General features: G+C 37.9%; 3 protein-coding genes and 1 long non-coding RNA gene across 6 annotated transcripts; 3 read left to right on the top strand and 1 right to left on the bottom strand.

Annotated features, from left to right (window-relative positions):
* Positions 1-7,016: 7,016 nt before the first annotated feature.
* LOC306658891 (uncharacterized protein) lies at positions 7,017-34,187 on the top strand (the record flags this gene model as incomplete). Its single annotated transcript, XM_079136198.1, has 4 exons — positions 7,017-7,041; positions 14,605-15,087; positions 32,065-32,103; positions 33,715-34,187. The coding sequence occupies 4 exons, from the start codon at positions 7,017-7,019 to the stop codon at positions 33,960-33,962; spliced, it is 795 nt and encodes a 264-aa protein (XP_078992324.1). The 3' UTR covers positions 33,963-34,187.
* Positions 34,188-39,384: 5,197 nt separating this feature from the next.
* Positions 39,385-59,491, bottom strand: LOC306658771 (ectonucleoside triphosphate diphosphohydrolase 1-like). 2 transcript variants are annotated; one of them, XM_079136054.1, is made up of 9 exons: positions 59,030-59,491; positions 57,740-57,857; positions 56,141-56,291; positions 53,929-54,088; positions 53,030-53,269; positions 51,560-51,820; positions 47,452-47,569; positions 42,414-42,547; positions 39,385-40,386 (listed from the first exon to the last, which is right to left on the bottom strand). In XM_079136054.1, the coding sequence occupies exons 3-9, from the start codon at positions 56,227-56,229 to the stop codon at positions 40,174-40,176; spliced, it is 1,215 nt and encodes a 404-aa protein (XP_078992180.1). In that variant the 5' UTR covers positions 56,230-56,291; positions 57,740-57,857; positions 59,030-59,491; the 3' UTR covers positions 39,385-40,173. The 2 variants fall into 2 exon arrangements, with proteins under 2 accessions (XP_078992180.1, XP_078992179.1); XM_079136053.1 differs by lacking the exon at positions 59,030-59,491 and adding an exon at positions 58,188-58,484.
* A 24,174-nt stretch (positions 59,492-83,665) lies between these two features.
* LOC306658775 lies at positions 83,666-107,395 on the top strand. 2 transcript variants are annotated; one of them, XR_013763144.1, is made up of 6 exons: positions 83,666-83,997; positions 84,036-85,378; positions 85,435-85,700; positions 87,927-88,024; positions 95,970-96,030; positions 106,803-107,395. It is a non-coding gene; the product is annotated as an uncharacterized lncRNA (long non-coding RNA). The 2 variants fall into 2 exon arrangements; XR_013763145.1 differs by having other exon boundaries at positions 83,666-85,378.
* A 7,823-nt stretch (positions 107,396-115,218) lies between these two features.
* LOC306658890 (protein CC2D2B-like) lies at positions 115,219-142,837 on the top strand (the record flags this gene model as incomplete). Its single annotated transcript, XM_079136197.1, has 11 exons — positions 115,219-115,435; positions 115,610-115,746; positions 115,840-115,968; positions 119,169-119,378; positions 123,441-123,538; positions 124,748-124,862; positions 134,396-134,546; positions 135,521-135,665; positions 137,716-137,854; positions 138,996-139,199; positions 142,736-142,837. The coding sequence occupies exons 1-11, from the start codon at positions 115,321-115,323 to the stop codon at positions 142,835-142,837; spliced, it is 1,545 nt and encodes a 514-aa protein (XP_078992323.1). The 5' UTR covers positions 115,219-115,320.
* Between the last annotated feature and the right edge of the window lie 1,342 nt (positions 142,838-144,179).

Raw genomic sequence — 144,179 nt, 5'->3', positions numbered from 1 at the left:
TGCCAATCATACTTCAGATAGAGCACTAATCTCCAGAATCTATAAAGAACTCAAAAAACTTTACTCCAAGAATTCAAATAATCCAGTCGACAAATGGGCTAAGGAAATGAATAGACACTTCACAGAAGAAGATCTACAAGCAATCAACAAACATATGGAAAAATGTTCAACATCTCTAGTAATAAGAGAAATGCAAATCAAAACCACCCTAAGATTCCATCTCACCCCAATTAGAAGGGCGATTATGAAGAATACGAGCAACAACAGGTGTTGGCGAGGATGTGGGGAGAAAGGTACACTCATACATTGCTGGTGGGGCTGCAAATTAGTGCAGCCACTCTGGAAAGCAGTGTGGAGATTCCTTAGAAAACTTGGAATGGACCCGCCATTTGACCCAGCTATCCCACTCCTTGGCCTATACCCAAAGGACTTAAAATCAGCATACTACAGAGACACAGCCACATCAATGTTCATAGCTGCTCAATTCACAATAGCCAGACTGTGGAACCAACCTAGATGCCCTTCAATTGATGAGTGGATAAAGAAACTGTGGTATATATATACAATGGAATATTACTCAGCCATAACGAATGATAAAATTATGGCATTTGCAGGCAAATGGATGAAATTGGAGAATATCATGCTAAGTGAGATAAGTCAATCTCAAAAAGCCAAAGGACGAATGATATCGCTAATAAGAGGAGGATGACACATAATGGGGGGGAGGGAAGGGTTAGTGTTAGGGTTAGAGTTAGGGTTAGGGAGGGGGGCAAGTATGGAGGAAGGAAGTACTGTATAGAGGGAAAGGAGGGGTGGGAGGGGTGGGGGGAAGGGAAAAAATAACAGAATGAATCAAACAACATTACTCTATGTAAATTTATGATTACACAAATGGTATGCCTTTACACCATGTACAAACAGAGAAACAACATGTATCCCATTTGTTTACAATAAAAAAAAAACTTACTAGAGCTTATAGCAAAATATTTATAATATAAATAACACATTTGGACTGTTATTCATTCTGACTTTTATTAATAAAGCTGCTATGAGCATTCATGTCACATTTTTGCATAAACAAAAGTTTTCATTTCTCTGGGACAAATGCCTGAGTGCAACTATTGGATCATATTGTAAATCTACTCCTAGTTTTATAAGGAACAGCTGAACTGTTTTACAATATTAAAAAACACCAATTTGAAATAGAAATAAAAAGAGGAATAGATAGTATTTGGAGTAAGGAAAAGGTAACTATTGAAATTCAAGTTTAGGTACTTAGAATTGACCACAAAATTCGAACAGTGTTTCTCTGCAACAAGAACAAAAGGGAAGTTTCCTCTAAAAGACAAAACCAAATCCCAAACTCAACATAAATAAAATAAGTAACAGCAAAACCAATCATCTGAAAACAAACAAAACCTTTTCTGGCACTAACTTCTAAGAGGGGGTTTCAGAAGGATTTGTTTATAAGGAACACTAAACAGCAGTTATTTTCAACTTTGAAGATAAACAAATGCTTCCTTATGTTGGGAGAGCAGAGATGGTGTGAGGGAAAGAGGCTGAGTCAAGGGTGGTATGAAGGATGGGTATGCTGAAGGCTCCAGCACCCTGCGTGTGTTCACATGGATCCTGTGGTGCTAAAGCTACCCTGCCTAGCACTTCTCAAGGCCCACTCCTCCCTAGCAAGAGAAAGATTAGAAATATTCTATTGGCAAAATGCCACATATTTTGAGGTATAAGAATTGAGGCTGAAAGAAAAAGTAGGAAGATCAGCCCATTAATATCTATTCTAACCTGTAATAAGTTAAATCACAGCAGATAATCTGAATTCATTGAAAATAAGTTAAATGAGTTTTTTTTCTAAAAAAATTCAAACCAAATACACATTTATTTCTCATAATTTACAGTAGTAATGTGTAACCTGAGATTTGTCTTGTAGTACAAAAAAGGAGAGTGCAAAAAATTTTAGACAAAAGATTTCAAGGTATTTTTTTCAATTGTCTCTTTCAACTGATAAATAGATATGTAAGTCATAGAAGAGATTTTAGTACATTTCATAACCTTGAGCTTCTGAAATATTGGTTAAATAAATACTAAGTACTACTACTAATTATTACTACTAATTACATTAATTTGAGATTTTTAAGGGATCATAGAGATTACCTATCTCAGTATTTTCCAGATAATTTGGAAAACATTACTCCCATGTCATTATAATGCTTGTTTTGGGGGATAAAAGAGTACTAGATGCTCTGTGTTGGTGAAATGCTGGCTTAAATAAAATTTAATAAATGCCTTCAGGACTTCTGCAGCTTCTACCGTGATGACAGGCTGCATTTCTCAAACTCATTGGACTTAAGTATTTTATTATTCCTATGAAGCTGATAATAGCTCAGGATATATTATGTCCTGGGGAGGAAGAAGGCAGAGCCAAGCTAGGCAGTGATCCTCGCTCTCTCCATAGCAGAGAAAGTAGGCATTAAAGTAAAAACTGCCTGGAGTGTGGGTGACAGAATAAATATTCTAAGACTCAGTATTTGGCAGTTTGAGACCTGGAGAGACTTGAAGTTCAGTTACTGGAGCAGAAAATAAGGGCAGAGTTTCTTAACACTGAACCCAGACAAGGGTGGGAGGAAGGGGGAAAGGAAGAGCACATAAGTTCACCCCCTTAACAATAGTTGGAAATACAAGTAGACGAAATTAAGTTGCTAAGACTGGCCTTGAACTTGAGATCCTCCTGCCTTGCCTCCCACGTTGCTGGGATTATAGGTGTGTGCCACTGCACCTGGCTGCAAAGCAGACCAAATTAAAACACAATTTGAGTGCAGTGGAATCAATGAAGGATATCAAATACTTTAACCCAAATTGTGAACAGAAAGTCACACTGGGCACAGCAGCCAGTATGTAGAGCCCATACCCGACCAGCCACAGTCAAAAAAATTAAATCAACACAGCATCTTCCCACCTCAAGATGCAATGCATTAAACCACAGGGATTACCCTTGCAGTAGAATGTCTCAAGTCATCTAAAAGAACTTGTAGAGAGATCATTACTCTCTCTTTTCAACCAAAAGTTGCTGAAACCCCCTCCATCTCACCACCAACAAGGGGAATGGAGTGGAGCAGACTCATCCCGAGAAGTGCTAGCTTAACCCAGTACTCTGTATAGCCTCTGCAGGAGCCCAAGCAGAGGTGGAGCAGACTCCTGCAATTCATGGAGGCAGGAAGTGAGAGCTCAGATTCAGTTGGGAGCACAGTCTTGGTCCTGGGCAGTGGAGAGGGAAGGCATCTGGATTGTAGCTGCAGTAGAGCAAGTGTTTGGACACAGGCAGGATATTGCCTCAGTTTTAGTCAGAGATGGAAGCAGCACCCATGGTTCACAACCTTGGACTGTGGAAGTTAGAACCCAGGTAAACTGGTTGAGACTCTTTACCTAGTAGTAGGGATAGTACCCCAGCAAACTGTGTTCATCAGGGTGGAGGCTTCTGCATCACAGACCGTCCACAGATAATCAACATGACCTGTGCTTGCAGACAGCCACCAGGTTCTAGGCTACTTTGAAAAGGATCCTGTGGAGGAGAGCAGGTGTATGGTGACCCACAGAAATCAAAGTGAAAGTCCAGAGTCCTGCATCTTGAGTTCCCACACACAATAGAAACAGAAAATAGACATAACATGTCATGCTCCTAGCAGTCTGCCTCAGGCCTCTGGACTGACAAGTGAGAACAGGCTGGTGGGAGGTTCATAGAAAAGAGGGGAGTGGTTCCTGTGCCCCAATACCTCTGGAGGGGTTCAAAGCCAAAGAATGATGAACATCTGAAGGTCCCAAATCCTGATGAAATTCAAACCAGATTCCATAAGAATTTTCTTCACCTTGGTATGGTTTACTATAAATAGCTCTAACATCATATACACATGAAGTAATATAAATATTATATATATATATATATCTCACTCTTTACTGTGATTTAATAATTGTAACCCTAATAGCCAACATTGTGCCCTCCACCCATTTGGCTGTATTTCTTCTAATGTTCTAAAACATTAATTTGAACTCATACTATCTTTGTTTTCCTCTCTCAGGTTTATACTTGCTCCTCTTACCCTCTTTTACCTCTTACATTACCTGTTACTGCCCCAAATTTGCCCACCCTTTCCATATTTTTCTTCTTTTTATCTTGGTGTCTATTATTCTTTGCTATCTTCTCTTTCTCTTTTTCTCTCTTTTGCCTAATTTTTCTCTCCTCCATCTTTCAGACCTGTATGATGTCACAGCAAATTTACTATTTAATAACTAACTTTTCCACCCATTCCAGAACTTACCCAAGTTTATACCTAAATTAGAGGAACCATGAAGATCAACAAGTGTTTCATTTTTTTCATAAGATTGAATAGTATGTGGCTTTGCTCTGAAGTGATTGTACTACATAGGGTTCAGTGACTTCTCTTGAAGTGGTGCTGACACTGGGAACAGCAGAGGACACACACTGAATTAAAGTATCAAAACCTGGATATTCACCCAGCTCAGTGCTCTTAAAAAAAAAGAAGCTCATGAAATAGTTCCTTGCATAAAAGAAGAAGGGATAACCATCCCAATAGATGAGTAGACATACAAGCAGTATGAAAAAGGAAGAGAACAAACCACCCCAAGCAGCCCATGGCATGTTAACAACTGACTCCATCAACACCACAGTGGAGAAAATGTCAAAGAAAGGATTTAGAAAGTTCATAGTTAAAATGTTCAGTGAGCTAATAGAAGATGCACGTTATGAACTTGGAGAGAAAATACAGTGAGTGATAAATCACTTCAATAAAGATATAGAGATTCTGAAAAAGAACCAAACAGAAATCCTGGAAATGACTCAATAAATGAAATTAAAAATTCAATGGAAAGCATCACCAGCAGATTAGACCACTTGGAAGATAGAGTTTCAGGCCTTGAAGACAAAGTATATACTCTTGAAAATGAAGTTGACAATAAAAATATTAAATGATCATGACCAGAATATTCAAGAAATCTGGGATAACAGTAAGTAAACAAATTTAAGAATCACTGACATAGAAGAAGGCTCTGAAATACAAACTAAAGGAATGCACAACCTTTTCAATGAAACTATATCAGGACAATTTCCATATCTTAGGAAGGAGATGAAAACCTAAATACAAGAGGCTATATATGACAAAACTAAAGCCAACACCATACTGAACAGAGAAAAATTGATAGCATTTCATCTAAAACCAGGAAAAAAACAAGGATGACCACTCTTACCACTTCTATTCAATATGGTTCTCAAAACTCTAGCCAGAGCAATCAGGAAAGAGAGGAAAATTAAAGTACTACAAATAGAAAAAGAAGTCAAAGTATCTCTCTTTGTGGATAACATGATCTTGAATTAGAGCACCCCAAAATTCCACCAGAAGACTTTTAAAGTTGATAAAATGAATAAAGAAGTAGTATACAACATCGATGTACATAAACCAACCACTTTCCTATACTTCAGTAAAGAATCTGCTGAAAAGAAATTAGGAAAACTAACTTAAAGAAAAAAGAACAGTGTGGGAATTAATCTAATGAATGAGGTGAACGATCTTTACAATGAAACTATACAACTCTGAAGAAAGAAACTGAAGAAGATCAAAGATAATAGAAAGACCTCTCATATTCTTGGATAGGCAGAATTAATATTTTCCAAACAGCCATAGTACCAAAGCATGATACAGATTCAATGAAATTCCCATAAAATATCAGTGATATTCTTCACAGAACTAGAAAAAACAGTTCTAAAATTCATTTGGAAGAATAAGAAACCCAGAATAGTCAAAGAAATCCTGAAGAAGAGTGATGCTAGAGGCATCACAATACCAGAGCTCAAATTATACTACAGAGCTATAGTAATAAAAACAGCATTGTATCGGCACCAAAACAGACATGAAGGTCCATGGAATAGAATAGAAGACATGGAAACAAATCCACATAGATAGAGTCATCTGATACTCAAGAAAGTTGACAAAAACATGTTGGAGAAAAGATAACCTTTTTAATGGTGCTGGGAAAACGGAATATCCACATGTGGAAGAATGAAACTTGATCCTTATCTCTACCCTGCACAAAAGCCAGCACAAGGTGGATCAAAGACGTAGGAATTAGACCAGAAACTCCACAACTGCTTGATAAAAATGTAGGCCCAACACTTCAACATATGGATGTATGTATCAACTTCCTTAATAAGACTCCTAAAGTGCAAGAAATAAAACCAAGAATCAATAAGCGATGGCATCAAATTACAAAGCAAAGAAACAAGAGTGTGAAGAGAGAGCCTACAGAATGGGAGATTCTTTGCCGCCTGCTCCTGAAGGGATTAATATCTAGAATAAAGAACTCAAAAAACTTAACACACATACACACACACATACACACACGCACACACACACACATGCACACACACAAATCCCAAATAACCCAATAAATAAATGGGCAAAAGAACTAAACAGACACTTCTGAAAAGAAGAAATATAAATAGCCAAAAAATAAGTGAAAAAAATCTTCAACAACACTAGCCACCAGGGAAATGCAAATCAAAACTACATTGAGATTTCATCTCACTCCAGTCAGAATGACAGTAATCGAGAATATAAATAATAATAAATGTTGGTGAGAATGTGGGAGAAAAGGGTACACTAATTCATTGTTGGTGGGATTTCAAATTAGTGCAACTACTCTGAGAAGCAGTATGGAGATTCCTCAGAAAATTAGGAATGGAACCACCATATGACTCAGCTATCCAACTCCTTGGTCTATATCCAAAAGATCTAAACTCAGGATACTACAGTGATGCAGCCACATCAATGTTTATAGCAGAGCAATTCACAATAGCCAAGCTATGGAACCAACCTAGGTGCCCATCAGCAGATGAATAGAAAAATAAAATGACACATACACACACACACACACACACACACACACACATACGGAGGTTTAACTATAAAGAAGAATGAGATTATGGCATTTGCTGGTACATGAATGGAACTGAAGACCATCATGGTAAGTTAAATAAGCCAGACTCATAAAGTAAAATATTTTTCTCTGATATGAGGAAACTAGACCAAAATAAAGGTTGGAGAAGAGAAGAATAGAAAAGGAAAAAAAAAAGGGATGGTAGGGTTCATGAAAATAGAAGAGATACCAACAGAATATAGGAAGGAGATTGAAGGAAAGGGGGGAGGGATGAGGAGAGGAAAGTGGAATTAATCTGACCAAATTTTTCTATGTAGCCATGTGAATATACAACAGTGAATCTCACCTTTATGTGTATTCACAAAACACCATTAAAAATAACTTTCATAATAGAAGATCAGCCGAGTAGAGGAAAGGGAACAGGGGGAGGGGGAAGGAGGTACTGGGGACTGAATTAGAGCAAAATATGGTTCTTGCTTGTATGATTACTTCAGAATGAACCCTAATATTATGTACAACTAAAATGAACTAATAAAATATACAAAGAAGAAAAGAAATATTATGTCCTTAGAATATACCTTAAGAATAGCTAATATATCTGGTCCAACAGCCTGAAATACAAATTAAACAGCTATGAACTGAAAAAGTTGTCACGTATTCTAGCTTACATACAATCCATAAAGTGTAGAGCTAAGATGTGATTCCCAGTCCTTATTCCACCATTATAAAAGTCTGTTTCACAATTAGAAATGTGAAGAGAGAGCCTACAGATTGGGAGAAAATCTTTGCTAGCAACTTTTCTGACAGAGGCTTAATCTAAAATACACAAAGAGCTCAAAAAACTTTACACTAAAAAAATTAAATAACCCAATTAATAAGTGGGCAAATGAATTAAACAGAAACTTCTCAAAAGAAGAAATACAAATGGCCAAAGGGACATGAAAAAATGTTCAACATTATTAGCAATTAGGGAAACACAAATCAAAACTACATTAAAACTTCATCTCACACTGATCAGAATGGCCACCATCAAGAATATGAATAATAATAAATGCTGGAGAGGATATGGAGAAAAAGGATCACTTTTGTACTGTTGGTGGGATTGTAAATTAGTACAATCATTGTGGAAATCAGTATGGACGGTCCTCAAAAGACTAGGCATGGAACCACCAGGTGACACAGCTATACTACCTTTCAGTATTTATCCTGAAGAATTAAAGTTGCCTTACTACAATGGCACATGCATACCATGTTTTTAGCAGCATGATTCACAAGATCCAAACTATAGAACCAGCCTAAGTGTCCTTCAATGGATTCATGGATAAATAAAATACTACAAATAAAACACACTGCAGTTTTATTAATCCATAAAGAAAACAAAATTATGTCATTTACAGGAAAATGGATGGAACTTGAGGCCATCATGTTAAGTGAAATAAGTCAAACTCAGAAGGTCAAAGATCATATGTAGAATCTAGAGAGGAAAAAAGAAAAGACAGGTGGGGGTGGATCTCCTAAAAATCAAGGGAAGGGTGGGAGGGGGGCAAGAATGGAGGAAGGAGGGACTGTATAGAGGGAAAAAAGAGGGGTCGGGGGGAGGAAAATAACAGAATGAATGAAACACCATTACCCTATGTAAATGTATGATTTCACAAATGGTACACCTCTACTTCATGTACAGAGAAACAAGATATATCCCATTTGTTTACCATAAAAATAAATTTTAAAAAATCAAGGGGAGATCGATAGAGGAAAGGGAACTAGCAGTGGGAAGTTTGGAAGGAGGGGAAGTGCTGGGGGGAGAGATTGTCAAATTATATTGTGTGCATTTACAAATATGTAATAATCCCATCATTATGTACAGCTTTAGAAAGCACAACTAAAAATAAAAATTTGGAAAAAAGTCTTTTATAATTTTCATAAAATATTCATCTAAAAATCAAGTTATTAAATTTACCCATGTATATCTTCATTTGGGGGCCAATCCTGGATTCTTTCATAGGATTTGATAGAGGTGTTAGATTTTCATCAGAAGCCCAGACATCCATTCCAAGATTATTAGAGGAAATATATTAATAAACAGAAACTTAAAATTCAGTCAGAAATAGTCATAACCTTTTAGAAGTAGAGTTTGAACTTCGAATAAGAAAAAGAGCAAATCTGTACACTATTTTTATCAAAGGAAAAATCTATGGATATTTTGCACTTTGCTATAGTGGAAATTATTAAACTTAAAACAATGACGTAAATATCGTCAGCAAGCAAAGTTTTAGAGAGTATTTTTAACTGTTAGAATGTTTAATCTCCTGTGGCCAAAAGATCATAAAATGACTAAGTGTAAAGTGTGGGCACTATGAGGAAAGAGAGGGAAAGTGGGGGACCACTTTAGGTAGAGGGAAAATCAGGATACAAAATGTTTCTAATGGTTTAGATAAGAAGTGTACCCAAAAGCTCATGTATGAGACAATGCAAGGAAGTTTGGAGATGAAATGATTGGATTATGAGTCTTAACCTAATCAGTACATTAATCCAATCCCCTGATAGGGATTAACTGGATGGTAACTGAATGCTTGTGGCATTCTTAAAAGATCAGTTTCTTTGATGCAATTCTTCACCTGTGGAATAAGATGCCTTGAAACACTTCTGACACTTGAGTGTCTCGAAGACACATCTAATCCCGCTAGTAAAAATGACATTCAATTAAGACTATGATAATTCTATAAGCATGCCCATCTTTGGTTTTAATACAGAAGGCACCTGCTACTTTGGCAGTAACAAGGTCATTGCAGGGAAACAGCTTTAGATCATTTGCTAATACTGCCAACAGTAGTATGACGTGCACTTTTTCAATCCATATGTTTTCACAGTGTTTATACAATTGAATAGATAAATGGTATGTAAATGAACTGGTGCTTTTTCATATGCATTATCATATTCAGATAAATCTCAACACTGGCTTTAGGAATGCAATTCTTTTGGGGTTCTGCTTTTCACAGAGGTGAAATTTTAGTAACCCTTTAGGGAAGGTAGACGTTTTAAGAGTACAATATTCATAAACTGAAACAATTTTTTATAAAACTCTTGGACACCGTGTAAGAGAAAATGCAATTACTAATACATATTAAACAAATAATAGGCACAGATTGTATGGAGAAAATCCATAATGTACAACAAAGAGCATCAGTAAGTTTGTTATGCTATCAGTCATTCCAGAATGTGAATGGATGAACATGCTCATTTAGAATTGTCACAAATAGGGACAGAAGGATGAAATAAACAGTGTGTATAGGAAAAATCCTCTCTCCACCTATTCAGATACTACCTGATAGATAAAATGCCACTCTCATGAAGTCTTCTTTTATTGAAAAATTCCTCCATGACTCTGCAAAGAATTGTTAACAGGCAGAAGTTTCCTTTGTTCTTGTGTTCTTTAAAAAATATATATTTCATAAGACACAGAGCAGTGTGTTGTGTGACCAAGGAGATTTATTTATTTTTTGGTGCAGGGAGGTATACTGGGGAATAAATTCAGGGCCACTAGACCACTGAGCCACATCCCCAGCCCTATTTTGTATTTTATTCAAAGACAGGGTCTCACCGAGTTGCTTAGTGCCTGGCTTTTGATGAGGCTGACTTTGAACTTGCAATCCTCCTGACTCAGCCTCCAGAGCCACAGGAATTACAGGTGTGCACCACCATATCTGGCTCAAGGAGATTTATTAAGCAAAAGGTGCAGGTACACGCCCAGGACCGGAGAACAGGTCATCCTGATCAGGAGCATCATCCCACCCTGGATTTGGGTTCATACTGTCTTTATGTCCCAATATTGTCTGAATTTTGTTCTTCCCCTTTCCCTATCTCATGATTGATTGGCAGTGTCATATAACTCCAAGTGAAAGGCACGTACACTCTCCCAGCATACCCCAAAAAGCCCACAAAGAGGGTGGATGCAAAACTGTAATGCTTGGTGATTTGCCAAACAGTACCTTAGGACATATTTCAGCTTAGTGTGCATGCACCTGGAGAGTGGTTGGGACCAGTTTGACTGAACAGGTGTGCTACTTCCAGATAAAACCCACAGTTATTACTGGAACTGGGCATGGGCTTCTTGTCACCTGGTCTTGGGACCCCTCCTCTTGGTTTACCCCTTTATCCTCTTCCTTCCTGTGGTCTTGCTCAGGTCTGTACTAACTACCTAACAAATTGACCTCATGTGTTTCCTGATGTAGTGTACTGAGAAGGATATAACATCACCAATTTGGTATTGCTGCAAAAGAGAATGTTTAACCTGAATCTAACCAAGTTAGATGTCTGAGTTTCTTAGAATTGTCTTCATTTTTAAGTGGTTTTGGTCACTATATTTAAAAGAATGAAGACAATTCTAAGTAACTCAGGCATGAATCTCAGATTAAAAAGATTGATGTTTAGGTTCTCTCTAATATGTACGTCAGAAAATAAAAATCAAAGTTTAAAAACTCATAAAAGGGACATTTAAGATGACTGAAAATTTAAAGGGGAATGGTATAAGTAGGTTCTGAATATAGAGAAAGAGGCCTATGCCTGGTAAGAATCACATATCACAGTACTCTGTTCTCCATTCCAGGATGCAGGGACTATGCCTGTGCCCCTAATCTGCTAAATGGCTACAGCTGGCTGTTTCGTGGGAAAATCTCTGGGTTCATAAATCAGAAGCTCTGAAAAACAGGCTGAAATTTGGAGTGGCAAAAGGACATAAGGATGGCACTGGGTAGTCTAACTGCTCTGGGCATGAATATAATATAATGCGCAGTAAAAATCCTCAGTGTGGTTACACTGTCAGAACAAATACCATACCCATTATTACGCACATAGAGTAATATACAAAATTTTACTTGGGTCACCAGGATCCTCAGAGAAATTTCTTGGGAAAAAAATAAAGCAGAGAACTTAATAAAAGTCACCCAAATGAGTCAAATAAATTGAGAATGTCTGTGAGGTACATTTCTAAAACTTTAGAAATGCATAGAAAATTAATTTCTAGTTTACAAAATAAAGGACCATTGTTCTAAGAGCAAATAACTGTATTAATTCTGATCTTATTTGTTCAATTTAAGTTTGTTAAGCAGAGGGTTTAACTGGTCATTTCCCCTCCTGTTCATATCTTTTTTCTTTCACTATCATTTCCCCTTCTCTAAAACTATTCTATTATTTCAAAGAGAAATGTGTATATTTTTTATTCTTTTCTAAATTTATTTCAGTCAGGGTATCTCTCATCTCTGGCCATATATATTTTTTTCTCCTTCTTAATTTTGGTGAGAGATGTCATTGGGAAGGAGAAGTAAATCTATGTTCCAGATGAGAAAATTTCTGCCATAGTTATTACAGTTAGTCTGCTTAGTGTCCTTACAGTTTATAATACACTTCCATAGATCACTGTTGCATTTTACCATAAACCCAGAAAGAATGTAGGACAGGGAAGAGTATGGTCGTCCAGATCACCCAGATCATTCAGGTGACAAAACTGAAGGTCACTAAGTTGAGGGACCTATGGATATCTGAGATGGATACATCTTCTGAAGCTGCAGTCACTGAAAGTTTACATGCTTTTTGATAAAACTGTCCATGGCACTGATTGGTTGGACTCAATATGATGTTTCCATTTTTGAAACAAGTAATATTATAAATTAAGGTTCTTCCTCCTACTAACCTTCTATAACTGGAGTTGCAAATTCAAATGTCAGGAAGGTTAACATATTAAATGAGAGATATCCAAAATAAAATTATAAAAATTGACAATAGGTCTCAGTGCTGCAGAGTCTAGGAAGGGATGGTGAACTGCCTCCAGACAAGGAGAGGCTTTCTTTATGTAGAGAAAACAGCCAAATTGATTACAATTGACTATTGCTTTGTATGACTGTGTACCTGTATAAATCGTTTTTTTCCAAATCTGATTTTTTAAGAAATCTGTATTGTATGTGATATCTGACCTTCAGTTGAAGCAATTTAAAAACATGGACTCAATCAAAACTTTTTTTATTTTAATTTATTTTTATTGTAAACAAATGGGATACATGTTGTTTCTGATTGTACATGGAGTAACAGCATACCATTTGTGTAGTCATACATTTACAAAGGGTAATGATGTTGGATTCATTCTGTTATTTTTTCCTTTCCCCCACCCCTCCCACCCTCTTTTCCCTCTATACAGTCCCTCCTTCCTCCATTCTTGCCCCCCTCCAACCCCCATTATGTGTCATCATCCGCTTATCAGTGAGATCATTCACCTTTTGGATTTTTGAGATTGGCTTATCTCACTTAGCATGATATTCTCCAATTTCTTCCATTTGCCTACAAATGCCATAATTTTATTATTCTTTATAGCTGAGTAATATTCCATTGTGTGTGTGTGTGTGTGTGTATATATATATATATATATATATATATATATATATATATATATATATCACAGTTTCTTTATCCATTCATCAATTGAAGGGCATCTAGGTTGGTTCCACAATCTGGCTATTGTGAATTGAGCAGCTATGAACATTGATGTGGCTGTATCTCTGTAGTATGCTGATTTTAAGTCCTTTAGGTCAAAACACTTCTGTATGTGAGATTTGGCCACTAGTTTGAGATATCTACTGGTCTGATAATTCCCCTCCCCAAACACCAAATGCCCTTTAACCCTTACCCCCAACTCCAAACTCTAGAACTATTATCTCAAGTCCTATACTTCCTCAATTTAGTTATTTGGATGTATATATTTTTTAACACTTAGGTATAGTTATAATAATACATCATTTTATATATATATATGTATATATATATATGCTATTATATTTTTAAAAAGTGTACCACTGTATAATTTCAGAAGTTAGGTGTTGTTAAAGTACATCACAGATTCTATAATATTCTATAATATTTGTAAGAGGTGGGCTGGGGTTGTGGATCAGTGGTAGAGCGGCTTGCCTAGCATGTGTGAGGCACTGGGTTCGATCCCCAGCACCACATAAATCAAAAACCTAATATTTGTAAGATGTGCATATATTTGATTTGGTCCATAACATCACTATTTAAGGAAACAGTTCTTGACTTTTTTTTTTTTCCTTCTCTATCATTGTTCCTACATACCTATCAGATGAGCCCCAGGAAATAAAGATGGGCGAACCATCAATGATTTTATTCAAAATGACAATTTGGCCAAACGATTTTGAAGCTTCAACTTACTTAACGATAACTGGTTATTTCAGATTGTTAAGTCAGTGGAACCTCTAAGTTTCCACTTAACCTGGAACATTACTTTGGCAGCAGTTTATTTTTACATCTTCTTTTTCCCAAATGCAAGCCTGTTTTGTTTTAAAGATCTAGGTTTCTTCATAACTGCGTTGCCAAGCACTACCCCAGACACGGAAAGCTGCCAATAAACATCTGTCGAGTGTTTGAATGAATGCAAGCATACAGAGCACGTCTATGCAGTGCTCCATGGTAATCACTTCCCTAACTTCATCTTCCCACGTTTCCCAGAACAAGTTCAAACCACATACGTTTATTAAACTAGTTATTTTCACTCGGGGCGCGGTACTGGGGAAATAAAAAACAAATGCAAGTTGTTCCATTTATTTGGCATGTCCTGCATGCTCTAAGGCTCTTTTAAAAACATTAAAGTAGCAAGGCCCGTTTGCATACCTGGAGGGCTCTCACGGACCCCACACTCCAGGCACCTGAAATCTCAGCTTCCCTCTCTGCTCCGCAAGGCAGATAAGACTCGAAGCAGCCACAAGGCGGGAGGACGCCGCCCCGCGCCGCAGGAAAATTACGCCGGTGCCCGGGTGGTCACACAGGCCTCGGGTGACCAAAGTACTGGGCTCCGCAAGGCGTGCGTACAGGTGCCGCAGACTCGCGCCTCGATCGAGGCACCACCCAGGAAAGCGGAGGAACACTCCCATGCGGCACCCGTCATTCCCGAAAGCAGGCGCTGGGGGCGCGCTCCCGGTCAAGGCCCGCACTGCGCGTGCTCCTGGGTCGCCGGGCACGGGCGCGAGAGGGCGGGCGGAGGAGGCCTGGGGGCGGTTGGTGGTCTCTCGGCTGCCGGGAGGGTCGTGAGCTCCGTTTTCGCTGCCCAGGCGCTACAGAAGCGCTCTGTCCCTCCAGGTGAATGTCGTGCTGCCCGTTAGGCGCCCAGGACGCTTTCCTGCCAGACACTCCCGTGCTTGGGTTGCAGCCCTGCTCTGTGGGAAAACCGCGGGGGTGGCATAAGGCGGGCAAAGTTTGGGGTGGCCCGAGGTCGTGGAGCCGCTCGGGACGCTGGGACTTGTAGTCTCCAAGGGCCTGTCCCGTCGGCCTGCCCTCCCGTTTGGGGAAGTGGTGGGGTTGAAAAACTTCACTGTGGAGCTGGGAGACCAGCGCTTGACTGGCATCAAGGCGGGTTGTCCTGTTCGTGTGCCTGCGGGACCCTTTGCTGGACCCCTTTCTAGATTTGAGGCGATGAAAACAAGTCCTGACCCAGCCTTCGTCCTCACTTCAGAATAAGCAGAAAGATGAAGTTGCAAGGCAGGATGCAGCGAACAGAAATTAACCCTGCAAACCAAGTGCCTTTGGAGGTCAAGGATCAGAGCCGGAAAACAAAACAAAACAAAACAAACTTTCCCAGGAGGTGGAGTAAAATTTTTCTCTCCAACACATATGTTCCTCGGAGTCTTTGGGTTTTCAGGAGTTCCCATAAAGAACCCCAACTGTTTTGGCAGTTATTTCCTAGTACCATAATATTTGCTGCCCTTGGCGTGGTATCTTGAACTTAGTACTAAGGCGGAGACCCTTTTCCCTGCCCTCAGAACATTACTGAATTCCAAAGGAAGGAAAACAGGGAATCATTCAGTGCTGGCCCTCCCAAATTGGCTTCCTTGTCTGGCTGCACCCTCTTGCCTCAGTAGGCCTGAGTGAATGGGAAAGCAGGCAGTGGGGGTGTGAGCAACAGGAACAGATTGTGCCGTCCATGCCATTCCTGTGGGCTCCCATTGCCTCTACAGTCTGTAGCCATCACACCTCAGGGATAAAGAGTATTGAGACTCCTGTGAAGCCCAGAGTATGAAAGATGGGTGTATAAGTCATAAGACCCATTTACTGATTAACAATACCAGCTCATTTTTTACCTCTCAGAAAAACTGATATGGCAAGACAGTTTGGAGAATATAAACCCAGAGAGTGAGGAGTTAGTTTGGCTATTTTAGAGGTGGCATTCTTCATTGCTATGGAGAAAGAACTTTCCGGGAAATGACTTACTTAAGCCCATAGCCCAGGACACCTTCTCCTTCAGGCCGTGTTAGAGATCCACTGACAGATTCTTTTCACTGCCCTTTTATTCCATCACATGATGCCACCCCAACCATATTCTTGCATTCTTTCTTCATTCAAGGCATAATCTTTTTTTTTTTTTTTTTTTTTTTTTTTTAAACAAATGGGATACATGTTGTTTCTCTGTTTGTACATGGCGTAAAGGCATACCATTTGTGTAATCATAAATTTACATAGAGCAATGTTGTTTGATTCATTCTGTTATTTTTTTCCCTTCCCCCCACCCCTCCCACCCCTCTTTACCCTCTATACAGTAGTTCCTTCCTCTATACTTGCCCCCCTCCCTAACCCTAACTCTAACCCTTCCCTCCCCCCCATTATGTGTCAACCTCCACTTATTAGCGATATCATTCGTCCTTTGGCAAGGCATAATCTTGAGAAGGACACTACTTTCTTAGTCATATCATGGATTTGATGATATGAGTACTTTACCACAAGACAGGAGTTTTCTTTTTTACTTTCTATTTTTTTCACTAGTGCATTATAGTTATATATAATATTTGGTAGATATAACATTTGGGGTCATTTTAACATAATTATACAAACATGAAATATAATTTGCTCCAGTTCAACCATCAGTACTTCTCTTTCCTTCCTGCCCTACCTCCTCTAGTTCCCTTTTCTCTATAATCTACTGGCCTTCCTTCTATTTACTTACAGTTTCTTAAATTAGTGCATTATAGACATAAAAAGGTGAAATTCACTTTAGTATGTTCATATATGAACACAGGATAGTTTGATCGATTTCATTCCACTGTTGTCTTTTCCCATTCCTCCTCCCTCTTCTTTAATCCCCTTTTTGTACTCCACTGATCTTTTTTCTATTTTTATGGTAGTCCTACCACCCCCAGCCCTTTACCCCTCATTTTTGTCTAGTTTTTGAATATGAGAGAAAACATTTAACCCTTGACTTTCTGGGGCTGGTTTGTATCACTTAGCATGATATTCTCCAGTTCCATCCACCAGAAAATTCCATCATTTCATTCTTCTTTATGGCCAAGTAAAATTCCATTGTTTATATATACCGCATTTTACTTAGCCATTCAGCTATTGAGAGTTATCTGGATTGGTTCCATAACTTGCCTATTAGGAATCACACTGCTATAAACAGTCCCTATGCTATAGTATAGGGACTAGATCCCTATACTATGCTAATTTTAGGTGTTTTGTACAAATACCAAAAAGTGATATAGAAGGGTCATATGGTAGTTCCATTTCCAGATTTTTGAGGAATCTCCATTCAGAGTAGTTGTGCTAATTTGCAGTCCTACCAACAATATAAGAGAATGTATTTTCTCTTGCATCCTTAGCAACATTTTATTATTTGTATTCTTGATAATTGCCATTTGGACAGGAATGAGATGAAATCTTAATGTAGTTTTGATGTGTATCTCCCTAATTACTAGGGATGTTGAACAGTCTTTTCATATATTTGTTGGCCATTTGTATTTCTTCTTCTGAGAAGTGTCTGTTTAGTTCTTTTGCCCATTTGTTAATTAAGGTTATTTGGGTTTTTGTTTTGAGTTTTTTGAGTTTGTTGTATTCTAGATATTAATCCCCTGTCTGAGGAGCAGGGGACAATGTCTTTCTCCCATTTTGTAGGTTTTCTCTGCACACTCTAAATTTTTTCCTTTGCTGTGCAGAAGCTTTGTAATTTTATATCTTCCCACTTATTGATTCTTAGTTTTATTTCTTTTGCACTTTAGGAGACTTGTTAAGGAAGTCAGTGCCTGTGCTAATATATTGAAATGTTGAGACTACATTTTCTTAGAGCAATTGCAGTTTCTGGTCTAATTCCTATGTCTTTAATCCTCTTTGAGATGACTTTTGTGTAGAGTCAGAGAGTTTCATTTTTCTACTTAGGGATATCCAGTTTCACCAACACCACTTGTTAAAAATCCTGTCTGTACTCCAGTATATGTTTTTGGCAACTTTTTTGAGTATCAGATTACCGTCTTGTGGATTTGTCTGTGTCTTCTGTCCTATTCAACTTGTCTTCGCATCTATTATGGTGTCAAAACCATGCTGATTTTATATTTATAGCTCTGTAGCATAACTTGAGATCTGGTATTGCGATGCCTCCAGCATCGTTCTTACTGAGGATTACTTTGTAAATTCTGGGTCTCTTAGTATTACAGATTAATTTTGGAACTTTTTTGGTTAATTTTTTTAAGTTAATTTTGGAACTTTTTTGGGGGAAATAATCCTGTTTTTTTTTTTACATGACAGTAGAATATATTTTGAAATATTATACATATGTAGAATAAGATAACTTGTTACAATTAAGATCCCAGTATTGTGATTGTACATGGTGTGGAGTTACATTGGTTGTGTATTTATGTATAAGGATAGGAAAGAAATGTCTGACTCATTCTACTACTATTCTATTACTGTTCCCCTCCTTCCCTTCATTCCCCTCTATCTAGTCTAATGAACTACTACTCTCCCCCTTTCTTCCCCCTTCTAAGGTCTTATTCGATTTCTTTCTTTAGTGTTCTGTAGAGGTATTACACCTCTTTTGTTAAATTGATTCCCAAATATTTCAATTTTTTGAGGCTATTGTGAATGGCATAGTTATCCCTGATTTCTCTTTTGTTCCTGTTATATCTTATTTAATAATATTCTTCAAGGAAAACTAATTATAGACAGATGTGAATAAATTTTAACTGTATCAAAGAGAATATTCTTTATGGGTATTCTCTCTTGAATAATGATTTCTGTTTTAGCAACAGGCCATTCTTTGTTGAAGAAGTTTTATGTATAACTCGTATGCAGTTAAGGAATAATGTTCTCTGTTAAATACATAACTTTATTTTGAAAGTAGGATTTCAGCTGGTTCATCATTGGTGTATAGGAACACAACTGATTCATTGGCATCAATTTTATATCTTGCTACTTTGCTCAATTCATATGAGTTCTGGAAACTGGTGGCATTTTTTTTGGGTCTCCTAACTAATAGAATTTAAGTTCTCTCTCTTTCTCTTCATTAGTTTGGTAAGGGTTTATGAAGTTTACTTTTTTTCAAAGGACCAACTTTATTTCATTGTTTTTTTGAATTTTTTTGTTTCAATTTCATTAATTTTGCCTCTAATTATTTCATATCTTCTGCTTTTGGTGTTCATTTGTTCTTCCTGTTTAGAGCTTTGAGATGTAGTGGTAGGTTATTTAATTGGTGACTTTCTGTTCTTTAAAGAATGTGCTCAATGCAATGAACTTCCCTCTTAGAACCTCCCTCATAGTGTCCCAGAGGTTTTGAAATGTTGTGTTGCTATTCTCATTTACCTCTAAGTATTTTTTTATTTCATCCCTAATTTCTTCAGCTATCCATTGGTCATTCAATAGTATAATATTTTGTCTCCAGGTTTTAGAGTATTGATTTCTAATTTCATTCCATTATGATCTGATAAAATTCAAGGTATTCTCTCTATTTTTTTGTGTTTGCTAAGAGTTGGTTTGTGGCCTAGGACATGGTCTATTTTAGAGAAGGATACCTGTGCTACTGAGAAGAAAGTGTATTCAGTTACTGATGGGTGAAATATTCTATATATTATCTGTTAAGTCTAAGTTATTAATTATATTTTTAGTTCTGTATCTCCTTTATTTAGTTTTTGTTTGGCAGATGTATTGAGTAATGAGAGAGGCATGTTAAAGTCACCCAGTATTACTGTATTGTGATCTATTTGATTCTAGAAATTGTGAAGGGTTAGTTTGATGTATGTAGGTGCTCCATTATTTGGGGCATAAATATTTAAGATTATTATGTCTTATTGATATATTGTTCCCTTATGCAGTATGATTTGACCTTCTTGGTCCCTTCTGATTAATTTTGACTTGAAGTCCATTTTATCTGGTATTGAGGATAGAGACGCCTGCTTATTTATGAGATACATGTGAATGATAATGTTTTTCCCATCTTATTACCTTCAGTGTGTGGATGTCTTTGCCTGTGAGGTGAGTCTCTTGGAGACAGCATATTGGTGGGGCTTGTTTTTTAATCCAATCTTCCAGTCTGTGTTTTTTGATTAATCAGTTTTGACCATTTACATTCAGTGTTATTATTGAGATATGATTTTCATTCCCTGTCATTTTGATTTATTTGTGGTTTTTAATTTGAATTGATTCTTCCATAGTGTAGTTCCTCCCCTGGCTGGTTTTCACTTTTATTTTTCATTCTTTTTAATGAAATATTTTGCTGAGTATGCTTTGTAGTACAGGCTTTCTGGTTATGAGTTCTTTTAACTTTTCTTTATCGTGGAAGGTTTTTATTTCATCTTCAAATCTGAAGCTTAATTTTATAAGGTATAATATTCTTGGCTGGCATCCATTTTCTTACAGAGTTTGGTATTTATTATTCCATGACCTCTTGACTTTAAGGGTTTGGTTTAGGAAATCAGTTAGATCCATATTGGTTTCCCTCTAAAAGTAATCTCTCATTTTTCTCTGGCAGCTTTTAAAATTCTATTCTTATTATGTATGTTGGGCATTTTCATAATAATGTGCCTTGATTTGAGTCTGTTGTAATTTTGTATATTTGGTATCCTGTAAGCTTCCTGTATTTGGTTTTCCATTTCATTCTAAGGTTTGGGAAATTTTCAGATATTATTTAATTAAAAAGATTGTATATTCCTTTGATTTGTATCTCTGTGCCTTCATCTATTCTGATAAATTTTAAGTTTGGTCTTTTCATGGTATCCTATATTCTTGGAAGTTTTGTTCATGTTCTTTCAACATCTTTTCTCCATGGTCAACTTTATTTTCCAAATTATATACTTTGACTTCATTGCCTAAAACTCTTGTCTTCCAGTTGCTCTGGTCTGTTGGTGATGCTTTCCAATGAATTTTTAATTTGGTTTATCAAGTCCTTCATTTTGAGGATTTCTGCTTGTTTTTTTTTTTTTTTTCCAGTCTCATCTCTTTATCATTGTGATCTTTTGCTTCCTGTATTTTCTCCCTTACATCATCTTTTACCTCACAGATCAATTTAACTATGAACATTCTAAACTCCTTCTCTGTCACTGCTTCTACTGTGGTGTCAATGGATCCTGTTATTGATTTGTTTGAGATGATTTGTTCCCTTTTTCATGTTGTTTATGTGTCTACCCACTTCACAGTATGGTTTTCAGGTAGTAGTTTCTATCCTATAAAAGTTTTAAAAGAATGTCATTGGTATTTCAATGGGAATTACTTTGAATCTGTACAGTGCTTTTGGTGGTATGGCCATTTTGACAATATTCTGCATATCTGTATATGTAGAGGTCTTTCTATCTTCTAAGGTCTTCTTCAATTTCTTTCTTCAATATTGTATACTTTTATTTGTAGAGATTTTTGTGAATGAGATAGTTTTCCTGGTTTCTTTTTCAGCAGATTCATTATTGGCCTATAGGAAAGTGATTGATTTATGTATGTTAATGTATATGCTGTTATCACCTCTAGAAGTATTCTGATAGAGTTTGTTGGGTTTTCTAAATATAGGATTGTGTCATCAGCAAACAGATAATTTTTCTTCTTCTTTCCCTATTTGTATACCTTTAATTTCTTTCTCTTTTCTGATTGCTTTGGTTAGAATTTGAAGGACTATGTTGAATAAGAGTGAGTGGCTATTCTTGTCTTATTTCTGTTTTTAGAGGAAATGCTTTCAGTGTTTCTCTGTTCAGCATGATGTTGGCCTTCAGTTTGTTGTACATAGCCTTTACAATGTTAAGGTAAGTTTCTTTAGTGTTTTAAATATTAAGGTGCTTGACTTTGCCAAATGTTTGTTATGTGACTATTCAGATAATTATGTGATTCCTGTCCTTAACCCAAATTAAGTGGTGAATTACATTCATTGATTTGCATATATTGGCCCAAACTTGCATCCCTAGGATGAATCCCAGTTGATCATGGTGCACTATCTTCTTAATGTGTTTTTGAATTTGGTTTAGAAATATTTTGCTAAGGATTTTTGCATCTGTGTTCATCAGGGATATTGGTCTTCAGTTTTGGCATCAGGGTGATATTGGCTTCATAGAATGAATTTGGCAGCGTTCCTGCCTTTTAATCTGTCATGGAATAATTAGAGGAGGATTGACATTAATTCATATTTCATATTCTTGTAGAACTTGGCTGAGAATTCTTGTCCTAGAGTTTTCTTTGTTGGGAGTTTTTAAATTGCTGCTTCAATTTAATTGCTTGATACTGCTCAGTTTAAGTTTTCTCTCTTCTCATAATTCAATTTGGATGGTTATGTGTATAAGAATTTTTCAGTATTTTCAAGATCTTCTAGCTTAGTGGTGTATAAATTTTCAAAATAGTTTCTAATGATCCTTTGGATTTCAGAAATGTCTATGTTAATATCTCTTTCATCTGTAATTTTTATGATTTGGGTTTTCTTTCTCTTTTGGTTTGTTTGGCTAAGGGTTTGTTAATCTTATTTATCTTTTCGATGAGACAATTCTGTGTTTCATTTTTCCTTTGTATTTTTTATTCTCAATTTCAACTCTGATCTTAATTATTTCCTTCTACTGATTTTGAAGTTAGATTATTAATTTGGTATCTATTTTTTTAATGTAGGCATTCAGTGCTATAACCTTTTTTTCTTAAAGCTGCTTTCATACTATCCCAGAGATTTTGATATGTTGTATCTGTCTTCTCATTTATTTCTAACAGCTTTTTGTTTTCTCCTGATTACTTCTGTGAGCCATTCCTCATTCAAAAGTGTATTTTAAAATATCCAGGTGTTAGAATGATTTCTGTTTTGTATCTTGTTGATTTCTAATTTCAGTCCATTATGAATTAATGCAAGGAATTATCTCTATTATTTTTTTGTATTTTCTAAGAGTTGATTTCTGCCCCAATATATGATCTATTTTAGAGAAAGTTCCATATGCCACTGAGGAGAAAGTTAATTCAGTTGTTGATGAATGAAACAGTCTATTAATGTCTGCTAAGTCCATTTGATTAATAATATTTTTTAGTTTTGAAAAGTCTTTATGACCTATCTGGTAGTGAGAGAGATGTATTAAAATCACCCAGGATTATCGTGTTGTGGTTTGTTTGATTCTTTTTTTTTTTTATGAAAAGAGTTTGTTTGATGTACATAGGTACACTATCATTCGGGGAATATATATTTACAATTATTATATCTTGTTGGATGGTTCACCAGTATGAAATGACCTTATTTTTTTTAAAACCACATTTACACTTTTATCTATACTGTTACCTTCACTGTACTATTTATTTATTTATTTATTATTTTTTATATTTGTAGATTTGGGTTACCCTCCAGTGTTCTTTTTTTAAAATTTTTATTTGTTCTTTTTAGTTATGTATGACAGTAGGATGTGTTTTGACATATTATACATGCATGGAGTATAACTTTCCATTCCTGTGGTTGTACATGTGGAGTTACAATGGTTATGTATTCATATATGAACATAGGAAACATATATCTGATTCATTCTACTGTCATTCCTATTCCCATCCTACCTCCCTTCCCCTCATTCCCCTTTGTCCAATCCAATGAACTTCTGTTCTTTCCTCCCCTCCCCCTTATTGTGTGGTAACATTCACATATCAGAGAGAACATTCAGCCTTTAATTTTTTGGAATTGGCTTATGAAATGACCTTTCTCTCTTCTGAATAATTTGGCTTATGTCTGTCTGTTTATCTGATATAAGAGTAGCTATCCCTGCTTGAATTCAGTTTCCATTTGATACTATATCTTTTTTAATCCCTTAACCTTCACTCTGTAGATGTCTTTGCCTGTGAGGTTAGTCTTTTGTAAACATGGTTATTTCTGGGTTTTAATTCAGTCTGCTAATCTATGTCTTTTGATAGGAAAGTTTAGACCACTGTTTTTATAGAAATGATTTTTATTTTCTAACATTTTATTTTTAATGCTTAATTCAGACTTATCTTTTAATTGTCTATTCTTCTAGTGTAGTTCATTCCTATGCTGGTTTTTATTTTTATTTTTCATTTCTTCTACATGAAATATTTCTTGAATATGTTTTGTAGTGCAGGCTTAATGGTTATGCATTTTTAGTTTCTTCTTATCCTGGAAGATTTTTATTTTATCTTAAATTCTGAAAGAATAGTTTCGCTGGGTATAGTAATTGTGGTTGGCACCCATTTCTTTTAGTGCATGGTATATATTATTCCAGGTTCTACTGGCCTTTAGGGTCTGGGTTGAGAAATCATTTGAAATCTAAATTAGCTTAACTTTAAATATGACCTGCCATTTTTTCTCTTGTGACTTTTAAAAATCTATATTAGTCTGTAAATTAGGCATTTTCTTTTTTCTTTTTTCATTTTTAAAAAATTTGTTCTAATTAGTTATACATGACAACAGAATGCATTCTGACACATTGCACACAAATGGAGCATAACTTCTCATTCCTCTGACTGTACACGGTGCTGAGTCATACCAGTAGTGCAATCATACTTTTACATAGGGTAATAATGTCTGTCTCATTCTGCCGTTATTCCCATCCCCACCACCCCCATTTCCTCTTACTCCTTTCTGCATAATCCAAAGTTCCTTCAGTCTTCCCCATTCAGCCACTATGGATCAGCACCTGCGTATCAGAGAAAACATCCAGCCTTTGTTTTTTTTGGGATTGCTTATTTTACTGAGCATATTTTCCAATTCCATCCATTTACTTGCATATGACATAATTTCATTCTTCTTTAAAGCTGAGTAAAACTACATTGTGTATATGTACCCCAACTTCTTTGTCCATTCATCTGTTGAAGGGCATCTAGGTTGGTTCCATAGTTTAGCGATTATTAATTGAGTTGCTATAAACATTGATGTGACTATGTCACTGTAGTATGCTGATTTTAGGTCTTTTGAGCATAAACCAAGGAGTGAGATAACAGGATCAAGTGGTGATTCCATTCCAAGTTTTCTGAGGAATCTCCACACTGCTTTCCATAATGGTTGCACCAATTTGCCATCCCACCAGCAATGTATAAGTGTACCTTTTCCCCCACATCCTCACCAACACTTATTATTGCTTATATTCTTGATAATTGCCTTTCTGACTGGAGTGAGATATGAAATCTTAGAGCAGTTTGCATTTGCATTTCTCTAATTGCAAGAGATGATGAACATTTTTCCATGTTGGTCAGTCAGTTGTATTTCCTCTTCTGTGAAGTGTCTACTCAGTTCCTTGGCTATTTATTGATTTAGTTGTTTGTTTTGGGGTTTTAAGTTTTTTGAGTTCTTTATATATCTTGGAGATTAGTGCTCTCTCTGAGGTACATGTGGTAAAGATTTTTCTCCCATTCTGTAGGCTCTTTCTTCATGTTATTGATAGTTTCCTTTGCTGAGAAGAAGCTTTTCAGTTTGAATCCATCATCAATATAATGTGCCTTGGAAAGTATCTGTTTAAATGTTGCCTATTTGGAGTTCTATATGCATTTTGTATTTGAATTTACATTTCCTTCCTAAGATTTGGAAAATTTATCTAATATTTCATAGAAAAGATTGTGTATTTCTTTAGTTTGTTTTTCAGAGCTGCCTTCTATGTTAGTGTTTCTTAGATTTGTTCAGTTAACATCTTCATTGTCAACTTTATTTTCAAGATGATGTTCTTTGTCTTCATAACTTGATATGATAGCAAAGTAGTGTAATCTGTTGGTGATACTTTCCATCGGATTTTTAATTTGATATATTGAGTCTGTCATTTCTAGGATTTCTGTTTAGTTCTTTTCCAGAATCTCTATCACATTATAGAAATGATCTTTCACTTCCTGTATTTTCTCTTCAAGTTTATTTCTTACCTTTCTTCTTCTAGCTCATTAAACATTTTAACCATGAACTTTCTAAATTCTTTGTCTTGACATTTCCTCCTCTGTGGTGTCAATAGAGTCAGTTGTTGGAGTATTGTGGGTCAATTGGGGCAATTTCTTCCCTTGATTTTTCATATTTCTTTTGTGTCTACCCATCTCCTGGCATGATTGTTTCTACTCTTATACAAGGGACTATTTTGTGAGCTTCTTTCTCTAAAGAGCCCTGGCCTGGGAAAATATCCAGGTATTGATACTTTCACTAAGGTGAGGCTTTCTTGATGCAGCCACACTGCGGCTGCTGCTGTGGAGCTGGGAGATCAGAGCAAACACTTCCCTGCTGTCCTGGAAAATGCTTACCTTATGGCCTAGGGTATACCTAGCAGAACAGGAGTAAAACAGGCACAGAGATGATTTTAACCAGCGTGATTCAAGTTGGAAAATTGAAAAGGAGCCCAACTCACTTTTCCTGTAAGTCTGACTGCTCACGTAACCAGTGAGTGGAAAATCTGAACAGACAAAAATGAATACATTCAGGAACTAAGCCTGGGAAGGCTGCCATTCATGGATGGCACAGGGGATGGAGGATTGCCTTCCCTGCCCTATGAATAGAATCTGTGGGAGGTTCCTGAGATCCAGACTCCCAGCAGAGGCTGGAAACTGCCAGACCCTAGAGGTGTGTTGATCTAATCTCTGTAGAGCAGACACTACCCAACAAGCCCCTGAGGCCTGACTAGCCCTAAGCACCATGTGCAAGAAATCCCATCATAAAACTTTGATGAGGTGCCACTCCAGCAGTGGATCAGTCTACTCACTGCAGAGAAAACTCCCTCTCACAGTTCTTCCCATTCCATTCTAACTCCCACTGGTGAGGGGGAAGGTTTATTTGAATCAGCTTCAGGCTTAGGCCATTCAACTGACAGCTTAGAGAGCAACAGGAAAAGAGTAAGGGGTTAACAATCCTCACCCTTTCTCTCACAGTACATAACTCAAGAAAAAAGACAGTCAGGCATAGATAGGGACCATCTATTCTCGTCAGCTATTTTGACTACCTCAGTGGAGATTATTCATTTTTCATTAAGAACCCCCCTTTTTTATCATTTTCTTTTGTGTATGTGTGTGTGTGTGTGTGTGTGTGTTTGCTTGCCTTGCTAATTGGTTGCTTCTGAACTTATATACATGTGCATATTTGTATCATATTTTTGCATTTTTAGCATTTAAAAAATATAATTTTTCTTTTCTTTTGATGGTTAGGGTGTTTGGTTTGTATATTTTGGTTCGGTTTTGTGTTGTTTTTGTTTTTCTTTCTGTCCTTTCTTCTCCTGCTAACAAATGCTATTATTCTCTCTCCCTTTACATTATTACTTCTATTTTTCTCCTCTTTCCTTATAACCATCACCTGCTACGTCTATTCCACATTCTGTCTGTTCACCTTTAGAAATTGTAAACTTTTCTTTACCTTCATATCACATTTTCTTTTCTCTTAACTTTATTCTTACCATAATTTAGAACTAATTGACTTGTGTAACTCCTGCCCCACTATTAATGCACTTATTACAGCTATAGATGACATAGTTGACACCAGTTGTTTGCTTTAATGCCAGACCTAGTTCATGGTTACTGATTGTTTTTGGAGTTGGCAATTGATAACTCCACTATTTCTATTTTGTGTGTATATGTGTGTGTGTGTGTGTGTGTGTGGAGGGCAATTAACATTGTAAATATCATAGTAGGAACCAGGTATTTATTTTAATGCTATATATTGTTTGAGTTGGTTGTTGCTACTGTTTGCTGCCCCTCCCCGCCCCAATTCATTGAGGTGCTAGGAACTTACAGGAACCCTGCAGGTTCACAGGGTAGAAACTCCGCTGCTGAACTAAACCAAAAGACAGTGCTCCTTGATCCATGCATAAATTAATGACACTCGATCTTCAGCTCTACTTTAATACAAAGAATAGAAGAGACAAAAACCCAAACTCATGACCAGGTTAAACAAATAGAGGTGTTTAACACCTAGAAACAGAGTCTCTAGCTCCCACTGATGGATGTCTACTGCTAAAACAAAAACGGAGAAAATTAACACAAAGGCTCTGGATACCATAACTACAAGGGGTTCTCAATCCAGATAACTCTTGGATACTAGCAAGTGAAGACTGTGCCTCAAAGAGAAATCCCTTCCAAGAGATGCCTAAAACCCAACACAGGAATACAAGAAATGTAAAACAGCAACCTCACAACACCTCCTAAAGTTCATATATCACCATTAACTGACCCCTCCCAAAATTGAAGTGGATGAAGTATCAGATAAAGAATTCAAAATAATCACTATAAAAATGATTAATGAATTCTAAGAGATGACAAAAAAACAACTGAATGAATTACAGAAATCAGTTCAAGATAGAAATAAATTCAACAAGGAGAAAGAAATGTTGAAAAAGAAGCAAATGGAAATTTGGGGAATGAAAGACACAATGAATCAAATAAAGTATTCATTTCAAAGTCTAATAGAGTAGACCATGCTGAAGACAGAATTTCAGAGCTGTAAGACAAAATGCCTAGCCTTGAGCATTAAGACAGCTTGAAATAAAAAACGGTAAATGGGGCTGGGGATATAGCTCAGTTGGTAGAGTGCTTGAGCCCTGGGTTCAAATCCCCAGCACCGCAAAAAAAAAAAAAAAAAAAAAAAAAGACAGTAAGTAACTACAACCAAAATGTACAAGAACTCTGGGACAACATTAAGAGGACAAAAGTTTAAAAATCATTAAAGTTGAGGAGGGTTGTGACATGCAGGATAAAGGAATGAATAACCTCTTCAATAGCAGAAAAATCTCCAAACCTTCAGAGTGAAATGAACATCTTCATACAGGAAGCATGCAGATCCCTGAATAGACAAGATCAAAAAGAACCCCTTGCCAGGCACTGTGGTGCACACCTGTAATCCCTGCAGCTTGGGAGGCTAAGAGAGGAGGGCTGTGAGTTAAAAGCCAGCTTCAGCAAAAGTGAGGTATTAAGCAACTCAGTGAGACCCTGTCTCTAAATAAAATACAGAATAGGGTAGGGGTATGGCTCGGCGGTTGAGTGAACCTGAGTTCAATTCCCAGTAAAACTCCCCTCCAAAAACAAAAAAAGAACCTCTCCACAACAAATTATAATTAAAATGTCTAGCATACAGAACAAGGATAGAATTTTAAAAGCCTCAAGAGAAAAATGCCTTGTCACATTTACAGCAAGCCAGTCAGAACTACTTGTGATTTCTCAGCATAAACCTACAAGCCAGGAGGGCTTTGAATGATGTGTTTCAACTCCTTGGAGAAAGTAACTATCAACGTAGATTGCTATAGCCAGCAAAGCTAGCCCTCAAAAGCCACAATGAAATAAAATGTTTCTAAAGTAAGCAAGGACTAAAATAATTCATGATGATTAAGCTGGCAGTATAGAACTTGCTAAAAGAAATGCTCCCTGCAGAAGAAATATTTTTAAAAAACCCCAAAAAACCCAGAGCTCACAAATGAACAAGTCTCATTTGAAGAGTAGCTAAGCAGATGAGAAACAGGACCAAATTAAACATGATAAATAAATCACAGTGACATGAAATAATACACATTTCTCTATAATAACAGTGAATGTAAATGGGCTCAACTCTCCAATAAAAGACGTAGGCTAGCAGAATGGATTTAAAAACAAGATGCAAGTATATGTTGTTTGTGAGACGTATCTTACAGGCAAAGACAGCCACATGCTGAAAGGGAAAGGATGGAAATTGATATATTATGCAAATACAGCTCCAAAACTAGCAGGAGTGGCTAGCAAAATATAAAATTAACACAAATGAATCAGTTGTGTTCCTATACACCAATGATAAATCTTAAGCTGAAATCCTGCTTTCAAAATAAAATTATGCATTTAAGAGATAACAATTCCTTAACTGTATAAGAGTTATACATAAAACTTCAGCAAAGAATGGCCTGTTGCTAAAACAGAAATCATTATTCAAGAGAGAATACCTTATTATAAAAAATATTCTCTTTGATACAGAGTTAAAATTTATTCACATCTGTTTATAATTAATTTTCCTTAAAGAATATTATTAAATAAGATATAACAAGAAAAAAAGAGAAATCAGGAATAACTATGCCAATCACAATAGCCTCAAAAAATTGGAATATTTGGGAATCAATCTAATAAAAGAGGTGTAACACCTCTACAGAACACTAAAGAAAGAAATTGAAGACCACCTTAGAAAAGGGAAGGATCTCCCACATTCTTGGATAGGCAGAATTAATATTGTTAAAATGGCCATTCTACCAAAAGTGCTATACAGATTTAATGCAATTCCTATTAAAATTCCAATGACATTCTTCATAGAAATAGAAGAAGCAGTCACAAAATTCATTTGTAAGTAAAGAGGCCCAGAAGAGCCAAAGCAGTCCTTAGTGAGAAAAGTGATGGAGGAGGCATCACCATACCAGACCTTAAATTATACTACAGAGCTATATTAACAAAATCAGCATGGTACTAGCACAGAAACAGACATGAAGAACAGAAGAACAGATTAGAAGACACAGAGTCAAACCCACATAAATACAGTTATCTCATCCTAGACAAAGGCACTATAAACATACATTGGAGAAAAAATAACCTCTTCAATAAATGGTGCTGGGAAAACTGGAAGTCCACATGTAGTAGAATGAAATTGAACCTCTGTCTCCCAACCTGCAAAAACTCAACTCAAAGTGGATCAAGGACTTGGGCATCAGACCAGACTCTGTGTCTACTGGAAGAAGGAGGCCCAACTCTCCACCATGTTGGCTTAAGGGCTGACTTCCTCAATGAGACTCTAGCAGAATGGGAGAAAATCTGTGCCACCTGCACCTCAGACAAAGCATTAATCTCCAGGATATATGAATAACTCAAAAAACTTAGCATCAAAAGAACAAATAACCCAATCAATAAATGTGTTAAGGAACTGAACAGGCCCATCACAGAAGAAATACGATCAGTTCAACATCTCTAGCAATTAGAGAAATGCAAATTAAAACTACACTGAGATTTTTATCTCTCCCCAGTGAGAATGGTAATTGTCGAGAATGCAAGCAACAATAAATATTGGTGAGGATGTGGGGGGAAAGGCACCCTCATACATTGCTTGTAAGACAGCAAATTGGTACAACTACTCTGGAAAGCAGTAAGGAGATTCCTCAGAAAACTTGGAATAGAACCAACATTTGACCCTGTTATGCCACTTCTCAGTTTATATGCAATGGATGTAAAATCATCTTATTAGAGTGATGCAGCCACTTCAGTGTTTATAGCAGCTCAATTCTCCATAGCCAAGCTATGAAACCAACCTAGGTACTCTTCAAAAGATGGATGGAGAAAGAAAATATAATATATAAATAAATAAATAAATAAATGTATACACACACACACACACACACACAAATGGACTGTTACTTGACTATAAAGAAGAATGAAATTATGGCATTTGCCAGTAAGAGAATGGAACTGGAGAATATCATGCTAAGTGAAATAAGCCAGTCACAGAAAAACCAAAGGCAGAATGTTCTCTCTGATATGTGAATGCTAACCCATCACAAGGGAGGGGAAGAGTAGTAGTTCATTGGACTAGACAGAGGGGAATAAAGGGAAGGGAGAGGGGACAGTAAGAGGAAAAGACAGTAGAATGAATCAGATATAACTTTGCTATGTTCATGTATGAATGTACAATCAGTGTAACTCCACAACATGTACACCGCAAGAAAGAGATCCTATTAGAATAAGATATACTCCATGTATGCATAATATGTCAAAATGCACTCTACTGTCATGTAGAACAAATAAAAAATGAACCATAAAAAAAACATAAACATTGTTCCACATTTACCTGGTTAGAAGTGGACTCATGTTTGAACCTAATGTGGCTTATATTGTTTTTCATTAGAAAACTGTTTTCCTCTCAACTTCTACCAACACTTCACCTGTGTTCCTTACTTTTTTACTTCACAGAAATTTTGGCACTCGTAAGTGCAGAGGCAGAAGTCAGAGGTAAGTGTTGACTTGACTCTGGGACCATCTTTTTCATTCCTCAGTCACCATCAGTGAGATATGAACTTGTTAGACAACAGTGTTTCTTGAATTCACACATACTCAGGATTTACATACCACCTCTGCCTTGACATCTTGAAACAACCATCATTTTTTCTTTCTCTTATATGTCTTTGAGTTGCAAAGCTAATCGATCAAACCATAACTAGGTTTCATTAATCATCTGTACCTAGGTTTTCAGTGGCCAGCATCTGTTATCAGCTAAGCCAGAAATTTAAGTTTCTTTACCCTTATGATAACTTCTATGATTATAAATCTGTACCCTAAACTCACCCATTTTCTTCCATTAGGCTGAATTTATCTTAATGAAAAGGTTGGTCAATACAAATCCCTTATTTTCTTTAGGAAAACTTCTCTATTGCTGATTTTGGATTGAGTTAATACTAGTATAGTATTCAAAAGAGGGCATGTAAGAAAAGTTCTTCTCCTGTCTTTCTTTTTTTGCCCCTCCTTTCACTCAGTACCAAATGTGGGGTCAGGTCACAACCATACTATATGAAGAGTGCAAATTTCTGTTTAAACTTATAACCAAGTTTAATTTCATATAGAATGAACAATTTTATAAAAATCAATTTCAACTTTTTGTGGTAAATTTCTACGTTTTAAAAACTTCAGTGACTTTTTCAGCTATTACAAACAGGATTAAAATTACTCAAAGGTATTCTAATCAAGTGGATAGACCTAAAATAAAACTTGAAATATGCCACAGAAAACAAAAAGACCAAAACCAAAATACCATGTTTCAAGGAAAATGGAGGCAGCTGAGATCCAAGTCAGGATTCCTCCAGCCCTCTTCCCACTAGGAAAAGGCATAAATAGGGTTATGTAACATTGCATATTAGAAATTTGGGTTGGGGAATATCACTGGGCAATATAGTTTTATATAAACTATGAAACATTAACATTTATAACCTACAATCATCTGGTAAGTGTATATTTTAGTAGAAGTTTATTAAGAAACTCATGGGTGTAGCAAAAGTTGTAATTTTATGTAGGCAATTCATTAGCCTTGTCCATCTTCAATATCAAAGAAATGTTCTTTGTCTTTATAAAATATGACCCATTGATTTGCTGTTATATCAGAATGATTCTGTTACTTTCCTTAACTTCATCTTTTAAGGAGGCAAACAGACCTGCCATAGTCCTGGTTCTCCCTGCAAGATGAAGAGGGACCTACAAAATATCTCCTACTTCCATTCTCTTTGGTCAGTAAAGTGCATCCACTGGACTAGATTCCTGTACTCCCTGTCTAGTTCACCATGGTGCAGCATGGAATGAGTCTGCCCACCTTCCCCATTCGACTGTCAGTAAAAGAATATAGGTACTCATTTCTTCATTTAGAACAGTGATCTTCATGAAATTTTAATCTTGTTCCATTTGAGATGATACATAGCACTGATTTTTACAGGATTGGCAAGATGAGGATAATTCATGAAGCTCCACAGTAGGTACATGGATAAGGACAATATTCTCCTTTGTTTAATATTTGAAAGTTCTGACAAAAAAACTTAAAAAGTAACTTGTTTTAACTTGTTTTCATTTTATCAGTAGAGTGGCTTTTCCAGAAGAAGGTCAGTGAACAGTCTTCAAATGGATTTAGCTGCAGGGCACAGAGTAGATTGATGCCATATTCTTCACCTGAAGTCCCATCTTCATTGTATCCCAAGATGTTTCAGTTGACTCATATAGAGCTAAAAATTCAATGGATATGGAACAGCACAAAAGGTCTGATTTTTAAGCTTTTCATTAAAATTATGGTATGTTTGTATATTGCAGAGCTGAAGGAAAGAGCATTATAGTTAACTACCAAAACAAAGACAGAATTAGCATTGAATAGGTAATTTTTAAACACAGCTTGTAATATTATAAAAGTAGTGATCCATGTTGTGTGTTTCCTTCGAAACTGTAGAGTGTAGTATACCTAATGAAGCTGACAAGGTGAAATACAAAAAGTTGTTGCCTTTCCAAAACTGGAAATCTATATGATTTGGTGAGACTCTATCCTTAATTGCATCATGAATTGCATTTCTCATTGCAAACTGTAAATATCAATTTGCTGCTAAAATAGATTTTTAATGTCCTCATCACAAAAGACATTGATGAATTGGTTGGTGAGATGATATGTGAATTAACTCAATGGGATTTTTCTTCAATGTAGAAGCAGATCAGAACATCATGTTGTATCTCATACGTATATATAATATTTGTCCATTAAAATTTAAAAATAAAATATTCCATAAAATTAAAAAATAATTTCCTTATGATTTCTTTACTTATTTCACAAATAATTATTGTGTATATATAGCTTCTAATCAGCTGATTAAGGAACAAAATCATAGTTTGTTAAGACTGAGCAGAACTAAATTTCTGAGTGACTAGCTCTTTCATCTCTACTAGAGTGACCTGAGGAGGAAAAATCTACCACAGACAGACAGGAAGAAGAAGAAACCAGCTAAGCTTTTAAACAACTTTTAAAGGTTGCATGTGGACTGGCATAATGTACCCCTGCCAACTCTTTGTCATCGGCCTCCAAGGATGAATGGCAGGGAGCAGGGTGTAAGACACTGAAGGGATCAGCCCAAGAGAGCTGGGAGAAATTCCATGAGGGACACCAGGTTGTCACTAAGGCACAGCCTAAGGCAGTGGGTTCACCAGGGCACAGGGCAAAGCAGGGAAGAATCTCCTGGGGCACAGGAAACCTGAAACACTTGGACTGTTGGGGAAGAGGGGTGAGCTTTACAAGGAGCCCTTAAGCTGGCCCATTGTGGGAAAAGCTGCTTATGAAGGACAGTAGTGAGGTACAGATGACCACATGTCTGAGAGGCAGTGAAAGAAACTCCCTGGAATGGTAAAGTGGTCTCTGTCTTTGATACCCAATGTCTGGTCCACGGACAACAGTATGAGCATTGTTTGAAATGTGGGACCTTGGCTCTCACCCTCGACCCCAATCATTATTAATCAATTGAAATTAATTAATGATATCAGTTTTTATTTCAACAAAACCCCTGGGTGATTTGCATACACATTAAACTTTGGTTAGCATGGTCTTTTAAGGTTCATTCTTATTTTTAAAATTCTACCTTAATAAAAAGTACAATCAGGTGCTGCACATTCTAAGCAGGAGAATCTCCATGTTGCTAGAAAAATCAAAGAAAACTTCATTGAGGAATCCAAAGTTGAGTTGGTCCTTAAGGACTGGAGGGGAGAGATGGTCATGTCAAGAGATAACATAAATGAAGGCAGTGAGGCAGACACAGTGATACTGAGCAGCCTATCAGGAACAGATGGTTTGGAGTTGGCCTGGTAGTGGGTAGGGAGGTTTGCTAGGGCTATTATTGTAAGTCCTGACTCTTACTTTTCCAAAAGAAATAGGTGACACATGTTGCTCCAAGGAACATAATCCAGATGCTGGACAGAATGGTCCGAGTTCTGTAACAGAGGCTCAAGGGCAGAGTTGTGGTAGCACAAGGAAGCATTCTCACTTGGAGGTTTGGAGAAGGCTTTGTGAAAGGAGTGGAATTAGAGCTGAGCTTTGAAGGTATAGTGGGACAAGGGTATTCCAAGTTGAGATGACAACTTGAATAGCATTGGGGAAGAATGAGTGCAGCTTGCTGGAACACAAGGAAAATCAGAAGAGTGAAATGGATGTGCACTTCGGAGAGCTGACAGCTTGGTAGATGAGGCAGTGATGGCATTAATAAAATATAGGGGGAGGATCAGGATTGGGGGTAAAGGTAGAGTTCAGTTTAAAACATCCCAAATATACCCCCTCCCCTGCCTAGCTCCCAAGACTCCCCTCCCCTCCCTTCATAGAACTTCACTATAAGGGTGAGGTTTATTAGATGAATATATCTCACTTGCCATTGCCACATCCATGGTCTCTGGTGCTGTGCATGCTATTCAACATACATACAAAAGGGATATACAAACCAAAAGTCAACTCCGGTGCTGATGAGAGTGATGCCATTATCGTGGCATTTAAATTTGAAAATTAATTTCTCTACTTCGAGAAATGCAAAAGCTATGGCAATGCCTTCATCCCACAAACAATCTGGAATGACTTACCAGTTATGCCTGTGAACAAACCCTGTGTTCAGTTATGTTAGTCTCAAGTGCAAATAAAATTGGATAATTAGCCATATATTGTCATGTGAAGTAAGAAAAATAAATAGACACATGGTCTCTTAGGCAATCTACCAGCTGAGAAGATAAGTCTAATTCCAAAACTCCAAAGTTGTGAGAGCATCCTGATGAAGGCTGCAGAAAGAAGCTGCAGACTGAAGCGGACAGGGAAGTACTGGTTTTTGCAGGAGCCTATTCCTACACAAGTCCAGTAGTTTCTAATTTACAGGAAACCACCTCTACATTTCAGTAAAGGAGACACTGGCATATTGAATCATCGCACCCAATGCCTCACTCCTTTCCTGTGTAGAATTAATCATCCAGTCCTTTGCTGCACCACTTTGCCATTCCTCCAAGCATTTCTCTGACTTGCTGACAATGAGCTTGGTCAAATGGCTTGATTTTGTCAATGGGATGTAGAGGAAGTGACAATGGGTCTGTCCTGGCTGAGGCCTTAAGAGACATCCTAGTTTCACTCTTTCACTCTCATGAGCCTCTACATTCATCATGGGAATGTGTCCCAAGAAGCCACTGGGCAAGGAAAATAAGAGATACACGTGACGGGCCTGATCCAGACTCACCAACGGGAGTAGAGCTTCTCAGCTGACTTGCAGACCCCTAAACATGAAAACTGTGAGGTTGTGATGAAAAATCAAAGCTAATGCCAACTGAAAGAATCATATGGTTAGTGAGTTTAGCTAATTATGAGCAACTAGCATGCTCTAGCAAGATAAAATATACCAAAATTTGAATCAGAGGGGCCAGACCAATCTGGGTGAAATTCAGCTTATTGAGAGCAAATGGGAATAAATTTTAATAGTAATTTGCCTATAATGTGAAAGCTGTTCTGTGAGCTATTAAAAAACTGATTTTTATTTTGACATTCATATTGCATTTTGAGGAATGCAAGCATTGTGAATTATCTCGTGTTATCTTTAAATCCAGGTGAAATTTTCCCAAGATTACTCATCAGGCATGGTAGACCAAATAACATGCATCTCTGTGTTCATAGGATAGCAGAGAAACATTAGGAATAAAGTAAAATTCTCAGTTAAGATCTGAAAAGCTCATTTAATAATAATAAAACCTTTGCATATAATAAATATAATAGTAAGAACGGTATAGCACCTATAGCTGTGTAACCACAACTATAGAAAGATGAGGGTTTATTACCCGACTTTTAATTAATTAATTAATTTGGTGCCAAGGATTGAATCCAGGGGTACTTATCTACTGAGAAACCTCCCCAGCCCTTTTTTCATATTTTATTTAGAGTCAGGGTCTTGCTAAGTTGCTTAGGGCCTCACTAAGTTGCTAAGGCTGGCCTTGAACTCAAAATCCTCCTGCCTCAGCCTCCTGAGCCACACAGATGAGAGGCATGCAACATGAGGCCTGGCATTAACTGTCTTTTTATCTCTTAAGTGTATTGTTAGTCATACACTGGCCAACTTGGTAACCCCTGGTTATGTATATACTCAGCATATTTATTACCAATTTAAGAATTATAATAGTTGGAACATTTCGCATGGCCCCCTCCCCCTGACTCCTCTGAAATACACACACACACAGCCTAATTAAGTAGCTTCATTGTTTTCTCTACATAGGAAACCGCTTGTGCTTATTTCATTCCACTGTGGGTTCATAGAAAAAAATTCTCACATTATAAAGCAGCAGGTTTAATAGAACCAAGTTTTGAATCCTGGGTGAAAGTCCAGAGAAAAATAGTAATCAATTATAACCAGTGGCCAATCCAATATTAAAATTAGTTGAAAGAAATCCATTTATTTGGTCAGAGCCACCCAGAATGGCCCACAGCAAATCTTGGATCTACCTCAAAAACAACAATAACAACAAAAAAATAAACAAACCTTTCCTCGAATAGAATTAAGATTAGATTGTACCTGCTATAATTGTCAGATTATCTCCCTGATTTTACTTGTACAAGTGGAATTTGGCTATCAAATACCTAAGAGGTGTTTTGTTTCATTTTTGGCAACAAAATAGAAACGGAATAAGATTTGTGTTGTCTGAAGGAAACTTGTAAATTCTAATTCTAACTCGCTGAGGGTAAGTATTTAGAGAAGAAAAAGCAATAGACCTGGGCAGTAGATGTGAGTTTGAGCTTAAGCGCCACCGTGGGCATTAGGACAGGCAATACCTACCTTCTTTGGGTCGCTGTGAGAATGAAATGAGAAATGTGCCTTTGGGCACAGAACACAGTACACCAGAAATTCAGTCAATAGCAGCCATGATAATAGAGGCAACTGCCACTGGAAAGAGTTTGAACTTGTTCCAGTTGGGTCCCTGATTCCTAATCAAGGTTCAGTAACTTTAATTGTGAGTGACAGAAAAGAAAGGTTCCTGTCCACAGCTTTATTAAATTTATATTTGCTTGTTATAAAAACGTCCCAGTTATTCAAAAGATTTAGGGACAGTTGGCTTCTTGTTTCTGGGAGAGCCTTTCTTCCTGCATCAGCTCAACAGTCAGTCCCCAATCCAGAGATGGGCAGTTAGTTTGGTAATAGGTGAGAATAAGACATCACCACTCAGTCCCACTCAACAATCCTTAAAGGAAGGAGGCACGGGGTCTCTTCATGTCTCCACGATAAGGCCCATAGCTACTTCTTTCACGAAATATTCCATGGAATAAGTACATGAAGCCCAAATTTGGGAGACAGGTGGTAACAACACTTTCTGCTGGGTTCCTGGTACGTTTTGATATGTAAATACTTTGACAGGGCAAAAGCATGCCACTCCATTCTGATACCACCCTATCTCAAAATGAGACCTCTAGACAATAACATTTGGCCTACCTTTAACGTTCCAGCAGTCCTCTTTGTGGTGCAGTTGGTTAACACATTGAGCTGCTGGCTGAGGGGTGTGTGGTTTGAGTCCACCCAGGGATGGTCTTGCCTCTGTAACTTCTTGGTGATGAAATGTTATTTAACTAATAGTGGTGGTAATTGCACAACATTGTAAATGTTCTGAATGCCACCGAACTGCACTGAGCTGAGTGTTAAGATGGTGAACCTTATGCTATATGTATTTTAACATAGTGAGCACAAAACTCCAAAGATGCATTGGAGGGTGCACTTTCACGACCCTGAGTTGTAACTGCATTTTTCTTCCTAGCATGTGTACACTACCTCATAGTTTGCCTTGATACATGAATGCCTATATGTACATCTGCTTTTTAAAAATCTCTCGTGTGAGCATTCCCCTTGATAGCATTTGACATCATCCAGGAATATGTGACAAATTCACATCCCTATGTCAAGTGGATTGGGGATTGAGAATTTTATTAACTGCGTGGGCACACAGATTCCCTTGAAAAACTCTTTGGTCTCAGCACATATTTGCCTACTTTAGAAAATTCACCTGGCCAAGGGGCAGACTGAGAATGGGATAAATGTCTGCTCTTCCCAAAGGCACTGTATGGCTTTCTTAATGATTGGGAAGCAGCGGGGAGAGAGGGATCCTTAAAAACTAGGACTGAACCAGTTCCTGAGAGTCTTCTTTTAGCCACTCCACTGCCCAGCACAGGACTCAGGACTCTCAGTTCTTCCAAAGTCAATATTGTTCTTTCATAAAGCACAAATCATGAAAGGTGGCAGGTCTTAAAGACCTGCACAAGCACAGAGTACAAAGGAGGAATGGGGTGGATGGGAAAGACTCACAAAAGATGGCATCTGTCGGGAAGTTCTCAAGGCAGAGGGTGGTGATTAGCTGCCAAGGAAATGCCTCAGCAAAAGCCAAGGAAGCATCATGCTGGTCAAGACTCACCCTGGCAAGCACTGAAGGAGGAGGATGTACATCGTACACGGCTGCTTGAAGGAAAGTTCTCCCGGGGGAAGTTTGTTTCTAAGTCCAGCCAGCAGATTTCAGGTGCTACTGCTGTATCATTTCTTCCCAGACATATGAAGGATTGTTAAGGATATAAAAGGCTGTGATGATTGCTATGGCCAACATCAAGGAGAAGAAGAACATAAGGAACATATATGTGGAGTGGGAGAGAGGTGGAGAGAATGGCTGCTCAGCTGGGATCATGTTGGTCAGGTTCAGCATGTAGCCCAGTGGCCACCCGGTGTTGGCGCCCCGGATCTGCAACAGTGGAGAAAATATGTTGTTTATTGTCCGAGGAGATACTTCCAACCCCATCCAGGACAGCAACAGATTGACAGCACCCCATGTAATTTTCTAAATGGATTGATTTTATGTTCTATTGGGAATATGGTTGTGGGGAAAGTAGAAGTAAAGGATTTGGAGCCTCACTACTGTAGCCCCATAGTTCAGAAGGAGGACGTTGATACGTGACTGACCAATTCTCCTGACTGGAAGAACTTAATTCCAACAGACTTTTGGAGCTTGGCATTCTTATTCTCCTGCTTAAGTGAATGTATGGGGTGAAGAGGGACAAGGGGAGATGAGAGGAAGCAGGCAAAAGAGTGGGAAAATAATGAATGTCTCTGGCCTTTTACAACCTTTGTCAAGCCAAATAACCAGGCCTTGTACATGATTCACTTAGGGAAAAACTGGACTAATCCCAGTAAATCAACCTCACCAAGCATGAGAAAGGATTCAATGATAAAACATGTTCTGATTCTCTTGTATGCCTAGGAATAATATCCAGTCACTTCAGAACTTATTGGAATATAGGGGATCTTTCAATATTAATTGTGGAAATGTTTTTATTACATCAGCTGTGCATGGCCACAGTACAAGTGCAGGAGATAACAGGTAGAAGGAAAGAAGACAATTAAACCACCCACACTTCACCACTCAGAAATTGCTACACATTTTGTGGCATAGCATTCCAGTTCTATCTGAGAATTTTTTAATTACAAAGAAGTGGAGTTAAATTATATGTAGAATAATTCATTTAACGATACCTTGAGAATTGTTTCCACATCATCGTCCCTCGCACGACCTGCCTTACACAGTCTTACTCACCTCACCCAATCATTTCTAAATCCTAAAAATGGAGTAGTTAGACTCCATGATGTGCCCATTTTTAAGGCACTTAGCACATATTGTCATAAGAGTATGGGTCCCTTCTCCCCAAAACCCTTACTAATATTGGGAATTAATAATTTGTAAAACATCCACTTCCCTGTGGGAAATGGAAACCTCATCTGACTGCATGTGTCAAGGAAGGCTCTAGAGTTAGAGGAGTTATCACCCAGGCTTTAGAAACACCAGATCATGCAGTGGAGTTCTAAGAATATAAATCAGAGCCGTCCTGTGTGTCACTCAAAAATGTGAACTAGTTTCCAGATAAACCAAATAGACTGTGATGGGGTGGAAGGAAGTCTGGGATATTAAATTAAGGAAAAGTTCTGAGTTTGAATTAGCAAGGTTCATACTGAAAAGAGTATATTCATACTAGCGTCTTTGGAGCTGCTACAGCCTCTGCTTTGATGCTTTGGTTTGCGTGAAATCACTGTATTTTAAAGAGGGGTGAAATGTGTTTTCCCTTAGTGGACAGGTGTTTAAAACCTCCAGCAACACTGCTCTTGGTATTTTAACCAAGCACTACACACAGCTGAGGTCAGTGTTTCTCTACTCCTGATTACCTGCAGGTGGCGCTATGGCAAAGCACAGCAGTGAGGTTGCCTTAAGGCTAGGCTAAGCCTGGCTTCTAAGCAACAGCCCCATTCCCAGCCTCTCAGTCCCCTTCCTCACACAGAGCTCTCAGAATGGTCAGCACTGAAGCATCAACCAACAAGGCCTCCATTCCTACAAGAAACCATGATCATCCTTTCCAGGTTTGTGGAAAGGGAGGGATTTTGAAGTTAGCTCACACAATCACTGTGACTCCTGAAATGCTGTCACATTATCCTCTCATTTTTTGTTTTAGGAGAATTAGTCACTGTTCTGTGGGCAGACAGGTACAACTGAGAAGTTGAGGTGGAGTTCCTTAGGGAGATGCCTATAGGTGTTTGATATTCCCAGCAGGACTTGACCCAGTATGGCAGCTTGAGTTAAAGGTGAAATGGCAGAACAGAACATCAGGTCAAAACAAATCAGGTTGACTCCCTCCATTTTCAAGGCCAAAGCTTCTTTAGTAGCTAACACCCAACTTCCCCTGGATCCAACACATAGCCATAACAAACACATAGCCAAATTACCTTGCCCATGAAATAAATGTTTTCCCAGGAATTGCTCGTGAAATGATAACCATGCAGAAGGAGGGAGAGGATGTAGGTACCAGAAAAGCAGTATTCACTCAGTTGTTTCTTGTCTACTTCAGGAAAGGATGTCTCTACCTAGAAATGAAGCAAAGTAGATATACTATACAATGTCACCTATCCATGTTTCTCTTCCTTATTACTGGACCTGATGAAGCAAGGAGAAAGGCCCAACCCGTGTGAGCCTGAGGCCAGGATCTCTCAGTGACTTTGAAATTGGGGCTGTTCTCCTTCATTGGGTGCAAGAATGTTTAGTTTAGCGTCTTCTAAGTAGGCTTCCTATTCCTCCATAGGGTTCTGTTCAATATTAATAGAAAAAAAAGTAGTTCCTGTGATCTAGGAAGTTCAGAAAGAGTTAATTTATAATTCTGTCCCCTAAACTTGAGTTTTGCAGTCACAATAGCATATTAATATCTGTATGAAATATTGCATGTAAAAAATCCATTAATCTTTGTTTAATTGGAGTGTCCTATATGCTCCAGAGGCTTGGGCTCATAACCTTTGTAAGCATTTAAAGGAAATAAGGTCCCAAAGTGCTCACCACTCAGCTTAGACCCTGAACTGACATTATTAGCCTCCTCTGAGAGCTTGTTTTTCCTCACCTCAGAACTACCAACTCAGAATCTACATTTTAATACACTTCTCTGGTCATTCCTGTGCACAGTAATGTTTGACAAATAGAGCTCTGGAACACACCTGAAGAAGCATTCTGCTAAGGATTACTGAAAGTGCCAGCATCTTACCTTCCATATTCTGTTCTTAACCTTTTTAAACATATCCGATTCACATAAAGTTCTCATCTTGTTGAGTCCTTGCTTTTTCATCCCACTCTCTATGAGGATATTAAGAGCTTCCTGCCACTCCTTGCCCTTATCCATCTAGCTGTTGTGACTATATAGCCAGATACCTACAGTCTGCTGTGCTCCTTCCTGCCTTAATTAGAGACAACAGGCTAGGGCATCTGTTGGCCAGTACAGAATTATGTTTGTACCCCTATTTCTTGACCCTTATGATGGGTATTCCCTTGTGGACACTGTGGGCAGAGAAAGAATTAAGATTTTAAACATATATCATATGCTCAGAACCATGCCAAATATTTAAATGAAGTACCTCCCTTCCCTGCCTTTCCCCAAATTTCTTGCCCTTCCTGAAAAACATAATATCTGTAAGCGCTATCCTTTGACTGCAGTCTCTAAAGATGCAGAAAGAGCATTCGATAAGATTCATTATCCCTTCATTGATAAAAACCTCAGGAAATTAGGTATGGAGGAAACCCCAACACAATAAATGTTATTTAAGACAAACTTATGGCCAACATCATATTAAATCAGAAAGGACTGAAAGCATTTCCTCCTGTGATCTGGAGCAAGACAGGGTTGTTCGCTTTTACCAATATTAGTCTAAGTAGGACTGGAAGACTTAGCAAGAGCAAGTATGGAAGATTAAAAAAAAAAAAAAATGAGCACCCAAATTGTAAAGGAAGAAGTCAGTTTATAGACTATAAAAACTTGGTTACAAAAGTAAAAGTAGACAAATAGGATTATTTCAAAGAACCTGCACAGCAGAGGAAGCCACCAACATTAAAAAGGAAACAATGATATGAATTATTTATAAATTATTAATCTGACAAGGGGTTAAAATGCAGAATATACAAGGAACTAAAACAGCAGAAAGTCCAAAATAATCAAACTAAAAAGTGGGCAAATGATCTGAATCCTTAAATGAAAACACACAAATAGCCAACGTGTATATTAAAAAATGCTCAATTTTCTAATCAGGGAAATGCAAACCAAAACCACAGTGAGATATCTTTGCACTCCAGTTTTAATGGCTATTATCAAAAATAAATACTAGTGAGTTTTCAGAAAAAGGGGAACTGTTTTGTACTATTAGAGAGAGTGTGAGTTAGTACACTCATTATAGAAAAAAGTATGGAGAGTGTTTAGAAAATTAAAAATCAAATTATTATATGATCCAGCAATATCACACCTGGGAAAATATCCACAGGAAATGAAGTTATTACATCCAAGAGATACCTGTAGTACTCCTTTTATGCTTTAAATATGAGGTGTTCCCCAAAAACTCATGTGTAAGACAATGCAAGAAAGCTTAAAGGTAAAATGATTGGGTTATGATAGCTTTAGCTTAATCAGTGTCTTAATCCACTTGAATGGACTAACTAGGTGTTTACTCTAGGCAAATGGGGTGTGCCCTTGGGGCATATATTTTGTCCCTGATGAGCAGAACTTGCCCTCTCTGCTTCCTAGTGGTCCCATCCTCAGTTGCTGTCCCCCAACACAGTCTTCTGCCATGATGTTCTGTCTCGCCTTGGACCCAGAGAAGTGAAACTGGCTGTCTCTAGATTGCGACCTCTCAATCTGTGAGTCCCAGATAAACTTTTCTTCCTCTACATTGTTCTTGTCAGGTCTTTTGGTCACAGCCACAAAAATTCTGATTAAAACAACTCCCATACTTCTTGCAGGACTACTCATGATAGCCAGGATATGAAATCAGCTAATGAATGGATGAAGAAAATGAAATCAGCTAATGAGTGGATGAAGAAAATGTGGTATGTGTGTGTGTGTGTGTGTATGTATATATATATATACATATATATATATATACATACATACATACATACATACATATGTATATATACACACAATGGAATATTAGCTCAAAATGAACAAAATCCTGTCATAGCAACATGGATGAAACTTGAAGACATTATGTCACGCTAAATAAACAAGGCAAAGAAAAACAAATACCATGTGTTTGTACTCATTGCGGAAATTAAAAGAAAAAAAAAACCAACCTATCACACAGAACAACAGAATAGAATAGTGGTCACTGGAGAATGGGAATAGTAGGAGTAGGATGGACAGAGCTTAAATCAGGGGCTTCAAAACAGATAGGAGCAATTAGTTCTGGTGTTCCATAGTACAGTAATTATATTAATGTACGATAAATTTTAAAATACCTAGAAAGAAAGAATATAAGGGTTTCTAACACATAGAAATCATTAATATTTGAGGAAATGGAAATGCTGATTACCTGATTTGATCATTACACATTGCACCTATGTATCATATTATCATACTGTAGCATGTAAACATGCACAAATATTACGTGTTATTAGATTGGCTTACATGATCAGAAGCTGGATAGTCCACAATGGCTGTCTGCAGCTGGAGAGCTGGAAAAACCAGCAGCTGTGCAGTCTAAGACGCAGAAGCCCCAGAACAAGAAAGGTCAACAGTGCTACACTAGTTCAAGACCACGGCTTCTGGAAACTACCTGGGGAATCATTGATAAAGTCCACTTTGGAAATGTGAAGAAGCGAGAGTCTGATATCCTCTGACAATCTAAGCAGCCATCAAGAAACCATTCAAGAAGAGCTGAGCTTGCATCTGCATCTGCTTCCTGTTCTTCCAACAAGGAAGTTTATTCCATCCTATTGGGAGGTGCTGCCCACACTTAGGGAGGGTCTCCACTTTAGTTCACTATCCCTCATTCTAATCATTCCTAGACACACCCTCATTGACACACCCAGAAGCCTCTTAATCATTGGCATCTCTTAACCCAATCAAGGTGACAATTCAAATTAACCATTACAATTCCTAATTTTTTTTATAGATGGAATTTTTTCTTTTTTTTCTTCTCTTTTTAAAATATGTTATTTTTAGATATACATGACAGTGGGATGTGTTTTGACATATTATATATACAGGGAGTGTGACTTATTCTAATTAGAATCCCATTCTTGTACATGATGTGAAGTTTCACTGGTGGTATATTCATATATAAACTTAGGAAAGCTATGTGCAATTCATTCTACTGTCTTTCCTATTCTCATCTTCCCTCCCTTCCCTTTGTCTAATCCACTGAGCTTTTATTCTTCCCCTTTCTCCTTGTTGTCTGTTAGCATCTGCATATCAAAGAGAACATTCTGCCTTTGGATTTTTGGGATTGGCTTATTTCACTTAGCATGATAGTCTCCAATTCCATCCATTTACTGGCAAATACCATAATTTCATTTTTTTTTGCTAAATAATATTCCATTGTGTATATTATACCACATTTTTTTAATCCATTCATATGTTGAAGGATACGTAGGTTGGTTCCATAGCTTAGCTATAGTTAATTGTGCTGCTATAAACATTGATATGGCTGCATCACTGTAGTATGTTGATTTTAAGTCCTTTGGGTATATGCCAAGGAGTGGGATAACTGGGTCAAAAGGTGGTTTCATTCCAAGTTTTGTTTTCTAAGGAATCTACACTTTTCAAAGTGGTTGCACCAACTTGTACCTTTTCCCCCACATCCTTACCAACATTTATTGTTACTTATAGTCTTGAAAATTGTCATTCTGGCTGGAGTGAGATGGATTCTCAATGTATTTTTAATTTTCATTTCTCTAATTGCTAGAGGTGTTGAACATTTTTTCATATATTTGTTGACCATATTTCACCGAAGAAGTGCCTGTTCCGTTCCTTAGCCCATTTATTGTTTGGGTTATTTGTTTTTTTTTTTTTTTTTTTAATTTATAAAACAAGAGAAAGACTGCTGAGGGCCTTCTGCAATGGCCTTTACTGTGAAAAGGAACAGCTGCATCTGGTCCTACCTTCTTCTGAGCTCGAACATAGATGCCATAGCAGCCACCCTGTGTCCATGAGGACATAGACATGACAACAGAATTGCAGGTGCAATGGTTGAGACATAGATGAACTGCTAACCCCATGCCTACAGCCGCTTGCTGCCAGACCTCACAGTAGGTGAGAAACACAAGACCTTATATAAGACATTGTATATTAAGTTATCAAGGAATGTTGGCAAATTTACTCCTGAGCCTACCATCTGGGCTCATCTGACACATTTTCTGGATCCTGGTCAAGCCGGCACAAGGCCAGGAGCAGACTCACATCCTCCAAGCTGCCGAGGGCACAGTGCAACCATGATGGCTACTGTCTCTAGTTACTTACCACTTTCCAAGACTGAGAGCAGAAGCTTCCTATTCTCCTGATCGCCTCTTCCTGAGAGACTTTTTCTGATGTCAAGTTTAAAAAGTCCATCACAAAGTAGAAAGCTGAAAATGCCTATAAGAGAAAATTGCAGTTTTAGGCTGTGCCCTATGTTGTGCCCAGCGGCTTGAGACCCCCACAAAGACCACCAGAGACCACGATCAATGCAAGCAACAACGAGTCATTTATTAGCAAGCTCGAGCCTGGTCCTCTGTGCACTCGGTAACCAGTGACGCTAAGAGGCCCTGAGCCTTTGTTCAACAGGCCTTTTATAATGAAAAGCAAACAGTTTTACAGTGCTCTTTTTAATTGGTTAACATTTGAACAGCTAAATATTAGTCCTCCTCTGGTTGGGTCCTGCCAATCTATTTGATTCTCATTGGGTCCCACCAGAACTGAACGATCCTAGAGGAAGAGGGGAGGAGGGAAGGGGTGAACTATGCAGGAGATGAGTCGGAGTTAGGCCCCCCTGTCCTTGATAGATAAGGTTTCTAGGCAGCTGCACATTTCTCAGACAAATATCTCTTAACAACCTCGATAAGCATGGGGGCCCAGCAATCCTGTTTGTGCTGTACTGGCTCTTGAGGGTGCAGTCGCAACTGCCTGCATCCTGGTAATTAAGACAGTTAGCTGCACAGATATCACCCTGTTCTCAACACCCAACACATAGGAACACTCACTTGATCCCTTTGGGGCTCATTTTTGGTTCAGAGAAAAGCAAAGATACCCTCTGCCAGGCAAATTCCTGCTGCAAACAAGCCATAAGCTTCAATTCCAGCTAACATAAACCCAATGCTAGTTTCTTAAGATTCATTATTTGTAAAAAAAATCTGTATTCATATTTATTATTTATCTAATTTAATGGAAATAAGTATGTGTATGAGATCTAGTTAAGAATTTTTCTTTTTGTTTTTTAGCTTGATATTTCCTTCATTTCTGTCTAAACAGTAGAATAGTAATGTTCTAGTAATGTAGCTCACTTTCCACTTTTATAAGGTGGAGGGGAAAATCAGAAAGGAGGGAAAAATCAGAAAGTTAGCACAAAGCGAAATTTGTCTATAAATTAACCAAAGGGGCTGTGTTAATAAGAATCTTAAATACTTTTTCTAAAAAAGTTACACCTGGAAGCTGGACTGCAAGGGGAGATTAGTGACCCCAATCCCTGTACTACTCAGTGGTAAACTCTGCTGGTATATGTGTGTGTGTGTGTGTGTGTGTGTGCGTGTGTATGCATGCACAAATACATTTTAAATGTTTTTCATTTCAGGTTCTCATTGAGTTTGATTCTATCTTTTCTTGTTTATACAAATGGCAGAATATGATCTCAAAAACATTTCCCCAAATTCCCAGAGATGTTCCCTCTTGTTGATGTTTCTGCTTTGCTTATCACATTGGATTCAACCTAGCGACAAGGCCACAGTGTAGGCAGACAGACCACTAACAATTTCTAATACTGTATTTACAGACTAAGATTAGATCATCAGGGCCCCATGCAATTGTAGCACAAACTCTCTCGTGTGTGCTATGTGCTGTGTGGCTTGAGAACACATAGGGTAACTGGTTCTGGAAATAATGGGAATGCAACTGGATTTTGTGTTTCAAAAAGTTATGCTTCAAGTTCCTGGTCTTGGGAATGGGAACTTCTTCTTTTTTTTTTTTTTTTTCTTCTTTTCATTATTTATTAATTGGTTCATAATGGTTGTACATAACATTAGGATTCATTTTGATACTTTATAAATGCATGGAATATAATTTGCTCAAATTCAGTCCTCAGAACTTCTGAAGAACTGACAGTGTGGAAAAAGGATCAGTAGGAGAAAGAAGTAAACTTTGTAAGTGCCTACATGGTGCTAGGGCCTATTTAATGCTTGCTGCAGTAGTATGCTGGAGCTGACTCTGACACACTATGTGAACTGATATTAAAATTTCAGGATTTTTGTGATGTAGTTGATGTCAACTGAATAGGCTGAAATAGACTGTGGTGGGAATATATATACTCTGGAAATTGGGAAATACTACAGATCCACTCCCCATCCTCAAAGAACTGGTTGATAGACATTAGCCAGCCCAAAAGCCACTTGTCCGGCATATTCATTGCTCATAACCAACTGCCAGTGAAATAGGTACTATAGTCCCTAATTTATAGGGAAAAAACAAGCAAAAAAATATTTTTAGGCTTTGGGACAAAATTACAAAAAGGACCAAAAAAAAAAAAAATCCCAAGTGGAAAAATTTTTCCAAATAGGGATAAGGACCAGACAGTGACCCTGAGGGATGTATCCAGAGAAGAAAGGTGCTATTCAGAGGGAGATGATGAGCTAATCTAAGGGGACTACCAAATTGAGGTTTAGAAGACTGAGAACAGTCTCAACAAGACTAAGAAAACAAACAGAAAAGCCGCTAGGGGGAGCTCAAGGCCCCACCACCTTTTCCAGCCATTACCTCTCCCTAACTTGGGTGCATGAATCACATTCAAAGGCAAGAAATTCACAAAGGCAAGAAATCCCTCAAGGAGGAAGGGTTTGCTCTGTCTTGAAGGCAGGAATTAGGCCACGTTTCCCAGGAGGCAAGCGTTCAGACAAATTAAAACGTCAACTCTTTAACAAGGGTATGTTCATTTTCATTCACATTTACTTCCTAGCAGTGACTGGAGTTACAAAGGTCCTCGGCTGTCTCCAGCTGCTGTGGCCACTTGCCTTCCTTTTGAGATGCCCTCCTTCCTCCTTTAGAAGTTTGATTCAGGGCAAGAAAGGACCCTGGCCCAAAAAAGCCCACAGTGGGAAATCAATGCAGCTCAGCTATGGAGTGTCCAAGTGAGGTTCTAGTTTGCTGGAATTTGGGGTTGGAGCCAAATAATGACCAAAGCTGTTACTCTGCCAGTGCTTGTCCTGTGATGTACTTTTCTCAGGAACCTTGAGGGGCACTACCTCCTGCTGCTTTCCCAGAGGCCAAAAGAATGAAGAGCTCATAAAATTCACAAGAAGTCAGGGTTAAGTCAGGTCTGAGTACTCTTGATCCTGTGTTGTCTACAGGAGCTCTTTCTGTGACACTTGCAAAAAAGTCCCTTGCTGGGTCCTTAAGGGGAATTGAACCTCCCTTCTCACATGGTGATCCGTTTTCTGAAAGGGAGAAGTAGTAAAGGCAGATAAAAGCCCTTGTTTCTTTGGATGGTACCTCAAATGAATAATGTGTACATAGTGCTTGGTCCATAACTGCCACTTAATAAATGATAGCTAATTTTGCAGTGTACTTCTAAACTGTGATTGCAACAATACTTGGTCTCCAGGAACATGACATGTAATCTCTTCTGCTTCTGCTCACTTTCTTCATCTTCTTCTGGAATAATTCAGAAAAGAAGGAATTTGGGATTTAAATGATTTCCCAATTCTTCAAAGTGTAATCAAAATGATGGTACCTTCAAAGCTTCCTTGGGATTTCCTGAGTTTCTACTTGTAAAATGTCTATATAAGAAAATCTTTCAGCCAACTCATCCAGCTGCTGCTTCTCCTTCTATAGACACTTGGGAGCCACTTGTAGCAGACTCTAGTGGGTTCCAGCCCCTTCTTCTTTGGTTATAGAATCCTAATAGTATCCAGATAAAGGCATCAATATCCTCAGGAAAGATTCCCCAGGGAATAAACAATAATTAGTCTAAACCAGTCATGTTATTGATACATTTCTCTTTATTGCAGAGTGTTTTCATATATGCATTTCACCAAGTTCTGGCCAACACGATCTGAAAAGATGTCTGTAGGCACATATGCATAATGGGAGAGGGATATATACCAGAGGAACCTCTTAACTTCGATCCTGCTTTGGCTTTGATGTCATGCTTGGAGCACTAGCTGCTATCTTTGCACCACAAGAAGGTCAAGAAGATGGAGGAGAAATGGAACCCAAGTCCCTATGTGGTTGAGCCAAAAAACTAACCTTGATTTATCTCAGGACATTATTATGTGAAATAAAAAGAAACCCCATTATTTAAAATCTCTATAGACTTACATATTCTATAATCTTCAACCCAAATCATCCCAACCAATATATCTCATCATTTCACAAACTTACCCCAAAACTTCCTTGGAGTGGTGGCAAGAAAATGCCATTGAAGGCACACTGGTAGTAAGGGCAGTAACTGGTGTTGAAGAGCTCAAGAATGCTTTGCTGGCATTGTTCATAGTTTCCAGTACCCTGGATTTTAAACTGATCAAATGGCAGAGTCCTCTTAAATCTCTTGGTGCACGGGGTCTTATAAAGGTCACTTACATTCACTATCTTCTCATACCCACTATGAAAGCATGGGTCACTGAGGATTCCATCACTTGACACCTAAATGGAAAAAGGCACTTTAAGGAAAACTTGTGAATGTTCGAGTACCAAAGCCACAGTCTGACTTCATCATTGTGTAGACATAGTACAAAATGACAGCATGTAGCACTGGCATCATTATGTCCCTCCCTGACTTTTTCATCATTGGAAATAGGTTTACAAAACAGTTTCTACAACAGGCACCAGAAGTGGTACCAGATATGAATGTACCGGGCTATTTACAGGATGCTGATATAGTTAAAGCTGGGCCTAAAAATGTCATTAGTTGGGAACGTCCTCGTGTTCCTAAGCTTAAATCACACAGATTCACAAGGAAAAATCTCAAAGACTTTCAACAATTGGAGCCTGAGGCTCCCCACCTCCCCAAGCAGAGAATCAGAAACTCCAAGAGCTGGAACATGTATTAGGTCTTTTAAACCAGTAGAGCCCAGTGATTTTTAACCCTCAACCCCATAGAGAAGGAATGGAGAAGATGGGTATGCGAAATTTAGCAGAACTCTGAGGCTCAGTGGGCCACTCCAGCGGCACTTAACTCCATGATGATCTTCTTATTGATAGTGGTTTTGAGAATCAAAGAGGGTGACTTGGGGGAGAACAGAGAACTGGTTGTCCTTTAAGCAGAGACAGAGAACAGCTGGCTGTGACAACCTTGCTCTGTGTTTATTTGTCAGGGTGTGCCTGGTACTCTCATGATGTGGAATGTTAACTTCTCTTGCCTTCAAAATGCAAAAAGCATAGGGGGATAAAATTTGAAGTGTTGACTGATAAAAATTCTGTGTTTCCCCTGATGTGTTTTTTCCTCCTCCTCTCCAGGGCATTCCAAACAACACTGTTTTCTATACTTTGTAGGAAAGGGAAATTTAAAATGGCATAGAAGACCATTTGCTTATAAATTGCAACAACCTATCCCTGAATGAAACACTAGCATGCAACTTTTATTACCAACACTTCATGGGTGAAATTAATTGCTAAGAAAAAATATGAGTGGTTTCCTTGGAGATAGTGCAGTAAACAAACACAGGAGGGGATGTCTGGAGGAGAGAATTCATAGGGGTCGACCAGATGTAGCTTGGTATCCTGCCTGAAAGGGTTTGGAAAGTACAATAACCAACTTCTGTCCAATTACAGAGTTAGAAAGGGAAAATAACAGGATGTGAGGGCTGGAGGACCAGATGTGGGAAGGGCAGGTCTGAATTCAGTTACACTTGCCTGAATGTCCTTGGCCAGTTTCTGCCAGAGTGTTTGATCCTTCCCATAGCACAAGAAGCTGTGTGTGTATACATTGTAGTCCTTGCCATACAGGCGAAATGGCAGAAAGTTTTCTGGGGACACCAGAGTGTACTTTTCATTCACAAAAGTGATTTGCGTAGAGGCTCCCCCAAGGTCCAAAGCGCCAAATGTTTTCTTATGATTGATTCCTTCTGAGACCTCTTTGAGCCATTTTGATTTCTGAAAGAGAGGACAATCACCAGTGCTAAAGGTGTTTGGACATCCAACTTTTCACCATGTTTCTTAGAGTCAGGGACTTCCTAAAGCAGAGAAGCAGGGCAGAAAGGTGAGGCAAAGGTCAATGAGGTTCCTGAGTCTGCATCAGATCAATAGCAAGAAAAGAGGGCTTTGAGGACATAGCTCACACTGCTGTGACATAGAAGCAATGTACCAAGTGCTACAAACAAGGGGCCTGGGACCAGGCAGACTCAAGTTCAACTCCCCGCTCAGTCAGTTATTACTGCGACCTTGAGCAGAATCATTACTCTCATCAGGCATCACTACACACCCCTAAAATGGGGATGATAGTAGCTAGCACCTCACACTGTTGTTCTGAGGATGAATTCTCTGAGCACAGGTAAGTGTTAACACAGCAAGTATTAGCTCCTCTTACTTTTAATGATAGACTTCTTTTCCTTTATATCTCCCTAAGATGAAGACTTCCCTAAGGAAGTTCTTGACAGATATCTGTTCCTCCAGGGATCCTTACAAATGTGGGAGTAAATCCATGGCACTCATTCATCCATCATTCGCTCTGGCCAGTGACCCGAATATTGCCTGAGAGGGCAATGGCATTGACCCCCAGGGAGCCTCTTCCATGGGTGGTGTGAAGTGATCACCTGAATGAAATTGCCAAGCAGATAGTTGATAGTAATCCAGCCATAGGCACCTTCCTCTTGGCCAGAGATGATCGTGGCACCCTGGAAGTTAAAGGGGTAGTCGCTGAGGCTCCTTATCACTGCAGCCATGACCCTGTCTGCCAGTTGTTCACTTTCCATCCTACACCAAAGAAGAGGTGAGGTTACCATCTTGGTCTTAATAACTACACCTACCCATTTTGGCTATAGTTTCCACACAATTCTGCAAAGAAACAAACCAAAACATGCTGGAATAAATGGAAATACAGGGAACCCCATACATGGTTTGCAGAGGAGCCCTCCTTTGGAATGAGGCAAATCTAACACTTTCATTCCTTCCTACCCAATTCAAATCTTTCCAGTCCTTGAGTAGGTTAGTCTTCCTAAAATTACAGTTTTGCTCTGCTGTTCCCTGGCTCAAAAAAATCAAATGCTCTAAAACTATTGTGGTGGTGGTACCTGGATATTTTGTCATCCCCATACTTAGAGCTGATGTTTGTGATATTAGCAATTATGGTGACTCCTAGTGGGTTGCACAAGTTAGTCTGTGCTTGAGCTTTTCAATTAGGGCTGTGACAGAAAGTAGGTGGCAAGCCACCCAGGACACAGCCAACCTCTCCTGCTTCCAGACTGGAAAATACCTTCTTCATACTATCAGTTTTTCTTGGGCTTATTTGAGACTTTGAGACCTGAAGAAGGAGTTTTCCAGGGTTGTCATAATGAATTTGGGATGCAGCAGTTTTCGAAATCTGGACTGAGGAACTCTGAGAGCCTCTGGGTGAGAGGATGCACCTTCCAACTCTAACCTCTCAGCAGAATGACTTCCATAGCCACCACCCGCCTTCCTTTACCTTGCTTTCCTCCACTGCAATCCATCTCCTCTGCCAGCAGCACCAGTTGTGTAACTTCTTTAAGTGACTTCCCACTGTCTTCAAGATAAACTCTAAACTTGGTGTGGTCCACAAGACCTTCTCAGAATCCCACTCTCAACCCTGGCTCTGTCCCTTACCAGGTGGACTTGTGACCTTGGGTGAATTACTCAACATTTGTAAGCCACAGTTTCCTTATCTGGTTAATAATAGTTAATCATTTCCTCTACTTCATACAGTTGTTTTGACAATTAAATTAAACAAGGTGTGTTTTGAATTTACTACAATTCTAAGAATACAGCAAGTGCTCAATAAATAAAAGCTTTTACTATTACTATCATTTTACAACATGCACCCTGTCTCCTGTCTTTGCAGAGCTGCTAACAGACCTCTGAACATGCCCTTATTACCCTGCCTTTGCACATCCTTAGAATAAAAGCTCCACGCCAACTCCATCAAGTCAGGGACTTTGTCCTGCCTCTTCACTGCTTATCACAGCTCTTAGAATGTGCCTGACACACAGTAGGTGCTGAATAACAGTGCGTTCCTGAGCATGTGCTGTCTGCTTTGCCTGTAACACCTTCCCTCACCTCCAACTCCTCCTCTGTGACAGCTCACATGTCCCTTCTTGCACAAGTCTTTCTGAGGGCCTCTCATCCTAGGCAGGACAAGTGCTCCCATAGGAGCTCTGAGCATTCTTCTTCAAAAGAGCTCATCATGCGGCATGGAACTAATTTCCTTGGGGCTGAGTCACCTTCATGCATGTTCTGGACAAAGGAGGCACTCATGAACAACGAAGGAACACGTAAACAAATAATGCAAATAGGTAACAAGTGGTGACCAATAAAGATGAGCTCGTTATGACTGTCTTGGGACATCTGTGGGTCTCCTCTAGTCTTCCTGCTCCCAGATACTGGTTGACTAATTCTAAGTCCTCAAATCTCAGAGCAGACAGGCTCAATCAATCTTTCTCTTTCTGTGTCTCTTCCTGCTTGAGTGTACTGAAGGCAAGACTTTTTTTTTGGAAAAGTGGTCTCTCCAAGTTCCTCATCTGGTCTCAAACTTACAATCATCCTGCCTTAACCTCCTGAATAGCTGAGATTATGGACAAATACTACCATGCCTGATGCAAAGCTTTTAATGGGTTTAAAATCTTACCCACACACATACTATTATTTGGGGAGTTTTACTCACTTATTGAAATTTTCTTTCTTAGGTGTGGACTTGGAGATGTGTAGCATTTTGGAGTGCTGGGGAAGTGTGGCTTTCTCTTATAATTTCAGGGGCTCTGGTGCTGCCTCTCTGAACTCTCTGTTGTGCTATACCTGAGTAATCGCATGTCTTCCCCGGCTCCCAGGTAAACAGGTGTCTCTTGGTGCTTGGACATTGGAATCACTTTCCTGGCCCTGTCCATGCATTTTGTCAGCTTTATACTTATATAATGTGTTTTTTTAAAATATTTTGAGATTCCAGGACCTAGGGAAAAATATGGAAGATGACAACCTTTTTCAAAAAGGTATCAGACATACGTTGACAATGTCAGAGCAAATTATGGTGTTGCTGGGAAAACACAACAAAAATATTAATCTCCTAATGTGATATATATTAAGTTGCTGTACTAAAAAGGCCAACTCACTGGACCTAGCATTGTTACGATTTAAATTTCAAATCTGGCAGTGTGTGTGTCTGGTGTTTGATAATTTTGCCGCTGGAGGGCACAGTTTCATGTAATTGCATAACATTGTCTCAGATTTTTATACGGATTTTTGAGTACTTCTTTATTAGCTACTTCTATATGTTTCTGCCACAAAGTTATAATTAGCAACATTAGTTCCTAGAATAAGTAAAAATGACATTTATAGCAAAAATTAAAAGAAGCACCAGATGTACTTACTTCTACTGGAAAGACAGAAGCTGCTCCTGGCCATGGAGTCATGGGCAGTGCCTAAGCATCCTTGTCTCCTCAGTGACTTTCCCAGTCCAACACTTCAATAGGTTAAGCAGATAACTCACGGGTTATAAATAGCCCATTTATTTAACAATAATGAGAAAATCAGCTCTATGTTCCCAGCTGATTGGAGTCAGAAAACCAGGATTTAGTGTTTCCCTCTCTTTCTCTTTGGAGCGGGGAAGGTACTGCATTTGTTAGGCCAAATACTCATGTACTCATGGGATGACCCTCAGAAGAGAGACGTCTCTTAGATTTTTAAAAAAAACTTTTGTAAAAATGGAAGGCACTGAATTAAAAGCAAGCAAAATGAGGAATCTGAACTTTAAGAAATACAAGGAATTGTTGTCTCAGTATTGATGGGACTAACATCTTAGGACATGCAGCCACTGGGTATTATGATTTCCTCTCCTGGAAACATCACCTCTGGGAGATGATCAATTCCATTGCTTACTAGTTCAAGTAACTTTAAACAAGTGATATGTGATCTCTCTCAATCTTGGTGCCCTAATTTTTAAAAAATGGGAAACAATACCTATCTCAGTGGGAGGCTACAGGATGAAATGAAATAACACAAGTTTAATTCTTGGGGAGTACAAAACACACAGGAGTGTCCTGTGTGGGAACTGCTATTACTCAATTATTTCTATCCTGTGTGTGTGTGTGTGTGTGTGTGTGTGCACATGTGTGTGTGTGTTTGTTGTCAAAGCCTTATGCATACTAAACATGATACTCTAGCACTGAGCTACACTATCAACCCCTCAGTTATTTATAGATTTATTGATTCTTCAAGGGCTTGATCATTAGGGACTGACTTCCATGTTATTTTTATAATGATAAAGAGTAACAATAGCAGCTCTGCTGCGTTCTTCATCTGGTGTCCTGTATTTGGACTCCTTTTCCTCTTCTGCTCTGCTTGCATAGCCTCTCATGTTCTCATGGCCCACCATCTCCCCTTCCCTTTTCTTCACCTTACCGGCCACTTTGCATTCTTCTATCTGTTGTACAATCCCTGTGTCATTCTCCTTTTCAGCCCGCCAGCTATAGATGTACAAACTTGTGTGAGAAGAGCCTGCATCCAGCACAATCCCATACTGAAGGCAAAACCAGACAAAAACTTATCAGAATCACATCTTTTTCTCCACATTCAGCTTTCAACAAGAAAGGGACAAGGACAGGGTTTTCAAAACCACAAAGTGAAAGCATTTTGATTTGAGAGAACCCTGGGCCAGGTTGGAGGGCTGAGTTGCCTGGATCACTAGAGTTACCAGGACACCTGTCTTTCTGTAGAAAAGCTCTTTATTCTGGCTGCACATTAGAAATGTCATGCTTCACCCAGGTCAGAACCTGAGTGGAAATATTAGTTAGAAACTTCATGGTCATTCTAAGGTGCAGCCAAAATTCAGATCCATGTCCTGAAGTACCTGAGACACTGTGAAATGAACAGAAAGCAAGTAGTGCAGTAGTTCCCAAACGTGTTTGCACACTAAAACCACCTGAAGAGCTGCACAGACCATGATGCCTTTGTTCCACCACCAGATATTGTGATCTAATGGGTCTGCGATGTGGTCTGGGCTTGGAAATTTTTATGCAATCCCTTGTGATTCTAATGTGCAGAAAATTTTTGGAACCATTGTTAATCCATTGAAGGCTTCAAAGCCAATAATCAACACCTTCTTCTAATTTTAGTTCAGTGAATGTGAACTTCATTTAAAAGAGAGGCATAGAAAATACTAAATATACTTGTTTTTTAATTATGTCATGAACTATGAAATTATATTCAGAAGATTCATGCTCAATCTTCATGAAGAGTAGGGGAGAGTAAAGAAGAAGGAAAATGGGGAGAAGAGGAAAGGAGACAGCTTGAAGAAGAACCTGATGGTCAGAGAAGAGAGGGAGAAGAACAAAACTACCACACTGCATTTCAGGAGTACTTTAAATGTGAAGCAGAACAGTCCTAATAAGTAGGTGCTATTTTTATTTCTTCTGCATAGGTAAGAAGTTAAAGTACAAAAAGTTAAGTCATTTGCTCAATATACAAAGCCAATAGGTGACAGAGCCCTCCCTGCTACACACACACACCTCCTCACATTGTTTTCATGGAGTAAGACTTAAGAACCTCCAGGGAGAGACTGAGACAAGATGAGGCCTCCCTAGTGGTCCAGGGAAAACAAGTAAGCTGGACAGACTCCCTTGCAGCTAGGGTGTAGTCAAAAGAATCCCAGAAATGGCTTTAGCAGGCTCCGTGGCAGAGAGGGACACTCACTGGGACCAGAGCCTCTAGAACTGTGGGAAACTTCCCAGGGTGGAGGAGGAGGCGCCAGGGGTCACACAGGAGGAGATTCTATGGTTTCCTAGCAGAGTTCCTGAATTCTTCCTGCCAAAAGTTTTTCCAACCACAGTGGCCTATGATGGAAGGTGGCGAGGCAGCAACAGCGAGCCACTTTTATCTGGAATCAGGACATTCTATTCCAACCGTAGACAGGATAGTCACCCTTCCAGTAGAGCCAAGGGCCTGTCCTTGTTTCTCTCAGTCTGCTTCTCTAAGGTCCTACACAATGAGGTAGTTGAGAAAAGAAAGCACTTACTACATTCTGTTTGCAAGCATTTGAGAAGGGGGAAGAGCGCATTTTTTACGCAGGAATCAAGGATATTTCACCTAGTGTTTACAACATACAGGAATGCTAACCTGTTGAGCTACACCAGACTGCTTTCCTTCCTTCTGAAATGGTTTACAGAATTAAAAATTGCATTTTCTTGAGATAGCTAAAGCTTGCTTTTCTGGAAGTTCTCAGTTTGAGCATTTGGGTAGTATGCCTTTCATGGTTACAGTGTCCACCTACTGCCCAGGTAGCCACCACCTTTTGTTCTCTTTCCATCACCACGACATTTTTCAGTGCACATTCCAGCAAGCAGGAGGCCTGCAAGGATCTCAGCACAGAAAGCTTCCCAGAAGCTTAGGAAATGTTCTTGCTCTCTCTCCCTCCTAGGCTAACAAGCCCATTCTCTAGTAGATGTCTAGAGAAGCCTGGCAGTGGAGGAACCCAGCGTTTCTCTATGGCTCATACTTAAAACATTTCTAAAATCCCCTGTGAGTATGTCCTCATAATAGAAAAAAAATCAAAGATTCAAATGGTGACATTCCCTTATTATTCTTTCCATATTATTTTCTATTTTAAGAGTACTGAAAGTTAATCACCTAGAATATGAACAGAAAAACAATATTTAAGATTCCATCTAGCTATTTTTATTATTCATAAAAAAGAAAGTGTTAAGTTTTTCCTTGCAGTCTTTTTTCTTTTTTCATTGTTTGTTCTATTTAGTGATACATGACCACAGAATGCATTTTGATTTATTGTACACAAATAGAGTACAACTTTTCATTTCTCTGGTTGTACATGATGTAGTCACACCGTTGGTGTAACCATACATGTACATAGGGTAATGATGTCTGTGTCAGTCCTCTGTCTTTCCTTCTCCCCACTCCCCAACCCTCCCCCCATTTCCCTCTACACAATCCAATGTTTCTCCATTCTTCCCTTACCTCCTTCCCCCATTATGTATCAGCATCCACTTATCAAAGAAAACGTTAGGCCTTTGGTTTTTTTGTGATTGGCTTATTTCACATAGCATAATATTCTCCAACTCCATTCATTTACCTGCAAATGCCATAATTTTATTCTTTTTTGGCTGAGTAGTATTCCATTATGTATATATACCACAGTTTCTTTATCCATCTATGTAGTCTTTTTCAATGCATATTTTAATACAGTTGCAATCTTACTGTGCATACAATTTTGTCCAAAGCTAATTTTGATACACACATGATTATAGTGAGCATAACTGATCTTTATGAGCTATGTCTCATGAGCAGAAGTGATGGTCTGGGAAGTAGAATTGTAGAAATGACCTTTCCTGGTGGACAGGGCCACCACTGCCCTTGTAGCCTTGTGAAGACATGTAAATGTGGGCAGCAACAGACCCTGAACTCGTTGAGACTGGAAACTGGTAGCCACGTGGAGGTAGGGCAGACCAGTCCCTGGGATGGAAATAATTCTACCTGCACAAATATCCTGGTTTCAGGTTTCTCTGGTCATCTCTTTAGTGGGAAGAAAGAGCAAACTGTTCTGTTTGTTGGCTCTACAGAAGTGGGACATTTAACGTTCTTGTCTAAGTGTCCTCATTTACCACCCACAGTTGCACTGGCCTGCACAGGTGTCCACAGGCCGCACCGTTTCCGCTCCAGTGCCGTTACCCAGAAAGCCCCTCACCTGAGATCACAGCCTTCTCTGATCTCCTCTATTAGGTTCTCCCATGTTAATTTGAATGCTTGCCTTTTTCTTCTAAAGACAGCACTGAGCACAATTTGTAATTATGTGGCTATTTGATTAATGTCTGTTTTTCCCATTAGATTTTTACCTACATGAGAGCAGATCTACTGTAATTTCCATGGTATAGCCAGCATCCTGAGGCTACATTCCCTGGCGGTGGCAAACTTTAACGAAGGCATGTGATTCCATATTGGCCAGCCTGTGTGACAAAATGTGGAATGTTTGTGCTAATGTGACAGTGTACTAACTGTAACTGCCAGTATGCAGTGTGGAGCAGGCAATTAAGGAGGAGGTGCCCAGGCCCTGAGAAGGCGCTGGGGGTGCAGTGGGTGGCCAGGATCTCTAGAGGATCCAGAAGCAGGGGTCTGCTTCGCACACTGATGCCTCCTGCAGTAAGACAGGCCCTGTGCTCCACACATCCAAGAAGGGAGCAGTTTCATCTACTCAAGATGTTCATTTTACCCACCGAGTAAAAAATTTCTAGGGAGAAACCACCCAACTCATATGTGTTGTTCTTTGCATTTAAACATTTATTTTGTGATTGTTCAATTAATGATTATTTCCCTTACTAGACTCAATGAAGGTATGGACTTTTCCAATCTTGTTCTTTACTATATCTCCCAAACTGAAAATACAGCAGATATTCAAAGACTTTTTGTTAAATCAATGAACAAATAATATTTATGTGAAGACAAATGAGACCTAGGCCTGTCTTCAACACCCTCACACCCTAGCAGTAGCTGGGCAAGTAAAAACATCAGTACAATAAGGAGTTGTGGCAGTGCTGTGCCAGATGTGTCCCAGGCATGAGGCCACCACTTCCCCTGCAAGGCTGAAGCCAGACAGGGTCAGCAGATATAACAACACTGGATCATCAGCACAAAACAAATAGTCCAGATCCAAATGTACAAATAAGTGTTATTTTTTTAAGTGGTAATTTGTAGAAGCAAAAACAGCCTTCTTATCTCTGGATTCCACATCCATGGATCCAATCAACTGAGGAACAAAAATATTCAGAAAGGCCAGATTATAATTCCAGCAGCTCAGGAGGCTGAGGTAGGGGGACCACCAGTTGAAAGTCAGCCTCAGCAACCTAGTGAAGCCCAAAGCAGCTCAGTGAGACCCTGTTTCTAAATTACATATGAAAAAGTACTACGGATGTGGCACAGTGGTTGAGATCCCCTGAGTTCAATTTCCATACCAAAACAAATTTTTTTTCAGAAAAAAATTCCATCTATACTGAACATGTACAGACTACTTTTCCTGTCTTTATTCTCTGAACAATACAGTATAACCACTGCTTATACAATTTACATTGTATAAGATATATAAGAAATCTAGAGATGATTTAAAGTATGTTGGAGGATGTACAGCCATTTTATGCAAATAATACCCCATTTTATATAAAGGACTTGAGCATCCACAGATTTAGGAATCTGTGGGGCAGTCCTGGAACCAGTCCCTCAGAGATACTGAGAGACAACTGTACATTATTCCAACCAACTACATAAAATACTTCAGTAGCCATGATATCTGGGATGATCCTTGGTACTAGTTTACAAACCACACAGTAAAAAATATTTTGTTTTTTTCCCTTATTTTAGATTTTATACAACATTTTATCACATACCTTATTCAACTTAATGGTTTCACAGATATTTCAAAGAGTTTACTCTAAATTGCAATGTCCAATAGAACTTTCTGCAGTGATGTACTACAGTCTGCATTGTCCAGTTTTTTTCCCCTCGTATGTGGCAGAAATCACTAAAATTACTATACGACTTCAACAGTTGGCTAGTCTTCATACATCAAATTATCTTTGTGTGAAATCAGTGGTATTACATGAAGATTCATTTCAATGCCAGTGCCCGCTCTTCAAATACCCATACCTTGGACTGAAAAGATGCCAAAGCCCTTGTTCCATTTGCCAGGCCAACATACCAACAGAAGCACAATGGCCTTGAAGACCAGAGTGAATGAAGGAAAGTCATCCATGACCACAAGTATTCACTGGGAGCACAGAGCCCCAGTCTGTCATGGATTTTGCCTTCTAGGCAGTCTTTCTCTCCAGTGATGCATTACTGAACATGCTAAAAGGTCAAATTGAGAAGGCAACCATGCTCTTTTGGAGCTGGTAAACAAATAGCAGAACCAAGATGTCATGAGGCTTCAACTGTGAGTGAGGTATTGCCAAGAAACCCAGTATCACTCAATATTAAAAGGCAAGAGACCATGGGCTGTGAGATAGCCTCAGCCTTCTGTCCAGACAAAGCAGCTGCTGTACACAACCCACTGGGGGGAACTTGTGTGACAAAAGGACACCAGTGTAACACCCACTGCTCTTCTACACCACAAGAGCTTTGGGTGGGACGCCTAAGTTTCAGAAGGCTGGCATGTGCATCCAGCCAGCGAGCCTCACAGGTCATCACCTTAAGTACCAGAGAAAGTACTTCAACACATACATTCAAGGACCTGGGCAGTCAAATGAACCTCTGGATCTGTCACTGCCCATGTGCACATGTGTGCGTTGTTTGTTAGTATGTTTGTATCAAGCTGGGCCTTTATAGATTTGTTTACTGTCATTTCAGTGCAAATTTGAAGTGGTGTATTTGCAATACAGATATAAATTTACTACATGATTTTAATGAACAGATTAAATAGTGAACATATTAAAACATACTTGTGAAATATTCACATCTAAAACTTTAATGAACTGAAAAGGAAGCAGATATACAACACAGAATGTTAATGTCTCTGATGATTTTTAATGACATTAACTAACTCTTTAAATGTAGATATTTCATAGGAAATTTTCCCAATTATTCATTTTTAATGTCTGTGCTTTATATATGCATACATCCTCTGGTTCTTTTTTTTTTTTATTGATTTTCCTGCTCCCTGTAACATTTTTGAAGATAAATACTTCTTCTCTACATTCTCTGACTTCCAAAGAGCTTATACAGAGGTAATAATTTTTTTTTATTTGATCATGATGATAATAACAGTGTAAAAAGAGCAGAGTGCAATGTTGTGATTGACCCATGATGAAAAAATGAATGAGAAGTAGAGATAGTCCCTGAGGCAATGGCCCACACTTGTAATCCCCAAGTCTCAGGATGCTGGGCAGAAGGATCACAAGTTCAAGGCTAGCCTCAGCAACTTACCAAATCCCTCAGTAATTTAGTGAGACCCTGTCTCAAAACAAAAAATTAAAATTAAAATTAAGTGGACTAGTACATAAGTACCCCTGCACTCAATCCCTGGTACCAAAAAAAAAGGAAAGCAGAGATAGTACTACTCCATAAAATATAATCATGGTACAACAAAGGTGTGGATGAAGTTAATGAAGTATTCATCTCTATTGAATCATTGACTTACTAAGTTGCTGAACAATCATGAAGGCACTTATCTTCTCACTACTAATGTATTCAAGGCATTTCCTCTTACAGAATGAGCTTCGGTTTCCATTTTTACCTCTCTAATCCAGTGGATTTAGACTTGTTTCTGGGCTACTGTATCCTCAATTCTCCTATATGCTCAAAGTTATCCTCACCCCACTTCCACACCCCAGTCAGGCCCCTTCCCCACCCATGTCCCCTACACATGGATTTGACTTGCCTTAACATTATGTGTCAATGCTTTGTTATGGGAAATCCCCACAGCAATCAAAGCTATCACGGCTATGACACAGGAGATACCAAGGATGACCAGGATATTTCTACTGCAAAAACTCTTTAAATTACAACCTGAAAACAAAATCAAAAGAGAAAATGTTAATAAGAAATCAACAAATAATGATTTTCCTCCTTTCTGTCTGTTTTTTTATTGACTATTTGAAATACCAAAGACATTAAAAAAAAAGAAAAAGCCTGTCTTTATCCATGAGTAATGTGAAAAGTAACTGAGAAATAATTTAAGCACAAAAAGTACAGTAAAGATTTGTCTGTACTGTGGCAAGGGCCAAGAATGAGTTAGTTGTTATAAAACAGAGAATGGGGAAAACCAGGTCACTGGTCAAATAAAGCACAAAGAGAGGGAAGAGTCTCAAACTGGCAGTTTAATAGGTCACATGGGTCTATCGAAATACAAATGACAGATAACAAAAAACAAGGATAGACCTCATTTAAAAATTTACCACAAAATTTTTAATATCTTCAAAATATTGAGTATATATCAGCAAACATCAAATCCCACCTCTCCATGACATTTCCCAGCTTGACATGCCCTTTGCATTTCAACCACCCTTTGATGGTAAGCAATCAGTAATGACCTAGAGGCTGAGGAGTTCTGAACATTTTGGGCCACCATTCACCTTATTTATTGTGTTCTTAATTTCATCCTATCAAGAGACAAAAAAAAAAAAAAAAAAAAAAAAGCTCCAAGAGAAGAAGAATAAAATAAATCTTAATGGGATATAAACAGATCAGTTAGAGAAAGTGAATTGCCATTCTGGCAATTTAACTTCTACTTCCCTCAACTCCCCAAACTATACTTCAATTTTGTTCTTAGGCTTTGGGGAAGGATATGATAAAAATACATAAATAAATAAAGAAGCATATGCAAATGAGATGGGTTCTCCAGAACAGTCTGCACTTCTCTAAGGACAGGGTGGGATCCAGACAGCTGAATAAGGAGCCCAAGTTTCTTTCTACCCTTTCTCTCTTGGTGAGCGGCAGCTGTCTGGACATTGAAATGGGAATTCTCCCTCATACTCTTGAGAAGAAACTTGGACTTAATCCAAAGATCTATAACTGTATGGGTCTCTGGTCTGCATCAATCCCCAGAATCCTTAACAAGTCTTTACCCACCAGTTCCAACACTACAAAACATAGGATAAAAAGTTTTACAAATATCATTATCTACTGCTTCCAAACAAGGCACAGCACTTCTCCCTTACCCCAGTTCCCAAAAGCACTTCCCTTTTGTTCACATACCTGCCTCTCCCCCAAGGTCAGGCATGGACCTGATCAGTCTGAGTAATCTCATTCCCTCACTAGTGATTGGTTCCACCTTGGGTATGTTATTAATTATGACCATGAGAACCTGGAAGGACTCTGCTGGGGCAAGTGGGGGTGGGTGGGGGTGGAGAGGAAGTGTTTCTCTTCTTTCCATTGTCCTGGCTGGGTGGAATACTATGTAATGACAGCAGTGGAGGAAAATGAAAGAACCTGAGCCCGCATGGCATGTAAGGCTGAAAATCAACAACCTTGAACCCATCCTCCCATAAGACAGAATCTGAATTACTAGAAGCCAAAACACCCTGATAGAACTGGTGTGGCAGAAATGTCCTCTTCGATGTCAAGGTTCTGGGATCTGGAAAAAGTACCCTAAGTATTACCCAACTTAATTCCTTAAGCTGCGATATAGTGATATAGACAAAGAGAGCTCTAACAAACATGTGCTTTAGGTGAACAATGTGCAGCAGGTTTTAGCATTGTTTCTCCTATAACAGAATTTTGAATGCTTCATTCCCTCTCAAGCATTCAAAAAGTTCTACCTAGTAAGTTTTTATTTTTGTAAAAGACAGTTGTGTTATCTCATTTGCCTTCCAAGTCTACTCAGGCATTATTCTTATCATCCAAATTACTACAGTGAAAAAGACTGACAAGGTCTCTGCTCTTGGGAGTTTATACTCCAGTTAGGGAGACAGATAAACCTGAAAAGGAACACCTAAGTAAGTGACTATAGGTCATGATAGACCCTAAGAAGAGATTAAAACCAAGGAATGTGATAAAGTGAATGCAGCCGAGTTGGGTGGGAGGGAAGGTATTAGGTTGAGAGTCAAGGAAACTTCTCTGTGATGGTGACATTTGAGCTGAAGACTGGATGAGCAGGAATAAGGAACAGGGAACAACAACTGCAAAAGCCCTGAGGCAGGGGCCAGCTTGATGTAGCTTTAATTGTTTCTTATTAGCAAATTGATTATTTGCTAACTCCTTATTTTCACTGACCAGTTGCATATACATGTTTCCACATTTGCTCAGATTTTGTAAGGTTGTCCCCACTATTAGGATATATTAAAGCCTTTCATCACATACTTATTTCATATTCAAGATCTAAGAAATTAAATCAGAGAGGAAGTTTAGGAAATTTTCCATCCATGATTTTCAAAAGGTGTAGTACCAAAGAAAAAACCCAATGACTAAGTTTGTTTTTCATGTAAGGAGCCAGATTACCCAGAGAGGAGTAACCGAAATGCTGTCTTTCATGGGCCACGTGGCAGCAGTTTTCACAGGCAAGAAGCCAGACCCTTTTCAGAAAGGGTGCTAGACATCAAGATCCAATTGACAAGGTGGGATGTGCTCCTAGAAGGAACCACTGGGCCAGGGAGTGGCTGAGTGGTAGAGTGCTTGCCTAGCATGTGCAAGGCCTCAGGTTCAGTCCCCAGCCACACACACACACACACACACACACACACACACACACACACACACGCACACACACTACTCTGGTCACTGTGCCCTTTTCTTAGGCCCCTAGAAATTCTTCAGATCTGCCAACTGATACAGTTAAGTTCTACTGCAGAAAATTCACATTGACTGTCTTCCCCTTGAAAAGCCCTCTATTTGTGTTTTGGATAACCAAAATACGATTTCTATCAGACAATGAAAAATGGTATTTCAGGAAATATCTTCAAGAAACAATTTCACCAAAAATATCCAAAAGCACAGTGATATGGGTTTTTTTTCCTTTGAATTGGCTTATTACACTGGACAATTCAAAAATTCCCTCTCCTTCCCGTTTTCCTCTTATGGGACAAGTGAGAGGATTTTTCTGTTTAAAGCGAGAGAGTCAGGCAATAACTTCAACTCCTCTTTGATGTTTCTCTCACAAACACAGACTGAATTCAAGACAACTGGCTGTACCAAGAAAAAACCAAACAACGTGTTCTCTTGATTCTTATGGAAACAGTCATCTTGAAGTCCAGGTAGATTCCCATTACAGCAAAAATCAAAATTATTCATTGTATCCTTAGTCAAAATCTTGCTGTACAGAGAAATCCTAGCATCTCTTCTTCATGATATCAAAAACAATATATCTTAAAATGTGTCTTCATTTATAAACAACTTTGGAATGTTGACAGGTGGTGTGTTTCAGACAAAAGCAACAAAAATTCAGTTTCGCAGAGCCAATGCAACTGACTAGATCCAAATGGTTTCCAACTTCCGATGGGCCACATGCAGACCATAGAGACCAAAGCAGTAAGTGTGCATGAGCACTGGCAAGTAAACACCAGAGAAGACTGTGGTCCCTCCTGTGGTCACACAGCCCAGTGATGGCTCCATGGCCAAAGCTCAGGGGAACTGATCCTAATATGGCCTTGCCTTCCCCCAACTCCCTGACTCAAATTCCTCCAATGGTCTCTGCCACGTTCCTTTCTCTCTGTCAGAGGACACACATTTATGCTGTTCTCACATTCTGGGGCTTTAAGATCCTTTCTCAGTTGCTTTATCACAGGCCTTCTAGACAGACCCACCTTCTATAGTGATATCTGTCTGTCTGCCTTGTTCTCATCACCCCTTCATATCTGATCTACGACAGAACTTTCTGGGGACTTCCACCGGTTCCCAATCCATCCTTCATGTGGCTGCAGAGATCTATAATTGAGGCTCTTCCTGATCGAGAACATGTGATTGCTTCCTGTTGCTTTGTCTGTTTGTGTGCATGATCAGGATGCCTGACATAGGACCACCAGAATGTAAGTTCCCTGAGGACAGGGATTTTTTTTTTCTGGCTTGCTCATGGTTGTATCCCATGTTGAATAAATGCATTTTGAATTCTCTGAAAGATTTTTTTTTTAATATTCTAGATGTTGATAGACCTTTATTTTATTCATTTATTTGTACATGGTGCTGAGAATTGAACCCAGTGCCTCACACATGCTAGGCAAGTGCTCTACCACTGAGCCACAATCCCAGCCCTGGAAGATTTTTTTTTTTTTACTACATGTATATGTTTGAAGTCTTTATTTACATGAATGTATTATTTCTATAATTTTGAAAGCAGGGAGAAAATAAATCAATAAAATATTCTAAAGTCTGGTGCAGTGGTGCACATCTGTAATCTCAGTGACTCAGGAAGCTAAGGCAGGAGGATCACAGGCTCGATGCCAGCCTGGGTAGCTTAGCAAGACCCTGTCTCAATGGGGTTCGGGTTGTAACTCAATGGAAGAGCACTTGCCTTGCATGTGTAATGAACTGGGTTTGATTCTCAACACCTCATATAAATAAAAAATAAATAAATCCATTGACGACTAAAAAAATATTTTTTAAAAAAAAAGACCTTGTCTCAAAAAAAAAAAAAAAAAAAAAAAGGTTGGGGTTGGGTTGGGGGTCAGTGGTAGAGCGCTTGCCTAGCATGTGTGAGGCACTGGGTTTGATCCCCATCACCACATAAAAATAAATAAATAAAATAAAGGTATTATATTCATCTACAACAACAACAAAAAAAAAATTAAAGAAAAAATAAAAAGGCCTGGGGATGGGGCTCAGTGGTAAAGTGCCCGTGGGTTCAATTCCTAGTACAAAAAGAAAAAACAAAGATGAGGCACAAAATCATCCAAGATGATACAGAAAATGACAGTGTCAACTGGACCCTTTGGGAGACTGAAGCTCAGAGAGTTACTTGCCCACAGGAAACCAACAATATTGGTCCTGAAAGATTTTTTTAATGTAAGATTTCCTTCACTTGGAATTCCATTCTCCTCATTCTCCACCAAATCTTTTTCCTCGTCTCCTTCAATATTAAGTTTAGGAGTTTCATACCCCTCCATAGCCTTCAAGTGAAGCTCAATTATTCCAGTTGTCCTCTCTTCAGATGCTACTTCCTGGTAGTTAATGGTTTGAACTACTTCAAGAATTCTGTAGTTGTTGAAGAGGGGCTTGAGCTTCATTCATTCTTTCAGAAATTATCTACTGAATGTTTTACACTAAGCATCAGACCTTCCCTAGACTCTGAGCTACCCCAGTGAATAAAATAGATAAATCTCACTATCTTCATAGTGCTTATGTTCTATTTTGGAGAGAAACACAGTAAATATGATAAATAGGAAAAATATATAGTATCTTAATAATCATAAATATTAAGGAAAGGAAAAAGCAAGGAATATGAAGAAGGATGGGGTGATCGGGAAAGGCCTCTGAGAAGGTGATCCTGAGTAAGAGGCAAAGGAATAGAGGGGAAAGCATGTATGCCTCTAAGGTAAGAGCATTTAACTCCACTGGAATTGCACATGCAAAGACCCTGAGGTAGGACAGCCTGGACAGGAGACCAGTGTGGCTAGAAGAATAAAGAGAGGGACGGTAGTAAATGATGTTCAGTGGGGTAGTGGATCTTGCTTATAGGGCCTTGAAGGACCCAGTGAAGACTTGGCCTTATTCTGATTGACATTACCTTTTCTAGAAAAGTTTGTATAATCTATGTTCAGCACTTTAAGGATGAACAAGGAACCATGTCATGGGCTACTAAAGTCACTGGAGAGTGACAATGTAGCCCTGTAGGGTAACATACCCCAGCTTCTTGTGTGAATGAGGTGCTAAAAGGCTAGTCCCAGTGAGGTAGGTCATAGGATGACCACACAGCCAGGAGACAGTTTGGCTTTTTCATAGCAGAGCGTGTGCTACCACCAGGGCAAGGGAGACAAATCTAGGAGGAGTAAACACTATCACATAAGACAATCATCTCAATACCTTTTGAAGATTCTGGTGAATTACTATTAGGAAATGTATCCTGAAGGAACATTATCAGGAAAGGTCATCAAACCAATAGTCACCAGGATCATTCAGCAGAAAGCCCAACTCCACAGATTTCTGAGAAATGGTTCCAGCTATAGCAGAGTCCAGACTAGGTTATCTCTTTGGTAAATCTCTATGTCCTCATGTGCAAAAGGAGAACCATAATAGAATCTACTGCATATGGTTGCTATGTAAGATTCAGTGAGCTAACAATACTTAAAGAGCTCTTACTGTAGTACTGATTCTACTCTTAGCACCTTTTAAATAGTGTATTTACCTCAAAGATGATGATGAGAGTTAAGTGAATTTAACCCTAGCCATAATCCCCAGGGGACTATAACTAATTTAACTCCAAGTCTATGAAGTAGAGGTATGATTATCAGTTGCGAACATCTGCATCAGTTTTCTAGACCTGCTTCAACAAATCACCACAAACAGATGGCTTAAAAAACAGAGTCATAAGGACCCCAAACTAATAACCAAATGATGCCATATCAAGGCCTCTAAAAAAGAAGAACAAATCAATTCCAAAACCAGTGTAAGAAAGTAAATAACTAAGACAAGAACTGAAATCAATGAATTTGAGAAGGAGAAAAAATACAAAGGATTAATGAAACAGAGTTGGTTCTGTGAAAAGATAAACAAGACTGATAAACTCTTAGCGAACTCACAAAAAAAGAGAGCAAACCCTAATTATTAAAATTAGAGATGAAAAAGAAATCACCACATATCTCAGAAATCCAGCAGATCATTTCATTAAGGACTATTTTGAAAATATATACGCCAATAAATTGGAACACCTAGAAGCAATGGATACATTTCTAGAAAAATACAATCTGTGAAAACTGAATCAAGAGGGCACAGAAAATCTAATCAGACCAAAAACTTGTAATGAGATACAAGCAGTAATAAAATGCCTTCCAACAAAGAAAAGTCCGGAACCAGATGGCTTCTCAGCTGAATTCTATGAGACCTTTAAAGAAGAAGTAATGTCGATCTTCCTAAAATTATTCCATGACATAGAAAGGGATGGAATGCTTCCAAATTCATTCTATGAAGACAGTTTCAACTCATACCAAAACCAGATAAGGATACTTCAAGAAAGAATACTACAGGCTATTATCCTTGATGTACTTAGATGCAAAAATACTTAATAAAATATTAGCAAATCATGTTCAACAACATACTAAGAAGATTGTACACCACAACCAAGTTCATTTTACTCCAGATATGCAAGGATGGTTAATATAACCACATCAATAGATGTAATTCATCATTTAAATAGAATTAAGAACAAATATCACTCATCTCAACAGATGCAGAGAAGGCCTTTGACAAAATTCATCACCCATTCATGATAAAAACACAAGAGCTTCTAGGAACTGCTGGGAAATATGTGGCGCTGCGTGGGAGTGGTTCCCTGTCTTTTTCTGGAATTTTTCCCCTAAGAGGATGACTTCCCTAACTCCACCCTATTCTGTCCATCACAGAAGAAGCTCCTCCCAGTCTTGGTCCCCTTTACCTATTTATTATAAATAAAGGAGAGTTGGGCAACTCCATGTTGTTGTAAGAGGCCAGAGCTGGTATGGCTGGACCCATCACACTCTTCTCATGAAGAGTATTGGTTCTTGTGTGTTCATTGAGTAGATAAGTTTTTTGGGTAATAGATAGAAAAACTGCCAACATTCTCCTCTGGCAGTCAACCCTTTCCTCCTCCACGCGGGAGGTGGCAGAGAGGATCCCCCGACACACACACTTTGTGTTTGTAGTTACTTACTTTTCTTTCTTTAATGCTATCTGAATGCTCAAGGCTAGACATTTGTCTTCCAGCTCTGAAATTCTGTCTTTAGCATGATCTACTCTACAAACTTTCAACTGAATATTTTATTTGATTCATTGTGTCTTTCATTTCACAGATTTCCGTTTGGTTCTTTTTCAATATTTCTTATTGAATTTCTCATTTGTGTCTTGAACTGACTTTCTTAATTCATTCAGGTTTTTTGTCATCTCTTGGAATTCATTAATCACTTTTATAGTGATTATTTTGAATTCTTTATCCAATACTTCATCCACTTCAATTTGGGGAGGGTTCAGTTGATGGTGAATTATGAACTTTAGGAGGTGTTGTTAGGTTGTTGTTTTACATTTCTTGTATTCCTGTGTTGGGTTTTAGCATCTTTTGGGAGGGATTTCTCTTCCACTCTTGCGTTTGGGCCTTTTTGGGAGCATAGTCTCCACTTGCTAAATTGTCCTAGAGTTAATTGGATTGAGATCCCTTTGTAGGTGTGGTGTCCATAACCTTTGTGTTAATTCTCTTTGTTTTTGCTGTTGATGTCCATCAGTGGGACTTGTGGACCCACTACTATCCATTTCTACTTGCAACCTGGTCATAAGTTTGGGTTTTTGTCTCTTCTATTCTTTGTATTAAAGTAGAGCTGAAGATCGAGTGTCATTAATTTATGCATGGATCAAGGTGCACTGTCTTTTGGTTTAGTTCAGCAGTGGAGTTTCTACCCTGTGAACCTGTAGGGTTCCTGTAAGTTCCTAGCACCTCAATGAATGGGGTGGGGGGCATGGGGACAAACAGTAGCAACAACCAACGCAAACAATATATAGCATTAAAATAAATACTTGGTTCCTACCATGACATTTACAATGTTAATTGCCACAAAGAACAGAAATGGTGGGTTCACCAATTGCCAACTCCAAAAACAATCAGTAACCATGAACTAGGTCTGTCATTAAAGCAAACAACTGGAGTCAACTATGTCATCCACAGCTGTAATAATTGCAACAGCATTAATGGTGGGGCAGGAGTTACACAAATCAATTAGTTCTAAATTATGGTAAGAATATAGTTAAGAGAAAAGAAAATGTGATACAAAGGTAAAGAAGAGTTTACAGTTTCAAAAAGTGAACAGAGAATCAGAATAGATGTAGCAGGTGACCATTATAAGGAAGGAGGAGAAAAATAGAAGTAAGAAGAAAAGAAAGAGAAACAAAAGCGATACAAATCAGAACCAAAATATACAAACCAAACACCCTAATGTCAAAAGACAAGGAAAAATAACATTTTTTATATACTAAAAATCCAAGGAAAAAAAGATACAAATGTATGTCCAGAAACAACCCATCAGCACAGCAAGCAAACACACACACACACACACACACACACACACACACACTCGCACACACGCACAATACAAAAAGAAAAAAATTCTTAATGAAAAATGAAGGAATCATCTCCACTGAGCAGGTCAAAATAGTTGACGAGAATAGATGGTCACTGCCTATGCCTGCTGCCTCTCTTTTTTCTTGAGTTATGCACTGTGAGTGAGAAAAGGGCTGGGGATTGCGAACCCCTTACTCTTTTTGTGTTGCTCTCTAGGCTGCCAGTTGGAGTGGACTAAGCCCGAAGCTGATTCAAATATGCCTCAGCTTCCCATCTCACCAGTGTGAGTTAGAATGGAATGGGAAGTACTGTCAGTTGGGGTTTTCTCTACTTGAGTGGCACCTTTGCAGAGTTCTATGGAGGAATTTGTTACACGTGCGGCTTAGGTCTAATCAGGCCTCGGGTTTGTTTGGTAGTGTCTGCTCTGCAGAGATTAGATCAACACACCTCCAAAGGGGTTCCTGCCACATCCAGGGAGGGTGAGGGAAAGGTTTCAAGGTGCCAGCTTTAGATTAATCACTAAGAAACTTATTTAATAGAATAAACACAGGAGACAATTATCTTTTTAAATCAAAGTGGGTGTAACAGATCTAGCCTCCAACAATATGGAAAAGCCCACCTTCCCTTTATTTATCATCATACAGGTAAAGGGGGACCAGGAGGAGCTTCTGTGAGGAACAGGATGGAGTGGAGTTAAGGAAGCCATTAGCTTTAGGGGGCCATCCCAGTAGAATTAGCATTTTCTCAGGCAGTGAGCCACATACCCCAGGGTATCTGAAATAGTCTTTCATGACTGCCTGTTTCTGGGAGTCAGACTTCCGTATCCCTTGGCTCAGCCAAGCCTGATTCTGCTAGTCATGGATGGCTTCCCACATACCTCTAGGGCCTGGAAGTTGCCAGTCTCTGCTGGGAGTCTGGCTCTTAGGAACCTCCCACAAATTCTACTCATGGGGAAGGCAATCCTCCACCCACTCTGCTGCCCATGAACACAGCAGGCTTAGTCCCTGAGTATATTCACACCTGCCTGTTCAGATTTTCCACTTGCTTCATTCAGCTGGTCACGTGAGCTGTCAAAGGAAAATTGAGTTGGGCTCCCTTTCATGTTTTCAATTTGAATCACCCTGAGTAAAATCTTCTCTGTGCCTTTTTTACTCCCGTTCTGCTAGGTATACCGTAGGCTGGAAGGTAAGCATTTTCCAGGACAGCAGGGAAGTGTTTGTTCCACAGTAGCAGCTGCAGTGTGGTTGCTTCAAGATAATAAGCCAAACCTAAAAAACAAAAGACCGAATGTTTTCTCTGATATGCGGATGCTAATTCACAATAAGGGGCGCAGGGAATAGGGAAGAATAGAGTTACTTTATATTAGGTAGAGGGGAGTGAAAGGAGGGGAAGGAGTACGGGGTAGGAATGATAGAGTGAAACAGACTTAGTACCTCATGTACATATATGACTGCATGACTGATGTGATCCTGCAATATGTACAATCAGAAAAATGAGAAAGTATACTCCATTTATGTATGATCTATCAAAACGTATAAATGCTTTCTACTGTCATGTCACAACAAACTAGAACAAATTTAAAAATTAATTAAAAAAAAAAAAGATGCCTGCACCTTACCTGTCTGCTGCTAGTTGAGAAACACAGAGCACTTTTCAAACACCAGTGCACTGTGCAACCTCCACATCTGCTAAGTTCAGGCTGCTTTTCTGACCTCAGGTTTTTCTGTACTAAATCTGTCCATTGTGTTTCTGTGTTCTCCTTCTCTCTGTTATACCTGTGCTGCCACTAGTGCAACTGGCTTGGCTCCAACGTATCTTTCTTCTTTGTTTAATGTACCCAAATTTCTGATGCTTTAGGACACTCTGATTATTCCAGTATTGAGTTTTAGTGAAATCCCTCTTTCACCCACATCACTGAGAAGAATCCTGCTCAAATCCTGAGCCATGGAACAACTAGGAATACAGCCTTCCTCTAGCCTCCCATCTTGAATCTCAGTTCTTGTGCTCATGAAGAAAAGATTTCAGATGAGACCCAGAAGTGGTATGTTGTGTGACCAAGGATGTTTACGAAGCAAAAGGTGAATGTACATGGACACTCCCAAGACAGGAGAGTAGGAGCATCCCCCGTTCCTATATTTGGGTTCAGTTTGTCTACATGTCCCAATATTCTCTTAGTTTTGTTCCTCCCCTTTTCCTACCACACGATAGGCAAACGTGTTGACAAGCAGTATTATAAAACTCCAAACAAAAGGCACATGCACTGTCCCAGCATACCCTAAGAAAACCAACAAAGTGGGAAGGAACAAAATTGTAATCCTTGGTAATGTGCCAAATGTTACCATAGGACATATTGCAGCTTAGTGTGCAAGCACTTGGGGAACAGTTAGGATCAATTTGACTGAACGGGTGTGCTACTTCCAGACAAAACCTACAGTTCTGACTGGAACTGGGCATAGGCTTCTTGTCATCTGGTCTTGGGACCTCTCCTCTTGGTCCACCCCCTTTCCCTCTTCTTTCCTGTGGCCTTGCTTGTGTCTGTGTTACTTACCTAACAAATCGATCTCATGTGCTTCCTTCTGTAGTATACTGAGAAGGACATAACATCACCAACCTATGTCACTAATGTTTAATCTGATCTAACCAAGGAAACAGCAAAACCAAACTGAGGGTGACATATGTAACCAGGTGATTATATTAAGGGGTCAGCAAATTTCTTTAAAAGGCCAGATAGTAAACATTTTAGGTTTCAGGTCAACATGATCCCTGGTACAAATTTTCGACTCTGTCATTATAGCATAAGAGGGGCCTTACACAATAGGTACATGAATGAATATGCCTGTATTCTAATAAAACTTTATTTATAGAAATAGGTGGTTGGTCCACAAAATGCAATTTGACAATGGCTGGTCTAAACTCTTAACAAATGATGTTATAAGGGACCAAAAATAGACTATTCTAGATGGGGAATAGTAAAGATACATGACAACTAAAATATGTATGATCCTTATTGGAACATGGATCAAAAACCAAAGTGGTTACAATTATATTGAGAAATCTAGGCTATAAGAATGTTGCATTAATGTTTAATTTTCAATGTGTGATAATTATATATGATTATATACCTTGGTTTTAGGAGATACACACTAAAGTATGTAAGCAAGTATTATCATGACATGTGTAACTAATGGTTTAGAAAAGCAAAGTGCATATATTGCATGTGTGTATGAAGAGCTAGCAAATGTGGGAAAATGACAATTAGAATTAACTAGATTGAAGCCTTTACAGACATTTACTGAACTATTACAACTTTTTTTAAAGTCCCAAAATCATAAATTTAAAATTAATAATAAATAAACAATGGTACAAAATAGTATACCTTGGTGTGATGGGGCACACTTGTAGGCCCAGCAACCAGAAAGTTGATGCAGAAGGATTGCTTGAGCCCAGGAGCTCAGGGTTAGCCTGAGCAACATAATGAGAATTTGTCTCTTAAAAAAAAAAAAAAAAAAAAAAATATATATATATATATATATATATACAGACACACACAAGTATATATATACAAATACACACATATTCACATATGTGGGGTTTTATGTGTGTTTGTACACACACAACTATACATATCTACATGTATGTGCATAAAATATATACAAAATATGCATACATATATAATATGAATGCTCTGCCACCCAAAAGTCCTTTGCATTCTTCCTTCTCTGAACTGACATTTGCACTAATGGATCATACAATTCAACAAGCTATTATATGTTCTTAGTCTCTAATCATTTTTCTAAGTCTTATTATTCTCACAATCAATACTTTCAGCTCTTTGAAGATGGAAAGTAGACCTGATGCTTTCTTTATATCCCCAAAGAACCCTTGGCATGGTAGCATGCATACAGTGTACAATAAATTTTCAGTTAATAAATGATGTGCTGGATCTGGAGGTGCATCTCAGTGGTAGAGTGCTTCCTTAGGGTGTGAGAAGCCCTAGGATCCATCCCCAGCACCACAGTACACAAACTAGCAAACTGACAAGTGACTAAAAAATCTGAACAAATATTTTCTTGGGCCATAAATCCCAGTAAATAATGACAAGTAGTAATAAGGTCACCTTACTTGATTGAAACAATATCTAGACCACACACCAAATAAATAAATGCAATAACTTTAGGATAAATTAAACAATAAATTATAAAAGTGTAAGTTCAAAGCATAGGTAATGGATAATTTCCCTAACACTGATGAGTCTTCTCTGGCTCAGTCATATTCTGGTGAGAATTAAGGAGTAGTTAGTTGCAATATTGACATCCCAGTAATGTAAATTTATATCGCAGGTTTTCAATTATCCCAGAAACTTTCATGAATACCATCCTATTCATCATATGATAATGTGAGTTAGGGTAGATGTGTTTTTAGGGAAGATATTATCTCCACTTGAGAGATTATTAAAAATGAAGCCAAGAGTTGACTGGAGTTATCTAAATATCATGGAAATCTTATGGGAAAGTAAAAACCTGAATCTAGGTTCAGGGCAATAAAGGCAGAGAAGAATAGAAGACTCTTTGTTTAGAAAGGAAAGGGTTGATTTGCCCTTCCCTATTTAGATTCATTTAAGAAAACAATATGTTCTACAGATAATCTTTTTTCTAAAAATGTTGAAACATTTACCCATGGTGAAAATGCAAGCTTCTCAAAGGTGTTTTTGTTTGTTTGTTTTTTGTTTTTTTAATTGCTGTCCTATTTTCTTAGGATAACATGCTTGAGTACATTTTTTTTTTTTAATTCCCCACACCACAATCTTACACTAGACTCCTATGAAAATAAATTTTGGTGTAACATTAGTGAAGGGTATGTATTCTTAAATTATTTTTATCTATCTGGATCCTCATTACATTCCTATGGTCAAATAAACACATAACTGTCATCATTGTACAGAAAAGGAAACTAAACATTTATTTACCAAATGTTATACAGCTTCCTAGTTGAACGGGGAGAACTTGGGCTGGAGCTGGGGCTCAGTGGCAGAGGACTTGCCTAGCATTTGTGAGGCACTAGGTTCAATCCTTAGCACCATGTAAAAATAAACAAATAAAATAAAGGCATTCCGTCTGTCTACAAGTACAAAAAATTTAAACCAGAAAGGGGAGAACTAGAATAGAATTCAAAGTATTCTTTCAATGTTGTCTAACTTTCTTTAATATGAAAGGTTTTTAAATACTTTCTCTTATAGAAGCAGCTATAGGTTTGTTTGTTGTTGTTGTTGTTTTACACACTGTTAAAGAAACATTCCATAAATACTGCTCTCATGACAGGATAAAATTCAAACCTGCCTAGGCTCTTTCAAGGCCCTGTATCACGCAGACTTATGCCATCATTTGAATCTCACCTTTTACCACAAGTCCCACCTAGAAATCATCTCTTGAGACCAGCAGGTCTCCTTAGAGTCCAACGAATACGTCAAGTTCATTCTTCTTTTTTGTTTCCCTAGGTTCTTTGACCATCTAAATCAGAGTTTCTCAACTGGTGATGTTTTGAGTGAATAACTGTTTGCTGTGAGGCGCTGCTTAGGCACCACAGGGTATGTAACAGCATTCCCGGCCTCTATTGGCTAAATGCCTCTGCTCCAAGCTGGGACAAACAATATGTGTCCAGACATTGTCACCTGTCTCCTGGGGGACAAAATCATCCATGGTTTGGACTGCTCTAAGTCACTTCAGGCTCTAACTTAAGTCCTACAAGAAACCTCCGACAGGTATAACCCAGAGTCATCTCTCCCTTTTCCAAACGTATGTGAAGTACACATGTCTGCGTGGCTAATTTTGTCACTGTTTCTTTTACTATAGATTTCATCAAAACTAGACTGCATGTATATCATGTCTTCAAAAATGGAATAATCTAGACCAGAGAATATATCATTTACTAAAGATTCCAAGTAGTATAATGTGCACAAAGAGCCTCAGAATGTACTATGGGAATTTTTAAAGCTCCTAAGAAATGAAAAATAAAATTGTCAGCCAATGGTAATTCTAACTATTCAAACGAATAAGGCATCAAATCTCAGCTGTCTGTGTTTGTACTAATTTGGAGCCATTTCAAACACAGGATTTCATTCTACTTCTCATCTCTAGAACACAGTTATCAAAGGTCTTGCTTAATTATTAATGTTATATTAATAATTTTCTCCTATACTGAACTGCAAAGCCACAGTGTAGCCACCTAACCTGGAACTTCATTTTGCAGCTGTTCATTTCCACACCTCCCCTTTCTAAAATGCAAGACTGTTTTGTTTTAAAGCCCTTCTAAGTTTGTCCACAACTGCACTGCCACACATTTCTGGAAAGTTGATAATAAACATTTGGTGAGTGTTTGTGCCGGGATCCTGCCCTAGCAGGAGTCCATGGGTTCCACACTGGTAAACGGGACGCGGGGAGACAGCGTCGGCGATGGATGGAGAATGAAAGACACAGACTCTAGTTCTGGTGCAATCAATCCCACTTTATTCTGGGGAAGGCTGGGTTTATATACACTTTTCTTCAGGCTATGATGACAGGCTTATGATTAATAAAATCAAAGACGTTTCCAAAGCATAGGCAGAAATTGTTTTTACCAAAATCAGTAACCGTACAGATTACAAATATTTAATTAAGTCAATGAGCTAATACAATGTTTATTTCCTTAATATCTAAACTCTATGTGACCTAAGACTATTATTATTCTCGCAGTTAAAGCGATAGACAAATAATCTCACATGACCATTTCTACTAGGTCCATCTGATTAATATCTAAATTGCTAAGTTACAGGAGGGCAACAGTCCCAATGGTTCCCATGGCTAAGTTTTTATACTAAATAAATTACATTGTCTTATGTAGCTCTTTTTCTCAGAACAGGACATTGTGTACCAATGTTTATTATAGGGGTGACCTATTCTTTGTAGGAAGAAAGGAATGTTGTGAAGCCTTATTCTTTTACCTTACCACCACACATAAACAAAACCATCATCTGGATTAAACCACCCTGTAAGAGACAGGGGGAGATCTATATCTACCTTTTCTAAGGGCTTGCCTTTAGGGGGGTACAGGGCTTGCCATTGATAAAATAAGCTAGTCCATATCTAGTAGCTACTGTGGGAGGTGCTTTTTGCATACTCATGGTTGGAAAGACAGACGGTTCCGTGGCCAAATTTATGTACTGCATTACATGTTCATAACAAGCACCCCAGGAAGAAGACACATCACACAGTGGTAAAAGATTTTTTACTACTTGTGGCTGAGAAGGAGTTATAGTCCCTAATGTTTTATTAATATTCTTGGGAAATTCTGTAGTATTCCCTTCACCCTCAGTGATTACTACCAAGGAATAGTATAAGTAATATAATATTAGAAACATAATGCAGAAAAAGGACCAGAGCCTGGAGGCAAGCATCTGACATCTCTCGGGATGATGAGTCCTTGCAAACATCATTCCCCTAGTGGATCCTTGTCAAGCACTGGTTGGGTTGCCAGGTGCCCCCGCATGTTTGAATGAATGAAAGACTACTGATCACTACTGTGCTCTGCTCCATGCTAGTAACTTCCCTAACTCCATCTTTGTGGGTTTCCTAGAACAAGTTCCATGAGAAACAGAAAGTTCAATGGTCCATTTTCAGAGTACAATATTTAGCCTTAATTGGAATGTTTTAAAGATCCATTTGAAGCCATTTTTAACTACAGTCCTTCTCTTTGCCCTCCCCAATTTTAAAATTAGTTGATCACATGGACTCTAACCCTGGAATAAAAGAGGCAGATGACCCACCCAAGTGTGCTTGCTAGCCAGGTTCCCAGCCCTTCTGGCAGAAGAAAAGTTTGTGTTGCTGACCCACTTCCGAGCCCATGTTTGTTCTTGCCTCACCTCGATATTTCTAAAATTTCCAAACTGTTATGGAACTGAGGCCTTCTGAGAAACTGAGGCAGCATGAAGCCCGCCTCTTGAAACCCCAAAAGATTTCAGACGTGTTGCTCAGAATAATAGGAATGAATTTATAGAAGGGATAGGAAAGGGAAAGAGGACACTCAAGGGACAGAGTGGGTCCTCTCAGAGAAGAGAGGGGACAATGTGCTTCTCCTGCACTCCAGTTTTTTTGGGGAGTTCAGAGAAGTTTCCAGAGAGTCCTGCCCAGGTCCACCTCTTGACTTTTGACTGACAGCAGGGTGACCTCAGACTCCCTCAGCAGGGTGAGATAGTCTCCTCAGGGAGACTATCATGGTAACTCTAGGATACCTTGGCCCCTGCTCACTGGTTCTAATTGAAGCCAGAATTAAAAACAGGCAGTTAGTGTAGATAGATGATCGTGTCAAATGGAGAAAATAGAGGACAGTTTGGATCCAAGATGTTGAAGACTGACCATCCCTGCAGAGATTGGAATGTTAATGTCTCCAGAGCCCTTTGATTATGAAGATTACCTGCCTATACTACCCGTCCCAAAAGGTTGCAGGCAGAGAGTTGTTAATGCCCCTCGGCTGCTACCTGCCTGGATCACTCCATTTGGCCCTACCTCACCGCTCATCTGCTTCCCACCTTTTTTTCTTTTCCTTTTAACTTCATATATTTCATTTATTTGTAACTTTGGCTCTTTTATGGTACTTGGGTTATATAATTGTGTCCTACCTTCTCTCTAAGATGACAAAAATTGATCAAAGTGTGTTAATTAGGGCCTTATTTTTAGCATATCCAATCTCTGTAATACTTAAAAATAACTTGGCAAGCTTTAGAGGCAGAAGTCTAGAATCTTTAGTTTCTCCAGTGATGACATCGGCAGTCACTATAAAGGAAGAACTAGAGAGGTTCAGGTATCTTTGGAGGATAAGCTCTCTAAATCAGGTATCTTATTTCCCAGTGACTTTTACAACATCTTTATCTTAACATTCTTTAGCAGTTTACGTTTCTCAAAGATGAATTAAGAAATATAAGAAACGTACGAGGAAAGAGCGGAAGAAAGCTATCAACAGTCATATGAGACTCTTTGCTTTGGAACCTGCCTGCTCATGTAGGAAATGTTCCTAACAGGAAGCATTCTGATAAAAACATTATGTAGAGTACCTCTACATCAGTACTCGTATTCTGTGAGCTGAAGCACAGCTAGAACCTGGTTTCATGCTGTGTTCCTCTTAGGAATAGCACTTAGCCTCATCTTAGAATTATATACCACCATTCACTGGATACCATTAGCAAATGCTTTTTTATTTTGTGTTGGAGATGTAGCTCTATGGTAGAGTACTTGCCTGGTATGTGTGAAGCCTCCAGATCCCCAGCATCGTTGTGAATGCTACTATCCTTAGTTTAGTGTCACAAGCAACAAGGAGGAGTCAATGAGGATAAATTTGGTCCAAAATCAATTTGCTTTTATTTGATGTTGATCACATAATTATTTGTAGTTATTCTAACCTTTAGTCACACCAAGATCACACATAACTTAATCACTAAATTATTATAAGCCCCAAATAAACAAGACTCACTCCTTACTGAGACCCGTTCCCAAGGTCCACCCCTGTGTGACGTGTCTTGAGTCAAAGGGCAGCGACTCCCAGAGGTCAGTCAGGAAGACAGCTCAGGAGATCTCGCTGGGGAACTCCCTCCGGCAGGAGTCCTGATCCGCGAGGACAGCGCGGTCACGGCAGGCAGGCTGGGCAGAGACGTCTCAGGCAGGATGCACCTGGGCAGCTCCACTGTCACTTCCACAGGAACGTCTCGGTCACGGTCAGAATGATGGATGTTCCAGCAAGCAACGAGCAAGTAAGTGAGTCCCCTTCAGGCTTGGCACAACACTGGTGTCATGGGTATAAAACGGGGACTGGAGCTAGGCTCATCCTGAGTCCTTTTAAATTCTTTTTACCAGACCCTGCCAGCCGGTCTTGGTCCAAGGGAAGTTAGTTATCTTACTCGAGGTCAGTTGTACGTGTCTCCAACTTGGGGGCAACACCACATCATTACCTCATTACAGCACAGAGCACTCAAGTTATTTTTTGTAAGTTACACAGCACAGAGTCAACAAGTTGTTTTTTTGCAAGTTACACAACACACAGAATCTCACACATTTAATTTTGCTCCTTACATTTAGTCATACAAAACTGCCACGTGTTCTTTTTTTTTCTTTAATATTTTTTTAGTTGTCAATGGACCTTTTACTTATTTATATGCAGTGCTGAGAATCAAACCTAGTACCTTACACGTGCTAGGCAAGTGTGCTATTACTAAGCAACAACTCCAGCTCCCATACCACACATGTTCTTATCTATTTAAAAAGTCTTGGGTTAAGATCTGGAGAATTTTCATAAGCAAATTCTTCTGTGTGGGCTGGATCAGTAAACACTCCAATAAAATCTATTTCCAGGAAGAATGGACCATCCACTTTATGGGCCAAGGTGGATCCTATGGTGCTTCCCACCTTTTGGCCATCCAATGGGCATCTCCTGGGCCTAATCAGGTACACGGGATGGAAAAGATAAGGGGGGAGAGAGCAGGAGAACAAAGGAAACTTTAGTCTATAAAAGGGGCAGGGAGCTCTTCCTTCTTGGGATACCAGACTACCAGCCCTGGCCCCTTCTCCCTCCCAGGGAGAAGTTTGTGTTACTACCTATAAATAAAACCAGCTTTATATGCTTGCCTTAGTGTGCTTCTCTAATGTCCAGACTTCAACATTTGAGAAGCAGAGTTCATCACTGGTAACAGGAGGTATCATAACTGGATTCTTAACCATACATTCTTACAGATTTTATGGTTAGAAGGAACTATCCCTCTCTCCCAGAGTTTCAGGATCTGGTCACAAAATTCTCCACCTTCAGGGTATAAAAGGAATGTTGGGTTCCTTTTATCAACATTATTTTTGGCCTGCATTTCTCCTGCAGTTAACAGGTAATTTGCTGAGGAATGTGATATGTCCTGGTCACTTAGGCCAGACAAGGGTACAGGTAAATTACTTCTTGGAAAAGAAAGCATGTGGGGGTCAGCACAGTGGGCCCATTTTATAGAATTATTCTCTCACCCTGGTGATTCCACATCTCTCCGTCCCCTAACACAAACCACACAAGTTTATTTAAATAGTAATTTTCACTCGGGGCACTTCACTGGGGAAATGCACGTTGTTTTGTTTAGTAAGCAATATTACGTGAGTGAGGATGTCCTGCTCTGAGACATTAAAGTAGCAAGGACTGTTTGCATACTTGAAGGGCTCTCCTGCAGGCTACACTCAGCCCACAAGACAGACAAGACCTGGAAGCAGCGTTGGGACAGGCAGAGTCTACCCTGCGCGGCAAGACAGCCACCCCAGCGCCTGGTGGACACACCACACCAGGCCTCGGGTGACCAAAGTACACGGCTCCGCAAGGCGTGCGAACAGGTGCCGGCTCCGCAAGGCGTGCGAACAGATGCCGGCTCCGCAAGGCGTGCGAACAGATGCCGCAGACTCGCGCCTCGATCCTAGGCACCACCCAGGAAAGCGGAGGAACAGTCCCATGCGGCACCCGTCATTCCCGAAAGCAGGCGCTGGGGGCGCGCTCCCGGTCAAGGCCCGCACTGCGCGTGCTCCTGGGTCGCGGGGCGCGGGCGCGAGAGGGCGGGCGGAGGAGGCCTGGGGGCGGTTGGTGGTCTCTCGGCTGCCGGGAGGGTCGTGAGCTCCGTTTTCGCTGCCCAGGCGCTACAGAAGCGCTCTGTCCCTCCAGGTGAATGTCGTGCTGCCCGTTAGGCTCCCAGGACGCTTTCCTGCCAGACACTCCCGTGCTTGGGTTGCAGCCCTGCTCTGTGGGAAAACCGCGGGGGTGGCATAAGGCGGGCAAAGTTTGGGGTGGCCCGAGGTCGTGGAGCCGCTCGGGACGCTGGGACTTGTAGTCTCCAAGGGCCTGTCCCGTCGGCCTGCCCTCCCGTTTGGGGAAGTGGTGGGGTTGAAAAACTTCACTGTGGAGCTGGGAGACCAGCGCTTGACTGGCATCAAGGCGGGTTGTCCTGTTCGCGTGCCTGCGGGACCCTTTGCTGGACCCCTTTCTAGATTTGGGGCGATGAAAACAAGTCCTGACCCAGCCTTCGTCCTCACTTCAGAATAAGCAGAAAGATGAAGTTGCAAGGCAGGATGCAGCGAACAGAAATTAACCCTGCAAACCAAGTGCCTTTGGAGGTCAAGGATCAGAGCCGGAAAACAAAACAAAACAAAACAAAACAAAACGAAAAACACCTTTCTGGAAGATGTAGACTTTGTCAGGCTTTGAAACTGGAATGCTCCCGGATAGCAGATGTTGCAAAAAGCAAAGGCTGGAGGTGGCAGGGAACGTAGAGTTGAATCTTATTTGGAGGTGTATGTTGGAGACCTCATTGGTGGGCTTGAAGGCCATGTGGCCTCACTTTAAGAAAGGGCCTCTGGCCTTTCTCTACAGTTAAGACTAAATGCAGACACAGAGATACCCCTTGAGGTTCAAATAAAAGCATCACAGACTTCCTCCAATCGAATTTCTGGACCTCTTGCTGGGGTTGCGCTATGAATTAATATACTTTAATCTTGTAATTAACTTGTGAGTAGCATGATTATTTAGAATTGTGTGTATTTTAGATACAAACTTTCAAAATACACCACGGTTTTTCTAACCTATTTCCCCATTTATTTAATTTGTATGTATCAAAAGTCCCCACACAAAGGAGGTGAACCCAAATGGTTATGGAACTACAGGAACAGGTTATGATTTGGGACATAGTCTTGAGAGCAATGGGTAATTTAAATTTGATGCCTTTCAAAGACATATATGAATTCACAGAAAATCCTCCTTCAGGCCCCTTTTCCTATTTCCATTTTGGAAAGTTAAGTTCACACTAAACTAAAAGATGTTACTTTTCCAACTTGCCAGGTAATGAAATTCCTGAAATCATGATTCTTTTCACAGAATGCTGTGACGTATTGCTGTATCACACTTAACTAAGTTTGGAATATTTTTGTTAAACTCTTTATTTTTTTTAAATGACAAACTAATATAATTTATGTGGCTATGGGCTCCCTCAAAATGCCTAATCCTTATTTTTTCATACTTTTTAAATTTGTATATGTTCAAATTAGATATACATGACAGTAGAAAGCACTTATGCATTTTGATAAATCATACATAAATAGGGTATAATTTCTCATTTTTCTGATTGTACATATTGTAGGATTACATTGGTTATGCAGTCGTACATGTACATGAGAATAATGTCCATTTCACTCCTATCCCCTTCAATCCCCTTTTGATTTTGCATTTCTCTAATTGCTAGAGATGTTGAACATTTTTTCATATATTTGTTGATCAATTGTATATTTTCTGTGAAGTAACTGTTCAGTTCCTTAGCCCATTTATTGATTGGGTTATTTGTTGTTTTGGTGTTAAGTTTTTTGAGTTCTATATATATATATTCTGGAGATTAATGCTTTATCTGAGGTGCATGTGGTAAAGATTTTTCTCTCAATCTGTAGGGTCTCTCTTCAAATTATTGATTGTGTAAACTCTATTTTTCCATACCTTCATGCCAATAAAGTGTAGCTGATTCCATGTTTAATATATTTCTTATTTTATAAATGTATCCATTGTCTTAATTTTATAACTTTGAGTGAGATTTTAATATTTTTTCATAGTAATCCAATTCAGATATAAGAAGTCTGAAAGAGCATGATTTACACTGGTAAAGAGAATTCAAAAAGAATTAACCCAGAAAAAGACAAAATTGAAGTTTGGACTGAATTTAGTCATGTTATGAAAGGAAAGGACACCGGCAGATTTAGAAAGATTTTTCCAACAAGAGCTGGGAGGGAAAAAAAAGAAAAAGAAACTTCTGGTTAGCTTAAAATTAAACAGAAACAGTAGGTAGTAGAAAATGTGTTTTGTGATTATTCTATACACTAGATTTTTTTTTCTGTAATTTTATTCTGGTAGCACTCCTGAACGCGAATGGTGTGTGGCAGAAGCAATCAAGATGATTGAAAATTGTGCTGAAAAGAAGTCTGCTGAGTCCTAGAAGACATTTCCATGTGGTAGGTAGTCCATCAGCATTCTGTTCCAACTGAAGATCCAGTTAGGATCTTGCATAGTCTTGTACTCCCAGAATTGATTTAAAACCCATGTGGCTTGGACTGTAAATGGGTCTTGGAAATTACAGACTTTATCTGTAGCCTTTATGTTGAATAATCCTCTGCTGCATGGAGTGCTTGTGGAGCCAAAAATGAACATGGAAAGAAAAATAAAGATGTGGCAGGGTTGTTTTGGCCTCCATTTACCAAATCTCTATTCATTAAATATAATATTCTCTTTAATTTGTAAATATGAAAGACTTTCAAATTAGGCAATTGCTGCTTATTTTGGTGCGTTACCCTCGACAAGCTGATCTTCAGAATTTTTTTTTTCTGATTACATTGATGTTTTACTGGGTTTTTGTAAGGAAATCCCACGAAACCACGCCGGACACGGGAAATCACATAAGGGGATTTATTAAGCAAACAGAGTGTCTCCCTGCAGGGTAAGAGAGGAAAATAGAAAGGAAAAGAAAGGGCACGTGCTAGAGAGAGTGGAGAGCCAAGAGGATAGAGAAAAGTGAGTAGGACAGACAGAAGAATGGAAAAGATGGCAGGAAAGCTACAGTAAAACAGTTGAATTCCGCCAGGCTAACAGGGGACCAATATCAGAGAAGGATACTTGCAAGCTGACTGATGAACCAGTAGCTAGCTAGGATGTTCACAGATTGACAAGTGGTTGGGAGGCCGGCAAAATGGCTGTACCTGATGAGCGGGGGAGCAGCTTTATACATTACATTCCCCCGTTTCTTTTTTTATAAGAAAATCTTTTGCTCTCCAGTTCTTTTTGAAGCCTTCTCTCTCCTTCCTGGCTAAGTGACTCGGGTTGGTTTTGCAGGTGAGATGTAAAAAGTCCATTCTCCTTCCAGACTTCCAACGGCAGATGGTTTTCATGGACTTCATTTCCTTGATTTGACTGATCCCCTATTTCTACACTAACTGCCTGTCCCCAATTCTGACTTCATTTACCCCTCTAATTCTAGGAACTGCTTCACTGCTGTAGGGAAAGGGGGTGATGACTGATCTGGCTTCTTCAAGCTGGAAGGGGGCAACGTGCAAGCAGTTTGGAGTTCCCTTTTTAGAAATCGGGTCAATTGAGGGGTTCATGGTAGAAGTCCGGTTGGGAAGAGCAGGTTGTCAAGGCATCTGGGGGTGGGTGCTTCTATGAGAGAAGAACAAAAAGACATGAGTACTGAAATGAGATTGATACAATATAAATGTTGCAGAATCTGGACATGCCAATGCATATCATAAAGATGACAGAAGTCAATAATTCCTCACCAGGGGGTGGAAGAACTGAGAAGTTGTTCGCATAACAAGGCCTAGCAAAGGCTGGAGAGGACAAGACCTTTATTTAGGAACTTCAACATTGTCTAGGTTATCAGGAATGTAAACACAACATTTAGTAGAGATCTCTATACTTCTGTTACTAGCAAACATAGATTAAGCCTATCTGTGTCTGTAGGCCTTAAACTGACTAAAAACTTCTGACTCTGGCAGTTTCTCTTGATAGTTATCAGGCACATTTGCCTAAGAATCTCTCTTTTGTAGCTTGTATTCTTTATTCTAGTGGGCTAACACAAGTGTACATCTTAAGTTACATTTAAGTATTATTTCTTTTAATTGCCCAAGAATGGCTATATTTTGGTTTTAAATGTTTTGCTACGTATTTAAGATCAAGTTGGTCAAAGTGACCTGTTCCTATCTATTAAAGAGTCAGCTGAGTTTCCACAGGGGTCACTTGTAGAGAACTTAAGAGCAGCTTCTTAGCTCCACCAGTGCCATTGGTTAGGCAGGGTCTCCTCCATGAGGTGGCTTTCCTTGAAAGCACCAGGGATATCTCCCTTTTTCCATGACCCTCCTCTGCAGCAGGTGCACTGAGTGATTTTTTCATCCTCTAGTGGTCTCATCAATCTCCTTGGTCAGGAGGTTGTGTGACCCAGAGTTGCAAAGCTCCTTGGAGAAGTCCTCTTGTTCCCTGGGTTCAGGCTGACTTTGAGGGCAAGACCCAAATATGGACTTTTCTTGACCTCTGTATTTAATCTCAATCTCTAAATTTGATCTTAACCATCAAGCAAGTTAGTATCACCAGTCATAAAGTAAGAGTACTGGGCTTTAGCTTCAATGTCTATAACTTTACAGTTATTTACCCTCTTTTATCTAATTGGGGTTTACATTATCTGTCCTATAGGTGATGCTTACTATTCCAAGTTAATTTATGATGTTCGCTCTTAAAGAAATTCTTCTGCAAAATATTGATCAGGCAACAATTAGAGTTTACAAGGAAAATACAAAATGGAATCACCAATAGTAAAACATTCAGTTTGTGCAATAGCTATCTTGAATTTTGGCTGAGTTCCCATTTGAGATCACAGTAATCTTTACAATAAACATCAAACTTTTGAACACGACTTTAAATGAGTTAAAGTCAGGCTTACTTTGGAGCCATTGTAATGTGTAGCAGGGTTGTGAGGCAGAGCCTTATCTCAGGTAACGTGGGGCTTTTCAGTGAGGGGCAAAGGAGTATTAGAAAATAAAGGGTTATAAACACAGATTTTGAAGATTAAGCTGAGATCAGATGGAGCTCTGTTCTCTGATGGAAACACGGATCTAAAGAGTTATGTCAGCAATCTTTATATATGTGCAATGTTAGGTTCCAAAGTTACTGTAAGTGGGAGGAACCAGAGAAGGGAGCTGATGAAACACTGGTTATCTAGCAAAAGAATTCCTTCCTGCCCAAGAGCTGTGTGCCTGAGATCAATGTACTGCCACAGCAGTTAGGCATCCTGTGCTCCTGCGTAGGAGCACTCCCAGGCACCAGGCGTACCACAGCCATGAGGTCATCAGAGACCCCAATTTCAGTCACTGTTGTCCATTTTTGCTACTGCGCATTACACTCTTTCTTAAATGTCATTTTACATATACCCTATTGATGAAAGGTCCTATAATTGAACATTAAATGATAAGTTTACCATTACAGACAAGTTTAATTTGGAGAATAGCAGCTTGATAAATTTTCTGCTTTAAAGGCTTGTATACCTGGAAAATATGAACACATTTAATATATAAAGAATAATGTTTTTAAGTATGTTACTTCATGGAATAACTTTGTAAATTAATTAGATGTCTCTAACAAACACATCTGAGTAATCCCATACATGTTGACTTTAATTCACTCATCTTATTGTAGAAAAACCAAGATATCAGACAAGTGTACCAACAGTATTTGCCGTCTCTTTCCTGTTGAAGAAAAGTCCTAGAAAAATTGATGTTAGACATTTTATAAACATCAACATTTTATTAATTTGACCACTTAGAGACTTGTGAGTTAATTTTAAGGACATTTTACTTCTATTAGTTTACCCAATTTAAATTGAACCTCTTTAAATCACATGAATTAAAAATATTTGGATCCATTTTTAAAATTTTAATTTTATGCGTGCTTATATTTAACACAAAAGCAAAGGCCTTGTAATATTTATCTCCATTGCAATGTAACAGATGTTCAAAACTAACTCTAGAGTTGGATAAAAAGAACTGATCAAAAATCATTAACCTAGGTATGTAGGATCAAAATTGTGAGCTCAAAAATATAGCATTTAAGAAAAACAAAAGTCCTAGAAGAAAAACGATAATGGTTATTAATTAAAGTATGAGAAAATGAGAAGGAAAGAAAAGGTGAAAGGAAGAAAAGTATTCTGAGTTGTAGCCCAGGAGAAATTTAAAATGGACACTTTTTTTTCCCTTGGGTTTGAGACTGGTCTCCCACTGCCTTCCTCCATTTACATTTCAATGTAAGCCTTGACTGAGATCTGAATCTGAAAGGGGTTAAAATGTTCTAGCAGAAACTTGATGATTAGGTCCTTTTAACTCTTTTACTGGTTAGTAATTAATTTAGGTTTGGACGCAGAAAATTGTTGAACAATTATCTCCCACTACTTGGCGAATGGGGCTGCTTATATTACATGGGGAAGCAGGGGAAGATGGAGGCGCTTGAGCCTGCAGGAAGAGCCAAGAAGCAAGAAAGAAGAGACTTGAAGATAAGGAATCCCCTTCCATCTGCCCACTCGCTCACGGAAGCTGTGTGCCATTACACAAACGGATTTTGATGGCTTTAAGTACCGGGGTCGGGCGAAGGGTTCCCAGGGTGGAATCTGCCAGATTGGAGGACCCAGATTCCATGGTGGGGACTGATACAGCCAAGTCTGTGCCCCAGCGTCCCAAGGCCACAGAGTAGTGGACTGGAGACGAGATGGCGGCACATAGATGGTGTCGTCACACAAATATCCATGTGAGCTAGGCAAAAGCTGAGAAGAGTTGAGGACCTGATATCAGGGTTTTCGAGTGCGACTGCGAGTACAAGATGAGCCTCAACCCTGAGAGAGATCTCCACCTTAAAATCAGGAATCCACCCGGCAGATAAGACCGACTATAGGGGCCTGCCTAACTATAAATCGGCCTAGGGGAACCGGCCTACTCACCAACCTGAAGTCTGATGATAAATGCAGAGCAGAGCGACCGGGCAGAATGGAAGGTGGAGCTGTGTCCGGGGGCACTGGGGCGTCAGATGGTGTTCCACTCGCGACAGCGGAAGGACCCATCCCAAGTCATGGCACCAGATGTAAGGAAATCCCACGAAACCATGCCGGACATGGGAAAACATAAGGGGATTTATTAAGTGAACAGAGTGTCTCCCTGCAGGGTAAGAGAGAAAATGAGAGGAAAAATAGAAAGGAAAAGAAAGGGCACGCGCTAGAGAGAGTGGAGAGCCAAGAGGATAGAGAAAAGTGAGTAGGACAGACAGAAGAATGGATGGAAAGCTACAGTAAAAGATGGCAGGAAAGCTACAGTAAAACAGTTGAATTCCGCCGGGCTAACAGGGGACCAATATCAGAGAAGGATACTTGCAAGCTGACTGATGAACCAATATTATGTTCACAGATTGACAAGTGGTTGGGAGGCGGGCAAAATGGCTATACCTGATGGGCAGGGGAGCAGCTTTATACATACAGTTTTGTCCTAAAATTACAGAAGTTGGCTTCCATCCCAAAGACTGTGTAAGAGTGTGGGATGTTAATCTTCACAGTTATAGGAAAGTCATGTTTTTGGTTTCATCTTTGACTTAATTATATTAATTTCAAACATAAAGTAAAAACCAGCAGTAAAATTTGTTGTGCTAACATCCCTGTTGTTTGTAAAACTTTTTCTGTTCAATCATATCTAATTTCCAAGGAGTTATCATTACTAGATAGACGCTTCCAAAATTACAAGTTGAACTTTTGGGGGCCATGTTTTCCTATGCCACTCCTATCTAGGAACAGTTCTCCTGTGCAGCTTTTTTAAAGCTTTGCAAAAGTCCATGTGATACATTCCCATTTGGATGTTAAATTTGTAAAAAACACAAAATAGACGTTGGGAAGTTTCATTTCAGGAATCATCATGATATATACTACTTCTGTAACTAGCAGAACCCAAAGTTTTCTCATTGCCAAGTAAGAAGCTAATATTTCTACAAGTAAAATTGCCTTTCATTGGCTGTGGATCTGAAAAAGCTAAATGAACTTCTCACTTAAATTCTCATGCTTTGGCTATGGACTTATATGCCATATGACCCCAAAGTAGTTAATCTTCAATTTCTTTACTCTTTTGAAAGAGTTTTAACTGCAGGAATTGCAAATTAGCAATATCCTCATAGAGAATATTGGGTTTAACTTTTGGAGTCAGTTTTCTAACACAGAATGTTGAATTGTTGTAAAAGGGATATTTCAATAGAGCAAATGCATTTTTCATCTATACTGTAATTTTATCCAATATTTGTGTATAATTATCTTTTATGTGGAATAATAAATGAGCAAGTTAGGATAAAAAAATTAGGATATTTTCTTCTACAATAACACTTTATTTGATATTTTGATAAATTATTATACTTTTACTATCTTTAAAACATACTACTGATAATATTTTCCTCTAGTTTAGAAGAAAAAAATTACAAATATAAACATCAAAAAGCCAGGTATTTATCTGAAGTTCATTTTAGAAATTCTTTTTTAAATTTTTTTTTTAGTTGTAGATGGACACAATACCTGTATTTTATTTATTTGTATGTGGTGCTGAGGATGAAACCCAGTGCCTCACACATGCTAGGCAAGCGCTCGACCACTGAGCCACAACTGCAGCCCCAACCATTACAGGGGTTCTTGAAGAATGGAAAGGTAAATTCAAAACTCAGTTTTCATGCTATCCCATTCCAGTTGCATGCATGTAACTGTTATTCAGGAGGCTAAGACAGGAAGATCACAAGTTGAAGGGCAGTCCGAGCAACTAAGTAAGATCCTATCTTAAAATTAAAAAAAAAAAAAATTTAAAAGATGGAAAAAATTTTAAAAGACTGGTAAGAGCACTGGCATGGAATGCATGAGGCCCTTGGTTTGATCTCCATTGTCAACACACACACACATCAGTCTCTTAAGGGTCTTTTTTTTTTTTTTTAACCATTAAACAACAACAACAAACTTAGGCTTGATTCTATTGTGTTCCAAATGCTTCAGTTGTTTTTTGTTTTTTGTTTTTTTTGGCTTGTTTGTTTGTTTGGGGGTACCAGGGACAGAACTCAGGGGAACGCAACCACTGAGCCACATTCCAAGCCCTGTTTTGTATTATATTTAGAGACAGTTTCTCACTGAATTCCTTAGTGCCTCGCCGTTATGGTTTGGATATTAGATGTCCCCCAAAAACTCACATGTGAGAAAATGCAAGAAGGTTCAGAGGAGAAATGATTGGGTTGTAAGAGTCTTAACACAATCATTGAATTAATCCCCTGATAGGGACTAAGCTAGTGGTAACTGACGTGGTAGGGTGTGGCTGAAGGAGGTTGGAATTGGTCGTGGCTTTGGGTATATATTGTATCTCCTGAGTAGAGTTTCTCTCTGCTTCCTAATCTCCTGTAAGCTGCTGTCCTCTGCCACACTCTTCCACCATAATGTTCAGCCTCACCTTGATCCCCATGAAATGGAGCCTGCCTTCAATGGACTAAGACCTCTGAAACTGTGATCCCTAAATAAACTTTTCCACCTCTACAGTTGTCCTGGTTGGGTCATTTAGCCACAGCAGTAAAAAAAAAAAAAAAACTGACTAAAACACTGGCCATTGCTGAGGCTGGCTTTGAACTTGTGATCCTCCTGCCTCAGCCTTCTAAACCACTGGGATTATAGGCATGCACCACTGCACCCGGCTTGCTTCAGTGTTTTTACGTCTCACCTGAGTATCTCATTAATATCCATTACCATTCTCCATTTTCATATCCATTTTAAAATTCAGATCTCTAGTACTTCACATTAGTATGATTAAAATGGCTTCTTAGTTAATCTTCATGCCCCTGTGTAACATCTCTACATTTAATCAAATTGTGTTTTTTCTCCCACTGTGAAGTTCAACAGTTTTGTGGAGAAGGAAATCCCCATGTATTTTAACTGAAGTAATTCTTAGGTATTTTGAAATGTTTTTAAATCTATGTTGTAAAAGTGATCTTTTCCTATCATATTAGCATATAGGGAAGATATTGATGTCTACATATATTGTTCCTCTTAACAACTTTCTCTCTTATTATGTCTAAACTTTTATGATCATTCTCTTGCATTTTCATGTATAAAAACTTGTCATCTACAAATGATGGCAATTTTGTCTTCCATTTCTAATAGTTCTCTTACTTCTTTTGTGTGTCTTGTTATATTGACCAGAATTGCTTTAGACACTAAAGGTGAAAAAATACTAAATATAAAAAACTAAAGGGGATATTTCTTTGTTTCTATTAAATTAGAAAATGTAAATACCATATGTATATCTTAAATATCATAAGAGTCTTCTTTTAGCATCATGATATCATTCTTAAGAATATTTCTCATTTATTTAGAAAGTGGAAATGAAACATCATGAAAAAGATCTCAAAGAGAAGAGCTGATATTAAAAAAAGGGTAAAGTATTAATGGAGTTTATAAAGATTTTTAGTGTGAGTGCCTTACAGCATTTTATCAAGAGGTATGTTTTCCTGAAGACAGTTTACATTTGTATTCAATTGCTTTCATATTTTCTACCAAACTTTCTGATTCTTGAATAGCCAGTATACCATGTGGACATAATAGTATTGGATAGAATTAGCTTTACAGAGATCATTAAAAGCATTCCCTGCTTTCTTCCAGCCAAATAAGAATTCATTTTATAATTTCATCCACTAAAGGGCATGGACTTCACAATCTCCTTTGGTAACTAATTTTAATTATCCAGCAACACTGTCTTTCAGATGATTGTTTTCCAAACACAAACAGTGGAACTGAAATGCTTCCTCTTGTTTTTCATTTTTTCAAACCCTAAGGAAAAAATAAACAATTCATTGCACTGTAATAAACCCGTGTGTTTGTATTCAAGACTTTTATTAAACCAATCAAACTAAGGTTTCCTTTTGTTCTTTTCTTAAATTTTTAAACATTTATTTAATTATTTGACAGATTTTATATGTTTATTATATACAACATGTTTTATAATTTGTGTACATTGTGGAATGGCTAAGTTGAGCTAATTAGTATGTACTTGTCTTTTTTTGTGGTGAGAACATTTAAAATCTCTTGGCAATTTTCAAGAATAGAATACATTGTTATTAACTCTAGTCACCATGTTATACAACAGATCTCTTGTGCTTGTTCCTCCTGTCTTTGGCCATCATCTTCTGAACCTGTCCCACCACCCTACCGGACCAGCCCTTATCCCCATCACCATGAGCTCAACTTTTTCAGATTCCACATATGAGTGAGATAATACAGTGTTTGTCTTTTTGTGACTGGCTTATTTTACATAATGTCCTCAAGTTGTATCCAGGTTGTCACAAATGTCAGAATTTTCTTCTTTTTAAAACAGTAGGGGCTGGGGATATAGCTCAGTTGGTAGAGTGCTTGCCTCCCAAGCACCAGGCCCTGGGTTCAATCCCCAGCTGGGGGGGAGGGGGGGGCAGTAGTATTGCTGTACCACATTTTCTTTATTCATTCATCTATTGATGGAAACTGATTTCACATCTTGGATATTGTTGATGATGCTGCAGAGAACATGGGGGTGCAGTTATCTCTGCTTTGTGTATAAACACGCACACACACACCCTGTGGGATTGCTGGATCCCGTGGTAGTTTTTTTTTTTAATTCTTTTGAGGAATCTTCATGATCTTTTCCATAATGGCTGTACTAATTATCATTCCCACCAACCGTGTGTGAGTGTTACTCAGCACTTGTAACCTTTCATCTTTTTTGGTACTAGCCATTCTAACTGGGCTGAAATGGTAGTCATTGTGGTTTTGATTTGCATTTGTCTGATGATTAGTGATATTGAGCATTTTTTCATATACCTGGTCATTTCTGTTTTGAGAATTGTCTGTTCATATCCTTTGTTCATTTGTAAAATTCAGGTTTTATTATTATCAAGCCTGTCAAGTTCCTTATCTATTTAAAATTTTTAACGCCTTATATGGCACGCAATTTGCAAACATTTTCTCCCATTCTACAGGTTGTCTCTTTACTCTGTTGTTTGTTACCTTTGTTGTGCAGAAGCTTTTTCACTTGATTTAATCCCATTTGTCAATTTTTGCTTTTGTTGCATGTGTTTTTGGGATCATATCTTAAAAATCCTTGCCCATGCCAGTGCACAGCGCTTTTGTTTTATGCTTTCTTCTAGTAGTTTCACATGTCTGGGTCTTATATTTAAACTTTTAATCCATGTTGAGTTGAATTTTTATATGGCATGATAATAAAGAGCTGATTTTTTTCTCCTGTGTTCGGGTATCCAGTTGTTTCAGCACTATTTATTGAAGAGATTGTCCTATATCCATTGTGTGTGGTACACTTGTCAAAAATCAATGAATTGTGGATATGTGGATTTATTTCTGAGCTGTCTGTTCTGTTCCATTGGTTGATGTGTTAGTTTTTATGACACCATATGCCACTTTGATTACTAGAGCTCTGTAGAGTATATTCTGAAATCAGTGTGATGACTCCACTTTTGTTCATTTTGCTTAAGTTTGCTTTTGCATTCTGGGTCTTTTGTAATTCCATACAGATTTTATGGGTTTAGAAAGTAGTTTATAAGGATTTTGATTTTACTAAATAGCTTTATTGTAGAATAATCCTGATAAATGTGATATGTTTAGTTTTATATACAAATCATATAATTCATGTTAATAGGTATGAATTATACTCTTCTTCAGTCTGTAAGTAACAGGAAGCATTATAGATGATTTACTTATATATTTAATTATTCTCCTACTTCGATATCCATTTATTCATGTGTTCTCTCATCCAGCCAGCAACTTATTGCCTGCTTTACTCAAAACATTTTTTTGGCTGGGCACACACTTCTATTTCCAGCAAGCTGGAAGGCTGAGGCAGCAGAAGCACAAGTTTGAGGCCAGCCTTAGCAACTCAGTGAGATCCTGTCTCAAATTAAAAAATAAAAAGGGCTTGGGATTTCACTCAGTGGTAGAGCATCCCTTGGTTCAATTCCCAGTACCAAAACAATTTTTTTTTTGTCTAGTCAGTTATTGGAACACATAGGTACAAATATTTACCTGTCTTATAGAATAACTTCAGTTAAGATTCATATTTTGTCTCTGCTATCAAAATGGAGATGGGTAATTACTAATAGGTATTCATAATCTTAGGGTTGGTGGGCAAAAATATTGAGACTTAAAGACAGACCTCTATCAGTCATTTTTCAGCATTGATATTTCATGATACCTTCAAGAGTTGCTATCTCTTGGTCAAGAGTAGAATTAGGTATTTTTAATTGTCTTGAGAAGACATTAAAGGTTGAATAAGAAGTAAGGGAAATGTGGCCATTTTGATAATATTAATTCTGCCTATCCAAGAACATGGGAGGTTTTTCCATCTTCTAAGGTCTTCTTCAATTTCTTTCTTCAATGTTGCGTAGTTTTCATTGTAGAGGTCTTTCACCTCTTTGTTTAGATTGAGTCCCAAGTTTTTTTTTTTTTTGAGGCTATTGCAAATGGAGTTGTTTTCCTCATTTCCCTTTCAGATGTTTCATCACTTATGTATAAAAATGCTTTAGATTTATGTGTGTTAATTTTATATTTTGCTATTTTGCTGAATTTATTTATGAGGTCTAGAAGTTTTCTGGATCCTCTAAATAGAGAATCATGTCATCAGTAAATAGTGACAGCTTGAATTCCTCTTTTCCTATTCGTATCCCTTTAATTTCTTTAGTCTGTCTAATTGCTCTGGGTAGTATTTCAAGGACCATGTTAAATAGAAGTGGTGAAAGAAGACATCCCTGTCTTGTTCCAGTTTTTATAGGGAAGGCTTTCAGTTTTTCTCCATTAAGAATGTTGGGGGGGGGGATCCAAGATGGCGGACTAGAGGGAGGCTGCGTTCCTTGTCGCTCCATAACTCGGGTTTCAAGCAGAGGATTTCTGTTTCTTGGTGAGGCAGTTTTTGCTGCTTATCAGTCCCCTGCTGTTTACCCCATTTGTCTGCTGTGATCACCTGCAGTCTGCCAGCATATAGGCGCCTTTTTTGAGTGCAGATTGCTCACTGTCAGGCGTCTATCATCCGCCATTTGCCTGCCTCTCCCCAGTCCATCGCCTGCCTTACACCTATCCATCACCCAACGCACGAGGTTCACCTCCCGATCATCCGACAACAGTCAGCAAACTGATCGCCAACCGCCAGTGGAGCACCAGATGCCTGCTGTTGCCTGGAAGTTCTCTGTCACAGTACCTGCAGGTTTGATTACACGTGGCTGCCGCCATTTTGAGACAACAGCCAGGCCCCATAGGACCCCTGGCCAGACTGACTGAGCCCCGCCTCTAAGATCCCTCAGCCCGACCGATCACTCCCTGCCTCTGGGGCCCTCACATCAACTGACTGCTCCCTGCTGCCAGGACCCCCAGACCAACTGACTGTGCCCTATCACCAGGATCCCAGACCGACTGATTGCACCCGGCCTCCAGGATCCCACAACCACACCAAACACACCGGACCTCCAGGACCCCTGCCTGACCAACCCCATCCCGCCTCCAGGACCTCCAGCTGACCACGTCCACACACTGAGCTGCTGCTCCCCATTTGCCAACACATTGCGAAGCAGAGTGGCCATCTTGGATAATCCTGGAAGCTGTAGCTCCGATCTTTAGGTGGGGCAAATCCCATCCTGAGACGCCTGCTGGAGACTTGAGCTCATTCTCAGGTACCTCCCATGCATCAGGCTACTGAACACTGGGAGGTTTCATTACTATATGACTGATATACTGTAGATTTTCTTTTTTCTCCTTATAGAAAAATTTAAGTTTTTATGGCTTTACTTTTCTTGCTCTCTTTTCCTTTTGTTTACCTGTTCCCTCACAGTCTCTATCTCCCTTTTTTGCATGCTAACATCCCATTTCTTTTGATTGCACTCTCACACTCTCTATTATCTAGAACTTCTATATAAACTTTTCTTATCCCATTAATAGCCACACTCTATATCCCTCTGCATCTACTTTGTCCTCCACTAGAAACTTCAGATCCTTATTGCAAATCTGTTTGTTTTATTGAAGATAATATTTTAACTCATTTTTTTTATTATGACAATTTTGTTATTGTCCTCATAGGGGCTATTTGGTGTAATATTGCATAGTGTGTGAATTGGGCACTGCTAATATTGATCTTCCCTTAAAGAAAGGGTTTTGGAAACCTATAGGGCCACTATAAGCCTATAGGGGGAAATCTGCAATACCCCAGATCTACACTGCTAGAGGGGAAGATACATGAACAACATGAAAAAACAAGGGAAGAAAATGATCCAAACAAATTTAGATTCTTTATTAATAGAATCCAATGACAGTATGTTAGAAGAAATGTCAGAAAAGGACTTCAGATTACACATGATTAAGATGATTTGCAAAGCAAAGGATGAGATAAGAGAGCAAATGCAGGCAATGAATGATAATATCAATAAGCTGAAAGAGCACCTGCAGGAAGCAAAAGATCATTTCAACAGAGATAGAGATTCTCAAAAAAAAAAAAAAAAAAAAAAAATGGAAATCCCTGAAATGAAGGAAACAATAAATGAAATAAAAAAACTCAATGGAAAGCATCACCAAAAGACTAGACCACTTGGAAGACAGAACCTCAGACAATGAAGACAAAATATTTAATCTTGAAAATAAAGTCGCCCAAACAGAGAAGATGGTAAGAAATCATGAACAGAATCTCCAAGAACTATGGGACATCATGAAAAGACCAAATTTAAGAATTATTGGGATTGAGGAAGGCACAGAGATACAAACCAAAGGAATGAACAACCTATTCAATGAAATAATATCAGAAAATTTTCCAAGCCTGAAGAATGAAATGGAAAATCAAATACAAGAGGCTTACAGAACACAAAATGCACAAAATCACAACAGGTCCACACCAAGGCACATTATAATGAAAATGCCTAACATTCAAAATAAAGATAGGATTTTGAAGGCCGCGAGAGAAAAGCATCAGATTATATATAGGGGGAGACCAATACGGATAGCAGCTGACTTCTCAACCCAGACTCTAAAAGCTAGAAGGGACTGGAACAACATATTTCAAGCTCTGAAAGAACATGGTTGTCAACCAAGAATCCTATACCCAGCAAAACTAATCTTCAGATTTCAAGATGAAATAAAATCCTTCCATGATAAACAAAAGTTAAAAGAATTTACAAATAGAAAGCCTGCACTACAGAATGTTCTCAACAAAATATTCCATGAGGAGGAAATGAAAAACAACAATGTAGGTCAGCAAAGGGAGGAACTACCTTAGAGAAAAACCACTCAAAGAAGAAACCAAGCCAACTTAAAAACCAATAAGCCAAATGACTGGGAATATGAATCATATCTCAATAATAACCCTGAACATTAATGGCCTAAACTCATCAATCAAAAGAAATAGACTGGAAGAATGGATTAAAAAGAAAGACCCAACAATATGCTGCCTGCAAGAGACTCATCTCATAGAAAAAGACATCCACAGACTAACGGTGAAAGGATGGGGAAAAACCTACCACGCGCATGGGCCCAGTAAAAAAGCGGGGGTTTCCATCCTTATATCAGATAAAGTGGACTTCAAGCCAAAGTTAATCAGAAGGGATAAAGAAGGACATTTCATACTGCTTAAGGGAACCATAAATCAGGAAGACATAACAATAGTAAATATTTATGCCCCAAACAACGGTGCATCCCTGTACATCAAACAAATCCTTCTGAATTTCAGGAATCACATAGACCACAACACAATAATTCTGGGTGACTTTAACACACTGCTGTCACCACTAGATAGATCTTCCAAACAAAAACCGAACAAAGAAATCATAGAACTCAGTAACGCAATCAATAACCTAGACTTAATAGACATATATACAATATTCCATCCATCAAGGAGCAGATTCACTTTCTTCTCAGCAGCACATGGAACCTTCTCGAAAATAGACCATATGTTATGCCACAAAACAGCCCTTAGGAAATGCAAAAAAATAGAGATACTGCCTTGTGTTGTATCAGATCATAATGGACTGAGAGTAGAAATCAATGACAAAATGAAAAACAGAAATTACTCCAACACCTGGAGACTAAATAATATGCTATTGAATGAAACATGGATAACAGAAAACATCAGGGAGGAGATTAAAAAATTCTTAGAAGTCAATGAGAATGACGATACAACATATCAAAATCTCTGGGACACTATGAAAGCGGTACTAAGAGGAAAATTCATTGCATGGAGCGCATTCCAGAAAAGAATGAAAAGTCAACAACTAAATGACCTAACATTACAGCTCAAAGCCCTAGAAAAAGAAGAACAGAATAACAGCAAAAGTAGTAGAAGACAGGAAATAATTAAAATCAGAGCTGAAATCAATGAAATTGAAACAAAAGAAACAGTTCAAAAAATTGACAAAACTAAAAGTTGGTTCTTTGAGAAAGTAAACAAAATAGCCACACTAACAAAGAGAAGGAGAGAGAAAACTCAAGTTACTAAAATTCGTGATGAAATAGGAATTATCACAACAGACACCACTGAGATACAGAACATAATGAGAAGCTACTTTGAAAATCTGTATTCCAACAAAATAGAAAATACCCAAGACATTGACAAATTTCTAGAGACATATGCTCCTCCCAAACTGAACCAGGAGGACATACACAATTTAAACAGATCAATATCAAGCAATGAAATAGAAGAAGCCATTAAAAATCTACCATCCAAAAAGAGCCCAGGACCAGATGGATTCTCAGCTGAGTTCTATAAGACCTTCAAAGAAGATCTCATTCCAATACTTCTCAAAGTATTCCAGGAAATAGAAAAGAGGGTACCCTATCAAACTCATTCTATGAAGCTAATATCACCCTCATACCCAAACCAGGAAAAGACACATCAAGGAAAGAAAATTTTGGACCAATATCCTTCATGAATATAAATGCAAAGATCCTTAACAAAATATTGGGAAACCGTATCCAAAAGCATATTAAGAAAATCGTGCACCACGATCAAGTGGGATTCATCCCTGGAATGCAAGGATGGTTTAACATCCATAAATCAATAAACATAATCCATCATGTCAATAGACTTAAGGATAAGAATCATATGGTTATTTCAATTGATGCAGAAAAAGCATTTGACAATATACAACACCCCTTCATGCTGAAAACACTAGAAAAAATAGGGATAGTAGGAACATACCTGAACATTGAAAAGTCTATTTATGCTCAGCCCATGGCCAATATCATTCTTAATGGAGAAAAACTGAAACCATTCCCTTTAAAAATGGGAACAAGACAGGGATGTCCTCTTTCACCACTTCTATTCAACATTGTCCTCGAAACTCTAGCCAGAGCAATTAGGCAGACTAAAGAAATTAAAGGGATACAAATAGGAAAAGAGGAACTTAAGCTGTCACTATTTGCTGATGACATGATTCTATATTTAGAGGATCCAAAAACCTCCTCCAGAAAACTTCTAGACCTCATCAATGAATTCAGCAAAATAGCAGACTATAAAATCAATACGCATAAATCTAAAGCATTTTTATACGCAAGCGATGAAACAGCTGAAAGGGAAATGAGGAAAACAACTCCATTTGCAATAGCCTCAAAAAAATAAAATAAAATACTTGCCATCAATCTAACCAAATAGGTAAAAGATCTCTACAATGAAAACTACAAAACATTGAAGAAAGAAATTGAGGAAGACCTTAGAAGATGGAAAGATCTCCCATGTTCTTGGATAGGCAGAATTAATATTGTCAAAATGGCCATACTACCAAAAGTGCTATACAGATTCAATGCAATTCCAATTAAAATCCCAATGACGTACCTTACAGAAATAGAGCAAGCAATCATGAAATTCATCTGGAAGAATAAGAAACCCAGAATAGCTAAAACAATCCTTAGCAGGAAGAATGAAGCAGGGGGTATCATGATACCAGAACTTCAACTATACTACAAAACAATAGTAACAAAAACAGCATGGTATTGGCACCAAAATAGATAGGTAGATCAATGGTACAGAATAGAGGGCACAGACACAAACCCAAATAAATACAATTTTCTAATACTAGACAAAGGTGCCAAAAATATGCAATGGAGAAAAGATAGCCTCTTCAACAAATGGTGCTGGGAAAACTGGAAATCCATATGTAACAGAATGAAATTAAACCCCTATCTCTCACCCTGCACAAAAATCAACTTACAATGGATCAAGGACCTTGAAATCAGACCAGAGACCTTGCATCTTATAGAAGAAAAAGTAGGTCCAAATCTTCACCTCTTTGGCTTAGGATCAGACTTCCTTAACAGGACTCCCATAGCACAAGAAATAAAAGCAAGAATCAATAACTGGGATAGATTCAAACTAAAAAGCTTTCTCTCAGCAAAGGAAACTATCAGCAATGTGAAGAAAGAGCCTACAGAGTGGGAGAATATCTTTGCCACTCGTGCTTCAGATAGAGCACTAATCTCCAGAATATATAAAGAACTCAAAAAACTCTACACCAAGAATACAAATAACCCAATCAACAAATGTGCTAAGGAAATGAACAGACACTTCACAGAAGAAGATCTACAAGCAATCAACAGATACATGAAAAAATGTTCACCATCTTCAGTAATAAGAGAAATGCACATCAAAACTACCCTAAGATTCCATCTCACCCCAATTAGAATGGTGATTATCAAGAACACAAGCAACAATAGGTGTTGGAGAGGATGCGGGGGAAAAGGTACACTCATACATTGCTGATGGGGCTGCAAATTAGTGCAGCCACTCTGGAAAGCAGTGTGGAGATTCCTTAGAACACTTGGAATGGACCCACCATTTGACCCAGCTATCCCACTCCTCGGCCTATACCCAAAGGACTTAAAATCAGCATACTACAGAGATACAACCACATCAATGTTCATAGCTGCTCAATCCACAATAGCCAGACTGTGGAACTAACCTAGATGTCCTTCAATTGATGAATGGATAAAGAAACTGTGGTATATATATACAATGGAATATTACTCAGCTATAAAGAATAATAAAATTATGGCATTTGCAAGCAAATGGAAGAAATTGGAGAATATCATGCTAAGTGAGATAAGCCAATCTCAAAAATCCAAAAGGTGAATGATCTCACTGATAATCGGATGATGACACTTAATGGGGGTGGGAGGGGGCAAGAATGGAGGAAAGAGAGACTGTATAGAGGGAAAAGAGGGGTGGGAGGGGTGGGGGGAAGGAAAAAAATAATGGAATGAATCAAACATCATTACTCTATGTAAATGTATGATTATGCAAATGGTATGCTGTTACTCCATGTACAATCAGATACAACATGTATCCCATTTGTTTACAATAAAAAAAAAAAAAAGAATGATGTTGGCCATGGGCTTAGCATAAATAGCCTTTACAATGTTCAGGTATGTTCCTACTATCCCTATTTTTCTAGTGTTTTCAGCATGAAGGGGTGTTGTATTTTGTCAAATGCTTTTTCTGCATCAATTGAAATAACCATATGATTCTTATCCTTAAGTCTATTGACATGAAGGATTACATTTATGATTTACAGATGTTGAATCAATCTTGCATTCCCAGGATGAACCCCACTTGATTGTGGTGCACTGTCTTCTTAATATGTTTTTGGATACGGTTTGCCAATATTTTGTTAAGGATCTTTGCATCTATATTCACCAAGGATATTGGTCTAAAATTTTCTTTCCTTGGTGTGTCTTTGTCTGGTTTGGGTATGAGGGTGATATTAGCTTCATAGAATGAGATTGGTAGGGTACCCTCCTTTTCTATTTCCTGGAATACTTTGAGAAGTATTGGAATGAGTTCGCCTTTGAAGGTCTTGAAGAACTCGGCTGAGAATCGATCTGGTCCTGGGCTTTTCTTGGTTGGTAGGATTTTGATGGCTTCTTCTATTTCATTGCTTGATATTGATCTGTTTAAATTGTGTATGTCCTCCTGGTTCAGTTTGGGAGGAGCATATGTCTCTAGAAATTTGTCAATGTCTTGGGTATTTTCTATTTTGTTGGAATACAGATTTTCAAAGTAGCTTTTCATCATGTTATGTATTTCAGTGGTGTCTGTCATAATATTTCCTTTTTCATCACAAATTTTAGTAATTTGAGTTTTCTCTCTCCTTCTATTTGTTGGTGTGGCTAAGGATTTGTCTATTTTGTTTACTTTTTCAAAGAACCAATTCTGGATGTGGGGAAAAAGGTACACTCATACATTGCTGGTAGAGTTGCAAATTGGTACAACCACTCTGGAAAGCAGTATGGAGATTCCTCAGAAAGCTTGGAATGGACCCATCATTTGACTCAGCTATCCCACTCCTTGGTTTATAGCCAAAGGACTTAAAATCAGCATACTACAATGATGGAGCCACATCAATGTTCATAGCGGCTCAATTCACAATATCTAGATTGTGGAACCAACATAGATGCCCTTCAATTGACGAATGGATAAAGAAACTGTGGTATATATACACAATGGAATATTATTCAGCCATAAAGAAGAATAAAATTATGGCATTTGCTGGTAAATAGATGAAGTTGGAAAACATCATGCTAAGTGAAATAGGCCAAGCCAAAAAACCAAAGGCTGAATGTTTTCTCTGATAAGTGGATAAAAATGTATATGAGATGGGGGTGATGGGGGGAAGAGAAGAATGAAGGAACTTTGGATGGTTTAGAGGAAAATGGGGTGGGAGGGGTGGGGGATGGAAAGAGAGTAAAATGAAACAGACAGTATTACCCTGTGTATATGTATGATTACATGAATGGCGTGAATCTACATTGTGTATAACCATAGAAATGAAAAGTTGTACCCCATTTGTGTACAATGAATCAAAATGCAGTCTATAAAAATAAAAAAAAGTAAGGGAACATCTTAGTTCATGTTGATTTTATTCAGTAAATTTAAAATATGATGTAGGAACCACTGAAGTCTTTCAGGAGGTTGATAGACTGGACTTCTGTCCTAATAATGTTTTTATCTTGCTTTTTGGCTTTTTGACATGAATCCATGTTTTTAATGAGATTGTAAAGCTGATGTATGTCTTCTTGCTCTTCTTCCATCTGCATAGTAATTTGGTTAGTATGGATAGTTGTTCTTTTAACTAGTATATATAATACTAGTGATTATAGTAACTAAAAGTCTATGCTATTACCTTTTTTAAAGTTAAAAGCAAACTTGTACTCCATATCGCTAAAAAGTATTTAACATTGCTAGCTTAGTTTACTTTAGAATATTCAGTATTAACATACTGAATTTTTAAAGATGGTAGGACATGCAATTAGAATTACCAGGATGCAGCTAGAAATATGGTTTTGATGCTCAGGAAAGCATTCAAGCCTGGAGACACAGATTTGAGAAGCCATGGGAATACATGCACTCTCCAAAGCCTTGGAATATACCTACCTGTAGTCTATGGAGAGAAGCATGACCATTAAAGAATATATGGAATAAGAAATTTAAGAATAGAGGGGCAAGAATATGGCAAGTTTTCAGACAGTAAAGGTGCTTAACATTGTCAAATACTACAGAGTAATCAAGTAATTATCAACACTGGTACACTGTCAAATTTTCAAATTCTTTCCATGTGAATCTGGTCCCATTTGAATCTCCTAGAAGATACAAGAAGTAGGTAATACATGAACAGTAAGTATTAACCCTTGGATTTTATCATTAAAAGAGCCTTTCTGATATTACAAAGAACAATTTCTTAAAGGTCCACCATATATAAAGAGCTCAGATAAGTTAATAAAAATATGAAATTTAAGAAAATAGGCAAAAGGTATGCATTGGCATTTTAAAGGAGATGATGTTCAACAGGTTGATGAACACAAAATGATATTCAAAGACAGAAACAAAGATGTAAATTAATCCTTTGTGATTTTTACTTTTTAAAACATTTTTGCAGATTTCAGAAGAGGCAGATAGCATTGCAGTAGAAGAAATTAAAGACTTGCATCTCTCAAAAGGTTTTCACTAAGTATTTCACAACTATGATATTGTTGGTTTTTATTTTTAAAATCATAAATGATTACTCCTGTGGTAGAGTTTCAGCTGGGAACACAGTTTCTTAAGGAATGAGTTTAAATGTGAATTAAACTTACTAGATAATACAAGATTGGCATAGAGAAATACATAGAAGAGTCAATGTATATAATGAAAACAAATTCCATTTTCTCCATCTTTCTTTGCAAACATGGAGAATTCACTAGTACTGGAGACTGTTAGAACTTAAACATATATAGGTAACAGAACCAAGTCTTGGGGAGAGGAATAAATAATGGTTCATTCCTTCAACAAATATATTTATTGAGCATCTATTATATGTCATGTACCATTGTAAAATCTGAGGATAGAGTATAAACAAACTGACTGGATGTTTTAAAATTACACCAAGGAATGTTATAATTGAGACTGAAATTTGTCATTTCCTATTGTGATTTAAATCTGTGTTATCCTTTACTTCTATCCATGCAGTATTTAAGAACTCCAAGGCAGGGAGAAGAAAAGACACAGTGTCAGGCAAACTGACCACCAGGTCCTCTCTCTTGTATCCAGGACTATGATCTTTGTGTCCTTCTCAGTCCGTCTGGTAGATCATTCAGTGGATGAGCAGAAAATAATACTTGGTTAGAAGTACACACAACAGCTAGAGCATTCGGTTTCCCTGGACTGTTTTATTTCTTCTTAGAGCTGGTTGAAGTGGGAGTTCAAAGTATTATATTGGTTTTACAAAACTAACTTAAGTACTTACAGCTACCTAGTGATTTATCTCTTTTCCTTTCAGATTCCTTTCTTCCAGTTTAATCAAATAGCTTTGATATCTGTGTATTTGTATATTCCATAGAGCAGTCTATATAGAATATGACTGTACTTATGAATTTTTTTAAAGGTTAGTTTGTCTGAGCTTTAATCTTTTAATTTTGTCTCTCTACAAAGAAAGACTCTTACCAATAGCTGAAGAATCAGAAAAGGAAGGTGAAAAAGATAGAAGTCACAAAGAAGTAAAATTCATCATAGATAAAAAGTATTTATTCCAGATGAGAAGGGTCAAGGGACATCAGTTCTAAGCTCTCACGGAGCAATGACCCAGTCTTCATAATTGTCATGATGCTTAGAAATGAATGCAGTTAAGATATTTAACCAGTACTCTTGCTGTTATTGATGTTTAATTATAAGAAAGTGTTATAAACTCTATATTATGTTGCTTTCCTGATAGATTTAGATACAGAAGAAAATCAAAACATTATAGAGACACTGAGAGGCAAAGTAAGAGAAAAACTAAAAAATGCTAAGGTAATACACTTTTAAAACTTTCCTATTTTCAAATTTACCATTTTAAGTGAAACATGTAGCATACAATGCTGGGGATCACACTCAGAGCCTTGCACACTCTAGGCAAGTCCTTTTCACTGACCGACACCCCTGACCTCATAGTTCAGTCTTCATATAGCCCCTTAATTCTAAAAGCCTTAATGTTCTTTCCTGGTTTTTTCCCCTTTAGTCTCATAGCATTGCTATGATATCAAACCTAAAGCAAAGACATGTTAAGTGATTTGGTCATAGTACTTATATGTGACATCTCAGAGAAATACACACACACACATGCATTTTTAAAGAAAGAAAAACATGGAGAAATCTTGAGTTTGTTTATTTGGGACAGAGGATTTATGAGCACAATTATTTTATTTTTGTAAAAATTTATTTTTGTTGTGTTTCAGATTAATCAAGGGGAAAAATCTTCAACTGAGATGCTCATTGATACTAAGATACATCAGTGGTTTAAGGTGAATAACTTTAAAAAAACTTTTTAAAACATTATGGAAGCATTATGGAAGTATACCTTATACAGAGAAAATTCATCTATTTTAACAATATCATCAATGACCTTTATTTAACTTACAGAATTACATAATCAACAACACAGTCTAGTTTTAGGCCATTTTCATTATTCCAAAAAGAACTGTTATGCTCATTGGCAGTCATTCCTATTTCTTCTTGGCATTATTTTCATCCTTAAATTATATTAAATGTTATTAAAAGAAAAACTTAAGCACAGTAAAATTCTGAAGAGTTTATTTGAGCAGACAGCAGTTCGGGAATTGGGCAGCTCCAGACTAGAGATAGTTAGGGCTCCAGCAAAGGGGCATGAGGTAAAACTTTCATGAAATAAAGCAAGGCAAAGAAAATATTTGATCAAAGTGGAATAGTAGCCTTCACATCCTTTTGAGAGGTTAGCTGGCAGTTTCTGATTGAAACTTAAGTTTCATTTTCCTATGATAGAACCATTCATGCTGAGTAGTGTTTTAGGTTACTCATAGGAACCCAGAGCCCTAGAGCCACCTTAGCGTCTGACCTTCCAGTTCGTTATTCTAAAAATACCATAAATGGTCCCCAAATTGCAGATTTTGTTCTAAAATTCAGTATGTAATTGCATGCTTGAAACAGGAAATGACAAAACAGTTCATTCTGGACAACTACATTATTATTATTATTATTATTGCTTTAAAAATAGTTTATTGAAATTTAAAAAATAAAACCATGTACTTGTATAAGACAAAACACAAGCAAAGAGTGTCTACTTAGTGTCCCAAAATTTCTAGACAGTCTTTTGCTCACTGGCAGCTGCGCAGTTTAACACAGGCAAGGTGTTACATTCGTAGGAACTCTCTAACATCAGAGGCCATCCTTTGGGACAGCAAAATCCTAAGCATCCCAACAGTCTCCAAAGGGGTAGATTCCAAAACATTAAGCTTTCAGTCTTGAGGTTAGCTCAGAATCTCTGTGAAGGGGCACTGCGCCTAGCTGGGCTTGCAGAGCTCTCGTGCTTTTATTTAAGGATCACACATCAATGAATGTCTTAAAACCCCATCACCGCGCTGCGGACCCGCCTGCGAGGATCAGGAGCCTGCAGGCGGGGAGATACCCAAAAGCGCCTTCCCGCCGCTGAGCTGCAGCCTCGGCGGAATGCACCAGGCGTACAGAATGAACTCATGCCTACTAGCAACCCGACCACAGAACAAAGAGCTGGGCAACTACATTATCAAAAGTGTAGGTTAAGTAGCTGTAACAAAAAGATTTGAAGTAAAATGTCTTAAGATTGAAATTTTACTTCTTTCTTAGAATTAGCAGGTAAGTTGTTCAGGCTGATGGAGAGTTCTGCTGTCCTCAACATGTGGTTTCCATCTCTCAAGTTCATGGCATAGCTCTACCTTTTTTAATTTGCTAGCCAACGGGAAGGGAGGAGGAAATAACCAAAGGATTGCAGGTTGATCTTTTATGGGACAGACATGCAAACTACTCACGTTTCCAGTAGAGAACATGGGAGCAGTGTCTAGGTGACCAGCTGAAAATAGGTTCTGTTTTTAGAGATGGAAGAAAAACAATGTTGAACAGCTAATAACTTCTGCCGCAAGCACCTAGAGTATTTAAATCTGCAAATTTTAAAATGTAAGCGTTGCTGTTGGCTTGTTTGTTGTTTTTAATTCATCATGATCTCTGTCCCACTGCCTCTCTTGGGTGCTTAATTTAAAAACATTTTAATTAAATTAAAAATAAAAGCAGACTAAAAATGATGTTTGTGCACATTTTAATTCAACACATGAGTCAGAGCATGCCTAAATTGGATTTAATTTAACTATAATTAGTAAAAAACTATGACTAGCAAGAATTTTGCAGAGGTTGAACCATTGAGTATCAAGAAAAGAGAGTAAAAACAAAGAGAAATGGATTCAAAAGAATTTTTATTCTAAATATTTTACAGGGCTATCTTCTCAGGAAGTAGGTGATTTTAGCAAGTAGTTTTGAGATGAGCAAAGATGATGGAAGTAAAATACATATTGACAATATATGCAGCATGTTGCAAGGTGAAGAACTGAAAGATAACGTGACAGCTAAACTATAGATTCAAATAGAATATAAGATTAACTTTCATATTTCACATTTTCAAAAGGAATTGATTCCTTCCCAAACCCCTCTTAAAACAATTCATCTTAATATGTGTGTGTGAGAAAGACACAATGTGATTTATATCTCAAGGAGTCAGGCTTTACAGTATGGAAAAAGAGGGTGTATAGATCAGCAAGTTTATAATGAGGAGTATGCAACTTTTAAAATTTTAATCACTTCTAATGGCACCAGATTGTGTAATGAGGTGGTGCTTGTCTGCATTTGTGAACACTTGAAAATAGGGGGACATTTGACCGGTGTCAGCATTTTGATCAAGCTGTGAGGTATGCTCTTAATTCTCAGATTAAAGTAAGGAGATAGTTTGAGAAGATTTTGACTCATATTATGATTTTCATTGCAGTTACTAGGACATTATAAAACAAAAATAAAAACTCATGAACTGAACAGACTGGAAGCTAAATATAATTTGATAAAAATAACAGTTCTGTCCCTTGTTTATTAAGAAGATAATAGATATTGTTTACCATATTACAGAAAAGCATTTGTTCACTGATAAGCAGAAAAGGTATTCATTTAAACACTAAATGATGGCTTACTGTTGTTTAAACAGACTGAAGTCTTGTTGGATGAAGGTCTTTCATTTTTCATTCTGAGTGGTGAAGAAGGCTCAGCTTTGGACCAGTCAGAGCAGGTTGGATTTGTTCCTCTCTCTCCCACATCCTTTCTATCAGGAAGAGCAACACTTTCTTAAATGTGTAGAAGGTCAAACTTGGAAGAGAGATGACATTTTTATTATTGTGCCTTCCTCTTTTCTTTGAATAGAGAAGTTGTTCATGATAATAATAACACCCAACACTGGTTGAGTGCTCACTAGATACCCAGTGATATACCAAGTTTTCAAAGTGGACTGTGTTACTCAGTTCTCATCATAACCCTGAGAGACAGGTGTTACTGTTACCTTTACTCTCGAGGTGAGGGAACTGGGGCACAGAGAGCTGAGCATTGATAGAGCTGGGGAACATAGGCTGTCAGCTCTAACGCCTGTGTTTCCTTCCTCTGCTGCTCCGTCTGTCCTTCTAAGTGCTTCACATTGTCCTCCATGATCTCTGTTAGCCCTCAGTTTCCCCAGTCTCCATCCCTTGGAGGCCAATCCTAGACCCTTCTGATTTCTGCAGTTCTTCCCAGTCCCTCTCACACTCCTGTCTGCTGCTGTCCAGTGCCTGCCCTTTCCTGCAGTATGAGATCAGTCTCATTCGTCTTTCCCTGTCCTCTTCTGATTTGTCAGTATCACTTGCCCCCCTATTTGCTTCTGTTGCTATAATTTTCTCAAATTCCTCTGAACCTTCGAATCTCTCCACAGTTTTCTTGAATCCCCTGCCACCCAGAACCTCCTATTCCCAATTATCTCACCTAACATCTTCTGACACCGCTCAGTCATTTCTGCATCCCCCAGTCCTCCTATCAGTTCCTCTTCGACTCCATTTCTCTTCCTACTTACTTCCCAGTCCCTTCCAATTTCTTTCTTTGCATTCTAGACTTTTCATTACTTTTTTGTTAACTTTTTTCCACAATAAAAACATTTATCTCTTACAATTTTGAACAAATAAAAACATTCACAGTATAAAAAACTTTATGCAGAAAACTATGGAAAAGAATATTAAAATCATCTGAAACACCACTGCCCTGAAAGAAGCACTAAATGTCATTTTTTCCTACCTTTCTCTGTGCTTATGCCCATACATGCACATACACACAGTTTATATAAACAGAATCACAGTAGTAAATGGCAGTTCCAGTTTTCCAATTGCTCAGCCAGACCTTGGTGTCATCCTTGGATCCTCTTTCACTCACACGCCTCATATCCAGTCCATCCCAAATTCTGTTGGCTCTGCCTTCAAAGCATTCCATTTTCTGACTCACTTTTTTCTCCCTTCACAGGTACCACCATAGTTAAATCACATAAGTTCTCTTCTGGACCATGTCATAGTCTCCCTCTGAATTCACTGTTGCCCTTAGAGCCAATTTTCTATACCATGCAATAGTCAGAACGATCCTATTAAAAATCTGAGATAGACCATTCTAAAATATAAGCTAAAGTCCTTACAGAGTCTTCAAGGCTAACGGGCCCCTGTCCCCGTTAGTACCTCTTGACTTCATTTCATTTCTTCTGTTTTCCTCCTCTCACCTAACTCCAGCCACATGGACTTCCTTCTGTTCCTCACGGCATACTCTTGCCTTAGGGTCTTTGCACCTGTATCTGCCTAGAAGACTCTTCCCTTATCCTCATGCTTTATCCCATATTATCTTTGGGTCTCTGTTCGAATTTTACATTATTAAAGATACATTATTAAAGATACTATGTCTATATGTTATAATCTATATGTACATATATAGATAACATATAACACATGTTATAATCTGTCCTACACATCTCATGAACTTCTATGTAAAATCTTCCTTTTGCTTAAATACATTCAAGAAAACAGCATGGCTGTTCCACATCACTTTATGTAATATTGCTCTCTGAACGATGAAAAAGAAAGTTGGGGGGTTAAGACCATACGGTCTGATATCTTTGGACCCTGTCCTACACTAGATGAGGTGAATCAGAAGGAAATATCACAGTAAGATTCTAGTACATTTATCTGTATGTTGACCACTGGAGACAAAGATAAAGACTTATTTTTCTTTTTGGTATTCAGCAGAAGTCAGTAAATGATAGTTACTTCAAACACTTTTCCTTTGATAATTTACAAAATATTCCTGAGAGCCAAGATGAAGACTTTATGGAAGAAGTCATTTTTACAGATTTAATTGAAATAAAAGCTGCAGAATATGAAGATGATCAAGAACAAATCAAAAAACAACAGGCAAATATTTTTGTGCCAAGTAGTTCCCCAGGTAATATTCTTTCCCAGTAAAATATTCAAGTCATTAATGCATCATATTATAGGATAATCACTTCTTTGTATGCTGCATTAATAAAAAAAAATATTGGTCTAAAGTCATAGTAAGTTTTCTGTATTTGTTCTTCTATTTTGGACTTTAAAGTAACATCTTAATTTTGTTATTAAGTGACTAACAAGCGTAAACTGCCAGAAGGTATGATGCCACGCATTTTAGAAGATGAAGGATTCTATATTCAGAGAAAGCCAGAAATATATAAAAAGACCTGCAACAAAATGGAAAACCGTTTACTTAAACTAGAAAAGGCAAGTGCACCAGCTAAGCGGCTAAACCACTCAGTGTGGCATTTGTTTTTCGTGAAATATTTAATCAATGTATTTTAAAAATATTTTTGATAGGGAAAGTGTTGGTTTGAAGAAAGTGGAGAAATATTATCATTACCTTATCCTATTAAAGAGTCATGGAATTTCAGACTAAATATAAGCAAGGAATCTTTAAATCCAGCACTAAAGACCATATATAGGAAGGTAAGCAGCAACAGTTTATTTGTAATCATGGTTGAAATTCTCATAATATCAATTATAAGTGGTGTTTCTGTGGTTTTGTTTTACCCTTTAAATATATTAAGTCTGGTAATATAATGACTAATATGATGACATATTTATTTATTGGCCTTTATGATTATGTTCTTGGTGAATATTTAATGATATGGGGAAGCATTCAAAATACAGTGTGAAGTAAAACAAGCAGGATACAAAATTATATATGATCCTAATTTGATAAAACTAAGTAATTAATGAATTAATGGTATGTAAGATAATTACTAATATACCTTCTACCACTATAGATTACTCTTACCTGTTAGTTTTGCCTATTTCACATGAATGGAATCATAAACTAGGTACTCTATGTCGTGCGCAGCAATAGTTTGCTCACTTTTTTCTATGTAGAACTCCATATAAAATGTATAAAAAATGCATTTATTTATTTACCTGTTCTGCTATTGATATAAGGTGCACCAAGTTATCATCTATTATGAATAACACTGCTGTCTAATTTCTGCACATGCATTCTGACTGATACATGTATATGTATTTTTTGTTGGGTAAATATCTCAGAGTACAAATGCTGGCTACCAGTTTGTATGTGTTCAATTTACTACATAAGGCCAAACAGTTTTCCGATTGACTATAGGAAATATACACAAACAAGAAGCTTGTGAGAGTTCTTAACTGCTTTATACTCTTGCCAGTAGTTGATATTGTCTGTCTTTTAAATCATACCCATTATGGTGTATGTAAATGGTATTTCCTTAATGTCTGGTTAACTTTGTGCTTTTATCTGGGCTTTTATTCATTGTTACCATGATCTTTGTGCTTTCGGTGTGACTCGCTTAATCTATTTCTAAGAATTAATCCCCTAAGCTTGATCACTACTTATAACCAGTGTGTCAGGGAGTTACTACCTCCCATAAGAATTTATTCAAGTTTTGTACAGTTCTCATTGTATATTATTTTCTGTTGTTGAATTAAAATCTGCCGCCTGATCACTTCTACCTATTTGACTCTGTTTGGCCAATAGAGAACTCATAAAATACTTCACCTATAGATACCTCTTCAGATATTTGAAGCCTACAGTCCCTTCTATCTGTAACTTTTGCTCTTCAGTCTAAACTCAATTTCTTTGATTGTTGTTAGAAATTCTGCCATCTGTTACTCTCCTCTAGCTCCTGAGTACCACAGTCAGTGAGTACTGAATAAGACAAGATCAAAGGCAAAGGTTCATGTCACTCCAATAGAAACCTAAAGCAAATCAGCAACATAGTTATCATTCATCCAGTGCTGAATCTGCTTAACACAACAGGCATCTCTCATTTAGGAACTTTAATTTCCAAAAGTTCATTTGCAATTTAGTTGTTTAAAACTGAAGCTGTTTTTCCCACTTGGAGTTTTTCCTGGTGATGACCAGTTTACCAGTTTGTAACCAACTGACTAAATCCCTTAGATGGAATCTGAGTTGGCCCTTACATAGAGAATAAAAACTTGACAAATATGAATTAAAAAAAAAAAAAAAAGCCTTATGGCCATTCTCCCTGAAATTCAGTGAGAAAGAAGGGAAGTTTCCCAAATCAGGAAAGAGAACGGAGGCAGAAATTGAGCTGCCATTCTGGTGGGTTGAGGTGGGACAGCGCTTTCTTCAGTGTGACAGCAGGTGTATTAAATGATAGTATAGACTAGAGGGTATATATTAGTCTGTGTTCTCTTGCAAAAAATACAATACCATGCCACTTGCTGCCGACCAGCGGGACAAACAACACGTACTCTTCAGAAGTTCATGAAGCAGCTTCCGCTTTATTCGGATAACACCCTCAATATATAAGCAGTCTCATGCATAAGCAATTGTAATCAGATATGGCCATCCAATCCTATTAAAGGTCAAGCGATCACAAGCTCAAGCATACATGTAAGATATATCTGTCCACGCGCTAGGCGGCTGAACTAATTATCATACAGCCAATGGTAAATGCTTCCTGTTTTTCTCAAGGCGCATTCAGCATGCCCTTTGGCTCTCTACCAGTCGCCATCTTGGATGCATGTGGCGTAACCCTGGGCCCCGGGTCTCGCCCGGCCACAATACCACAGACCACATAATTTTTAAATAGAATAGGTTTGTTTTGGTTCACTGTTCTGGTCCAAGATTGAGGAACTGCACCTGAGGATGTTCTTGTTGGTAGTGTTCTCAAATGACCCAAATCATCACTTGGTGAGAGGCAGGGCGCATTCAAGAGACCCAGCCAAACTGTCTTTTATTTTAGTCCCACTCTCAAGATAGCCCATTAATCACATAAATGGGTTGATTCATTCATGAGGGCAAAGCCCTAATCACACTCTAAGGGCCTCCCTGATCCCACCTCTTAATATCTCATAATGGCAATTGAATTTCAACATGAGTTTCAGCAGGGACAAACCATATTCAAACTATAGAAACATGTCATTTTATACCAGACTAATCCAGGGAGAGGGGCAGCAATTACTGGGGGTGGCTATGTACTCTTGGATTAGGCTCTACCTGCTAAGTAACTCACCAATCTCAAATTAAATCACAAAACCCAATCACATGCATATTCAGATGCACATGCTTAAATTTAAAATAGTGGATAAAACACAGATGAATCATTTTGCGTATAATTTAAGTTCTACAGACTTCAACTAATTTAGGGACAATCTAGTACCCCTAGATGGAGACAGTCTTATATAGGAAGAGCATTTGCTAATGTAGAATTTGCTTAGATGGTCCAGATACCTTAAGGGAATTTTCCAGTGACTAGCAGTATATCAATTTAGAAACACTGCTTTAATAAGTCATTACCATTTAACTTTGATCCACAGATGACCAATACACCATCATGTAACCAAACTCAAACTCAAAAGTTAACACCATCTGTCATGTGTTCCTATAGGAAAATTTTTTTCATCTTATAATTTGAAAGTTCAACTTCCACTGGTAAGCAACAGTGAGGTAGATGGCAATAGTCCATAGCAATATGATTAAAATGCTGTAATCCAAATATATTTTATGAAACTAAGCCATAATTAGTTTCAAAGAAGATCCAATTCTTATTTTTTATTTTTCCACATCTTTTGATTTTTCTACAATTGACATGTAACTTGTAATTTAAAAAGAAATAGAATAAAGTTAATATTACATACGCATTTTTCTCTAAAAGGCAATAAAATCTGACCTAGAAAGCTCTTTGAGGAGCAAAATGGAAGGTCACAGGGAAATGTACCAAGTAGATCTCAACATTGTCGGTTTGCAGTTCAGCCATCATCCTCTCTTCAATAAAGAACAAGTATTATGTGCTAGGCTGCTTCAGTTTTATGAATGTTTTCAGGACAGACAGCAACAGAATTTACCTCAGCTGCTGTATGAGAAGGTAAGAATGGCTTTTTGTTTTAAAGCTGAGCATTTAATAATCAGAAAAAGTTCTTAGTATAGATCAACTTACTGTGTAATATTTTCCCTTTGCACTCTAAATATTGAACCAGTTAGAACAATGGTTTGATTTCCATTTTTCTGAAAAGAAAGTAGGAATGGACTGAGGAGACAGCTTTAGACATGCTGAAGGATATTTATCACATATAAATGATTTACTAATCAGTGGTATGGTTAATCTTGTGACTCAAGAAGAATTTTGAAAAGATTATGACTTAAAAGAATCATGTATCTCTTTTATAATACAATTTTTGGTAAAAAAAAAAAAATCAGAGATTGTGAATCTCAAGTCAAACTGAAAAGTCTTGACTAATCCAAATATGACAGATGACTAATCCATGGGTGACTAATCCGAATAGTCATTTAATAACATCATGAAGGATATATAAATTTTGAAGAGGAGTCAAAGTGGGTACCTACTGATTATTTTCACATACTTGTACCTCTTGTTTAAATTCTCTGCTGGGTTTCTTTCAGGAAAGGCATTTTGATATATCTCTTTCAACTAATGAATACCTTTGAAATTAAATACCTACCTAGTGAGGTATTTAATCAGTCAGTTCTGTTACAGTCACCAAGACATCTCAGTAAGCTTGACATGAAACTGCACCTTAATAAGTGTTTGCTTTTTAAGATACAAATACAAAAAACATAGGACTTAATTTATTTAATTTTCATATTAGCCATTATATAGGAAATTTAATAGATGAACACCACCAACACTGGAATAAGACAGATATTGAATATTCTAACTATTCATTTACTATAGCCATTGTTTTTATGAATGGAGGAACGAACTCTGAAGTTAAGATACAGGTCATTAAAAAAAAAGTATCTTGATTTATAGATTTCTACTTTATATAATTTTCTCCAATAGTATTTTCTCATCTTTAAAGTCTGATTTAGCAATAAAAATTTTATTTCATAGCATACTATCTATTTATATGTAGAAACAGAAATTCCAGGTTTATTTTTTCATATAGTATGCTCTGCATGAAATAAAAACCTCTTAGGATCATTGTTTATAACATATATTATTATTGTTATTGATTCCAAGGTAATGGGTATTCTCTAACCAAAAAAATGACCATTCAAGGGCAATCAATAGTGCCTGATATCCAACAGACAAAAATTATAATGATACCTTTCTGTATATTTTTGTGATACGTAAGCATTTGTGTATATATGTATAATTTCTAGGCTTTTGTTTTATCTAGAATTTATAGCTGTGTCTTGGGCAAAGCTGAATTCCAATTCAATTTGTAACCCCCCAAAAGTTAGCCTAATAGCTAAGCAGCATCATTTCTCTACTGACTTCAAATACTGCCTTTATCATAAACCAGCTGGACATATTTATATAATCTTATTTAAGGATTATTTATTCCACCAACATATTTGTCTAGTCCTATTCTATTTTCATTATGATATTTAGTTATTAAACTGTGATATGTCATGGGATAAGTGCCTTCTTATTACTGTCATTTCTAGAGTGTTTTTGAATACTTTTATAGATTTGATCTTCCCCGCAAACTTTAGAATTACCTTGCCACTTTCTATTTTAAAATTCCTATTACCATGTTTATTGTGATTACATTTTACTTTTATATTAATTTTTTATTTTTATTGGTTCTTATACATGATAGTGGTTGTTATATTAATTTTGAAATAAATTTTGTCTTTATAAAAATTGGATTTCTTCATCCAGGAATATAGTGTCTTCCTATTCGTTTAAGTTCTTTCTTTTGTCTTCCAGTGAAAGTTGTGATTAGTTGACTCTTGTCTTGACTCTAGTTCCCATAAGTTACCCTTAACTGACAAATTTTCCTACATGGATTTTAGGATATAGTTTTTTTTTTTTTTATTGTAAACAAATGGGATACATGTTGTTTCTCTGTTTGTACATGGAGTAAAGGCATACCATTTCTGTAATCATAAATTTACATAAGGTAATGTTGTTTGATTCATTCTGTTATTTTTTCCCTTCCCCCCACTCCTCCCACCCCTCTTTTCCCTCTACACAGTCCTTCCTTCCTCCATTCTTGCCCCCCTCCCTAACCCTAACCCTAACACTAACCCCTCCCAGCCCCCATTATGTTTCATCATCTGCTTATCAGCAAGATCATTCTGCCTTTGGTTTTTTGAGATTGGCTTATCTCATTTAGCATGATATTCTCCAGTTTCATCCATTTGCCTGCAAATGCCATAATTTTATTATTCTTTATGCCAGAGTAATATTCCATTATATATATATGCCACAGTTTCTTTATCCATTCATCAATTGAAGGACATCTAGTTGCTTCCACAATCTGGCTATTGTGAATTGAGCAGCTATGAACATTGATGTGGCTGTATCTCTGTAGTATGCTGATTTTAAGTCCTTTGGGTATAGGCCAAGTGGGATAGCTGGTTTAGACAGTGGTTCCATTCCAAGCTTTCTGCGGAATCTCCATACTGCTTTCCAGAGTGGCTGCACTAATTTGCAACCCCACCAGCAATGTATGAGTGTACCCTTTTCCCCACATCCTCGCCAACACCTATTGTTGCTTGTGTTCTTGATAATCGCCATTCTAATTGGGGTGAGATGGAATCTTAGGGTAGTTTTGATTTGCATTTCTCTTATTACTAAAGATGTTGAACATTTTTTCATATATCTGTTGATTGCTTGTACATCTTCTTCTGTGAAGTGTCTGTTCATTTCCTTAGCCCATTTGTTGATTGGGTTATTTGTATTCTTGGTGTAGAGTTTTTTGAGTTCTTTATAGATTCTGGAAATTAGTGCTCTATCTGAAGTATGAGAGGCAAAGATTTTCTCCCACTCTGTAGGCTCTCTCTTCACATTACTGATAGTTTCCTTTGCTGAGAGAAAGCTTTTTAGTTTGAATCTATCCCAGTTGTTGATTCTTGCTTTTATTTCTTGTGCTATGGGAGTCCCGTTAAAGAAGTCTGATCCTGGTCCGACATGTTGAAGATTTGGACCTACTTTTTCTTCTATAAGATGCAGGGTCTCTGGTCTGATTCCGAGGTCCTTGATCCATTTTGAGTTGAGTTTTGTGCAGGGTGAGAGATAGGGGTTTAGTTTCATTCTGTTGCATATGGATTTCCAGTTTTCCCAGCATCATTTGTTAGGATATAGTTTTTGTCAGTTTTATTTCTCTATGGAAATATGTTTAACATAGCAGTTTTATACATTCTGCTGTATATCATCTTTCTTGATTTTATTTTTACTTATTTTCCTATGTTGTTATATGTTGAGAGAAATCCTAAGTCTTGGCTAGCAGCTGTGAACATCTCAAGTGTGTAAAAGGAAAACCTTCACACATTCACGCCCGTCAGAAATACCTACGGAGAGGAGCATTCCGCTCTGGCCACTTTGGAAAGTAAACAACTGCCACCAAATTGACCTAGTGTTACCAAGGGAACCCATATAGGGTCCTGGTGGTCTGATGCCCCATGGCACATTGTGATTGGGCAAAAGTTTATAAAATGTATGGTTTTTCGTGCATCAAACGAGTTTGCGGGCTGCTCGCTGTAAGCTTGCTTCTACCCAATTCCTGGGGTCTGGGTCTTGACTACACGGCTCTTACCTGTGCCTGAGCTAGTCTGGCACCCCTACAATTATACATTTATTCTGTCATAGAAAGGCACAGATAGTTATCGATAAGGTTTTCAAGTGTGGATCCAATGATGGCAATGTATTTATGGATATAAACAGAAATTTTTTTCTGTAACCATGATATTTTAGGTGGAAGATAAGATATGTACCTGTGCTTGATCTGCCACCAATGGCATTTCTTTATATCGATGAACTGATTACCTGGTATCAAGGTATGATGTTTAGTCTTAGATATTGAGGCTCTTCTCAATTCTGACCCAAGGTTGTTATATAAAATATATTTTGGAAGACAAAACAATAATACACAAACAAGTTACACATTTATGCTTTCGCGGCACACATATAGAGCTACAGGTGAATTGGAGTAATGGCTTTTTTTCTTTGTTGTAGCTGAAAGCACTGACAAATGCCATCCAATTAGCAAATGAAAATTTTGAAATAGATCCACTTACCAGAAAATCATTACAAGACTATTATTGGCAGATAAGGTAGGTTTTGAACCATTCATATATTAATCAAACATTAAGTAACTTTGGTTTTGCACTTGAAATGGAATATATAAAATAAGAAAAAGTATAAGAGCTCTACTCCTTTTTCTGCATTTTTATTGGTGTATTATAGTTGTACATATTAAAAAGATTTATTATGTATTCATACATACATACAATATAATGTTTGTTATATTGTAACAATGTAACAATTTGACCAATTATAATATATTTCAGCAATCTTTCACTGACTGCTTCCCCACTCTTTCCCCGCCTTCTGCCCTTTGGTCCTTCTCCTCTCCTGATCTAGCTCCTTGATTTTTAGGAGATCCACCCTCACCTTTCTTTTCCTTTTTCCTCTCTAACTTCCACGTATGTGAGAAAACCTGACCCTTGGCCTTTTGAGTTTGACTTATTTCACTTAACATGATGGTCTCAAGTTTCATGCATTTTCCTGCAAATGACATAAATTCACTTTTCTTTTTGCATGAATAAAATTCCACTATGTATACATACTGCATTTTCCTTTATTCATCCATTCATTGATGGACACCTTAGTTAGTTCTACAGTCTGGCTATTTTGAATTGTGCTGCTATAAATATTGATGTGGCTGTGTCATAGGCATACATGTATCACTGTAGTAAGATGACTTTAATTCCTCAGGACAAATACTAAGGGTCGTAGATGGCTCCATGCCTTGTCCTTTAAGGGACCTCCATACTGATTTTGATAGTGGTTATACAAATTATTAGTATAAATTAATAGTTCTACCAAGAGTATAAAAGTGTTCCTTTTTCTCCTCATCCTCTCCAGCAAATGCATGGGTTTTCCACCCTCTTTCTTTCTTTCACTATTCTTTTCTTCCACTATCCTTCTTATTTTTTTGGTACTGCAGGATCTTGTGGAATTCAAGGTAGGATATTTCCTTTTTCTGGAGAATTTTTATTTTAGCAGGGCACTTTTGAATAGTGAAAAACCTTCAAGGAATTATTTTTTAATGATGAAATTTCAGTGGGTAAAATTTTTTAAATAAGACAACAGGGGTTTCAGATGTGAGTAAAATGGGAAAAAATATAAGGTGAAGGGGATCTAGAGGAGTAGTTCTAACACATTCTTCCAGACCATTCTTAATGACTTACAGTTTTAATGCACCAACATATATTTGATCTGCCATTATTATAGTAACACAAAATGGCTGTATGACTTAGAAAAAGAAAAGGACCTCTCCCTGCTACACAATATATTACAGACCTGGAAACAGATAAAATCCCTGCGACTACGTCAAGGATTTACAAGCACTCCAATAAAGTTGCAGTTTCAGAGGTAAGCGACTGCTCTATTTACTCTTATCGGTCCTCTGAGAAACTGCTCATGAATAAGTGAGAATTCTTGAAGTTAGACAACTATTCTGTGTAGTCAGCAAAGGATTTGTATCATGAAGACATAAACAGTTTTTACAATTTAGTAACAAGACAACCCAACTTAAAAATGGGCAAAGATTTTGAATAGACACTTCACTAAAGAAGATATATGTATGGCAAATAAACACATGAAAAAATAAATAATATCATTGTTATATCAATAAAGAAATTTACATTCAAACTGCAGTGAAATACCACTACACACCTATTCAAGTGACTAAAATCCCAAACAGTGACAAGAAAGAGGTTAGCAAATAACTGCTAAGGACACTGAGAAGCAGACATTTTGATTGATAGCTGGTGGGAGTGCAAAATGATAGTCATCTTGGTAACAGTTGGTACTTTTTAAGAAAGTTTAAAATAGACTCCACAATCTACTTCTAGGTGAAACATTTCACATAATTGGCTAAAGTCGTAAAAAAACGTATCTACTGGAAGAGATGTAATTACAGCTCAAAACTAAATTTATTAATCACTTAAGTTACAAACTCATAGTGAAATAGCCAGTTCCCTCCCCACAACTCATTATCCTGAGTCTTTTTCAAAACTCTAAAAAGTTCAGTGTAATTTCAGGCAATTAGGAAAGATGTTTATTTTGTTGATATTTTTTCTGCTGCAGTAGATTTTGGCAAAATTGCATTTGACAGTTTCTAAAGCTAAGCCCACCATGGAACTTTATCTTAGAATTAAATTAATGTAAACTTGATAACTTGACTCTAATCTTTTAAACCAACTTTACACACCCATGTATCATGAGCCCCTCTGCAAGAAGGAAGAACTATAGATAATATAGGTGGACCCATATTGTCTGCTCACCACCAGTTTCTGTTCTCATTATTCTGAACTCTTTATACTACCTAAGGTCCTTTTTTTCTTTCTGACATTTAACACTCAGCTTTCCCATTGGACCTGGGCTTACATTCACTTCTCTAGAATACTTTTAAACAGCTCTATTGAGATATAATTCATATAACGTACAGCTCGCCCACTTAAAGTGTGCAGTTCAGTGGTTTCTAATATATCCAGTTCCAAAACAGTCATCGCAGTATAACCTTACAACTCTTTAACCACTCCCAAAAGAAACCATCTTCCCCTTAATAGTCACTCCTCATGTGTGGGCATGTTTTCATTTTTCTTGGGCATACCCAGGAGAGGAATTGCTAGGTCAAATGGTAATTCTGTAGTTAACCCTGTGAAGAACTGCTAGACAGTTTTCCAAAATAGCTGAATCACTTAACACTCACAAGAGAGCATATAATATCTTTCCAGATGATTTTCCTCTTAAAGCTTGAAACTAAATAATGAAATCTTATACTGGGAGGTACAAAAATCCTTAAGCTATCAGGAAAACTCAACTTCTAGGTCATTTATTTTCTGAAAGGGTTCTGAATAAGTGGAGTTTTGTTGAACTAATAAAAAAGAAATAATAATAGCACCCACTTCACAGCATTGTAAAACTGGAATGAGTTAATATGCATAAAGTTCTTAGAACATTGGTGCATAGTAAATACTCTGTAAGAATTAGCTAATACTAATAGCAGCAGAATTAGTACTGATGTCAGTAATTGCTTACTGGTTATGCATAAGCACCAAGGAATATAGCTATGTTTTACACTTAATAGCTGGTCATTGCATTTATACCTGATCATAGTCTCATAACTTAAACAGTAAGAGAGGGGAAAAAAGTGAGAGGAGATGTGGTGTGCCCTTTAGATACATCACCCCATCCCTTTGGTTATTTATTCTCACCAGAGGAATGTTTTCTTGATATCCTTAGAAAAGGACTGTAAATGCTAATGGTAGATTTTCTAAGTAAGGATAAATCTGTGAAAACAGAACAAGCTTAGGAAGGGCTTTTTTATATATATCGTTGATAATTTCCTTAGGTAATAAAAGAATTTGTTGTAAGAGATTGGTTTTGTGTGAGTGTGTTTGTACACGTGTGTTTTGGTAAGACCTCTAACAACTCAAATACCTCCATTATTTATGCTTTAAATAATTCTATTTATTCTTAATTAGGACAAAAATAAATAAATTTGACAAGCAAGAACAAATAGAAATGCCTGAGGCTAACAAGAAAACTGAAGGAAAAGCACTTAAAAGTAGAGAAAAACAGGTGATTTTTTTAATTGCAAAATAACATTCAACTCATCTTAAACTAATTACAGTATGTCATTGTTTGTAAAACAGGAAATCTTGATATATGTAACAGATATCTAACAAAATGATAAATGAAGAAGTCAAACTTTAATTTTAAGAATAATTGTCCTAAATAATGAACGTACATGGCATAAGTTATATATTTGTTTTTTGATTTCTAGAGCCTCTTATATTTAGCATCAGAGCTTAAAGAAACAGAAAATGAAAGAATAGAGTCATTTACCTTGATGCCACAACTTTCCTTCACAGCTGAATTAACACATTTATCCAAGTGTTCACTGTAAGCATTTTTAAAGAATTATTTTTTCATTATATAGTCTATTAATTTTATAGATTTTAATAATTATTTCTTGAGTAAGTACCATAAACAGAGCACTGCTAAGGTTTTTTTTTTTTTTTTTTTTTTTTTTTTTAACATTTTCACATTTGACAATCCCCATAGCTCTGTGGAGTCTGATGTTATCCTCATCTTAGAGGTGGGGAAATGCGTGCATATGGAAGGTTAAATTGCCTAGGGTCACACATCTAATATGTGACCTGAAGTGAGACAAAAGCCAGTTTGGCTTGCCATAAAGGCTATAATGACTTCACTAGTAAGCTTAATATATTAGTCATTTTTTGTTTTGTTAGGATAATAATTTTTATTCATATATAGGTAGGTGGTATATAAAACTGTTTAAAAAAAAAAAAAAACAAGATTACGCTATCATCTGTGCTTGTGAAAGGACCCCCTTGCTCTCTTAAAAACTATTCTTATCAAGAGGACCCCTGGACAGTTTCCTACTTTGACAGTACAAATTTCATTCTAGCGCACTTGTAACTTCTTTGAACTATGCACCTTGTAAATTATGTAAAAACTATCATCATACATAACCCACTTCTCTCATCTGCTAGGTCTGTGGATCCAATCTCCCTTAAAGAGGCTATGGCAACTCAGAGCACTGACCTAAGTCCAGTTCCTCAATATCTCTATCCCATAGGAAGCTTTGTACTCTTCCATCTTGGAGTATTGTGAAAATGCACAGAGTTGGAATGTAGTGGATACTCAATAACTGTTTATATCCATTGGTAGTTACATTTAAAAGTGAACATTTGGCTGGGGATATAGCTTAGTTGGTAGAGTGCTTGCCTCGAGTGCACAAGGCCCTGGGTTCAATCCCCAGCACCACAAAAAAAAAAAAAAAAAAAAAAAAAAAAAAGTGAACCTTAAGAGTAGCAGACACAGGGCTGGGGTTGTGGCTCAGTGGGAGAGGTGCTTGCCTGGCATGTGTGAGGCACTGGGTTCAATCCTCAGCACCACATTAAGAAAAATCTTTTACGTCCATCTACAACTAAAAAAGATTTTTAAAAGAGTAGCAGACACAAAGGCACACTGACCACCAGTCTTTCTAACTAGAGAAGTGCAACAGTGAAGCGACAGTTTATTTGTTCTACACCTTCTTCCCAGTAAGTGCCTGAGATCATTTATTATGTCAGTCACACATACAAAAGCATTATCTAAATGAGGGGAAGAAAACAGGAGCTATAAAAATGTAAGCTGGAGGGAAAGAGGACAAAGAGTTGGAAGAAGATACTAGTGCTAAAAAATCTGGATTGAAACTTAATGGAAGTCAAGACAAAAGGAAATATAATGCTTTATAATCTTTTTTACAGCTATCTGGTAGAGTTGTTGTCCATTTAAATATCCAGCTGAATAAAAAGTGTTTCTTTAGAAAAAAAAGTAATATGTTGACATCAAGGAGCGAGGTGAAATAAATACAGAGATTGAGGAAAAATTAAGAATGGTTTACCGATGAAAAAGGAAAGATTTTCTGAAGATAAATATAATCCTGAATTAACAAATTTTCATAATCGATTAATGAGCTCATTGTTAAAACTACTTCTAGAAGGTAGCATAAAGGGCAACTTTCACTTAGATATTTCTCTGAAGATAATTGGGAAGATGATCAGAATAGACTAACAGGGAGATAGGAAGAAACACCTTTTGTCCCCTAATCTTCTGAAAGTTACAGAGAAGATGGGTCGATAGTAAGTAGGCATGGAGATTCTGGGTGCATAGGATAATCAATGGGGGCAAGGGATGGGGGAGTAGAAGGGAATTTTAAGTTTCAACCTAGGGCTTATCTTTCAACAAGTTTTCTCCCTTCTCAAAAAGGGGATCAAATCTTAAATATCATTGTGTCAGTTGCCCTGCAGCTGGGAAGATGCTCCTTAAATGTTGGTTGGGTGAATGAATGGACAGATAGATGGAGGGCTCTAGGAGTTTCCTATCACTCATGGATCATTTTGTTTTCAGTAAGTGTTTCCATAGAAACCTCAGGGGAGTAACCTGGTTTGTCTCTCTGATCTTTGGGTTCAGAGAAAGAATGGCTTCTCCACTATCTTAGAGAAAAGGGTTGCACAGCCCAAAGCCTAGGAGATTTACAAAGACCTTTTAAGGGGATAATAGCAGGCCTATTGCCTGTTGCACATCTTTGAATTTATTGAAAACACTGTGTGTGTGTGTGTGTGTGTGTGTGTGTGTGTGTGTAATGTATCGTGAAATTTAGAGAACAGTTTTGAATTCTTGATACAAGTCCCCCTACCCCATGCCCAAGTTTCTCATTTTCTCCTAAGACATCTGGTGGGTAAGTGCTATAAGGCTAATTTAGTAAAATAAATAGCTAAATGATTTATAGTACCCTGATTTTAGTTTTCTTTCTATTTTTGAGTATACATTTTTCTTTAAAAACGTCTGCCTGGGAAGGAGAAATTTTTATCCACATACAGGCAGGTCTTATTTGACTTAAAGATACCATTCGTTCTCTAAAATGATCATCTTCTTAACATACTAAGATATATTTTGAAAAAAAAAACTATATTTTATATCCATTCTGCTTTCCATGGGTCATCTAAAGATTTATTTAATTTTTAGGCAAGAACAAAGGAGAAGAGCCAGAATTCAGAAGCTTAAATATTTTCTTAAAATATTTTACAATGATAAACAGGTTTCTTGCACTTCAGTATCTCCTCTACAGCTTGATTTTAAAGTCATGTTTCAGCAAATTTTCAATATTCAGTTAATATATTGGCCTGAAACAATTTGCTTGGAGGTATGCCATTGTCATTACTTTTATGTCTTATTTTTTGCCATTCATAATTTTTCATGTTAGCTACTGTTATATGTGATGTTATTTTTATATTAAAGATGATGATTTTCTAGAGTTAACAATTTATGTATAATTAATAAATACATAATCCATCTCTCTATGGCCTTTTATTTCATAAATACAAAATTATTTTATTTGTGGTCAGTCCAAATACTTCTTTCCTGCTAAAATTTCTGCTGACCTTGATGTGCAGCACTACTGTTCATTCACAAGTGAGTTGGAAGAAGGCTGTTTAAAGTTTAAGTTGCCTAACAACCAAGAGCATTGAATGATTTCTATACATTTCCCTGACCTTGATTGGATGGCTTCAGTCTTGCTGTATTTGTTTTTGACTTTTAAAATGTTGATCCCTTTAAGAATCAAGTGAAAGAACATACAACAGACTCTTGGTCCCTGACCAAAGATCCCTGGCACTAAAGGAAGAAGAAAATGAGATCATTTAAAAATTAAAAAATTGGTAACAATTAATGGAGAGACACTAAGTTGTTGTGGCCAATACAGGGGTTAAATTTGAACCTAGACCTAAAAGTAAAGTTAGGAGAGGATAAGGATTTATTTGTGTGAAGATGGAGTTTGGGAGCATAGAAAGGATTATAATTAATAATCTTGTAAGCACGAAACTATGGTTGCTGACCTCAGCAGATTCTGAGAAGCCTTTTATTCATTATCAGACTCAGGCACCATTGGGGCTCATTTTCCAGATGGGAAAATGGCTGTCAGTTATGGGGGAATTTTGGTTCTATAGAATACAATGAAGATGGTTTAATCCTTGGAAGCCATGGATGTGTCATGGCTTCCAATGGACAGTCAGGGGCTAGTTGTACAGGTTAAAACTTTAACGGTAGTTGTAAAAATGTTGAAACTCACTATTATCTGGGAAGATAGGAGCCCAGATCCCAAGGGATGAATACTCAAATCTTGCCCATTGCTTGTCTTTCTCTGGGATCCATTGTTTCCCAGAGTTTCAATATTTGCTGTACATCCATTTAGGATTAATTTGTAATGGGGGAAGGTCAAAGTTCAGGGTCCAGCATTCAGTATCGCTCCTTTCCTTCAGGGCCCATTGTTTTTAGGAAAGGATTCCTCCCTTCTCCTGAGCTACTCCCGTCTCTGCTTTTCTTGGGGAGGAGGGGAGGCTATCTTGTGGGAATAGTATTTTCTAAACCCCTCAAATCTAACTTAAAATTAGTTTTGCAATGCTTAAAATATTTTTGTTCTATCCCTGATAAATGCGTTATTCTTTATTTATTTACCCAAGTTCCTATTACCTATCCTTCTATTGAAATTCCTACTTTAAAAATATGCTGACCAAACCCAGCACAGTGGTGCATGCCTGTAATCCCAGCTACTCAGGAGGCTGAGGCAGGAGGATCACAAATTTGAGAATAGCCTCAGTAATTTAGTGAGACTTTGTATCAAAATAAAGAATACAAAGGGGTAGAAGTGTAGATTGGTGGAAAAGAGCCTCTGGGTTCATTCCCAGTACCAAAAATTATGTTGACCAGACTTTCCTACCATTGTTCTGGAAATAAATTGTGGTGTAGCAGTAGTTCAATCACTTGATGTTTAAAATTTGCCTCAGGAAATAGGCAAATGTTGTTTTTCAAGCCCTGTCATCATCCCATCGCTTATCATATGACCCTAACAAAATAAGACATAGAGAGAGAGAAAGGAACCTAGTTAGAGATAAGTTAAACCATTAGCAGCTATGAAAATTGTAAAATAAATCTATATGCCCTAGTTGAACAGATTTTAACCTAAATTTCTTACTACTCCTCTGTACTCATTCTTCACTTCGGTCAAATTGAACTGCTTGTCTTTTCCCACACATACTTTCAGTTTCCTACTTCTGAACTTTTGGGCCTAGTCACCCCACTTACAGTGCCCATTTTCATTTTGACACTTGTAAGACATGCCATTGCAGCCACCCGGTGTCGACAACTGCCATGGGTGGTGTTAGAGACTGTCTCTGGGAGACCTCACCAGGTGGAATTGTTTTTTTTTTTTTTTTTTTCACTTCATTTGGCATATTAATATATATGATTTTTCACATAGACAATAAAGGACAAGGTGGTCATACAATTATATTTCAAGGCACCAAAGGAGAAAGCATGAGCAAAATTTATGCCAAAGAACTACAGAGCAGAAGTTTAAGGTTGTTGTAACCAAGACAGAGTTTTATGAGATGTACAATTTCCTCCCTGGGGGGAAGTGTACTTTTTTCTTTGTTTCTTTGTTTTTAACTCATCAAGAACCACGGTGCTAGAAGAGCTCCTGTCTACAATTAGCTCGAGCTCTGGAAAGAGGATGAAATTTTTCCAAAGGGAAAAAGAAGTTTCATTTGTTTGTTTTTGGCTTCTATGTCTTCTTAGAAAGTAGACTGTTTCTCATGATTTTAGCTATCTTTGCAGTGAATTTCTAACAGTTGGGTATGTTAATAGAATAGTTCTCTTGATATTTTTCTGAGTAAGAGATCAAATGGTTCTATACAACGACTGACTGTGCTCTCGGTTAAGAATAGTAGATTTTAAGGAGCTTGAGAAAGGTAATCTAGTCTGCATTTTACCTCCCTTGCTTGCAAATCCTTTGGAACATTTTTTTTCAAAATGGCCTAGAGGAGTTAATTAACTTGCCATAGTCAGTCAGTCATTGGAAGATGTTGGTCACTGAGGGTTTCAGAGGTTCAGTCCATAGTCACCTAACTCCATAGCTGGGGACCCGAGATGACACAGAACATCATGGTGGAAGGGTGTGACAGAGGAAAGCCACTCAGTTCATGACAAGCAGGAAGCAGAAAGAGAGAGAGCACCAGGTGGAATTCTTTTGCCCTTTCCAGGGCCTGGTCTCTAGCCTACAGTCTTCAAACCTGGATCTGACAGTCCACTGAGAATGCATCTGGATACGCTAAGCAAATCGATGAGGCCGATCTGTAAAATCAGAATGCCAGTTCAACAACTGAATTAATTTACCTCTTCATTTTCTCTTTTTAATTAGCTAGTTTACTGATTTACAATAAGAAATTTATTTCACAGACCTACGACTCCTACAAACCAAACTTTTCTGCATTAGGAATGCCTTGGTCAAAGGGACCAGTGTGTTGGCTTAAATTCATTCTCATCAGGAAGTAGCAACCAGAAGAAATATTGACCTCTTTGGCTTTCCTTTTCCTCTGTCTTCTGGACTAATCAGCTATCCTTTTGATAAGCTTCCTACCTTGTCTTTCAAGGGGCAGCCCCACCCCCACCCCCACCTTGGTTTTCTTCATTTTAGAGCATTTATCACTGTTTCCCCAAGCACTGACAACACAGTCTAGGTCAAAATCAGTCTTTTCAGGCTGGAGAGATAGCTCAGTTGGTAGAGTGCTCGCTCTCACAAGCATAAGGCCCTGGGTTCAATCCCCAGCACAGTAAAAAAAAAAAAAAAAAAAAAAAAAAAAAGAATGAAAAGTCTTTTCTATTGGTAGACTTAGGCTTCTAATGATGGCAGTGAACTTATGTGCAGTTGTAGAGAAAGCACAGTACATAGAATCAGAAGACCTGGGTTTTGTGCCCAGTGGACCTCTGTGGGGCTGTCTACTCGCACCTCCCTTTTTCTTCTTTTAGAACTTTCCTTCCTCCCCAGCTCCCATAGCTTATTTAACTTGTCCTTAGATTTCATGAGCCAATAACTCTTCCTTTTTCCTGAGTAATTCAACCTGGGTTTCAATCACAATAAAAACTAATACAGTTTTGTATGAGACCTTCATTTCTTTATTTGTAATATGGGAAGAATAATACAAGAACTTTAAAAGAATCATACAAACATAAGGCATTAGGGCATTGTGTCATATGTACACGAAAGTTAGGTTATTAGGATATTGTGTTATATGTGTATTCTCAATACTATATTTGAAAGCCTCATATTCAGCTCATTTTCTATGAAACCAGCAAAAGTCATTACACTTATAAGATCATGACTATCTACTTTGCATTTAATCCTGTGATGAAATCTTATAGAGCGCTATCTAATTTTTAGTCTAGTATTATAAAAAATGAATATAAATATCTTTTGATGGTCCTTATATTTTTTCTTTTACTTTTGTGTTTTGTATTTTCAGTGAGCTATCAACCATTTCTTTTATATTTAGGTTTATGAAATAAGTAAAAGGACAAGCTTACTGGCAAAACTGTACTTACCTTTACCTAACAACACAGAGGTGAAAGGCAAAACTGTTCTGGAATATATAGAATTTAGTTCCGATAAACTGGTCATTCCTGTGGATGGAGAAGTAGGAAGCAGTGAGTTTATTAAAAATGTTTCTTACCCCCCAGTTTTGTGAATAAGTAATAAATGATCCTAAGGAGCTCCAGAACATGTGGGTTAATCTCCAAACTATGTAGGAAAGGGAGAAAAGAGAAGGAAGGTAGGAAGGAAAGAGAGAGGAACTGAGGAAAGGACAAAGGAAAAGACGGATGTTTCCGTCCACTTATTTTTGCACTGATCTTACTCTTCATATGCAATTATATTTAAGTTAGCACATCCCCGAGAACGTTTTTCCTCTCCTTTTTCCTAAGATTCCTTTCTTTCCATCCTCGGGGTTTTTCAACCACTTGTGCCCATCTGATGAAAAGGAAGGAGGTATGAACAAGTGAGCAAGAAAGAGAGAGAAGAAGAGAAGTAGTAAAAGAGCCTGGAAAGGACAGAGGATGAGGACGGATGTAGTCTGCCTGGAGTCCACATGAAGCAGGAAGACAGGGTGGAGGAGACCCAAGAGGAAAGACTGAGGACTCGAAAAACTTAGGGAGCAGTAGGAACTTGGCAGAAGTTTCAAGTTTTGTTTTTTTTTTTTTTTTTTTTTATTGTATTGTTAAACTTTCTGGAGATTGAGGGGAAAAATGTTGAAAGAAGACTAAGGAATATAGGGAAAGGGAGAAAGAGTAACTCACATGCCCCTTTTCTGCTGCCAATGGTCCTTTCTTGCTGGAAGCCATTCCGAGAAAGAATGGTTATGGAACTTCCAGGCAGATGAGAAGTAAAGCAGAAACACTCAACCCTATGTATTCAGCTCAATATTTCCCTCTCTTTTTTGTAGTCTGTCTGAACCAGTTTCCCTTGAGGTATCTTAGAGAGGAGATGAGGGAGTGCAAAGACAAGAGCCGGGGTCAGACAGAACTTTCTTTGTGTTCCTAGAGCTCTACAAGTAGAAATCAGGACGTGTGTTCCAACTGAACACGTTCTAAAAATTCATGTTTTTAATGCCTTTTATAAATAGATGTGCCTTTCCTTCTTGAGGGAAATAAAACTGAAGAACTTTGTCTTTTGACATCAGGAAAACTTAGCTATTCTCTATCATGGGCCTTAGATGAAAATGGTATTCCTCTGACACCTATGTCACAGTCAAGATCTGCGTACTATAGGTAATCCTCCTCGTCCTCCTCCTCCTCTTCCTCCTCCTCTTCTCCTCCTTTCCTCCTCCTCCTCTTCCTTTTTTCTTTTTCTTGTTTCTCTTCTCTTCTTCTTCTTCCTTTTTTTTCTTCTTTTCTTTTTTTTTTTTTTGTGGGTAATAAACTTGTATGTTTGAAAAAGAATGCCAGGTCTCAACAAGGCGTCATACAAAATATATAAAAAAGGGAAAACCCAAGCTGCAGTAGAAGCAGTTTAGTTTATTTGGATTTCTTTATTTAAATCACTCTACTAAGTCAGTAAGTGCATTTATAAGTAAGAGGATGTATCTCTTCACTGCTTAGAATTTTAGCCACATAGATGATGAGAAATGCATTTCCATAGCTCTTCATTTGTAGGCAAAGACCAAGACTCCCCAGAATTTTACTTCTGGAGCTTTTAAATCTCCCAATCATTCTAGATTAGCAGAGAATCATTTATGCATAATCAACTTGCCGGAAGGCAAATCCTAGAAATTTTATTCTGTGTTCCCGGAGTTTCACGTGCCCCTTGTGTACTTCCAGCTCTCCATCTGCGAAGTGGACATCTTCAATTTTTTGACTGGTCTTGAGCCAAGAGACTGTGTTGCTCACTTGGTATCTGGTTGGACACACAGATGACAGGGATTTTGCCACAGCCCACAGCTGAACCTATAGAAGCACCTCGGGGAGTCTTTGTAACCAGACTTGAGGTTTTTGCTACTTTCCCTGAGACAAATCATGGGGCTATATTGAAAACCAGTGGTTTCCTTTCTTTAAAAGTACATAATAGGGGCTGGGGATACAGCTCAGTTGGTAGAGTGCATGCCTTGTATGCACAAGGCCCTGGGTTCAATCCCCAGCACCACAAAAAAAAAAAAAAAAAAAAAAAAAAGAAACATAATGGGATAAGTTTCTCTCTCTGATATATTTAAGCTTTGCCTCAGGCCCTGTTTTCTAGGGGATCTGAGCTAAGATTATTCCTAGAAGAAGCTAATTTTGTTACATGATTTCAGTTCCAAAATATTTCTTATGACAAACATATCAAAAGAATTCAACCGTGAGGGCAGAAATATGAAGTAAAAGAAAAGGAGATCACTCAAACTTCACCTGTGTAATTTGCTTACATCCCACCATACCAGACACTGTGTTTATTAATAATTGCTTCAGAAGACTCTTCATAGAAATATGAACAGATGTTGATGAAAAGAAGACAGTGTGAAATTTGTGTCTATGTTTGGCCTAAAGCATTATTGAATCTGTGTCAGAACTATATTTATGGTATCCAAATTTATAATTGGAAAATTTTGTGTCAAATTCTTTATAGAAAGGATCTTAGAAATTCTTCTGCTTGCACATGATGAAACAAATCATGTCTGAAGAGATTAATTGGATAATCCATGGTGGTAAAGAAATCTTTGGGGTTGAATTCCTTCTATACTTAGCCTATAGCTAAAATTGGTTGTGAACATATTATGAATCTAGCCTCAATATTTGAAGATAGTCTCATATGAGCATATGATCCCGAGCCCATAGTGCCCACTTTAATTGCATTGCTCTCTGATATTTCAACTACAAAGATATAGCCTAAAGGGTTTTTTAAAAAATATTGTGTACTTCCTTAATTTTGCTTAAGCAGTTATTTGAATTAAATTTTAATAGTGTGCATCCTATGAAAAGAAAATATTTAATAATTTTATTATGCTTAGGGTTTACAGAATACATCCAATCAATACCATTCACTTAAGCATCTTCTATATTTTAGTTGTTCCACAAAGTGAATGACAAAGATGAATTTTTATAGAACTTATCCTTAAGAATCTTGTTGTCTCTTAAGGAGAGTAGACATTTAACAAAAAAACTATCATAAAGTACAAAAGGGAGAAAAGTTAGGAGATACATATCTAATCCTTCTATTTTCATCCTTAAATACAAAGATGGATAGATTTTAGCTTTAAATGCCCAGAATGGGTAGGTAGTGTTAACCTGTATAATGATGTACAACCTGCATATTGTATGCAAATTCATGAAGTATTTTCTCTGTTAGTGTCTTAAGGAATGTAGATGCAAGAAGCATTCCTGGAATTCCCTGGCTGGTTAATGCACAGAAACTTTTTGAATGGGCAAATGAAGTCAGAATTGATCCAAATAATCCAGAATATTCTGATTTAGTGGAATTCATTACAGTAAGTTATAGCAAATAATAATACTATAAAGATACTAGATTTCCTAAGTTCTCCTCCCTTATACTTTCCCATAGTTTGCTGTATATTTTTCTAGGCACTAGGAGACATGTGAAGGCAAATTTGAGGACACAATTTTCAACCAGTTTCCAGTATTGTGAAGGCAATTAGAAATGCAACAACTGAAATAATTACTTTAGGCCTGATGGTTTGTGCTCTGCCACTGCTTAACAGCCCACAGCATATTCAGCAAATATTCATGGTACATCTGTTAAGTGCCAACCATATTATTAGGCACTAAAGATATCAAAATGACTTATAGATACACTCCTTCCCTCAAACTCCATTATCTGGTCACTTTTATTTTTCCTTAGAGTCAACTGAACTGCTCTGTATATCTACATGAGCTTTCTTTATACCTACATTCATGCCATTGCATTTGTAATAGCTGTCTCATCCATCCTGTAAGTCTAATTAGCATTAGACATGTATTCTTGCTTTCTTGCAGCCTTTCTTCTTTCCTTCCTTCCTTCCTTCCTTCCTTCCTTCCTTCCTTCCTTCCTTCCTTCCTTTCTTTCTTTCTTTCTTTCTTTCTTTCTTTCTTCTTCCTTTCAAATAAACTTTTATGACTTCTGCCTTTTATGTATTCATGTATTATATCTTTCCTTATGAAACCACAGCTAATAAATCTTTGTCTCTCTGATGGCAACTAACCATTCATTTGCATTTGCATTTGTTGAATAAAGCAACTCCATTAATTAGATTATTGCAACTAAACTTTCATAGATCAGAGCTCCCCAAATGATGGGCAGAATTGGTTATAGGTGTACAGAAACATTGATCCTTCCTCAACTCTTAGGGCAACCAGATACAAGTCCTCTCTCATCTTTTCACCCTGTGTGCAAAATGATATTTTCATTTTCAGTGTAAGTCATGGCTGAGAAAAGGTTGGGAAGCCTTTTATGTTGGATTCTGTATTTTTCTGGTCTTATCTATATACACAGATTCACTTGCTTCATTCCTACTTACTTTGTGAATCTTAAATCTCACGGTTGACGTGGAAAGGGAAGTAGTGTTTTGAAATAATTCTCAAATTTAAAAAAGAATATTTTGTGAAAATATTTTACATTTTTGTGTCTTACAGTATATGAGACATAAGGGGCAGGATAGTTCAAACTATTTCCGTCTTGAACAGTTACAAGATGAATTTAACTTTGTTTCTGAAGAAGAAATGAAAAAGAGTAAACGTTTCCAGCTTCTACAACTTAGAAATGCAGGTCAATTAGATATTTTCCTTTTGCAGCAAATGCCTCTCTATGATAGGGAGATTCCGGATTTAGTCTCCCAGGTACCTGATTTTTATTTGAATATGGCTTATTGTATGATAAAGTTCATATTTTATTTTGTTAAACCTATCTTAATTTCTTTGTTAATATTTTTAAACTAATAATCTATAGACAGAGTTTTCTCCCTTCTCTTTAGGCATCTCCTTAATTCCAAAAAATCTTTAGCTTGCTTTTCAACTTAGTGTTCTTGGAACAATCTATTTAACAGCCAAAATCCTTTAGGTGTATTCCAAATTTATGCAAATTTTATTTTTGTTACCCTAAAATGCATTACCAATTTAATAATAGCTTTGGGGGACTGAAGAGGGAATATAACTACAGTTAACTTATGCATTGATTATAAGGCACATCTCAATTTCAGAATCTTTATTTTATATATATATATTCATATGTATATATTCATATATATAAGTGTTCATCTTATTTGACAGTGTGCTGCAACTGGCTGGCACCATCTGGTGAGAGCCCATCCCAACTCCACTTTAGTGATTTCATACTGTTACTTTAAAATTGCTCATGGGAAGTTTTTATGCTATAAATCAGCAAATGCTACAAATTGGAGCTTCTCCTCCCACTTAGAAAGAATTTGTTGTTAAACATGTATCAATACAACACTAGTCTTAAAATAGATGAATTATAAGAGATGATTCCTGTAGAAATAACCACTTGTAGTAATCCTAGCACTTGGGCTTGCTAAGAAATAGTTCAAGAAGAAAGGAATTATTTTTCCATCTCTGAAGAAAATGCCTGTGCATGCAGTTACATTACCACTGCAGGGTGATGTCAGCAAACTTAAATAAGATACTAGATTCTGATGTCCACATAAACAAAATCATACAGGGCTCATTACATTTAAAACTCAAGTTGTGCCAGGCATGGTGGCACCTATAATCCCAGCTATGTAGGAAGCCAAGACAAGAAGATCTCAAGTTGAAGGCCAGCATAGACAACTTAGCAAGACCCTGATTCAAAATAAAGAATTTAAAGTTCTGGGGATGTAGCTCAGTGGTAGAGCACCTGAATCACCAGTACCATACAAAAGATGACCTCATCCCGGAAGCAAATATAGAATATAGTCCTAAACTTTTTTTAGCCAATTCTCAGTGAAAGAATTGGATGTTTTCTTCTCTCAGTGCCAGAGTTGGCCACTGTCCTCCTACACATGAACTGAATTGGATAGCAGTATTTTATTGCAGTAGGTCATATGTGAAACCTTTTAAACATGAAAGTGCAACTAACTTGATTCTCTGTTTAGGAGTATGAAAGTCAGGTCGAGAAGGATATATCCATTTCAGATGTGAATTCTATTACTGCACAAAGGATTAGTTCTATTAATTTTCTGAAAAAGGTAATAAAAACAACACAATTATTATCAGTATGCTTAATTTGCTTTTGTGAAAACTGGTCTTCTGGACACATGGTATTATATGCTTTTCCCTGAGAGTCAGATGGACAAATCTACTTACCATCTCCTTTCTAATCACAGTTCCTTTTCAGAGCTAGGTTACTTCCTTTCCAGTGAACTCATTCTTTAAAGCACACTCCAGTCTTCTCTGTTTGAACATGAATGTTATAGACATCCTAAAGTTCACTTGGAGCCCCCCACCCCTTATCACTGGAAGGCATATTTTATCACTGGTCTCAGCCCTTCTTACCTCTTCTTTACCTGTTTCATACTTTTAAAAGAAAAAAAAAGTTGGGATGTGCTTTAATTATAAGTTTGCTGTTTGGACAAACACAAGAGGTATGAGAGAACTCTTATTTTTCTGATCCCTTCTCTCTTTTATATATGTCTATATATCTTTTAATGTGTGGGGAAGCCCAGGAGGGAGGGAAGCAGAGGATGGGCAAGACAATCAGGGAACAAGTGCTAAAGATAATTGAAATGTACACAGGAATCTTGGGAAGGAACTTTATTAAATTTCAACGCCTGTGAATACTTCTTTGCTATCCGAGGATAGTTAAAGCTACATGTTTGGTATGTTCATGTAATAATTACTATAATTACAGATACTGTAAAGAGTTGACCCTGGAGACTACTAAGGCCATAGGTACTTAATTCCTTCCTTTGCTCCAGGGTTCTCTAAGTCTTTACTGTGTGACCCTGTATGAGTGTTGTGTGGTTCCATGGAAGGAACTCATGAGACTGCAAGTCATGTGCATTTCACTTCCTGGGATCAGTGAGGCCAAGGCCAGAATTATAGTAGTAAAGAATGGATGGCATCCCAGCAGCCTCAAGGATTACTGGATAAAGTTTTCCTGAAAAGTTTACATCTAAAAGGCTAGTGCATCTTCACAATCTGTCCCTTTCACTAATTAATTCAGTGACTATTTCTTTAGTATCTATTATGACCTCTGACCTCTTGGAATTTGTTTTCTGGTGGGATAAGTCAGATAATAACACATTATTAGTCTGTCAGGGAGTAAAACATGCTATGAAAACTACAGTAGGAAATGAGGACAAGAGTTCTGTGTGTATGTGGGTGTGTGTGTGTGTGTGCAAATTTAAACAAGGTGATCCAGGAATCCCATGAGAAGGTAAATTTCAACTGTGAACTCCTACTATTTAGACCTGAAGGAGGTCAGGGAGTTTTTTGGGAAAGAACATTCCAGGCTAAAGAACCACATGTGGAAACTTTGAGGTGAAGCACACTTGGCCTGTGAGAGAAACAGCAAGAAGCCCCATCTATAGGATGCCAATGGAGAGAGGAAGAGAGTAAGCAGCCCTTGAGCCAGAGGGGTCTGGTTTATCTTCAAGGGAAACAGTTTGTTGCTCGGGTGACAGGATAATTTTTAGGAGTTAGTTATGTTTTTCCCATTCTTCTACCAGTCCATTTTCCTATCTCATTTGAGCAGGTAATTAGGCTCTAGGTTACATGTCCTCAGAATGATTTATAGCAGGACAGAAAGCTACCAGAAGCTATACTTTCTAATTTCATATCTGCAGACCTAAACCTATTATGAAGGAAAGGGTTAAAGCAGAAAGGAAGGAATTTCCTCAGTCTAAATAGAAGACTAAAAATAGTCCTTTAAAGAATCAAGGTCTGTTGCAGGAACTTAGGGAAATGCCTCTGTTTAGGCATTGACTTTCTGGCCCAGCAAATGGAATGAGAACACAAGATTGACAAAGAAAATACAGAAATGTGATCAGTTTTCTTTGAGTTTGTAGATCAAGATTCATGTACTAGTGACATATAGAAATGAGCTCACAGGGAGTCATCTCCTTTGGTGAAGAGTAGTTCTGGCTGGGTATTCTTGTGAGTTAGATGGGGAAAAAATGAGCCAGGAATTTAAGATGAGATGTTATGGACACGGAAGGGAAAAATGGAAAGAGATGAATTTGCCTTGAAGTGACAGTGTGAGTTGGGGATGATTTTAATAATGGTAGCAAACAGAACCACATTTTCATTCATCTAACCTTCCTTTCTCTTCATTGCTTACAAAACTTAGGAGTAAAACATACCAGAAACGTTGTGAATACTTAACCTTAAAATATAAACAATACATTTCTTTAAATTTTAAAAACTTTTTTTTTTAGGTTAGAAGGTCAATAATGAAAAGAATCATCAAAATTAGCAAATTTAGCTTGCCAGATATTGTGGCTGATTATGAAGAAATTGTATCTGCAAGGTACTACTAAAATCCTTAAGTATGAAATAAAAACCTGTGAGCTAATACCTTCCAAATTCTCTGAGTTCTCTACTTCTTATATTAATGAAGTCATATATCAAAAGATAATGTTTCAGATCATAAAACAAGAGATAGTGATTTAAAAATATATTTGATAGGGCTGGGGTTGAAGCCCAATGATAGAGCGCTTGCCTATCTGTGCAACACAGTGGGTTTGATTCTCAACCTCACATATGAATAAATAAAATAAAGGTCCCTTGATAATTTAAAAATATTTGAAAAAAATATATATATATTTGGTCACTTTACAGTTGCAATTTAGAATATCTACATGACATGTTTCTAATGGTGCAGTATTTTAGGGAAGTTTTTCACCTTCCTTCTTCTTATCAATAGTTTTTAGGACACGAAAGGAATGCCTTTGTCCCAAGTCCCAAGACTTTCTTGTTGTGACACTGCTACTGGGCAACCCATTGCTGGTAGCACTTAGCCTGTAATTTCCCCCATCTGAAAATCTGAAAATCCTCAGCAACACAAGGGCACTGAGATCGGGAGCAGTTGGAGTAGCCTTTGCTGCAGCAACTCATTTCTCATGCTGTCCATTTGTGAAACTTAAGGGTAGGAATAGGGAGGTAGAAATCCTCCCTGGGGCCATGTGCAAATTCTCGGTATTACCAACAAAGTTTTAGTTGCTTTAAGATGCTGAAATCTACTGAGTTTTATTTTCAGTCCTTGGGTAAAAATGAGTGTGACCCTCAAACTATGCTTCATGGGTCTATCTTGGTCAGACTGTCCTTTTGTACAACCAACTCATTTCAGATGCTTGGAAATTTTTGAATATTCAGTCACTTTCAAGAAGATGCTTCCTAAAAATTGAATAATCTGAAAAATTATCATGTTTAAAATGTCTACCTCAATGTCCTTGTCTGTTTTTGGACCATGTTCCCAAAAGGCATAGAGCAATCACATTTTCTCTCCAACATGAAGGAACAAAGCATCTCTTCCTTTTTATGCTCAGAAAAAAAGATTCTTTCCTGGGGTTTAAAATAACTCTATTCCCCTCCACAATGGGGAGAGTGCGGTTCGGCATAATGGCCTTATTTGCATTTAATCAAAAAATGAGTAACTTTATAAACTATGTTATTTTGTGTATGTGGGGTTAATCATGTTTTTTAATCTTTAGCCAGTTGACACATGCAATTTGTAAGTTTATTGAACCACGAAGAAAGTTAAAGCCTTGGAGGAAAGAAAGGAAAAAAGTCACAGCACAGACTATCTCTGATGGAGATATTAAGATTCTCATCAGAATACTGAGGGCATATAATATTCCCACCAGGAAAACTACAGTTAGT

This window comes from Sciurus vulgaris, assembly GCF_902686455.1.
Source record: "Sciurus vulgaris genome assembly, chromosome: 4".
NCBI lineage: Eukaryota > Metazoa > Chordata > Mammalia > Rodentia > Sciuridae > Sciurus > Sciurus vulgaris.
This window is presented reverse-complemented; position numbering and strand designations above follow the sequence as displayed.

Excerpts from the sequence above, each read along its gene's own strand:
- LOC306658771 (XM_079136053.1), bottom strand. The coding sequence starts at position 58,280 with ATGGTCTGTGCAGCTCTTCAGGTGGTTTTAGTGTGCAAACACGTTTGG. Across the intron at positions 56,292-57,739 it reads AGAAGAATGCAAAGTGGCCG|GTCCTGGAATCTCAAAATAT; the intron begins GTAAGGTGAAGA and ends ATTTTTCCCTAG. Across the intron at positions 42,548-47,451 it reads TCAGTCTTGGAAAGTGGTAA|AGACATCCTTTCCTGAAGTA; the intron begins GTAACTAGAGAC and ends ATTTCTAGGTAG.